Source organism: Salmo salar, chromosome 02, assembly GCF_965601325.2.
Source record: "Salmo salar chromosome 02, fSalSal1, whole genome shotgun sequence".
Taxonomy (NCBI): domain Eukaryota; kingdom Metazoa; phylum Chordata; class Actinopteri; order Salmoniformes; family Salmonidae; genus Salmo; species Salmo salar.
The window spans coordinates 63461191-63590428 of record NC_138292.1 but is presented as its reverse complement, the minus strand read 5'-3'; the positions used below and the strand labels follow the sequence as shown (position 1 = coordinate 63590428).

General features: G+C 43.5%; 4 protein-coding genes across 6 annotated transcripts; 1 reads left to right on the top strand and 3 right to left on the bottom strand.

The window, feature by feature from the left end:
- Positions 1-44087: 44087 nt before the first annotated feature.
- On the bottom strand, positions 44088-68878 carry LOC106588876 (BOS complex subunit NOMO1). Its single transcript, XM_045707313.2, has 29 exons — positions 68634-68878; positions 67844-67933; positions 66904-66949; positions 66726-66826; positions 66196-66302; positions 65879-65951; positions 65495-65647; positions 64926-65063; positions 64517-64606; positions 64254-64359; positions 63918-64068; positions 63606-63783; positions 63145-63286; positions 62647-62778; positions 62225-62361; positions 60076-60163; positions 59834-59897; positions 59647-59742; positions 58924-59225; positions 57948-58107; positions 57466-57592; positions 57054-57167; positions 56702-56829; positions 56235-56376; positions 55813-56007; positions 54918-55019; positions 46849-46968; positions 46470-46562; positions 44088-45869 (listed from the first exon to the last, which is right to left on the bottom strand). The coding sequence occupies exons 1-29, from the start codon at positions 68760-68762 to the stop codon at positions 45738-45740; spliced, it is 3636 nt and encodes a 1211-aa protein (XP_045563269.2). The 5' UTR covers positions 68763-68878; the 3' UTR covers positions 44088-45737.
- A 168-nt stretch (positions 68879-69046) lies between these two features.
- On the bottom strand, positions 69047-82258 carry LOC145862307 (transmembrane channel-like protein 7). The gene is given in 16 exon segments (XM_082965790.1): positions 69047-70556; positions 70746-70824; positions 71016-71171; positions 71467-71597; positions 72012-72195; positions 72271-72368; positions 73962-74076; positions 74332-74477; positions 76798-76974; positions 77247-77394; positions 78998-79143; positions 79276-79361; positions 80131-80286; positions 80602-80750; positions 80960-81227; positions 81743-82258. Coding segments are annotated over 15 exon segments (2010 nt in total). The 5' UTR covers positions 81759-82258; the 3' UTR covers positions 69047-70556; positions 70746-70790.
- Positions 82259-82338: 80 nt separating this feature from the next.
- Positions 82339-112444, top strand: LOC106588887 (transmembrane channel-like protein 5). Of its 3 annotated transcripts, none has more exons than XM_045707304.2 (21): positions 82339-82606; positions 83198-83376; positions 84743-84999; positions 88951-89028; positions 91295-91411; positions 91819-91921; positions 94040-94121; positions 94546-94806; positions 94997-95145; positions 101682-101826; positions 102416-102568; positions 103124-103299; positions 103744-103819; positions 104945-105042; positions 105230-105325; positions 105746-105821; positions 107500-107633; positions 108042-108215; positions 108756-108834; positions 109095-109178; positions 109585-112444. In XM_045707304.2, exons 2-21 carry the CDS (start codon positions 83300-83302, stop codon positions 110221-110223), a joined length of 3054 nt encoding a protein of 1017 aa, XP_045563260.2. In that variant the 5' UTR covers positions 82339-82606; positions 83198-83299; the 3' UTR covers positions 110224-112444. The 3 variants fall into 3 exon arrangements, with proteins under 3 accessions (XP_045563260.2, XP_045563263.2, XP_082821913.1); XM_045707307.2 differs by having other exon boundaries at positions 82362-82606; positions 83191-83376; XM_082965787.1 differs by lacking the exon at positions 82339-82606 and having other exon boundaries at positions 82638-83376.
- A 1168-nt stretch (positions 112445-113612) lies between these two features.
- LOC106588894 (germ cell-specific gene 1-like protein) lies at positions 113613-124856 on the bottom strand. Its single transcript, XM_014178421.3, has 5 exons — positions 124515-124856; positions 119175-119222; positions 115430-115588; positions 114747-114858; positions 113613-113904 (listed from the first exon to the last, which is right to left on the bottom strand). Exons 1-5 carry the CDS (start codon positions 124801-124803, stop codon positions 113613-113615), a joined length of 900 nt encoding a protein of 299 aa, XP_014033896.3. The 5' UTR covers positions 124804-124856.
- Between the last annotated feature and the right edge of the window lie 4382 nt (positions 124857-129238).

The window sequence follows — 129238 nt, the reverse complement described above, 5'->3', positions numbered from 1 at the left end:
AGGTGTTGGATTGACAGATAGTTGCACATTTGAGTCTCGCTAACCCGCCGAATTCACTGCAGTAGGCTTACACACTATAGGCTGACGAATGCAGGGTTGAAGGTTCGATTCCCAGTCACTCCACCCTCCAAATTCGCTACACTATGTCAGGTTAGGACAATGGCTTGGGCCTGAGTACAGCCACAGCTCTAAAGTCTAAGCTGTAGGATTTGTAAGGACTTGACTGGATGAAATGACTCCGCTTTCCATTAGGCATGTTGCACCAAATTGTTTATCGACTCATAACAGAGATGACACCTCCTGATTAATGACGTTATTATGCGTAAAGGAGCATGAGAGAGATGACAGCGGACTCACCGACTGACTGCACTGTAAACAGAGTCGCCAGTTTAATACTGTCATTTTGCTTTACGGCAGAGATGATGTAATATATTTTACAGTACTATTTGCCTTACAGTAAAACATATTACATCATCCCTGCTGTATATTTACCGGGATGCTGTAATGTTTTTGTAAGGCAGAATTACAGTAATAAGTGGGGAACTCTGGTGCCAGGATAATGCTGTAAATTTAAAAAGTGAAATTCTCCCTGAACTCTAAATGTAAGAAAAACAATTCATTTGTACATAAAATACATGTATTGTTATTGGTAACAACATTAACATCATAATTGACAATAGAAGTAACAACAGTTAACACATACTGCAGGTAACCAAATAAGAGCATCTTTGTTTAATTACTATATTGTGTGCCTGTGTGTGTGGGGTGTGGGGGAGAGACAGAGAGAGAGAGAGAGCGAGAGGGAGTTAAACCTGGCATTGGGTACAATCCTAGATCTATGCTCTGGGGTAGCTCTATTTGAGGTAAGGGCGTTCACAGCCTGGTGAAACACACAACAGGACAGGTTAGGCAGGAGAGTATCCAGGAGAGAGAAGTCAGCGTAGCATAAGTTGCTCCTCGTGTGGCTCCGTAACAATCCTCCTCGGTTCTGATTGAGCTCTCCTCACCCCTAGGACAATCATAGAAAAAGAAAGAATAGAAGGAGAGACAGAGAGCACCGAGGCTGTTACTCTGTGTGTGAAAAGACAGGGGACAAGAGACATATCAAGCTGGTGTATGTGTGTGTGTGTGTGTGTGTGTGTGTGTGTGTGTGTGTGTGTGTGTGTGTGTGTGTGTGTGTGTTGTAGCTGAGAACAGCTGGCTTCCTCTGGACCACCTTGTCATGCACTTTGTCCCATCTTCAGGGTTCATTGTCTTGGGTTGATTCGAACCAGGAAGATGTACAGTTATATATACAATATACAAATAAGACAGGTACAATATACAAATCAGCACCTATTTGCGTACCGCCCCAATAGGTCCACAACGATGCAATCGCCATCACACTGCCCTATCCCATCTGGACAACAGGAATACATATGTAAGAATACTGTTCATTGACTATAGCTCAGCATTCAACACCATAGTACCCTCCAAGCTCATCATCAAGCTTGAGGCCCTGGGTCTCAACCCCGCCCTGTGCAATTGGGTCCTGGACTTTCTGACGGGCTGCCCCAGGTAGTGAAGGTAGGAAACAACATCTCCACATCGCTGATCCTCAACACTGGGGCCCCACAAGGGTGCATGCTCAGCCCCATCCTGTACTCCATGTTCACCCATGACTGCGTGGCTATGCATGCCTCCAACTCAATCATCAAGTTTGCAGAAGACACAACAGTAGTAGGCTTGATTACCAACAACGACGAGACAGTCTACAGGGAGGTGAGGGCACTCGGAGTGTGGTGTCAGGAAAACAACCTCTCACTCAACGTCAACAAAACAAAGGAGATGATTGTGGACTTCAGGAAACAGCAGAGGGAGCACCCCCCTATCCACATCGACAGGACAGCAGTAGAGAAGGTGGAAAGTTCCTCGGCGTACACATCACGGACAAACTGAAATGGTCCACCCACACAGACAGTGTGGTGAAGAAGGCGTAACAGCGCCTCTTCAACCTCAGGAGGCTGAAGAAATTTGTCTTGTCACCTAAAACCCCCACAAACGTTTACAGATGCACAATTGAGAGCATCCTGTATCACCGCCTGGTACGGCAACTGCACCACCCACAACTGCAAGGCTCTCCAGAGGGTGGTGCAGTCTGCACAAAGCATCACCGGGGGCAAACTACCTGCCCTCCAGGACACCTACAGCACCCGATGTCACAGGAAAGCCAAAAAGATCATCAAGGACAACAACCACCCCGAGACACTGCCTGTTCACCCTGCTACCATCCAGAAGGCGAGGTCAGTACAGGTGAATCAAAGCTGGGACCGAGAGACTGAAAAACAGCTTCTATCTCATGGCCATCAGACTGTTAAACAGCCATCACTAACACAGAGAGGCTGCTGCCTACATACAGACTTGAAATCATTGGCTACTTTAATAAATTGATCACTAGTCACTTTAATAATGCCACTTTAATAATGTTTACATGTCTTGCATTACTCATCTCATATGTATATATTGTATTTTATACCATCTATTTAATCTTGCCTATGCCGCTCTGTCATTGCTCATCCATATATTTATATGTATATATTCTTATTCCGTTATTTTACTTTGATTTGTGTGTATTAGGTAGTTGTTGTGGAATTGTTAGATTACTTGTTAGATATTGCTGCACTGTCGGAACTAGAAGCACAATCATTTTGCTAAACTCGCAATAACATCTGCTAACCGTATGTATGTGACAAATAACATTTGATTTGATACATGTACTTCAAACCCTATGGCTAACTAATACAACATTACTATTGCCTGTATCGTGTATACACAAGCGACTATTTGACCAGACTCACAACATTTTCCTTTCTTTCTGTACCACCAATACTAATACTGTAACATTATGGAACAATGTTGTTTAAATTAAACAAATGGTTAGAGTGGAGAGGCTAAATGGACACTCCTGGGCTGCAAAACGATGACCTATGTCGCTCAGCTTAGAGAGGTCATGGCTTGAAGAGATCTAGCTTTAGCAAAATGATCGTCAAATGTAGATTGTTCTTTCATTTCAGCTAACCTTTTCCTAACCTTAACCTAATTATCCTAACCTGCTACATTAATTCTCCTGCACTACTGCGTAAATTCTCCTAACCTGCTCTGAAAAGTCAAACTTGACATTAATTTGACAAAAGCTGGATCCCTTCTAGCCATGTTTGCTGAGTGAACCAAATCGCACAGGGTTGTGACCGCTATAAGGAGGACACTGTGTCCAGGTGTTGTTGCCATTCATGCACTCCCCTTTGGGTAGACTGTATCACGGTGACCTCTAGAAGGCTACCAATATGAGTTATTTCTTGTGTAGACTGCTACCCTACGTGAAATATAAAATATGGGCAAGTTATTAGCTACTGCTGGTGAGCACCTTAGGTCGGCAGGCACCTCATACAACACTGGTGCACAGTACATTCTCATCGGCTTTAGCCCACAAAGTGGTTTATTGTGTAAAAAAGCGGCCTGTCAATCTGAAAAAACGTTGCGCCGGTAATATGGGTCATATCTTGTTGAACTGCTAGCTAGAAACAAGCCATTTTCTCTGTAGTAATGGTGAAAATATAACCGTGGTGATCATGAATTGCCTCTCAGTTTATTCTCTCTATGGCACTCAGAGGCTACGGTACAGGCAGCGAAGTCTATCATCACAACACTTATTATCAGGGTGATTTTTTTCTAGGTCGTTAAGCAAAATATTTACAAGCAAGAGCAGACCGAAATGGCTTGTGTCAACCACTGAGCTATAAAAAGAGCTAGAGGCAGCCTCCAAGATGGCCGACCGTTGTTTTCAACGGAGCTGACATCTTGCTAGGTCCGGTTTCAGAAGTCCATTAGTACATGCGCACTGGAGCCCAGCGGAGCACAGCCTGAGCCCAGCACCTGCAGGAGCAGGGACGTGCATTCCAGCATGAGCTAGAGCTGGGTTGTGGATCTTGATTAGTGGGAGATGGGAAATCTTCAGAAGAAGCACCACCACACAACCACTAGAAACATGAAGAAAATGTTGTGGATGCCAGTCACTTATTCAGGAATAAGAAGACAGTGCTGTAGATTGACAGTATGATATTTTCTGTTTAAAACAAGGCAATCACAACAGTCACGACTTGTTGCAGCCATAGCTTGGTAACATCAGGTGTACTCTGGGAACTGTAGTCCTCTTAATTCACAAATCACAAAGGTGTTTTTGATTGAAATGTTTTACTTGTTGAAGACGGATCACACCAAATCAAAAAGACAACAGCTCATCAGACTTTGTTTTAGGCTACGGTACGTTCTGACTCAGGGCTCCTTCCCTGTGGCTCAAGTTTGCTTTTTAAATCACAATATACATGGAAACCACAGCATGTAGAAAATGTATAGGACAAGCGTGTAATGTTGCTGTACCTGGTGTGTGCTCACCATCCTGACCTTTCCCCACTGAGTTGACTCGGCCTTTTAAGTGCGTTGAGTGTCAGTGCATCAGTAGATGCATGCACACGGATGAAATGTTGCTTTTCATTTGCACTCAGATGGTTTGATATGTTTACTCTACCTTCCAATAAAAGCTCTCAAAGACCAATTTGTCTTTCTGCTATTTTATATGGGGGGAAATAAGAGAAACAGACACAGTTTGGTATGGAAAGTCAATGGTGACTCAGTCTGCCTTGCAAAATGATCTGGAGAATTAATACACACATAACTGTGTTATTCAAAGGCTGTGTCACGGTTGTCGTTGGGAAAGGAGGACCAAAATGCAGCAGGATTGTGGATGCTTATCTTGACGTTTTATTTACTCCAAATATGAACACCAAAATAACAAACAACGAACTCACGATCAACACAACAGTCTTGTAAGGCTTACTCACGCTAAACAAGAAACAGGCAAAACAAGAAACAATCTCCCACAAAATACAAACCCAAACACACCCTAATATATAGGACTCTCAATCAAAGGCAAAGAGACAACACCTGCCTTCAATTGAGAGTCCCAACCCCAATTAACTAAACATAGAAACAGATACACTAGACTAAACATAGAAATACATGAATATGACACAGTGCCCAAAACCCCCGGAATACATAAATCAAATGCCCTTCTACAACAACCACCACCCCGAACCACATAAAACAAATACCCTCTGCCGCGTCCTGACCAAACTACAATAACAATTAACCCTTATACTGGTCAGGACGTGACAGGCTGTCACATTCCTAGGATGTCCGGGCAGCAAAGTTAAACAAAGAGTAGTGTTACTTGTTGAGTCAGACGAGCATAATTGTATTTATAACTTTATTCTTACAAATGCATGGATTTATCAGAGCCACAGAAAAGTAGCAATTAGTGGAATTCTCACTCGAGGATAAAGTCATTAACAGATATTAAGCATGGGATACATACAAGACATGAATTAATACATTATCTTTTCATTCACACTAATTGACATAACTGGAACTCTTGCGATTGCCATAGCAACAGAGTTGATTGAAATTAGTTTCAGTACAGCTCATGCAGACAAAAACAGTAAAAACAGTATCACAAAATAATAAACTAAACATCCATAAAAGCATTCATATTTCATCAATATTCTAGATCTCGAGGGCCACTTTACATACTAGTGTCAACTGCTAACCAGGAAAGTATTTTCTTCACTAAAGGGTTTATTAGAGGAAGCTACTAGACTATTCAAATCCAATCAAACCTGATTTGTCACATGCACCGAATACAACAGGTGTAGACCTTACAGTGAAATGCTTACTTACAAGCCCTTAACCAACAATGCAGTTTTAAGAAAATAGAGTGAAGAAAATATTTACTAAATAAAATAAAATAAAAAGTAACAATAAAATAACAATAACGAGGCTATATACAGGGGGTACCGGTACCTAGTCAATGTGCGGGGGTACGGGTAAGTCGAGGTAATTGAGGTAATATGTACATGTAGGTAGGGGTAAAGGGACTATACGTACATAGATAATAAAAAGCGAGTAGCAGAAGCGTAAAAAAAGGGGATTAATGCAAATAGTCAGGATAGCCATTTGATTAGCTGTTCAGCAGTCTTATGGCTTGGGGGTAAAGGATGTTAAGGAGCCTTTTGGACCTAGACTTGGTGCTCCAGTACCGCTTGCCGTGCGGTAGCAGAGTCTATAACTTGGGTGACTGGAGTCTTTGACATTTTTTGGGGCCTTCCTCTGACCGACGCAGCGTCTGTGTCTGTGTCTGTCCTCAAGGTGAGGAGGTGCTGAAAGTGCGGGAGGCGAAAGGAGAGGAGTTCTCGTGGAAGTACATGATGACGTCACACAGTTTTCGCAGTAACAGGAACCCCAAGAAGTCGGCCATCATGGCGTGGAGATACGAGTGCTGCCGTGACGTATGTGTGTGTGTGTGTGTGTGTGTGTGTGTGTGTGTGTGTGTGTGTGTGTGTGTGTGTGTGTGTGTGTGTGTGTGTGTGTGTGTGTGTGTGTGTGTGTGTGTGTGTGTGTGTGTGTAACACATGCTGTACACACGTCAGGTCATGTTGGAAACTTATGGGTTAGTGGTTTAAGAGTAAGGGACTAGACCAGGGTGAGAGTAGGGGGTAATGGGTAGGTAGCAGAGGTGGGACCAAGTCATTGTTTTGCAAGTCACAAGAAAGTCTCAAGTCTTAGCACTCAAGTCCCAAGTCAAGACAGGGCCGAGCAGTCCGCAGTCACAGCAGTCCAGTCAAGTCACAGTCGTCCAAGTCGCGTCAAGCCAGCCTCTTGAGTTTCGAGTCCTAAACAAGTCATAATGTGCTCTTCACCAAATGTAATACCATTTCATATTTTTAACAAGAGTAATAGTATATTACATTTACACAAATCATGAATGCTTTTAAAAAATATCTATATATTTATTACTTTCCAAATAAACGTTATATTTCCATGGAAATACATGGGTAGCCATGAGAAAGACACACCCCCCCAATAGTGATCGACTATCGAGGATCGCTATGGGGCGCAATCAGGCGATGTAGGCTTGTACACAATCTCCCAACCTTAACACACACACACACACTCTGTGTGGTTACAGTTGGCTAACGAATGTCAATTTGTTTTAGGAACAGCAGTAACATCGGGCAGGATTTAGGCTACCAACTGCTTAGCCAGTTGTAGCTCAATCTTGGGTGCAATGATCCCATTCCCACACTGACTGACTGTGTGGAGGCTCATTGATTTAACGTTACGCTAGCATACATGAGATACCAGTAAAGTAAGAAAATATATAGCTGTCAGCTATATTAGCCACGACTTACCGTTCTTTGTGCAGCTTCAAATGTCGAACAAAGTTTGAAATTGTTGCGACTCCGTCTGTAAATTTCTTCCTGCATGTTTTACAAGTTGCAATCCGCTTTTTTGTTGATACAGCGTCGTCTTTATATCCGAAAATAATAATTTGGGGTATCATCTTTCCAAGGGCTCCATCTGAATTCACCCGGCGACATTCCTCTGCACTGCCACGCACCACTTTTTCTCAACTCGCACAATTTGATTGGCTGATGTCCGATTCAAACTGTAATCCGTTAAATGAAGAGTTGATGCGCTGCACACTTTTTTAAATAGCAGCATTTTTTATATTTGGGCTTGGGGAGGGTGTCAGGTCAAGTCATAAGGCTCAAGTCCAAGTCAAGTCACGAGTCATTGGTGTTAAAGTCAAAGTCGAGTTGCAAGTCATCATATTTGTGACTCGAGTCCACACCTCTGGTAGGTAGGGTGTAGGAAAAGACTTCATATGCCACCTTCTGTCCAGGAAATTGGAGTGCATCTGCATGTCCTCCTAACAGACCAGACACCACTTCTCAAACACTGGCTAATCATCCCTCACCTCTGAGACACATACACCCAAACATGGAAATAGGGGAACACTCCTAAAAGTGTGTGTTGTGTGTGTGTGTGTGTGTGTGTGTGTGTGTGTGTGTGTGTGTGTGTGTGTGTGTGTGTGTGTGTGTGTGTGTGTGTGTGTGTGTGTGTGTGTGTGTGTGTGTGTGTGTGTGTGTGTGTGTGTGTGTGTACCTGTGTGTATTTGTGGCGGGGCCAGCAAAAGCATCATGTTGACGGAGAGCCCACCTGCATTCGGCTGGCCAGGATATGACATCACAAAGCGAGAAAGTAATGCCTGGAGGAGTGGTTCCCTGAATGTAAGTTACATTTGATTGATTGTATAAGTGATGTCTTCTTACTTGTCCTCTCCACCCCAAACCCCTCCAGTGTCTCCGGTGTCATAGACAGGCAGGCTGTTTGGAAAGAGAAACAGAAACAGTGACCACTGTAAGGCTCTGGGTGTAGTGGGTGCGAAGTCAGGCGCAGGAAGGAGAGAGTACAGGGTAGTGTTTTATTGCACAAACGAACATAAAACACGCCACTAAGATACAGGGCACACACAAAACAAAATGCCCCAAACACTGGGGACTGAAACAGTCCGGAGAAAACCCACGACCGAAACACCTGAGACACGAGCGTACACAGATGTAACACACAAACAATCCCGCACACAGAGCAGGCGGGCCTACTGGCTAAAATAAACCGACTAATCAGCCTAACACAAAACAGGTGATATCAATAAACAGAAAGGGGAAAAAAGGGAATCAGTGGCAGCTAGTAGGCCGGTGACGACGACCGCCGAGCGCCACCCGAGCAGGAAGGGGAGCCACCTTCGGTAGGAGTCGTGACAACCACAGACTTAGAAAGCGAGGACTGGCAAAATGTCCTCACATCTCTCAGACTTCCCATCTCAAACCTCTTCCTCCACCTGTGGCTCTCGCCTCCCTCCCCCTATCTCCTTCCTCCTCCCTTCTTTCTCTCCCTGCTGTCCGTTCCCCTCAGACACAGAAAGTCTTCAAACACACACCGCAGTGCTGCACCTCCGTGGTCCCTGTTCACACTCACACTCAATTCATGTAGCTATTGAGTGAGTGTGTGTGCTCCTTCATAGCATCTGTCTGTGTGCTGGGATGGATGTATCCATACACGGCTGTGAGAGAAAGTGTGACTACATTAACATTTTAGTCATTTAACAGACGGTCTTATCCAGAATGACTTACAGGAGCAATTAGCGTTAAGTACCTTGCTCAAGGGCACAACAACAGATTTTTCACCTAGTCGGCTCACGGCTCACCTAGCCAGCAACGTTTCGATACCTGGTCCAATGCTCTTAACCACTAGGCTACCTGCCACCCTATAGGTGTGTGTTTGTTATCATGGACATTTACCCATACGAACACGTCTTGCTACCACTATATCAAAGCCCTTGTTATGTATTATATAATCTCAATTAAACAATGAATGGATCTCAGACTGCTAGCCGTCTGACACCTGTCCCATTGACATCTGCTGCGGGGCCCCACAGGGCCTCCAGGGGTGCCTGGCTCAGGCTGCGTGGATGGGGCCTCACCTCACTACACCCACGACGGATGGATGGATGGAGTGGGATATGGGGAATAAAAATGTAAAAAAGAACTAATCAGCCTAAAATGAACTCATCCAGTGTGTGTGTTTGGGACGGAGGGTGTGTGTTTGGGACGGAGGGTGTGTGTTTGGGACGGAGGGTGTGTGTGCGTGTGTTGGAATATCACCCAATTTATTTCCAACCTAACAGGCCTCAGTTAATGAGCTGGAGCTAAGCATCATCTCTCTCTCGTCTCTCCACAATTTCACTGGTGACTCTGTGTGTGTGTGTGTGTGTGTGTGTGTGTGTGTGTGTGTGTGTGTGTGTGTGTGTGTGTGTGTGTGTGTGTGGTGTGTGTGTGTGTGTGTGTGTGTGTGTGTGTGTGTGTGTGTGTGTGTGTGTGTGTGTGTGTGTGTGTGTGTGTGTCTGTGTGTTTTACTATACTTGTGAGCACCAGAAGTACTCACAAGAAGAGTAAACCAATGAAAATTCAGAGAAGTGAGGACATTTTGCCAGTCCTCACTTGTAAAAAGGCTATTTTAGGCTTAAGGGTTAGAATTAGAGTTGGGGTTAGGTTTAGGAGTTAGGTTTACGTTTAGGGTTAGGGGTTAGGTTTTGGGTTAGGGTTATGAATTAGGGTTAGGTTTAGGGGTAAAGGTTAGGGTTAGGTTTAAGGTTAGGGGTTAGGGAAAATAGAATTTTGAATGGGAATCAATTGGTACACAAAAATTCCTCACAAGTATAGCAAGACATAGCTGTGTGTGTGATGACCAATTACTTTGTCGTGCTAACACACACACACATTCATACAGGGTCGATCAAACAATCACACTGAAAGAGCGAGCATGAGCGCGCACACACACACACACACACACACACACACACACACACACACACACACACACACACACACACACTCTCTCTAATTCTCCATCCCTCACACATACTGTGGATACTTGGTAGTGCTTGGTAATTACGGTAAAGTTTGTGGCAGTTTGAGAGCTTCTTGAGGCTTTGGGTAGAAAACCATTACTAAGTGTCATTGGCCCTGCAGAGTATGCCAGTCAAATAAATGGGAAATAGGATGATGTTATCCCTAGTGGCTGATCTAAGGTCAGTTTGACATTTTCATTCCTAATGATAAAGGTTAGGTTTTAGGGGATGGTGCCAATTTAGTAAGTGTGTGTGTGTGTGTGTGTGTGTGTGTGTGTGTGTGTGTGTGTGTGTGTGTGTGTGTGTGTGTGTGTGTGTGTGTGTGTGTGTGTGTGTGTGTGTGTGTGTGTGTGTGTGTGTGTGTGTGTGTGTGTGTGTGTGTGTGTGTGTGTGTGTGCTCTCTCTCACATTTCCCCTCCTAGGGTTAGCTTTTAGGGAACAGGGACAATTTCTACCTGTGGTGGTATTTTGGCTCAATACAACCAATGGCTGAGACCAAATGGCACCCTATGGATGCACTACATAGGAAATAGGGTGCCGTTTGGGATGAACCCAATGATGTCCTCAAATCAAATGTCACACTTGTAGATATCGGCTTCTACATGTGCCCCAATGATGCCTCTATCATTCTTCTCACTACTCAGGGGGCTCAGCCAGCCCACCTCAAGGGGGCCACCGCCGTCGCCCGTATAGAAAATACTGAAACCATGTGTCACATGACGGAACATTGATAAGAGCTCACTGTGACCTTTAGAGAAACGCCAGTCGAACCTCTGAGCAAAATCCGGCACACAGATGCACGCACACACGCGCGCATACACACACACACTCAAAAAAACGCACATGCACACTCACTCACACACACACACGCGTCTGGAACGTATTGGACCTGACATTATGGGAGGCTTAGCACCATGGTCTGGTTTCTAATGAGAAGTTTGACAGAAGGCAAAACTATAAGAACTAGGCCCTCAAACATCTCTCTAATTTGTTATATTGCCCCATGGACATCCAGAGGGAAGAGTGGGAGTAGACGGAGAGAGTAGACAGTGATAGAAGAACAATAAAGAATAAGGAGAAACTTTGACAGATAAGTTTCATTTCCTCACTGTCTTCTCAAGTCATTTCTCATCATTTTAATACTGGTGAAACCCACTAAGTCTGTCATCTCAACTAGTTTCTATTTAGAAATCCTCTACAGGATCGGTGGGTCCCCCTCGGGACGGTTGAGCTAATGAAGGCTAATGCGATTAGCATAAGGTTGTAAGTAACAAGAACATTTCCCAGGACATAGACATATCTGATGCTGGCAGAAAGCTTAAATTATTGTTAATCTAACTGCACTGTCCAGTTTACAGTAGCTATTACAGTGAAATAATACCATACTATTGTTGAGGAGAGTGCACAGTTATGACCTTGAAAAGTTATAAATAAACCAGTTAGGCACATTTGAGCAGTTTTGATACAAAATGTTGAACAGGAATGCAATGGTTCATTGGATCAGTATAAGACTTTGCACATACACTGCTGCCTCCTAGTGGCAAAAATCTAAATTGTGCCTGGACTGGAATAATACATTATGGCCTTTCTCTTGCATTTCAAAGACGATGGTACAAAAAAAATCTTTGTATAATCTTTTACTAGATCTAATGTGTTATATTCTCCTACATTCAGTTCACATTTCCACAAACTTCAAAGTGTTTCCTTTCAAATGGTATCAAGAATATGCATATCAAACTGTACATTTAATCAGTATTATGCCTCACATCTGTGGTACGATCAACTATAAACCAAGCTTTACACTGTACTGGGTGTCCTGACAGACAGACAGACAGGCAGGCAGGCAGGCAGGCAGGCAGGCAGACAGACAGACAGACAGACAGACAGACAGACAGACAGACAGACAGACAGACAGACAGACAGACAGACAGACAGACAGTTGTACTATTGAACAGTAATTGTAATGTTATGGTTTCAGGATAGAAGACCATAGAGGACTGAAGAACTAAGGGTGTTCCTTACTCCCCATCCCTGGTCTCATTATTCACAACTAATTACATTGAAGTGTGAGTGTAGAGTCATGCAGAGACCACTGTACTGTGGTAAGGCTGTGCTCTCTCTCCTTAAACTAATGGAGTGACTGTTCTAAACAGGGTTAACTCAATAAGTGCCTAAACACCCTGAATCTACTAAGAGACCCACTAAATGGTGTCAAGGGGAGCACGGGAGTAGGGTTTCGTTGGTAAATGCAACGAGGGGTTCATTTGCGGACACTGCATCGTGGTTCAACTAGGATCATGGTACACTTATAGAATGGGGGGTTAATGTGCAATTTCAGGTCTGGTATTCGGCTTTGTTAATAATATTGATTGATTCCTCTGCTCTCGGGAAAAATGAACCAGATTTATGTTCAGCAAAAGAGTAAACAACATTTACAGTAAGCCTGTATTTTACCCTGCACTGGAAGAGTTGAATATCTGTAATGTTAAAGCTATTTGACCCTGTACTGGAGGAGTTGAATATCTGTAATGTTAAAGCTATTTGACCCTGTACTGGAAGAGTTGAATATCTGTAATGTTAAAGCTATTTGACCCTGTACTGGAGGAGTTGAATATCTGTAATGTTAAAGCTATTTGACCCTGTACTGGAGGAGTTGAATATCTGTAATGTTAAAGCTATTTGACCCTGTACTGGAAGAGTTGAATATCTGTAACTTAATGTTAAAGCTATTTGACCCTGTACTGGAGGAGTTGAATATCTGTAATGTTAAAGCTATTTGACCCTGTACTGGAAGAGTTGAATATCTGTAACTTAATGTTAAAGCTTATACAAGGTATTAAATTTGTGCACAACCTTTCAGGTGATTGCATCATTTCAGAGACCCAATTTCTACCATTCAAACCAACTCAACAAAACAACTCACAACTCTGAAATGACCTACATTTTTTACATTCCAAAAATATTTTCTCCCTTTCTTTAAGAAGACAATTTACTCTTATGTTCTTGCTTTAACAAAGACTATTTTCAAGGGATGGAATAAAATGATTCTAGGGTTCTGCACCACAATGAAAATGACAGGAACCTGCTCTTTGTCAGCATCTTGGTCATGTGGGTAAGGCGGAGTCAGGCGCAGGACACAGAGATGAGTAATAATAGTAACTTTACTCAAAAATAATCCTCCAACAAGGAGAACGAAAATCCAGAATCACATAAACGAGACAACTGACAACAATAAACACGCACAAAACCACGATGGCTCCAGAGGGTTAAATAGGGAAATAATTAAAACGAAATGGGAACCAGGTGTGTACAATACAGACAAAACAAATGGAAAAAGAAATGTAGATCGGTGGAGGCTAGAAAGCCGGTGACGTCGACCGCCGAACGAACAAGGAGAGGGACCAACTTCGGCGGAAGTCGTGACACTCTTTGTCTAGAATTTCACTCCTCGGTCTCACTCCTCCATCTCCCTCTCTGCTCATCTGACGTGTCTGTGTGGTGAGGGAGAGTCACAGTAAAAAGGACAAGAGTTCAGGACTGGAGGAGCTGCCACCAATCACTCCCCAAAGCACCGGGCGGCTGCTGCTTGTCATGTTCCCATGGCAACCGTCTCCCTCATCACCGTAGAAACCACCAGGCCCTCTGGTGCTGCATAGAGGGGAGGATGGAGCAGAGAGGGGGGGATAGATAGATAGTGAAAGAAAGAAGAATAGAGAGAGAGAGAAGGAGGGATGTAGAGGGAGAGAGGGGTGATTAAAGAGACAGAAAGACAGAACGTGATAGAGGAAGAGCATCCACCCCAACTTAATGTAAATAGTTGAATATTCTCTCTTAGATTCATGCTAAAATCAATGCGGGCACAACAAGTTTAAGCATAATATGCTATTTGACACTGTACACATCCAGTCAATAAGGAAACACCGTTGAATATCTTTCATGTCGCAAACACTATCCAATGTGCTTAATAAGACGTCCACATCGACAAAAGACAGGGATCACATTGAGTGCCTTCATAGATCTTCAGATCATTTGTGCTAATAGGATTCATTATTTTAATCAAAAGAACGGACCTCATTGATTGCTTTTTAAAATGTATTTCTTTATCTTTCATTCTTCCTTACTTTCTATCCATCCATTGTTCTTCCTTTCTAACTCTTCCTTCTTCCTTTCCTTCAATGCAAGCACTTTTTTTCCTGGAGAGAGAGAGAGAGAGAGGGAGAGAGAGAAATAAAGCCCTTTGAATTGAATTGAGAGAGAGAGAAATGGGGAGATGTAGAGAAAGAGAAGAAATGGTTAACAATTAATAACATAATAAGAACGTGTAGCTCCGCAGTCACTCAGTTAGCCCTAGTAATTAAGTCCTTCAGCCTGTTACCGCTCGGCCATTGCAGTTCTATAGAAATCAGACCCTCGCTGATCCAAAATGGCCAACGTCTCCTCAGGCAGTCCATCCGTCTACTATGGGCTTAAATCACCTCCAATCTGTGTGAAACTGGCGTAGCAGCTCGCCAAGTCGCTGGGCAGACTTTTAAATCATTCCGGATGACCGTATTAGTACAACAGTGGTGGCATTTTACGCCCAGGGACCATTAAGATAGGATTTATCAACAGCGTTTGAAGGTTTAGGCATAATTTTAATAAACTACCCACCAGGCACACACCGGTTGAATCATTGTTGTTTCATGTAATTTCAAGGAAATTATTTACTGTAAGTAAATAACAGTAACTAACTCGGTACAATTCAACCCCCCCACACACACTGTGAAGACACAACATCAAGGCATCATTGTGATCACGTGAGTCTGCTCCCAGCTACCGGTTTGATTTCAACTCCGTGCGGCATCTTCGATTTCAGGCTTCCAAGAAATATGAGGCTGGGCGGGGGGGGGGGGGGGGGAGTAACGCAACGCTGTTTATTACTTCTGGAGGTTGTGGTGCGGGGAGAGAAATCAATAGGCAGCTTTCATGTACCTTCATCTATCATGGATGGTGTGAACTTAATACCCTGCCCTGGGGAAGGAGGGAGGGGGAGACAGAGGATAGGTGGAGGGATAGATGGAGAGAGGGAGAGAGAGAGGGTGGGTGGAGGGATGAATGGAGAGAGGGAGAGAGTGTGATGGGTGGTTTGGAACTGAAAGAAAACTGCTGGAGAAGTAGGAGCAGATGACGGGGGAAGAGAGAGGTGGGGAAGAGAGAGGTGGGAAAGAGAGAGGTGGAGAAGAGAGAGAAGGAAAGTGGGGACTAAGAAAGATAGAGAGAGAGATGGGTGGGTGGTTTGGACCTGAAGAAAAACTGCTAATGGAAGAGTAGAAGTCGCAGGAGGAGGAATGGAAGCAGAAAAATAGGGAGTAAAAGGGTAAAGGAGGGAGGGAAGAACAAACGGGAGTGAGAACCAATGAAAGAAGGGAGTTCAGGTTGGGGTTTGTGTTCTGGGCCATGTTGACACTATGAGACTCGACAGGTTAACAAAAGCAGATCCAGGATGTCCCTATTGAGCGTAGTTTAAGGGTTAAGGCCTAAATATATAAGGGAGGAATTATTTCTGTTTTGAGAGGAAACAACAAAATAATAAAAGCAAGGACAGATAGAGGAGAGTATTTATAGACTCAATGTTGGGGCTTTTTTTAAAGGTCGGGAAAGAAACACCACAGAGACGAGACAAGAATGACAGACAAGAATGAAAGACTCCTCAGATGTACGTGGGTGGGCCAGCGAGGCACCTGATCAACCCCCCCCCCACCCCCCCCACCCCCGTCAGAGCACCTCCCTCCTGTCAGGGCCATGATGGATCTGCCCACAAGCTTCCCACAATAAGTTGGGTGAATTTTGGCCCATTCCTCCTGACAGAGCTGGCGTAACTGAGTCCGGTTTGTAGGCCTCCTTGCTCGCACACACTTTTTCAGTTCTGCCCACAAATTTTCTATAGGATTGAGGTCAGGGCTTTGTGATGGCCAGTCCAATACCTTGACTTCGTTGTCCTTAAGCCTTTTGCCACAACGTTGGAAGTATGCTTTGGGTCATTGTCCATTTGGAAGACCCATTTGCGACCAAGCTTTAAAACCTGTTGAGGACAGACGTTCCGCTAGTGGAACGCCTAGCCAACATCCAATGGAACAGCATGGCGCGAAATACAAAACCTCAAAAATCTAATAATTTCAATTTCTCAAACATACGACTATTTTACACCATTTTAAAGATACACTTCTCCTTAATCCAACCACATTGTCTGATTTCAAAAAGGCTTTACAGCGAAAGCAAAACATTAGATTATGTTAGGAGAGTACATAGACAAAAATAACCACACAGCCATTTTCCAAGCAAGGATATATGTCACAAAAACCCAAAACACAGCTAAATCAAGCACTAACCTTTGACTATCTTGATCAGAAGACACTCCTAGGACATCATGTTACACAATACATGTATGTTTTGTTCGATGAAGTTCATATTTATATCCAAAAACAGCATTTTACATTGGCGCGTCATGTTCAGAAAATGTATTCCCACCAAAAACCTCCAGTGAATTTACAAAAATACTCATCATAAACGTTGACAAAATACATAACAATTATTTAAAGAATTATAGATACAGTACTCCTTTATGCAACAGCTGTGTCAGATTTTAAAATAGCTTTATGGAGAAAGCGCATTTTTCAATATTCTGAGTTCATAGCTCGCCATCACAGCAAGCTATACAGACATCCGCCAAGTTAAATAATTCATATTTACGTCCAAATACCTCCGTTTTGTTCGTGCGTTCAGGTCACTATCCAAAGGCTAACGCGCAAGCGCAATTCGAGACACAAAAAGTCAAAATGTTCCATTACCGTACTTAGAAGCATGTCAAACGCTGTTTAAAATCAATCTTTATGGTATTTTTAACATAGAATTGCGATAATATTCCAACCGGACAATAGAGTATTCATTCAAGGAGAAAAAGAAGGAACAGCGCACTCGCGGGACCGCGCATATCCAATCTCTTTGTCCCCAGGCAGTCGTGACCCCACAGACCCCACAGATACTGTAGTTTCGAAAGGGACTAGAAAGAAGAACTACAATTCTCAGATCCTCCACTTCCTGGTTGAATTTTTCTCAGGTCTTTGCCTGCCATATGAGTTCTGTTATACTGACAGACAACATTCAAACAGTTTTAGAAACTTCAGAGTGTTTTCTATCCAAATCTACTAATAATATGCATATTCTAGTTTCTGGGCAAGGGTAGTAACCAGTTTAATTTGGGTACATTTTTCATCCGGTCGTGAAAATACTGCCCCCTGTCCTTAACAGGTTTTAACTTCCTGACTGATGTCTTGAGATGTTGCTTCAATATATCCACATCATTTTCCTATTTTGTGAAATGCACCAGTCCCTCCTGCAGCAAAGCACCCCCACAACATGATGCTGCTACCCCCGTGCTTCACGGTTGGGATGGTGTTCTTTGGCTTGCAAGCCTCCCCCTTTTTCCTCCAAACATAACGATGGTCATTATGGCCAAACAGTTATATTTTTGTTTCATCAGACTTGAGGACATTTCTCCAAAAAGTACGATCTTTGTCCCCATGTGCAGTTGCAAACCGTAGTCTGGCTTTTTTATGGCAGTTTTGGAGCAGTGGCTTCTTCCTTGCTGAGCAGCCTTTCAGTTTATGTCGATATAGAACTTGTTTTACTGTGAATATAGATACTTTTGTACCTGTTTCCTCCAGCATCTTCACAAGGTCCTTTGCTCTTGTTCAGGGATTGATTTGCACTTTTCGCACCAAAGTATGTTCACCTCTAGGAGACAGAACGCCTCTCCTACCTGAGCGGTCTGACGGCTGCGTGGTCCCATGGTGTTTATACTTGCGTACTATTGTTTGTACAGATGAACGTGGTACCTTCAGGAGTTTGGAAATTGCTCCCAAGGATGAACCAGACTTGTGGAGGTCTTGGCTGATTTCTTTTGATTTTTCCATGATGTCACGCAAAGAGGCACTGAGTTTCAAGGTAGGCCTTGAAATACATCCACAGGTACACCTCCAATTGACTAAAATGATGTCAATTAGCCTATCCGAAGCTTCTAAAGCCATGACATCCTTTTCTGGAATTTTCCAAGCTGTTTAAAGGCACAGTCAACTTAGTGTATGTAAACTTCTGACCCACTGGAATTGTGATACAGTGAATTATAAGTGAATAATCTGTCTGTAAACAATTGTTGGAAAAATGACTTGTGTCATGCACAAAGTAGATGTCCTAACCCACTTGCCAAAACTATAGTTTGTTAACAAGAAATGTGTGGAGTGGTTGAAAAACAAGTTTCAATGAATCCAACCTAAGTGTATGTAAACTTCTGTCTTCAACTGTAGAAGGATAACTGCTTTCTCTATCTCTCACTGGCATGTCAAGACTGATCAATTTGACTGTAGAAATGGCAATATAGGATTTCATCTCACACATGTACACTGTATTGGTGTGTTTAGTGATTTCAAAAGGCTTTGGCATTGACCATGTAGAGAAAGCTTATAATTATAGATACATGTTGCGTGACGAATATGTAAATGTCCTTTAGGACTTTGGGCAGATATTGTAGTCCAGTTTGGTTAGTTAAACTCAGAGTGTAGTTTGTAAAGCCTGTAAAGGTTTAACAATAACACATTAAGGGAAATATAGTATTCTTTCTAACAAAGATATCTACATATATTTCAGGATGTTGTGTATCCCTGGAAATAATCAGAAGTCATGTAGTTGAGCAGCCTTGGGGTAAGTGGGTGATGGTGTCCTGTGACAGTGGGTGATGTGTCCTGTGACAGTGGGTGATGGTGTCCTGTGAAAGCGGTTGATTGTCAAAGTTGAATTCATGGAATAAGGGTGTGGTTTATTGCATATGTTAAACATCCTCAACAGGATCGGTGGGCTAACGTAGGCTAACGTGATTAGTATGAGGTTGTAAGTAACAAGAATATTTCCCAGGACATAGACATATTTGACATTGTCAGAAAGATAAAATTATTGTTAATCTAACTGCACTGTCCAATTTACAGTAGCTATTACAGTGAAAGAATACCATGCTATTGTTTGAGGAGAGTACACAGTTATGAACTTGAAAATGTATTAATAAACCAATTAGGCACATTTGGGCAGTCTTGATACAACATTTTGGACAGAAATGCAATGGTTCATTGGATCAGTCTAAAACGTTGCACATACACTGCTGCCATCTAGTGGCCAAAATCTAAATTGTGCCATGGCTGGAATAATACATTATGGCCTTTCTCTTGCATTTCAAAGATGATGGTGCAAAACAAATGCTAACAAAATCACGTTTTTTTCTTTGTATTATCTTTTACCAGATCTAATGTCTTATATTCTCCTACATTAATTTAACATTTTCACAAAAGTCTTTCATTTCAAATTGTATCAAGAAAATGAATATCATTGCTTCAGATCCTGAGCTACAGGCATGTCATTTTAGGCAAAAAAAAAGAAAAAAGTTCTCTGGGACAGGGCTGTTGTTTCGGTGTGCCAATTCGTAGGCAAGTTCTCTGCATTTCAGGCTACTAAGCCCATGAAACTGGCTTGATATGTTCATCAAGCCCAGGCTCCATGTCACCAGATAAGACATCGTGTGTCTCTGCTACTGTGTCACAGCCTTGTTTTCACACAGGTACATGTTCCTTTTCCTTTTTGTCAATGTACCTCTTCAATGACATTCAGCCCTTGCTGCTGCTCCAATGGACTTCTTCCCTTCTCTCACTTCCTTGGCTGTGCTCTTAAGAACCTCAAGGGTGGCTAGACCTCTGCTTGTTTTGCATTTGTATGCACAGGACATGATGATGTCTGCTATGTAACAATAAAAATGCACTATCTTGAGTACATATGGGATGACGCATTGAAAAAACACTATGCATATTATGCATAAAACTGTAATCATCATTTGTATGGGGTACTTACCCCAAGGCAAACATTTTGATTATATTAGCCCACAAAGCCAGAAGAAAGTACTTTCATGCTAGGTTTAGGACCTCATCTTGTAGCTTATAGCAGTAGCAGTGCGTGGGTAAAATCACTGGGGAAGCCAAGCCAGAAAAAAATGCCATATTACAACCTATGAGTTGTGATAATTGCGTAGTTTGCTCTATAACCTGTTAGTTCATATGCCTTGACACCGTGATATATAGGCCTAAAGCCGAGACAATAAGAAGAAACAGTGGCAGAATACATTCAACCACACCTTTGTTTCATCACAATACCAGAGAGCAACATCTGTCCAGTGGAGACCACAAGGCATATTGCATGTAACAAACAGTTCCATGACCTATAGCATGGTCAATCAAGTTAACGTTTCCGACATTTTATGACTACTAAACAACTATTGATTTAGAACACCGGAGAGTTACCGCAAGTCACAAAGAAAACAGGAGCTGCCTCCACTATTCCAGCATCATTTCAACTTCAACATTTGAACATGAATTAAATCACCTCTGCTTAGTCTAATAAAATGGCAACTAAAAGATCCAAAAACAATTTAGTCCAATCAACATAAGCTAAATATCATGTGGCTGTCCATGGTACTGATTTCTGTGAGTATGAGTGTGAGAGTGTGTGCGTAAGTAGAAAAACATGTTGACACACCTTGTAGAGAAACGCAGTTGTGTTGTGACAAGGTAGGGGTGGTATACAGAAGATAACCCTATTTGGTAAAATACCAAGTCCATATTATGGCAAGAATAGCTCAAATAAGCAAAGAAAAACGACAGTCCATCATTACTTTAAGACATGAAGGTCAGTCAATGCGGAAAATGTAAAGAACTTTGAAAGTTTCTTCAAGTGCAGTCGCAAAAACCATCAAGCGCTATGATGAAACTGGCTCTCATGAGGACGTCACAGGAAAAGAAGACCAAGAGTTACCTCTGCTGCAGAGGATAAGTTCATTAGTTACCAGCCTCAGAATGTAGAGCAAGTAAATGCTTCACAGAGTTCAAGTAACAGACACATCTCAACATCAACTGTTCAGAGGAGACAATGTGAATCAGGCCTTCATGGTCGAATTGCTGCAAACAAACCACTACTAAAGGACACCAATAAAAAGAAAAGACTTGCTTGGGCCAAGAAACATGAGCAATGGACATGCGGTGGAAATCTGTCCTTTGGTCTGATGATTCCAAATTTGAGATTTTTGGTTCCAACCGCCGTGTCCTTGTGAGATGCAGAGTAGGTGAATGGATGATCTCTGCATGTGTTGTTCCCACCGTGAAGCATGGAGGAGGAGGTGTGATGGTGTGGGGGTGCTTTGCTGGTGACACTGTCAGTGATTTATTGAGAATTCAAGGCACACTTAACCAGCATGGATACCACAGCATTCTGCAGCGATACGCTATCCCATCTGGTTTGCGCTTAGTGGGACTATCATTTTCAGGAGGACAATGACTCAACACATCTCCAGGCTGCATAAAGGGTATTTGACCAAGAAGGAGAGTGATGGAGTGCTGCATCAGATGACCTGGCCTCCACAATCACCCGACCTCAACCCATTTGAGATGGTTTGGGATTGTGAAGGAAAGTGAAGGAAAATCAGTCAACAAGTGCTCAGCATATGTGGGAACACCTTCAAGACTGTTGGAAAAGCATTCCAGGTGAAGCTGGTTGAGAGAATGCCAAGAATGTGCAAAGCTGTCATCAAGGCAAAGTGTGGCTTCTTTGAAGAATCTCAAATATAAAATATATTTTGATTTGTATTAACACTATTTTGGTTAGTACATGATTCCATATGTGGTATTTCATAGTTTTGATGTCTCCACTATTATTCTACAATGTAGAAAATAGTAATAATTAATAAAAACCCTTCAATGAGTAGGTGTGTCCAAACTTTTGACTGGTCCTGTACATCTAGCTACATGTTGAACTTCCATCCTCTCAGGCCAGAGGCACAATGTATGAATTAAAACCACAAGTCCAAATCCCTATCTCTGTACATGGCTAATTTAGGAAAGGGATCATTTTAGCACGCTAGCCACCCGAGGACAACTACATAACGAGATTCAACAATTCAATTTTTTTTCTATCAAATTACATTTGGCTTGATGTGATTTGATTGGTGTAAAGCCAAATCCAAACTGACTTCCCTTGACACTTTTTTTCTGTGCGCCAGGACATAGCCGCAGGAAGTGAGGGTGCTGAGGGTGCTACAGCACCCCCTGAAAAATCGGATTTAAAAAATAAAAGTAATATACGTATATGTTATTTAAAACAAAATATTTGTCACAAAAGTTGTGCACTGGGCCTTTACTAGTCCTGTATTAGTGGACCGATATAGCCTTCTGTTGATATCTATGAATTTATTTCAAAAGACTATCAGCCTAACAGATAGGAAAGTAAAGGTACATTTGGATAAAGTTGAGTAAAGTGAATGTTTTTGAGTGGACTGCAGACAGATACACACACACGCACACACATACACTACAATATGGTGGTTGTCAGTATCGACAGGCGTTGACATTGATCAATACCCAGGAGTCTTTGTGATAAGGTCTTTGAGGAGAACCAATAAGCTGTCAGCTTCTAGGAAGATCAGAACTGATTGGACAGCTGTCATGAGGCTGTCAGTGACGGGAGAGAGCTGTGTGAAGACATTTAGCTGATCTGGAGGAATCCCACAATGCTTTGTATCTACTTTTACCTCCTTTTTTAAATGAGGAAAATGGCAAGACACATTTACAACATGTCTTATTTGAGCATTTGATGACCCACTCTAAAAAACAGCATATTCAGACTACAGATTTCTGTCTTAATTTGAATTTCCTCTCAAAGTCTTCCATTGACATCAATAAATGATTTAAGCAAAAGTGTGCTTATCCCAACTCTGAATCGTCTACGTAGCTGAATAGTATCCACGATTCATTTTTTAAACTGAAAACATTTCTTGCTAATCACTTTTACAAGGATAAAATCTCAGTATATAAGCCAGTAACCGACAACAATGTTTTCAGGTTGAAAATAGTGAAAATTGCCTCAGCTGACCTCAACTCCACACTGCCAAATACTCTCTCAGCTATGATTGCATCTCTGCAGCCCGAGAGCTGCTAAAGTACAACTCAACACCATCAGTCTTGGAACTGGCTCTTTCTTCTCCATGATGACGTTCCATTTCCTCTGAGAATTATTTTAAGTTGAATTTTCATATCACGAACACTCCATACGAATTGCACACCACCATCATGTGAAACACAACAAGTCAAAAGGTCAAAGGTAATCCAGAAGAGGTGGCGAGGAGAGGAAAAGGTGGGAACAAGTGCGCTTGTATGAAATGAGACTCTCTTTTTCCACTCTCGCTTCATCAGGCAAATTACATTTACAGAGGAGGAATCCCCAAATATATGTGTAAAATGGTAAAAAGGACATTTAGATGGTTGTGCCAGACATGTTATAGATACAAAATATGTTAGACATGTGCATCATTTTCTCCTGTGAGAAAACAACAGCTGATTCAAAGGTAGTATTGCATTGTAGCATTATTTGATAAATCTATGAATTTCTTTTAAAAGCCTGTCAATCTCACAGATAGGAGAGTAAATGCCCATTTGGATAAAGTTGAGGGAAGTGAAAGTTTGTCAAGTGTGCACACACACACACACACACACACACACACACACACACACACACACACACACACACACACACACACACACACACACACACACACACACACACACACACACACACACCTACAGAACGATGGTTGTCCAGATCGACAGGCCTTGACATTGATCAATACCCAGGAGGCCTTGTGATAAATTATTTGAGGAGAACCAATAAGCTGTCAGCTTCTAGGAAGATCAGAGCTGATTGGACAGCTGTCACGAGGCTGTCAGTGACAGGGGAGAGAGCTGTGTGAAGACATTTAGCTGATCTGGAGGAATCCCACAATGCTTTGTATCTACTTTTACCTCCTTTTTTACAGAGGAAAATGGCAAGACACGTTTACAACATGTCTTATTTGAGCATTTGATGATCCACTCTAAAAAACAGCAAAAATCCTTAATGCACTTTCAAATAATAATATAAGTATGTTCTAGCTGAATAGAGATGGAAACATACCCTTGATTCATTTTTGCAACGCTATACCATCTCAATGTATGGTCCAGTACATACATTTTCAGGTTGAAAATAGTGAATATTGCTTCACCTGACCTCAACTCCACACTGCCAAATATTCAGTCAGCTATGATTGCATCTCTGCAGCCTGAGAGCTCCTAAAGCACAACACCATCAGTCTGGGAACTGGCTCTATCTTCTCCATGATGACATTCCATTTCCTCTGAGAACCATTTCAAGTTGAATCTTCATATCATAAACACTGCCTGTGAATTGCACCGCCATCATGTGAAACACAACATGTCATGGGAAGCCAATCTAACACCTCCTCAAGTGTAATAAGCTGTGAAATAAGCTATTATTTAACCAAACAAATTGGATTATGATCAGACAACACCTTTCCAATAGAAAAAACCCTAATATGGTAAAGCACAACAATACATTAGGGAATACTTTATCTTCCATCCCCTCAGAAAAAAACGAACCTAACAAAACCTCCCCAAAGGTGAATCACCTCACCACATACGATGTGTCATGTCACCTTTGTTAATAAAAATCTGAAGGAGAATCTCAATTGGTTTTGCTCGACTCCTCGCGTCCTCTCTTTCGTCCTCTCCTCTTCTTGAAAAAAGGTCAACGGTAACGGAGGAGAGGTGGTGAGGAGAAGAAAGGTGGAAACAATTGCGCTTCTATGAAAGGAGACTCTCCTTCTCCACTTGCACATCATCAGGCAAATTACATTTACAGAGGTGGAATCCCAAAATATACGTGTAAAATTCTAAATGACATTTAGCTGGCTGTGCCAGACATGTGTGCGTGCTTTTCTCCTCCAAGAAAACAACGGCTGATTCAAAAGAGGTGTGGAGGATTTCAAATCGCTACCGCGACGGGGAGTCGAGAGGATACTCTTGTCTTTCCTCGGCAGGAGGAGGCTATCGAGGAGGACACTCCTCGACCACTTATCGGTTTGTGGGTCACGGAGGAGAGGAGGATGAAGGAGTGAAGGAGAGGATGACTTTTTCCCAAATGAGAATCTCCCTGAGGCAGCATGAATCTCGACAACCCCTTCCCATGTTCTGTACTACGTAACACACACACACACAATCCACCCACCAGTTGCTGAGGGGGAATAAGAAAAAGAAGATCAATCCCCCTGTAGAGCAGTGGCTGGCTGTCGGACCAATTTAACTGCATAATGGTAGTAACGCGGGGAGGCCAGCAAGCTGGTACCAATTTAATGCTCATTGCTCTTGTATGCTAATCCCGTCGGTCAGTAGCCACAGTGACCTCTGGTGCTACTACGGCAACGGAGAGCTGACTGTCTGTCTGTCGTTAATGACCTGGTGGACACAGGCAATGAGGTTATCAATTAAAACAAGCTTGATATTAAAAAACGTTGGGAACTGCAATGAAAGAGAGGGAAGGAGGGGGAGAGAGAGCGAGAGAGAAAGAGAGAGAGAATGAGAGAGCGCAGGAGGGGAGAGAGAGCAGGGGTTGGAAAAAAAAGAAAGAGTGAAGGCGAGGGAGAGAGAAATGGGGGAGGGGTTAAAGAGAGAGAGAAAGAAGGGGATGTGAATAAAAAGGAGACTAATTTAGAAGCTGGAACCAGTGGAGGCTGCTGAGGGGAGGACGGCTCACAATAATGACTGGAAACCATGTGTTTGATGTATTTAATAACATTCCACTTATTCTGCTCCAGCCATTACCATGAGCTCGTCCTCCACAATTAGGGTGCCACCAACCTTCTGTGGCTGGAACTGATTTGGGATGTTTCTGATGAGAGCCATGGCTGGCTGTTCACTGAGCTATTGAATTGCGTTTCTGTGGCATTCTCTATCTGTTCCAGTTAAACCGTCACTAGGACTACTCTCAACTAAATATACAGACAAATATACCTCCTACCTACCTTGTGTTCCAGCTTTGAAGGGAGGCCCAAAGTCAAATGAATTATGGAACCAGCTAAAGTAATTGATTCTTGGTTCTGGGATGAAAAAAAGTAAAAATACACCCCACTCACCAACACACAACAGACACATCAACAGACACATCATTCGAGACCAAAACGGCATACTGTATTCTGTCCAGATACACATTTAGGAGAGTGTGTATGTTATGCACCTGTTTCGGTCAGTACCGTTTAAGATGAGGGAGGACCGTTTTTTTTTTTTCATGAGCATGGCCTTATTTCTATTACAGCATATTGGATGACTGTTATTCATATTCAATTCACCCTGTTCAATTTAACAGCGATAGGTTTAGGCTACTACATGATACTCAAATTTTCCCTATACCCATCATGAGGTTGCTACAACATAGCTTATGAATGACCGTTTACAACATAGGTGCACACTGGTCGAGAGACAAAATTGAGGTGACCGACAGTGACACATGGACAGACAGTGACATTCACTACCGCCTTGCCTGCATCTAGCTGATATAGGGTGTAATCATTACTCCAACAGTTGCAAACAAGAGTTTCTATTGGACAAATTCAGGTATGTTTATCCCCGTTTTGTTCCATTTGCTTCCGTTTAAGACATTTTTTTCAACAGAATTGGTGGAATGAATACACCACTTATTACACATAAACACAGTTCACTTTCATAGCAGCCACTTTGTATTCCCTGTCACACCTATGCGCTCTCCTCTCACCTATTCCCTTAACTTGTGGACTTCAATGCACAACACATCAGCTGTATGTGACTAGGCGAAAAACCTTTCCAAGCCAAACCACTACACACAGCCTGCATCGTTCTTACCTTATTAGCTAAAGGAACATCATAGTCAGCATAGCTAATAGAACTAACTCATTAGTAAATCTGATACAGTCATGTAGCAACATTACAGTGCACAGTCAGTAAGCAGTGACATCGGTGGGCCCTGGTGGCAATAAATGAGTAATACCAAAAGCTTACCTTGACTTGGAAGAGTTCCAGTGTTGTGTTGGAAAGTCATAGCCAGCTAGCTAACATAGCATCCCTTTGTTTGAGCAGGGTATTTCAGTAGTTTAAACTAGCTAGCTGCATTTGTTAGCTAAGTAAGTGAAGCTGAAAAAAAATGACAATCTCTCCCTCTGTCTATTTGTCTCTTGCTTCTCCCAAATTTTGGAAGAAATGAATTTGTTCAAAAATGTTCAACACTTGTCTCTCTCTCTTTCTTTGTGTCATCTACTCACCACATTTTAAGCACTGCAGTGCTAGCTAGCTGTAGCGTATGCTTTCAGTACTAGATCATTCTCTGATCCTTTGATTGGGTGGACAACATGTCAGTTAATGCTGAAAGAGCTCTGATAGGCTGGAGGACATCCTCCGGAAGTTGTCATAATTACTGTGTAAGTCTATGGAAGGGGGTGAGAACCATGAGCCTCATAGGTTTTGTATTGAAATCAAAACAGTGTGTTTTAATCAATTATTTGGTGACTTGATTATATTTAGTATAGTTTATCTAAAAAGAATAACTTTTTAAATGATTTAGCATTTACATTTTTATGAAATTCACTGAGTATGGTCCTCCCTTCTTCCTCTGAGGAGCCTCCACTGTTATGCACATATATGTAGTCAGTATTCCACTCAGCCCCTACCAGATGCTGCTGAGAGACCACGGGCCTGGAAGGAGAGGAGCAGGCCAGAGATCACTTCATCTCCATCTCTCTCTCTCTCTTCATCCCTCTCTCTCTCCATCTCTCCATCTCTCTCTCTCCATCCCCCCCCCTCTCTCTCTCTCCAATCTCTCTCTATCACCATATCTTTCTCCATCTCTCCATTCTCTCTGGTCTCCTGATGTATTATTCACCACCATGAGGCTGGGCCAAGTGATACACTGCTCACTGTGAGAGATGGCATGAAGAGGGTGGTAGGGAGAGAGAGGGGGGATGGGGGGATGGAGGGAGAGGGAGATTGAGAGGGAAGGATGGATGGGGAGGGAGAGAGAGAGGGACAGAGAGCCAGGTGAGAAAGCAAAGCTAGACAGAGGATGTACATTTGACTTTAATTGCTTTATAACTTTGGTAGCTATCGTATCACACACACACATAAACACCACACGCACGCACACACATGCACACAAACGAACACACACACGTACACACACACCACACACACACACACACACACACACACACACACACACACACACACACACACACACACACACACACACACACACACACACACACACACACACACACACACACACACACACACACACACACACACACACACACACACAAGCCAATTTTCAAGTCAATCCTGGCATTTCCACTCCAACTCTTTTCTACTTTCAGTCATTTGCTTTCCACTGCCCTCCAGTGCACTCACACTGGCCCAACCCATCCCCACTATGTCATCATTATCTCCCCCAGGCTATCAGACAGTGGAGGTTAGTGAGGGTCACACACGGACCAACACACACCGACACACACACACACAAATGCATGCAAAGACACAAACAGACCATATGAAACACACATCTTTCTTACCCTACCACTCGACTGAATATTCATTTCCCTTTCCTCGCTAATTAATTCAATCAATCAGAAAAGGTATACACATCTAATCATTATCACCACAATGTGTCGCTGTGTCTCACAATATCATCATTACCCATCATACACCCACGCTCACTGGGCTGTGAAGGGCGAGTCTGTGTGTGTGTGTGTGTGTGTGTGTGTGTGTGTGTGTGTGTGTGTGTGTGTGTGTGTGTGTGTGTGTGTGTGTGTGTGTGTGTGTGTGTGTGTGTGTGTGTGTGTGAGAGAGAGATAGAAGAGAGAGGAGAAAGAAAGAAAGAAAGCAAGAGAGAGAGAGAGGAGATGAGGCCTAAATGCTTGTCTTTTTTTCTGATTTGATTATCTCCAATCACAGTAACATATGACTAGTATTAGAGAATTGCATTATGAAGCATGATAGCCTGTTTTGATTATCCGGCGGTAGGCTACTGTTTGAGTGACATATGTTCAATGGAATCATGTTATTGTGTTTGACTACATTCTATTCAGTGCAAATTGAGTTCTCCTAAATGCAAAATAATGCTAATTTACCTATTCTCTTATTTGTTTAAAATGATATTTCTACTGATACAATGGTAAATATAAAAATAAAGCATATTCCAAATGAAACAAGTTCTAGCCATGCGCCTAGAGAAAGTCATTAAGAAGCTCATACATCCTGACCAAACAGTGTTTGTTAAGGGTCGTCAAGCAGCCGAGAACATGCGGCGCCTGTTTTATGCGGTTGCTGAGGCGACCAATCTGGATACCCCGTGTGCTGTGTTATCACTAGATGCAGAGAAAGCCTTTGACCGCTTAGAATGGGAATATTTACGGCTTGTTGTTGAACCTTTTGGTTTTGGGGCTAGATTCATCCATAGGATCTGTACCATGTATGTGAATCCTTCTTCTATTATATCTCCTGGAACTACCCATTCTAATCCATTTACCATACAACCAGGATTTTGAACAAGGTTGTCCCTCTTGAACCGTTGGCACAAAGCATACATCAAATTTAACAAGCAATTTGTCTGTATGCAGATCACATACTGCTCTAAGTCGCTAACGCTCAGAAATCCATGCAGCCAATAATGTCTATTTTGTCTGGTTACAAGATCAACTGGTCCAAATCCGTTCTACTACCTCTTAACTCAGCTATGTGAAGCGTGCAACTATCATGATCCCAGTGAAGAATCAAATCAGCTACTTAGGCATCACCATATCTATTTACACTACTTGCAGGAAGAACTACTTAGAAACCTTTCCAAAGATCCAAAAAGACATAAAAAGATGGTCTGCTATGGCCACTTCTTTGCATGCTAGAATCTCAATTATTAAAATGAATGTCTTCCCTCGTATCAATTTTATGAGTTCCATGTTACCACTGCCTCCTCCTGTAGACTATTGGTCTAATCTTGACTCTGTCATGAATAAGTTCATTTGGGGGAGAAAGAGACCACAGATTAAATATGCAACACTACAGAGATCAAAAGCATCAGGTGGACTTGCAGTTCCAAATCTAAAATTGTATCTCCTATCATTCCAAATTCATTTCCTGAAGACCTGGTTAAACCCAGAGGATTCTGTTTCTTCGCATGCTATAGAAGAGTCAATAGTTTCTCCAATTAGATTAAAATACAAATTATTTTCTGGATTGACTCCTAAAAAAATGTGCATTATTTTTTGGACCCCTTATAGTATACTCAGTAAATGTGTGGAAAGCTACAGAGAAGCTTATGAGATCTAATTTTAAATGGAATTCATACTCTCCAATATGGCGTAATAAAGAATTCATAGCGTGTAAGAAACCATTTATATCAGATTCTTGGTCTAAGAAGACATATACAAAGACATATACAATGTGAATGGACTCCTCTGTTTCCAGGAAATCTGCCTGTTTTTTAATGTCCCAGGTTAATCATTTTGTCTTTACCTTCAACTCCGCCCAGTGGCGGTTCTAGACCATTTCAACTGGGGGGGCCAAGCTGGGGCCAGTTGTACTGTTAGAGGGGCCAGTTACATTAGATGTTATTGTTGTCATATCATTTTCTTCACTGCATTGCAGGCATTAGCAGGCAAAAGACCATGCTCATAATCATTCAACAATTTATTTGGATTTTCTGTCAAATTTGTATTCATTTTTTGACCTTTATTTAACTAGGCAAGTCAGTTAAGAACTAATTCTTATTTTCAATGACGGCCTAGGAACAGTGCCTTGTTCAGGGGCAGAATGACAGATTTGTACCTTGTCAGCTTGGGGATTTGAACTTGCAACCTTTCGGTTATTAGTCCAACACTCTAACCACTAGGCTACGCTACCGCCCAGATGTAAAAAAAGAACGATAGCAAAAATTAGTTATGTAAAAATTATTTCATACTTCACATTTAGGGGGGCCACAAGGGGGTCCAAAATTGTTGTCACAGGGGCACTGCCCCCCCCCCCCCCCCCCCCCCCGCGAACTGCTAGTGACTCCGCCTATCCATGCGAGCCTATGGGGTTCCCTGGGGAGCAGAACTCGTAGTACACCCATTGGTCAAACTTCTAACGGACAGATTCCCCTCAAAAGGAGTTGTTTCTGATATCTATAGTCAATTAATTCTAGCAGCACAAAAACCATTAACTCTATCCACTGTATGGGAAAAATATTTTACATCTGCTGACAGACAAATAAATTGGGATACAGTATGGAAAAATGTATTTGGATCAACTAGAAACCCCAATCACCAATTAATGAATTAAAACATTTGCAATAGAATCTATCTAACATCTCAAAAAAGACATGACATGGTATTAGTCCATCACCATTATGTGAGTTCTGCACCACTGGGGACCTTGGTACTTTTCCTCATGTGCTGTGGAAATGCCCGGGGTGGTTGAATTCTGGGGGATAGTCAACGATGTCATCTCTGTACTTCTAAAATATAGGCCATTAGATCCAGTAGGGATGTTGCTTTGTGGTGACTCTGATTTGCAGTTGTCAGAATGCCAACGGAGACTATGGTTGGCAGGAACCACAGCTGCTAAGAAAATGACTGTACAAAGGTGGACTCCACCTCATCAGTTACTATTGCAACAATGGCTGCTAAAATGTAAGGAAATTGTACTTATGGAGCTCTCCAAGGCCAGGATCCACAGGGCCAAGGTGTCCACACTCCACGGCCAGGATCCACAGGGCCAAGGTGTCCACACTCCACGGCCAGGATCCACAGGGCCAAGGTGTCCACACTCCACAGCCAGGATCCACAGGGCCAAGGTGTCCACACTCCACGGCCAGGATCCACAGGTCCAAGGTGTCCACTCTCCAAGGCCAGAATCCACAGAGCCAAGGTGTCCACTCTCCAAGGCCAGGATCCACAGGGCCAAGGTGTCCACTCTCCAAGGCCAGGATCCACAGGGCCAAGGTGTCCACACTCCAAGGCCAGGATCCACAGGGCTAAGGTGTCCACTCTCCAAGGCCAGGATCCACAGGGCCAAGGTGTCCACTCTCCAAGGCCAGGATCCACAGGGCCAAGGTGTCCACTCTGGACACATGGAAAAAAGCAGCAGCGGAAGTTTCTGAATTCTTAACCAACGGGCCTTTACATCCATGAATGTGTATCAATAATTTCTCACTATTTCTGAGGCTATATCATGTATTGCTCAGTAGATTTACTATGTAATATTAATGTATTATTACCCTATATAGCCCTATATATTCTATACCATGGTGTGTCTGTGTCTGAGTTTACACAGGTATCCCAATTCTGATATTTTGTCCAATTATTGCCAAAAGAGCTGATCTGATTGGTCAAAATACTAAATTAATGGTAAAAATATCAGAATTAGGCTGCCTGTGTAAACAGCCTCTGAGTTTGGTATTCCAGGCTCATAGACACATCAAGCGCGGGGTCTTACTGTTTGAGTCCTCAGGGCTCTACCTGCAGGGCAATGTACTACTGTCCTGACTTTGCTCAAGGACTCATCCAACTTGATGATCATAGCCACACACTTCCGTCTCTCTGTCTTTCTCTCTCTGCTGTTTGTCAGGCCCCACCGACTATACAATGACAGACAGTCAGCCAGTCATTCAGCCAGCAAGCTAGCCAGGCCCTGCTGACCATACAGATTACATCCATCTAGCCAGTGTTCTGGGGAGAGAGAAGCATGAGGCTTAGGCTTAGGCAAGCACGCACGCACACACACACACACACACACACACACACGCACACACACACACACACACACACACACACACACACACACGCACACACACACACACACACACACACACACACACACACACACACACAGAAAGAGAGCGGGGACTGAAACCTTATCTGATCCGACCGGGCTGGGCCAGGGAACAGGGTTTAGTTAGCAGAGCATGATGGGCAGAATGGAGGGTTGGAGGGATGGCGAGAGTGGGATCGCTCACCTGGCTGACCCCAGGAACGGTGAGGCGAAGCTCGGATGCTGAGCCAGCGTGGCAGGGTGGTGTGGCCCCGCGGCTGGGTGTGACGGTCGGGGTCAGCAATACCGGAGGAGAGATAATTGGGGGAGAGTGGGATGAGGATGAGGAGAGTGGGGTGTGCAGATGGTTCTTTCACCTGACACAGTAGGCTAAGGAACAGCCTGACTCTCTCAAACAGAGAGGATGATGGTCCTGCATGGTTTTGTGTGGGCAGGAGGAGAAGAGTGTGGCGGCTCAAATGGAGGAGTCGACACGCGGGGAGGGTGGGGGGGACAGAGAGAGAGAGAGAGAGAGAGAAGAATCAGTATGAAATGGATGCTGTCTGGCTATATACAGTGAGGGAAAAAAGTATTTGATCCCCTGCTGATTTTGTAAGTTTGCCCACTGACAAAGAAATGATCAGTCTATCATTTTAATGGTAGGTTTTTTTGAACAGTGAGAGACAGAATAACAACAAAAAAATCCAGAAAAACGCATGTCAAAAATGTTATAAATTGATTTGCATTTTAATGAGGCAAATAAGTATTTGACCCCCTCTCAATCAGAAAGATTTCTGGCTCCCAGGTGTCTTTTATACAGGTAACGAGCTGAGATTAGGAGCACACTCTTAAAGGGAGTGCTCCTAATCTCAGTTTGTTACCTGTATAAAAGACACCTGTCCACAGAAGCAATCAATCAATCAGATTCCAAACTCTCCACCATGGCCAAGACCAAAGAGCTCTCCACGGATGTCAGGGACAAGATTGTAGACCTACACAAGGCTGGAATAGGCTACAAGACCATCGCCAAGCAGCTTGGTGAGAAGGTGAGAACAGTTGGTGCGATTATTCGCAAATGGAAGAAACACAAAAGAACCTGGGGCTCCATGCAAGATCTCACCTTGTGGAGTTGCAATGATCATGAGAACGGTGAGGAATCAGCCCAGAACTACACGGGGGGATCTTGTCAATGATCTCAAGGCAGCTGGGACCATAGTCACCAAGAAAACAATTGGTAACACACTACGCCATGAAGGACTGAAATCCTGCAGCGCCCGCAAGGTCCCCCTGCTCAAGAAAACACATATACATGCCCGCCTGAAGTTTGCCAATGAACATCTGAATGATTCAGAGGACAACTGGGTGAAAGGGTTGTGGTCAGATCAGACCAAAATGGAGCTCTTTGGCATCAACTCAACTCGCTGTGTTTGGAGGAGGAGGAATGCTGCCTATGACCCCAAGAACACCATCCCCACCGTCAAACATGGAGGTGGAAACATTATGCTTTGGGGGTGTTTTTCTGCTAAGCGGACAGGACAACTTCACCGCATCAAAGAGACGATGGACGGGGCCATGTCCGTCAAATCTTGGGTGAGAACCTCCTTCCCTCAGCCAGGGCATTGAAAATGGGTCGTGGATGGGTATTCAGCATGACAATGACCCAAAACACACGGCCAAGGCAACAAAGGAGTGGCTCAAGAAGATGCACATTAAGGTCCTGGAGTGGCCTAGCCAGTCTCCAGACCTTAATCCCATAGAAAATCTGTGGAGGGAGCTGAAGGTTCTAGTTGCCAAACGTCAGCCTCGAAACCTTAATGACTTGGAGAAGATCTGCAAAGAGGAGTGGGACAAAATCCCTCCTGAGATGTGTGCAAACCTGGTGGACAACTACAAGAAACGTCTGACCTCTGTGATTGCCAACAAGGGTTTTGCCACCAAGTACTAAGTAATGTTTTGCAGAGGGGTCAAATACTTATTTCCCTTATTAAAATGAAAATCAATTTTTGACATGCGTTTTTCTGGATTTTTATGTTGTTATTCTGTCTCTCACTGTTCAAATAAACCTACCATTAAAATGATAGACTGATCATTTCCTTGTCAGTGGGCAAACATACAAAATCAGCAGGGGATCTAATACTTTTTTCCCTCACTGTAGGCTCTAGCAGGGGGACTCTGACAGGGATAAGCTTCATTTTAATCCCAGCTAGGCCGCCCATCTGAATTTCCCCACATAAACTGTCAGAGAGCAAAGAAATGATATCCAGACATCACACTGAACAGTGTCATTTCTCCATTCATCTCCTGTCGCTTAGCTCATATGTACATGTTACATTTACATTTTTGTCATTTAGCAGACCCTCTTGTCCAATTAGTGCATTCATCTTAAGACAGCTAGATAAGACTACATTACCTTGTGAAACTGATAAAGTCAAACATTGAAAAGGAACTTGTCTTTTCTAAGGATGAGCGATGCACAACAGAAACCACACAGTGTACAGTAACACCAGGAAGCTGTCGGCCACAGCTGGCTGCATCCTAAGTGGCGCACTATTCCCTATATAGTGCACTACTTTTGACCAGAGCCCTTGTTAAAAGTAGTGCACTATATACAGGCAATGTCTGCTACAAGTAATGCCATAACCACAACAGTCATGGAAAGAAAGGCTTTGGGTTTCATCTGGGTGACAGGACACATTTCCTACTACCCTTGATCTGGACTGACACTTAGCTCTGTCTCATCTGCACAAACACATATAGACACACACATGTATATACACACACCCATATATATATACACACACACACACACATTCATACATATATAGACACACACACATATACACACACTCACACACAAACACACATGAGTGAGCGCACGCACAGACGGACGGACACAGAGGGACACACACATGCACAAAGGCACACACACACACACACACACACACACAAACACACTCTCTCTCTCTCTGCCCTCCTCTGACTCTAGCATGCCATCCAGTCAGCCTTGCGGTAGATACCAAATCAAATCAAATGTTATTTGTCACATACACATGGTTGCGAGTGTAGCAAAATGCTTGTGCTTCTAGTTCCGACAATGCAGTAATATCTAACAAGTTAATGCGAGTGTAGCGAAAAGCTTGTGCTTCTAGTTCCGACAGTGCAGTAATATCTAACAAGTACAAATATCTAACAAGAACTACATTATACACACAAATATAAAGGGATGGAATAAGAATATGTACATATAAATATATAGATGAGCGATGGCCGTGCGGCATAGGCAAGATGCAATAGATGGTATGAAATACAGTATATACATATGAGATGAGTAACGTAGGATATGTAAACATTATTGAAGTGGCTTTATTTAAAGTGACTAGTGATCAATTTATTAAAGTGTCCAGTGATTTGGGTCTGTATGCTGGCAACAGCCTCTCTATGTTAGTGATGGCTGTTTAGCTGTCTGATGGCCTTGAGAAAAAAGATAGAAGCTGTTTTTCAGTCTCTTGGTCCCCGCTTTGATGCACCTGTACTGACCTCGCCTTCTGGATGGTAGCGGGGTGAACAGGCAGTGGCTCGGGTGGTTGTTGTCCTTGATGATCTTTTTGGCCTTCCTGTGACATCGGGTGCTGTAGGTGTCCTGGAGGGCAGGTAGTTTGCCCCCGGTGATGCTTTGTGCAGACCGCACCACCCTCTGGAGAGCCTTGCAGTTGTGGGTGGTGCAGTTGCCATACCAGGCGGTGATACAGGATGCTCTCAATTGTGCATCTGTAAACGATTGTGAGTGATTTAGGTGACAAGCCAAATTTCTTCAGCCTCCTGAGGTTGAAGAGGCGCTGTTGCGCCTTCTTCACCACACTGTCTGTGTGGGTGGACCATTTCAGTTTGTCCGTGATGTGTATGCCGAGGAACTTCAAACTTTCCACTTTCTCCACTACTGTCCCGTCGATATGGATAGAGGGGTGCTCCCTCTGCTGTTTCCTGAAGTCCACAATCATCTCCTTTGTTTTGTTGATGTTGAGTGAGAGGTTGTTTTCCTGACACCACACTCCGAGTGCCCTCACCTCCTCCCTGTAGGCTGTCTCGTTGTTGTTGGTAATCAAGCCTACTACTGTTGTGTCTTCTGAAAACTTGATGATTGAGTTGGAGGCATGCATGGCCACACAGTCATGGGTGAACATGGAGTACAAGAGAGTGCTAAGCATGCACCCTTGTGGGGCCCCAGTGTTGAGGATCAGCGATGTGGAGATGATGTTTCCTACCTTCACTACCTGGGGCAGCCCGTCAGAAAGTCCCAATTGCACAGGGCGGGGTTGAGACCCAGGGCCTTAAGCTTAATGATGAGCTTGGAGGGTACTATGGTGTTGAATGCTGAGTTGTAGTCAACGAACAGCATTCTTACATAGGTATTCCTCTTGTTCAGATGGGATAGGGCAGTGTGCAATGTGATGGTGATTGCATCGTCTGTGGACCTATTGGGGCGGAATGCAAACTGAAGTGGGTCTAGGGTGGCAGGTAGGGTGGAGGTGATAGGATCCTTGACTAGCACTTCATGATGACAGAAGTGAGTGCTATGGGGTGATTGTCATTTAGTTCAGTTATCTTTGCCATCTTTGGTACAGGAACAATGGTGGCCATCTTGAAGTATGTGGGGACAGCAGACTGGGATAGGGAGTGATTGAATATGTCTGTAAACACACCAGCCAGCTTATCTGTGCATGCTCTGATGACGCGGCTAGGGATGTCATCTGGGCCAGCAGCCTTGTGAGGGTTAACACGTTTAAATGTCTGACTCACTTCGGCCATAGAGAAGGAGAGGGGGGGCCTACAGTCCTTGGTAGTGGGCCACATCGGTGGCACTGTATTATCCTCAAAGTGGGCAAAGGAGGTGTTTAGCTTTTCTGGAAGCAAGACATCGGTGTCCGTGACGTCGCTGGTTTTCTTTTTGTAGTCCGTAATTGCCTGTAGACCCTACCACATACGTCTCATGCCTGGGCCATTGAATTGCAACTCCATTTCACATTTTCCAGTCCATGTGATCAAAACAATCTTGAAGTGTGGATTCCGATTGGTCAGACCAGCGTTGAATGGTTCTAGTCACGGGTACATCCTGTTTGAGTTTCTGCCTATAGGACGGTACGAGCAAGATGGAGTCGTGGTCGGATTTGCCGAAAGGAGGGCCAGGGAGGGCCTTGTATACATCGCAGAAGTTAGAGTAGCAATGGTCCAGTGTTTTGCTCGAGCCGGTACAACAGTCAATGTGCTGGTAGAATTTAGGTAGTCTTGTTCTCAAATTAGCTTTGTTAAAATTCCCAGCTACAATAAATCCAGTGAAGTTCTTTCAGGGCCGAGGAGGTATCTGGTTGGGGGGGGGGGGGGGGGGGTTGGCATTTGATTGTAAGGAATTCTAGGACAGGTAAACAAAAGGACTTAAGTTCCCGTATGTTGTTATTGTTACACCATGAGCCGTTAATCATGAGCCATACACCCCCACCCTTCTTCTTAGCAGAGAGATGTTTGTTTCTGTCTGCAAAATGCATGAAGAAACCCGGTGGCTGTACCGACTCTGACAACATATCCTTATTGAGCCATGTTTCCGTGAAACAGAGAATGTTACAATCTCTGATGTCTCTCTGGAAGGCAACTCGTGCCCTAATTTCGTCCACCTTGTTGTCAAGAGACTGGACATTGGCAACTAACATGCTCGGAAAAGGTGGATGTGCTCATCTTCTAAGTCTAACCAGGAGGTCGCTCCTTCTGCCCATCCTGCGGCGACGACATTGTTTTGGGTCGGCCTCTGGGATTAGATCCAATATCCAGGATGGAGGTCCGAACAAAGGATCCGCTTTGGGAAAGTCGTATTCCTGGTCGTAATGCTGGTAAGTTGACGTCGCTCTTATATCCAATAGTTCTTCCCGGCTGTGTGTAATAACACTTAAGATTTTCTGGGCTAACAATGTTAGAAATAATACATAAAAAAAACGAATTACTGCATAGTTTCCTAAGGACTTGAAGCGAGGCGACCATCTCTGTCGGCGCCATCTTGATATTAGAGGCAGCTGGTGATACCATTACCCTTCCTTCCCTGATCAACCCCTCTACAAGTCATGTCTGTCTGTCTGTCTCTGTCATCATCCTTCTATGCATATTTAATATTCATTCCAAATGGCACCCTATTCCCTATATAGTCCACTACTTCTGACCAGAGCCCGTAGTGCTATTGTAGGGAACAGGGTGCCATTTGGGAGGCTACTAATGTCTCCACTTCACTCCACTCAGTTCTCCACGGCTCTCTCGTCAAGTGTCTGGTTTGGTATTAATGTGTCACTGTGTTTTGTGTCCCCCTCCCTTTCCCTGCGATGACTTGTGTCTGGGTGAACGTGTTGTGACTGACTGGGACTGAGTGAGTCAGTGAGAGAGAGAGGCAGCTGGTGACTGGGTTTTGGATGGCAGTAAGTGGTGTGTGTGTGTGCATGCGTGCGTGCGTACGTGCGTGAGGCAGAGTGTGACGGAGCACTGAATGCTGGCTGGCAGTGTGTATAGCGGTCGTCTGAGGCAAACAGGGCTGGTTTCTGTGTGTGTGCGTGCGCGTGCATGTGTGTGCGTGTGTGTGTGTAGGGGTCGTCTGAGGCATGCACGTCATGTAGCACTTTGGCAAAAACAACAACGTAATCGGAGAGACAGATGTTCAAAATTACCCAGTGCAATTTGAAAAGTGTCACCATCATGCAATTCTATATGTAAATAGATGAAGAGCAAATGGTGATAAATGCTACTCTTCTTTAATACGCCATGTCATTTTCCACCCAGACTATTTGATAGCTTAATCAGAGTAATAAAACCACACTGTGCAGAACAGAACTGGACCTACATGGCACGATGACATCATCGGATCCCACCTCTCCCAAAAACATGCTTCCTCTCAGCACTAGAAATGCATGAAAATGAAATAGGTAAACAGATACAACATGCAATTTTCCATCGAGGATATTTGATAGTTATTCAAAGTAACAAAATCCACAGCAGAATTGAAACAGTGTTTAGCTCGTGTCCTACTCTGGGCTGCTGTAGACTTACATGACACGATGACATCACCGGATCCCACCGCTCCCACCAACATGCTTCCTCTCAGCACTAACCCAGGGATGGTTTGTATCTCCTCTCCTGCTCTGACACAGACAGACGGAGTCTGCCCCAAAAGGCAGCCTATTACCTATTTAGTGCACTACTTTTGACCAGAGCCCTATGGCCCTGGGTCAAAAGTAGTGTACTATAAAGGGAATATGATGTCATTTGAGACACAGACGGACAGAGAGGGAGTGGAGTTGCCCACGGTGACTAATAGGCTGTATTTCAGAGGGGAATTACAGTAGTCCAGAGAGGAGAGGAGAGCAGTTTAGCCCACCAAACCATTACAGCCCTGCAGACTGGAGTTACATCCCAAATGGAACCCTGTTCCCTACATATTGCACTATTTTGACCAGAGCCCTATGGGCAAGCCTATGGGTTCTGATCAAAAGTAGTGTACTATATCAGGAATAGGGTGCCATTTGGAATGTAGATTGGGACGGAGGGGAGCAATGAGAGAGCTCTCAGACACCAGCCATCATTTTCACAGGCTGAGGACCATCAGGCAGACCTGGGTCCAAATAGTATTCAAAATATTTAATGTACTTTGACTTAGCATTTGCGCCAGCCTGCCTGGAATGACAGATGGGCAGGGTTTGGGTTTGCACTTCTGGGGCTATTCCATTGGTTCCATTGGCAAGCTTCAACAGCATTTAAAACATTTTGGATGCTATTTGAAGCCAGGTCTGGCAGAGGGCTATCAGCTCTAGCCTCGGTGGGAAGCTGTAAGCTTGGGGGAGAGGTCAGCAGTGCTGGGGCCAGTGATAAGGTTGGTCATGGTGGGGATGGAACGAACACATGCTGTACCTGTTCTTTTCACTCTGTCATTTAGGTTAGTATTGTAGAGTAACTTCAATGTTGTTGATCCATCCTCAGTTTTCTCCTATCACAGACATTTAACTGTAACTGGTTTAAAATCACCATTGGCCTCATGGTGAAATCCCTGAGCAGTTTCCTTCCTCTCCGTCAACTGAGTTAGGAAGGACGCCTGTATCTTTGTAGTGACTGGTTGTATTGATTAAATCAAATCAAATTTGATTTGTAACATGCTCCGAATACAGCAGGTGTAGACCTTACCGTGAAATGCTTATTTACAAGCCCTTAACGAAGAATGAAGACTAAGAAAATATTTGCAAAATAAACGAAAGTTTTAAAAAAGTAACAGAAAAAAATAATAAGGCTATATACATGGGGTATCGGCACCGAGTCAATGTGCGGTGGTACCGGTTAGTCGAGGTAATTGAGGTAATATGTACATGTAGGTAGGGGTAAAGTGACTATGCATAGATAATAAACAGTGAGTAGCAGCAGCGTACAAAAGAGGGTCAATGCAAACAGTCAGGGTAGCCATTTGATTAGCTTATGGCTTAGGGGTAAAGGATGTTAAGGAGTCTTTTGGACCTAGACTTGGCGCTCCGGTACCGCTTGCCATGCCTTAGCAGAAAGAACACTCTATGACTTGGGTGACTGGAGTCTATGACCTTCCTCTAACACCGCCTTGTATAGAGGTCCTGCATGGCAGGAAGCTTGGCCCCAATGATGTACTGACTTGTTGCGCCTTGCGGTCGGATACCGAGCAGTTGCCATACCAGGCAGTGATGCAACCAGTCAGGATGCTCTCGATGGTACAGGTGTAGAACGTTTTTAGGATCTGAGGTCCCATGCCAAATCTTTTCAGTCTCCTGTGGGAGAATAGGTATCATCGTGCCCTTTGCAAGACCGTCTTGGTGTGTTGGGACCATAAAAGTTTGTTGGTGATGATGACACTACTACAGCTCTGTCAATGTGAATGGGGGTGTGCTCGGCCCTCCTTTTCCAATGAACAGCATTCTCACGTAGGTGTTATTTTTGTCCACGTGGGAAAGGGCAGTGTGGAGTGCAAGAGAGATTATGTCATCTGTGGATCTGTTGGGGCGGTATGCGAATTGGAGTGGGTCTAGGGTTTCTTGGATGATGGTGTTGATGTGAGCCATGAACAGCCTTTCAAAGCACTTCATGGCTACAAACGTGAGTGCTACGGGTCGGTAGTCATTTAGGCAGGTTACCTTGGAGTTCTTGGGCACAGGAACTATGGTGGTCTGCTTGAAACATGTAGGTATTACAGACTCGCTTAGGGAGAGGTTGAAAATGTCAGTGAAGACACTTGCCAGTTGGTCAGCGCATGCTCCGAGTACCAGTCCGGGTAATCCATCTGACTCTGCAGCCTTGTGAATGTTGACCTGTTTAAAGGTCTTACATCGGCTACGGAAAGCGTGATCACAGAGTCGTCCAGAAGAGCTGGTGCTCTCATGCATGCTTCAGTGTTGCTTGCCTCGCAAAGTAATTTAACTTGACTGGTACGCTTGCGTCACTGGGCAGCTACACCATCCAAAGTGTAATTAATAACTTCACCATGCTCAAAGGGATATTCAAAGTCTGCTTTTTTTTTTATTTTTACCCATCTACCAATAGGTGCCCTTCTATGTGAGGCATTGGAAAACCTCACTTGTCTTCGTCGTTGAATCTGTGCTTGAAATTCACTGCTCAACTGAGGGACGTCACAGATAATTGTGTGAGGTACAGAGATGGGGTAGTCATTCAAAAATCATGTTAAACTTTAGTTATTATTGCACAGTGAGTCCATGAAACTTATGTGAGTTAAGCTCATTTTTACTACAGAAGTTATTCAGGCTTGCCTAAAAACACAATTTAACATTATGGGCTTACTGTGTAAACCAGTGATACACATGTTTTATTTAATACATTTTAAGTGCATGCTGTAACAACAAAATGTGGAAATTCAAGGGGATACATTCTTGCACTTTCTTAAGGCACTGTACATGACATAGGCTTACATACATACAACATGCATTTGACAGGAAATCGTAAGGTGTAATTACACATAACCAAAGGTTTCCTGGAACTCTTGTCCTCTATGTCTGTCCACTTGAAAACACAACTCAACAATGGACATGATTCTCGTAGTGTAGAAAAGAAGCCTTGACTGTATTGATCAATCGTTTCCTTACCCAACACTGCCCCCCAGAGACAGGATCATGACACAACACCACAACACAACATATTGTACAAAGCATTAGGAACATCTTTCCATGACAGACTGACCAGGTGAAAGCTATGATCTCTTACTGATGTCACTATTTAAATCCACTTCAATCAGTGTAGTAAAAGTGGAGGAAACAGGTTAATTAAGGATTTTTAAGCCTTGAGACAATTGAGACATGGATTGTGTATGTGTGCCATTCAGAGGGTGAATGGGTAAGACAAAAGATTTAAGTGCCTTTGAACAGGGTGTGGTAGTAGGTACCAAGCTACCAGTTTGAGTCAAGAACAGCAACGCAGCTGGGTTCACACAACAGATTCTCATGTCTATCAAGAATGGTTCCACCACCCAAAGGATAACCAGCCAACTTGACGACTGTGGGAAGCATGGGCCAGCATCCCTGTAGAACGCTTTCGGCACCTTGTAGAGTCCATGCCCCGACAAAATTGGAGCTGTTCTGAGGGAAAAAGGGGATGCAACTTAATATTAGGAAGATGTTCCTAATGTTTTGTGGACTCAGTGTATACAACAATTTGGTAGGTACAGTGAAAAGTAGAATTTTACAGGGTCAGCCATAGTAGTACAGCGCCCCTGAGGCAAATCAGGGTTAAGTACCTTGCTTAAGGGCACATCGACAGATTTTTCATCTTGTCAGCTAGGGTATTTGACCCAGCGACCTTTTGGTTACTGGCCCAAAGCTCAAACCGTTAGCAGTCGCTTCTATACAACGCTACATACATTTTTTTGCATGGCTCCAGGGGGAATCGAACCCAGGACAGTTGCACACAGCACTACCAACTGAGCCAAACAGGAGCACATTTTCCCATGTCAGATTTTATTTATCATTCATTTCACACAGATCACTCTTCAACCCGACTCCCTCCGGCAACCATAACCTAATTGGAATATGTTTCAACTCAATAAATAGCCATTGGCCTGTTCATCTTTTTCTTTAAAAGTGGCCATAACGAAGAAGAACAGGAGAATAGCATACCACGTACAAAAAGAGATTGGTTCAGGTGGTTCCATTTCACATTCAGCATTAATATTACCACCTGAGTATAAACTTGGATGAACCAATTACATTTACTTCTGTAATTATTTAAGATTATCACATCTTTTATTTTAGCTTAACGCAACGTGAGGTCAAGACAAACATTGTACTGCAAATCCTAACTTACAAGTGAATTTTCACTTAGTCATGCATTGATGTCAATGGGAAAACCTGTAAAGATTTGACCTTTAAAGTGAAAGTTAGGATTCGTCCTGGACTTTGAGAAAATATCTCCTCGTAGGTAGTAGATACTTGTCTGATACATTTACACTGGTTGCCTTTGCCTTCAGATAGCTTGCATACTTTGAAAATCTGACCGTTTATTTTCTCAAAAACACAAACACACCGTAAAATAAATTTGCTACCAAACTGCTCATCATTCACATCAGATCAGACAAATAAAATGTTAATAAATTAATAATTATCACTAACAAAAAGTTATACCCCTACAGCTCCCTACCTGGAATCTTAATTTCTTATCTTGTTACTGTAATTATTAACCCTAACCCTTTCAAACACTTAGACCCTCAACCCACCCACTCTCCCTGAGCAAACTGACAGACCAACACATAAAATCCACCATACTTCAAACTACCACAGCCTGTAGAACCCATTATAAAAACATGACATAACAATTCATGACCATTATGACAAACCATTCCATACTAGGGCCAGGAGTATTTTCAGACCATGTGATCTGACCAGGAACCATTTATAGGCCAACATCTGGTCAGGTCATGTGGTCAGGAAAAAAAACTCCTGGCCCTCCTTATGACACATGCAGCGACTTGAACAGCTGGCTGAATTGGATGTGATTAAAATGAATGCCACTGCACGCCATAGTAAATAACTTGTCATGAACAGTTTGTCACTTTTATAACGAGTTATAAAGCTTTCATGATGCATCATTACCACAAAGCGTTACCCTGAACCCCAAAATCCCCATGAAACCCACATCGACATAACCACCTCCCTTAAGACCTCCATAGTTTTTTTTATCTCAATTGACAATTCATTCATTACAAATGTTTAAAAAAAAGCAACAACGGCTCATATACATAGACAAAATGGATTCTTCTTAATATTTCTGATGAGTGAGTTCTACAAAACGAAGGAGTCCCACAGAACAGAATTACACAGCCAGTCTTCCATAGAACCTTCCATAGAACCCATGCTGGTAACATCAGTCCATAGACAGAGCCTGGTTGGCTATGGGTATAGTACGGTAAAGTATGCTATTGTACATTACGGCTGCGACTGAAATGGCCCCATCCCCTACATAGTGCAATACTCTCATTAGGGTTCTGGTCAAAAGTAGTGCACTATATATGGAACAAGGTGGCATTTCAGACACAGCAGGTCTGTGGTTCCTGTTGGGGTAGTTTACATGCTACATGTTAAGTCTGTGGATCATGTGCGTCGGGTCTTCTGTCTCTTGGCCTGGCGTTTGGCCTCGTCCAGGGCAGCATTGTCTCCACCGGCCTGACTCAGGCTACGCACCCCCTGGAGACGGCTCACCAGCTGCAGCAGTAGGGGGATCACCTGGGCAGAGACAGGGCATTTAAAAAGGGTGAGATGCCACTTTATATTGTCTTCTGTGTACTAAAATACCATGAAGATCCCAGAAACCAATAGAATGTTTTTTTTCTATCTATATATATATATACACACATATACACACACACACACAGTGAGGGAAAAAAAGGATTTGATCCCCTGCTGATGTTGTACGTTTGCCCACCGACAAAGAAATTATCAGTCTATAATTTTAATGGTTGGTTTATTTGAACAGTGAGAGACATATGTATGTATGCATGCATGCATGCATACATACATACATCTCTCACTGTGTTATGGCATAAGTGTGTGTGTGTGTGTGTATCTCACTGTTCAAATAAACCAACCATAAAAATTATAGACTGTACGTACGTACATACATACAGTCTATAATTTTAATGGTTGGTTTATTTGAACAGTGAGATACATACATACATACATACATACATACATACATACATACATACATACATACACTTATGCCATAACACAGAGGCAATAGGAGGTCTGCTTGAACATTTACCAGACCACTCAATTACAGTACATTGGATACATGGCTATGCAATAGGAGTGGAGGCAGTGTACCTTTTCATGGTTGTAGGCTGCCAGCAGGAGCAGTAGAGTGAGGGGTAGAGCTATGTAGGAGCCCTGGGCTACGTCCTGGTCAGGGACTTTACGCTGTGATGAAGAACATCACATTGGGTTCTCATTCAATATTCAGAAGACACACAATGCAGGCTTTTTTTTTAATCACTGTAATGACAATATTCTAAATGTATTACATGAATTGTTTCCGAAGTTGGATGAAGTTGCCTGTAGACGCTGATCTAAAATCTGTTTTGTGCTTTCCCACATAATGGATAAGGTTAGAATGTGGACAGGATAAGCTGATCTTAGATCTGTGGCTGCGGAGAACTTCTATTCGGAGGATTCAGCCCTGGTGGAGTAGGTACTGTGTACTTACATTGGGGTTGAAGGTCAAAGTGATGTGCTTATGGTAGCCTGTAGAGGTGAAGGAGACTTGGGGCAGAGAGAAGTCGTACTGGGAGCGAGACAGTGTGGAGTGCAGCATCAACACATAGGTCTGTATTGGGGGAGAGGACACAACAAAACTATATTTATGATGATGACAACATACTCTGCACTGTTAATTCCACTGACCCAGAACCGCTGGATGAAACCATACTACCTTCTATTATCAGGCGAATAGCAACCATTAAAGGCCCAGTGCTGTCAAAATTCTGTTTTCTATCATATTGTACAACAGCTGATGAAACTAACACTGTAGAAGTGTGACAGATGTGAGCAGTGTAATTTTCTGATAGTCGCTGGTTGAAAATACAATTTACACAAGACATTCTAAAATCAGCAGGTTTTGCATGGGTGAAGTTTAAGTTACTGGACAATAAAGAGAGTTTCAAGCCTCTGCCAATAACATCGTTTTCAGGTTACATATACATATGGCATCACATTTGATTTAAAAAAAAAATAATCAATTGTGAGCTATTTTTCATGAGTCGTAAAATGTAATTTTTTCTCCTCCAAAAACGAGAGGGAAAAAAAATACATATTGTAAGCAAAAACATGAACATTGTAAACAAAAACGAATCAAAAAGCATTGCAAGCCAAAATGAACAGATAAATGATAATTTTTTTCTTCTATTTAATATGTTTGTGTCATTTACAAGCAATCTGCTCAGCTTTGTTTTAAACTTTTCCTCACCTACGCTGGCATTTCTGAACCACTGTTCAAGTGGGGGTGGGGTTTAGAAGGGGGCGAACTAAAAATCGGTTACTGTTGGTTAATACACTTGGAGAGACGATCATTCATTTACATTTACATTTAAGTCATTTAGCAGACGCTCTTATCCAGAGCGACTTACAAAATGGTGCATTCACCTTATGATATCCAGTGGAACAACCACTTTACAATAGTGCATCTAAATCTTTTAAGGGGGGGGGGTTAGAAGGATTACTTTATCCTATCCTAGGTATTCCTTAAAGAGGTGGGGTTTCAGGTGTCTCCGGAAGGTGGTGATTGACTCCGCTGTCCTGGCGTCGTGAGGGAGCTTGTTCCACCATTGGGGTGCCAGAGCAGCGAACAGTTTTGACTGGGCTGAGCGGGAACTGTGCTTCCTCAGAGGTAGGGGGGCCAGCAGGCCAGTGGTGGATGAACGCAGTGCCCTTGTTTGGGTGTAGGGCCTGATCAGAGCCTGAAGGTATGGAGGTGCCGTTCCCTTCACAGCTCCGTAGGCAATCACCATGGTCTTGTAGCGGATGCGAGCTTCAACTGGAAGCCAGTGGAGAGAACGGAGGAGCGGGGTGACGTGAGAGAACTTGGGAAGGTTGAACACCAGACGGGCTGCGGCGTTCTGGATGAGTTGTAGGGGTTTAATGGCACAGGCAGGGAGCCCAGCCAACAGCGAGTTGCAGTAATCCAGACGGGAGATGACAAGTGCCTGGATTAGGACCTGCGCCGCTTCCTGTGTGAGGCAGGGTCGTACTCTGCGAATGTTGTAGAGCATGAACCTACAGGATCGGGTCACCGCCTTGATGTTAGTGGAGAACGACAGGGTGTTGTCCAGGATCACGCCAAGGTTCTTAGCACTCCGGGAGGAGGACACAAGGGAGTTGTCAACCGTGATGGCGAGATCATGGAACGGGCAGTCCTTCCCCGGGAGGAAGAGCAGCTCCGTCTTGCCGAGGTTCAGCTTGAGCTGGTGATCCGTCATCCACACTGATATGTCTGACAGACATGCAGAGATGCGATTCGCCGCCTGGTTATCAGAAGGGGGAAAGGAGAAGATTAATTGTGTGTCGTCTGCATAGCAATGATAGGAGAGACCATGTGAGGATATGACAGAGCCAAGTGACTTGGTGTATAGCGAGAATAGGAGAGGGCCTAGAACTGAGCCCTGGGGACACCAGTGGTGAGAGCGCATGGTGCGGAGACAGATTCTCGCCACGCCACCTGCTAGGAGCGACCTGTCAGGTAGGACGCAATCCAAGCGTGGGCCGCGCCGGAGATGCCCAACTCGGAGAGGGTGGAGAGGAGGATCTGATGGTTCACAGTATCAAAGGCAGCAGATAGGTCTAGAAGGATGAGAGCAGAGGAGAGAGAGTTAGCTTTAGCAGTGCGGAGAGCCTCCGTGACACAGAGAAGAGCAGTCTCAGTTGAATGCCCAGTCTTGAAACCTGACTGATTAGGATCAAGAAGGTCATTCTGAGAGAGATAGCAGGAGAGCTGGCCAAGGACGGCACGTTCAAGAGTTTTGGAGAGAAAAGAAAGAAGGGATACTGGTCTGTAGTTGTTGACATCGGAGGGATCGAGTGTAGGTTTTTTCAGAAGGGGTGCAACTCTCGCTCTCTTGAAGACGGAAGGGACGTAGCCAGCGGTCAAGGATGAGTTGATGAGCGAGGTGAGGAAGGGGAGAAAGTCTCCGGAAATGGTCTGGAGAAGAGAGGAGGATAAGGTCAAGTGGGCAGGTTGTTGGGCGGCCGGCCGTCACAAGACGCGAGATTTCATCTGGAGAGAGAGGGGAGAAAGAGGTCAAAGCACAGGGTAGGGCAGTGTGAGCAGGACCAGCGGTGTCGTTTGACTTAGCAAACGAGGATCGGATATCGTCAACCTTCTTTTCAAAATGGTTGATGAAGTCATCCGCAGAGAGGGAGGAGGGGGGGGGGGGGGGGGAGGAGGATTCAGGAGGGAGGAGAAGGTAGCAAAGAGCTTCCTAGGGTTAGAGGCAGATGCTTGGAATTTAGAGTGGTAGAAAGTGGCTTTAGCAGCAGAGACAGAAGAGGAGAATGTAGAGAGGAGTGAGTGAAAGGATGCCAGGTCCGCAGGGAGACGAGTTTTCCTCCATTTCCGCTCGGCTGCCCGGAGCCTTGTTCTGTGAGCTCGTAGTGAGTCGTCGAGCCACGGAGCAGGAGGGGAGGACCGAGCCGGCCTGGAGGATAGGGGACAGAGAAAATCAAAGGATGCAGAAAGGGAGGAGAGGAGGGTTGAGGAGGCAGAATCAGGAGATAGGTTGGAGAAGGTTTGAGCAGAGAGATGATAGGATGGAAGAGGAGAGAGTAGCGGGAGAGAGAGAGCGAAGGTTGGGACGGCGCAATACCATCCGAGTAGGGGCAGAGTGAGAAGTGTTGGATGAGAGCAAGAGGGAAAAAGATACAAGGTAGTGGTCGGAGATTTGGAGGGGAGTTGCAATGAGATTAGTGGAAGAACAGCATCTAGTAAAGATGAGGTCAAGCGTATTGCCTGCCTTGTGAGTAGGGGGGGAAGGTGAGAGGGTGAGGTCAAAAGAGGAGAGGAGTGGAAAGAAGGAGGCAGAGAGGAATGAGTCAAAGGTAGACGTGGGGAGGTTAAAGTCACCCAGAACTGTGAGAGGTGAGCCATCCTCAGGAAAGGAACTTATCAAGGCGTCAAGCTCATTGATGAACTCTCCAAGGGAACCTGGAGGGCGATAAATGATAAGGATGTTAAGCTTGAAAGGGCTGGTAACTGTGACAGCATGGAATTCAAATGAGGAGATAGACAGATGGGTCAGGGGAGAAAGAGAGAATGTCCACTTGGGAGAGATGAGGATTCCAGTGCCACCACCCCGCTGGCTCGATGCTCTAGGGGTATGCGAGAACACGTGGGCAGACGAAGAGAGAGCAGTAGGAGTAGCAGTGTTATCTGTGGTAATCCATGTTTCCGTCAGCGCCAGGAAGTCTAGGGACTGGAGGGTAGCATAGGCTGAGATGAACTCAGCCTTGTTGGCTGCAGACCGGCAGTTCCAGAGGCTGCCGGAGACCTGGAACTCCACGTGGGTCGTGCGCGCTGGGACCACCAGGTTAGAGTGGCAGCGGCCACGCGGTGTGAAGCGTTTGTATGGCCTGTGCAGAGAGGAGAGAACAGGGATAGACAGACACATAGTTGACAAGCTACAGAAGTGTTGTTTCTTGTATTATTGTCTCCTGTGTCTTTAGAGAACTGTTTCACTTTGATATCCTTTTTCTTCTGTCCTGATTTTCTCTTTCTTTTCTTCTGTTAACTAGATATTCTTTGTTGTTCTTCGTTAGCTAGCTAGCTTCATTCTATCACTATTTTGCATTGCTTTTGTATGACCCGTTAGGTTTCATTTCTATGGGGGAGCGGCTGCACCATGACGGTTTGTAAGTCTGGAAAAACATTATTTGAAAAACATTTATTTTATCATTTTTTTTTTAACTTCTCGGCCAATCAGGTTCATTAAGAGAGTAAGAGAGCCACAACCGTTCCTCATACACACTGGTCAAACGTACCCAACCAGTAGTCTGTAGTGTAAAATCAATGTTATGAATATGATAATGACCCGTTTGTAGCCCTGGACCTCCTGAACATGTTGATGTACACTATATAAAAAACAAAAAGTTTGTGGACACCCCTTAAAAATTTGTGGATTCGGCTATTTCAGCCAAACCCGTTGCTGACAGGTGTATAAAATAGAGCACACAGCCATGCAATCTCCATAGACAAACATAGGCCGTAGAATAGCCTTACCGAAGAGCTCAGTGACTTTCAACGTGGCACCATCACAGAATGCCACCTTTCCAACAAGTCAGTTCGTCAAATTTCTGCCCTGCTAGAGCTGCCCTGGACAACCGTACGTGCTGTTATTGTGAAGTGGAAACGTCTAGGAGCAACAACGGCTCAGCCTCGAAGTGGCAGGCTACACAAGCTTACAGAACAGGACCGCCAAGAGCTGAAGCGCATATCGCGCAAAAATTGTCTGTCCTCCGCAACACTCACTACTGAGTTCTAAACTGCCTCTGGAAGCAACGTCAGCACAATAACTGTTAGTCGGGAGCTTCATGAAATGGGTTTCCATGGACGAGCAGCCGCACACAATCCTAAGATCTCCATGTGCAATGACGAGCGTCGGCTGGAGTGGTGTAAAGCTCGCCACAATTGGCCTTTGGAGCAGTGGAAACGTGTTCTCTGGAGTGATAAATCACGCTTCACCATCTGGCAGTCAGACGGATGAATCTGGGTTTGGCAGATGCCAGGAGAACGCTACCTGCTCCAATGCATACTACCAACTGCAAAGTTTGTTGAAGGATGAATAATAGTCTGGGGGTGTTTTTCATGGTTTGGGCTAGGCCCCTTAATTCCAGTGAAGGGAAATCTTAACGCTACAGCATACAATGACATTCTAGACTATTCTGTGCTTTCAAATTTGTGGCAGCAGTTTGGGGAAGGTCCTTTCCTGTTTCAGCATGACAATGCCCCCGTGCACAAAGCGAGGTCCATACAGAAATCGTTTGTCGAGATCGGTGTGGAAGAACTTGACTGGCCTGCACAGAGCCCTGACCTCAATTTTTGGGATAAATTGGAACGCCGACTTCGAGCCAGGCCTAATCACCCAACCTCACTAATGCTTGTGGCTGAATGGAAGCAAGTCCCTGCAGCAATGTGCCAACATCTAGTGGAAAGCCTTCCCAGAAGAGTGGATGCTGTTGTAGCAGCAAAGGGAGGACCAACTCCATATTAATGATTTTGGAATGAGATATTTGACACCTTTGGTGATGTAGTGTATATTTGGGAGTAAACAGAGGGTACACATCTGCAGAAAGGTGAAAAGGAAACTCGCTGAATATGCTTAGGGCTGACACGTGATATTTAAATGATGTTACAGCTAGCCTTTGTTTTCCATTTTCCCTCCATATACACCTTCCTGGTATGTCAGTTCCATGTCCATGGTCACAAATAGCAAGCCCCAGACTGGACTCACTCGACAGCTCGCATACAGAGACAGCGGTAGACCATGGAGATGTCCCGGGCCACTTTTACCAATGAAGATAACGGGGCCGACATCTATGACGATGTCTACAAACAGCCCTACTATGAAACTCCAGACATGCCTCCGAACTTGAGAAACGAGACTGAGGATGCAGTGACCCAATGGAACACACCACAGCCTGAACACTCAGAGGACCTGTTTGGTAATGGAGCCGACACCTATGAAGAGGTCTATAAACAGCGCAATTATGAAACTCCAGACACGTGTCTTGACTTGAGAACAGAGACTGAGGATGCTACCCCAGGGAGCACACCACAACCTGAACTCTCAGGTTCTGAGAGTTCATGGAGGAGACCCTTTGTTGTTGCTACAGCGTGTCTGGGGCTGCTGTGTCTACTCGTACTGGCTGGGATCGTCTATCTATCACATTTATACAGCCAGCCTACAGAGGGAGAGAGACATTTATACATTTATAAAAGCCTGTCCCGAAGGATGGCTGAAGTTTTACTGCAGCTGTTACTACATCACTACCGAACAGAAATCCTGGAATGAGGGCAGACATGACTGTCTGGCGAGAAAAGCAGACCTGGTGATCATAAACAGCCAAAAGGAACAGGTATTTCTCACTACATTTGACCAATGCATCTGGATTGGTCTGACTGACGGAGAGACGGAAGGGGCCTGGAAATGGGTTGACGGCACAGCGCTGACAACAGCCTACTGGTGGTGGTCGGAACCTGATTCAGAAGTTGGAGAGGGGACTGTGCTATGATGTATGGAGGTGTACAACATATTCCTCTAAATGCATGGAATGACTGGGTGTGACGTGAAATATCTAGGGATTTGTGAGAAACTGGTTTATTAATACCGTAACACCATTGTCTACTGTAACATGTAAAGTGCACACAACTTCTTCCTTCCTTCTTTTTCTCTCAAACACATGTGCTGCGCGCACGCGCACACGCACACGCACACACACACACACCCCCCTGTCTAATGATCATGCTGTTTAATCAGCTTCTTGATATGCCACACCTGTTAAAGGAGAAATGTTCACCAACAGGGATATAAATACATTTGTGCAAAAAAATTGAACTAAATAAGCTATTTGTGCGTATGGGAACATTTTGGGGTCTCTTTATTTCAGGTCATGAAACACGGGACCAACACTTTACATGTTGCGTTTATATTTTGTTCAGTATAGTTAAGCCATAATATGCTTGTGATGGGTTTGTAAAGACACAGTAGTTAAGTTTGCCATCTGTAGTATAGAATGTGAGTAATTAACAGGGTTTTTTTCTGGATCAAAATGGGGCTTAGGTGGTGGGTTCAGTGGGGGGCGTGACCAATGGTGCGGTCACCAACCAACATTTTAGAGGCCCTCGTGTTGTTGGCAGTGAAAAATGTAGCCGTTTTAAAACGGAGTGAATCAAACATCATAACAAACTCAATGGGGGCCCCATGCGTCGACAAAAATACTCTTCAATGCATCACGTTTTACATTTTAGATTCTCCCCAACTGTCTAGCTTTTATTTTGGTGATTGTTAGGTCTCAAAGATTATGTTATGAAAATATATAGGTCCATTATCTTTTCTACATACTTAATATCTGGTTTAAGTTTACACCAAAAACGCTTTTCCATCCTGACATAGGCTGCCCGAAAACACACTTAGGCGGCCACCCAAGTCTTTTCTATACAATTATTATTATTTTTTTCTTCTCTATAGATACATTCATCTACGCTGTAGATAAATGTATCACTTGATGAAATCTGAGCTGGTATTACTCTAAGAAAAAATATATATACTGTGAATTTTCATAGAGTGAAGACCTTTAATATTGACTGTTATATCTTGAAAAAATGACAACTTAATTAAGAAAATGTATTTCTATATGTTTTACATTGTTAAACTGACAATCCCAAAATAAACAGATTCATTTTGTTCTTCATTTCTCTGTTGTCTCCTGCTTTAATTTATAAAATATTGTTATTATTTAGATTTTTTTTCCTTTCTGGGAAGTTCATTACGACTTTGTTAAATACAATTTAAATAAGTTGTGATTTGATTTAAGTAATACCACTGACCCAGAAGAGCCCTTTCTGGGTTGGGTACAGCAGTGCTTCAGGAAGGCAGTAGTGATGCTTCCTTGGCTATCAGCTACATACATTTCCAGCCCGCCTTATACCACCTTACATACTGAATGATAGCACATTTCTATACCACCTTACATACTGAATGATAGCACATTTCTGTAGCAGGTCCATACCTCTCCATCCCTGTCCAGAGGTGGGAAGTGGAAAAAGAGGGACTGTCCCAAAGACACACTGTTGATGGGGTTGTCAAGGTTGTCACTCTTATACAGCTTCACCTGCATGGGACAGGAGGAGAAATACAATTATATGGAGCCATAGAATTAAATAGAGGACTATAGATGGATATAACCCGTTTTAGCGTTAGTCCTCTATGTATGGAGCACATAAAGGTGTTGCTCAAAGTGTCATCACACCATCACAACATTACATCAAACAGCTATATTTTGTCTATGAATTAGTTCCTTATGACACATTGAAAAAAGGTAGTTATGAGGTGATTTTATGGGTATTGTAGTGAAGGGATCTTACAGAGAGGGTGGGCAGGTGTTCTGGTGAGGTTTTATGGGTATTGTAGTGAGGGGATCTTACAGAGAGGGTAGGCCGGTGTTCTGGTGAGGTTTTATGGGTATTGTAGTGAGGGGATCTTACAGAGAGGGTGGGCAGGTGTTCTGGTGAGGTTTTATGGGTATTGTAGTGAGGGGATCTTACAGAGAGGGTGGGCAGGTGTTCTGGTGAGGTTTTATGGGTATTGTAGTGAGGGGATCTTACAGAGAGGGTGGGCAGGTGTTCTGGTGAGGTTTTATGGGTATTGTAGTGAGGGGATCTTACAGAGAGGGTGGGCAGGTGTTCTGGTGAGGTTTTATGGGTATTTTAGTGAGGGGATCTTACAGAGAGGGTGGGCAGGTGTTCTGGTGAGGTTTTATGGGTATTGTAGTGAGGGGATCTTACAGAGAGGGTGGGCAGGTGTTCTGGTGAGGTTTTATGGGTATTGTAGTGAGGGGATCTTACAGAGAGGGTGGGCCGGTGTTCTGGTGAGGTTTTATGGGTATTGTAGTGAGGGGATCTTACAGAGAGGGTGGGCAGGTGTTCTGATGAGGTGATGATGTTCCCACTCAGGTCAAACTGGTTGATCTGCCTGAAGGCGATGATGTTGACTCCCACGATGTCGGTGCTCCCAACCTCTATGGAGCGGTGCTGAGGCAGGGCTCTCTCGATGTGGTCGTTGCCCTGTGCTCGCAGCTGGATCAGGTATCTACAGCCAGGCTGTGAGAGAAGCTCAAAGTTAGCAACACAAAAATAATAGCAGAGCTATTAGCAATTGCAACAGCAGTGTTTGGGGGTATCAAGCGCAATGACCCATTCTGCACAAAGTAACTCTTACAAATGTGTTGTATCGTTATGTCAGCTTCATAACTACTTTATGTGCTTGTATACAGGCTTTATAACTGCTTTATGGAGCCCTTATGAAGCCTCAAAAAGGCCCGACTCACCAGCAGGCCCCTGAGCCTGAAGCGTCCCTCCTCGTCTGTGACTGTGTCCTCGCTGTAGATACTACAGTCTGCCTGTCCCACTGCCTCCACTGACACGTCCCTCTCAGCATCTCCACTCAGGGACTGAACTGCCCCGTAGCAACTAGATAGGACGCAGTAAATCAGGAAACTGGTCAGACAGGCAGCCATGTTGGGGATCGATAGGACAGACAAATAATTACACACACCGCCATTTTGGGGATGAGACTGTTAAGCTCCTTGTCAAGTAAGTCAGCAAGAACATGCCTGAATAAGATTTGTTACAATAAAAATAAATGGCTAATAATGGCTGGGGGGGGGGAATTGAACATCATTCTGCCTTGTTTAGTACATTTTTGCAGTTAGTTTAAAGCTCATTGGGTTTCACTCACGTTTTATGAAATGTGCTACATAGATAAAGATTGATTTGATTGGCCCGTTTCTAGTACCTGTATGCGGTTTTGAATCCGGTGATGTCGATGCTGAGGTTCTGTCCCTCCTCAACGGTGATCATCTGAGAAGCAGGCTCAAACCTGAACTCCTTCATCATGGGCTTGAAGTAGTACTGACCTGGGCTCTGAGGGGAGGGATGGAGGGATAGAAAGGAAGAACAGAAGACATGCAATCAATAAGTGCCACCTGCAGTGTTGCTGCACCAATCCAATCAGCACCAGTTCACATCACACAGAATATAGACTTCCACCTAGTAGCCCAGTGTGTTTAATAGTAAATCATTCAGGAGGAGGATAACACAGGTATGAAGTAGGTGTTGAGTTCAGTAAGGAACGTCGAGGTCCTTACCAAGTTGTTGAAGGTGAGGACGCCAGTGTCCTGGGTGAGCAGGTTGGATCTGAACGATCCTCCACTGAGAGACAGCAGGACTCCAGACAGAGCGTGACCATCCTCTGACTTGATCTACGACACACAGAGAAAGATATGAGAATGAACACACTGTATAAGACTATACAAACCCTGTCGCAGCCAAAACTATATTTAAGTTGCATTTTGACACCAAGGCAAAATTCCAAAAGAACACTGTTGAATGGCAATACATTCGCAGAACAGACTCATCAAATATTTATTAAACAACCCACACCCTACCGAAGGAGGGATAATGTTACTAATTAAACAAAAAACAATGTTTGCCAACAAGACAAAGGCTAATAAATGGCCTGTTCTTTCCACTGAGCAAGCTAGTATGTGTGTTCCGTACCTTGAAGGTGACTCCAGCCAGGGCGAAGGCCTTGAAGTCTCCCTGGGTTCCCTCTACAGTGCTGAGGATGAAGCCCTCCTTACTGGCACTGACGTCATAGTGACGGTCACTGTGCAGGGGACCAACACTGGGGAGGGAGAAACAACATAATAGAAAGTCATTTAGATTGACTTGTATTACTCCACGTTTCCTACAAATGTCACAATCAAGGAGCATTTACCAAACACCATGAGAAAACCTGCCTGAAGCTAATCTAAAGCAACAAATATGTAACATGGTGGACATTTCAAGTGGCTAGATTAAAACGCAATGTGGTCAAATGTATTGTTAAAAAACAAAACAACAAGAGCATAATTTAAACAAGCAACCCCAGCTTGCAAGATGTTTTGCCTGATGCCTAGGGCAAGGATGAGTAGGCCATGCTAGCCTTACGACTAACACAGCAGTGACTGAGGTTATGGTTAGGGGATAGTCATGTATACCTGTAAGCCCCGTTCTCGTTGGTGGCGACAGTGATGAGGGGGGCCTTGACTCCTCTCTCGGTGATGGAGATCTCTACCCCCTGCAGCTCTGGAGTCACTTGGCCCTCCAGGAACAGACCAGCGCGCCCCGCGATGTCCACCACACGCCCTGGACAAGACTCTGTGAGAAGGGGACAGAATAAGAGAAGGTATATAGATTACCGCTGCACACAGACAGAGCTTCATGGTCGGTGATGTCCACCACACGCCCTGGACAGATCTCTGTGGATGGGTGCTGGTTGGGGCAGAGAATAGGGAGTTACCATATATCAATATAGAGACAGACAAACATACAAAAACAGGTTATACACCTGCGGTGGAAAATTACTAAATGAGTTATGCTATCCCGTGTGATACTACTGAAGAGAATTGTCTCTTGTTATATGTGGTGGGGTTTTTTCTAACCTGATACAAATTTGTCTTCGTGTGACTTAGTCACAAGACTGAGCGTATAGCTAAGATCCGTTTGGGTGCGACCCCAGCATGTGATACATCCCGTGTTTTTACTATCTGTGAGCTGTGATAAATGCAGTTAGACGGTTGAGCCCTAGAGCTATCAACCTCGAGCCATCTTAAAATCTGCATAGACAAACCAATCGCCTTGTACACACTATGTTCCGCCCCTGTTTACACACATCTGCTAAACTGCCATGTAGACAAGAGGTTGTACTTTCTATAAAAGCGGAGAGCCAACTCTGTTCCGTTGGGCTTTTAACTCGGCACTGTTGTGCGGATTGTTGACTGATCCATTTTTTGCAAATCTTATTAAATATAATTGTTGTTTGAAGAATCTACAGTCCCTCTTCCCTTTTGGTTAGAATTCCCACTACACACCACACAGAGAGACATGCAGACAAACACCATAGACCAAACACACACACACACAAGACAATAACATAACACAAAAGAAGAGGATAACAAGGAAGTGAACTCTGACCTCCAGTGATAGTAGCCTCAATCTCCGGCGGATAGAAGAGAAGCTCCTTGGAGGAGGGAGTCACAGTGATCCTCTCCCCAGCCCTGGCCCAGTAAGAAAATTCATAGTGAAAGGGGCTGGTGAGCTCATCAGCTCTCTCTTGGATGGGGGGCTGGCTGTCACCGCCATCCTCAGCCTCTTGGGCACGTCTCTCCCTCTCCTGGCGCCGCAGCTCGATCTCCTGCAGCTGCTGCTCCTGCCTCTGCTCCTCCAGGCTTCTCAGAGGGCCTAGGACCAGAGCTGGCTCAGACTCTATGGAGGATCTGATGGAGGACGCAAACAGTTTTTAGGTTTATACAGCAGGACCAGACTATGGACGACCTACAAGAGGAACACAGTGATAATCTTTTTTTTTTTTCTGTCATATTTACAAAAACAATCAAGTAATTCATGTTTAAACCCTAATTCTGGAAATGCATGTAAATCTCCAACCTTTTTATGAATGATGTACACTGTACTGTTCTATGTAAATAGGTGGTTGAATCAAATTATACACACAGATTCACACCTTTGAGTTCAACGTATATTCTGTATAGAGTACTGCTCTGCAAATCTTACACACAATTTCAGATATTCATCTTGCAAACAACGGCAATGGCATCAGTCCACATTTTGCCAGGTTGTTTGGACATGGTAGAGTGAAGGTAGAGTGATAGCAGGCCTATAGAGGTGACGGGGACTAACTTGATGGTGACCGTGACATCCAGGATCTTATCAGTGGTGATTAGGCCAGTCATGTGATGTCTCACTGCAGTCAGGGTCAGGATAGTGGGGGCTGACCTGAAGGAGACATTTAGATGAGTAGAGTCATTCACTTTGGTGGGGCATATAAAAGGAAAACATAGAAATGGATCCAATAGAACACCCTTACGTGTCGTAGGTATAATAGTCCTGTTCGAATTGGTGGCAAGATCGAGGAGTCACTTTGTACACACCTGGCAAAGGCAAGATTAGATGATTAATAAGCATATATATTTTACTCATGTATCTACCGGTAACCTATATTAACCTAGGTTATTCTCAAAGACGCATTTTATTTTTCAAAGAGAGATCTTTCAGTAAGGATATTGAAGAGAATCGAAGACAAGTAAAAATAAGAGGAGCTTCTCCCACCAGGCTTGGAGAGACAGAAGCGGTTGACCCCCTTGGAGAGGTTATAGACGCCAACGTTCTCAGGCTTGCTGCCATCCTGGAAGAACTCCTGCCAAGATACATACACACTCATTTAGACTTTCACACCAGCCACCACGATTATGTAAAATAAATTATGAGCTATTTACGAACCATTATCCTCAAACTATTCACTCATGCTCTTCTTATCAGAGCAGCTGTCCAACAGTACGTGGACAGCTGCTCGTCGAACATCTCATTCCAAAATCATGGGCATTAATATGTTGGTCCCCCCATTGCTGCTACAAATGCCTTCCACTCTTCAGGGCAAGCTTTCCACTAGATGTTGGAACATTGCTGCTGCACTTGCTTCCATTCAGCCACAAGAGCATTAGTGTGGTCGGGCACTGATGTTGGGCGATTAGGCCTGGCTGCCAGTTAACGTTCCAATTCATCCCAAAGGTGTTCGATGGGATTGAGGTCAGGGCCCTGTGCAGGCTGTCAAGTTCTTCCACACCGATCTCACCAAATCATTTCTGTACGGACCTCGCTTTGTGCACGGGGGCATTGTCATGCTGAAACAGGAAAGGACCTTCCCCAAACTGTTGCCACGAAGTTGGAAGCACAGAATGGTCTAGAATGTCTTTGTATGCTGAAGCGTTAACATTTCCCTTCACTGGAATTAAACCAAACCATGAAAAACAGCCCCAGACCATTATTCCTCCTCCACCAAACTTTACAGTTGGCACTATGCATTGGGGCAGGTAGCGTTCTCCTGGCACCCGCCAAACCCAGATACATCCATCGGACTGTCAGATGGTGAAGCGTGATTTATCACTCCAGAGAACACGTTTCCACTGCTCCAAAGGCCAATTGTGGCGAGCTTTACACCACTCCAGCCGACGCTCGTCATTGCAGATGGAGATCTTAGGATTGTGTGCGGCTGCTCGTCCATGGAAACCCATTTCATGAAGCTCCCGACGAACAGTTATTGTGCTGACGTTGCTTCCAGAGGCAGTTTGGAACTCGGTAGTGAGTGCTTAAACCGAGGACAGATTTAAAAGGGCTACGCGCATCAAGACTCTGCGGTCTCGTTCTGTGAGCTTGTGTGGCCTACCACTTTGTGTCTGAGCCGTTGTTGCTCCTAGACGTTTCCATTTCACAATAACAGGACTTACATGCGGACTAGACGGCGCGCACGCATGTTGATGTTGTCCATCCACACCAGACATGATAAGGATATGCAGGTTGAAATATCAAAAGAAACTCTGAACCAACTATATTAATTTGGGGACAGGTCGAAAGACATGAAACATTCATGGCAATTTAGCTAGCTAGCTTGCTGTTGCTAGCTCATTTCTCCTGGGATATAAACATTGGGTTGTAATTTTACTTGAAACGCACAAGGTCATCTACTCCGACAATTAATCCACAGATAAAAGGGTAAACCGATCTCCTCAGGCTTCTTCTTCTTCGGACTATATATGGCGGTTGGCAACCAACTTTAAGGTGCATTACCACCACCAACTGGACTGGAGTGTAGACCTCAGTTCATCTTTCAATCACCCACGTGGGTATATGCTCCTAAAAACCAATGAGGAGATGGGAGAGGCGGGACTTGCAGCACATAAAGCATCACAAAAAGAACCAAGTTCTATTTTAGCGCCTGGCTACTCAGACGCTCGTTGACGAGCACAAGCAGCGTGGGTGCAATGATTGGATAACGTGTACATTTATTTTGCAACGCACACAACGTGGGCGGTGTGGTCAGCATGTTACAGTTGACCGGGGCAGCTCTATCAGGACAGATTTGGACAAACTGACTTGTTGGAAAGGTGGCATCGCATGATGGTGCCACGTTGAAAGTCACTGAGCTCTTCAGTAAGGCCAATGTTTGTCTATGGAGATTGCATGGCGGTGTGCTCGATTTTACACACCGGTCAGCAACGGGTGTGGCTGAAATAGCCAAATCCACTGATTTATAGGGTTGTCCACATATACATACTTTCGGCCATGTAGTGTAACAAGCACAATCAGAAATACACACACACACACACACACACACACACACACACAACTACACATATGAACAAACCTAAAGACACACACTCTCTGTCCCCTACACACAGCCCTTCCCTGTGTTACTACTGACCAGGGTGATGGCGTGGGACAGGGAGCAGCGGAGGATGTAGCCTATCTGTCTGAGCTCTACTCCCAGCACGTCAGAGTCCAGCACCTCCACCTCCACTGACTTGAGCTTCCAGCACCACTCCTCATGGGAGATACTCACTGGGAGGGAGGAGAGCAGAGAGTCAGAAAGTCAGACATTGCTACAATATTGACATAAGGACAATACATAAATAACCAAGCCTGAGAAACTGGAGTACTTTAGTGTATGGATTTCTTCTCTTACAACATTGACCATCCTATAACATACTTGTTCAGTAGACACATAACGGAAGAAAACTGAACGAAACGAGGAGCTACTAAAAAGATCTTGTCCAAAAATACATTTGTATTTTTTTTTTTTTTAATACCTTTTGCCCCAATGAACACGACCCAGGAGGTCCGTACCTTTGTATTTGCCAGGCAGGACGTTGTCGAAGGAGATTTCCAAGGTGTCACCGCTCCCTGAGAGGAGCACGCTCCTCCTCTCCCCCTGACGACTCACCGGCTGCAGCGTCACCGACAGGTCATCACAGTTTGCTGGGGGTCAAGAGGTCAAAGGTTATTCAAAGTGGTAAAGCCGTGAAAATGAGACCGTCGCTGATTGGCTGTCTAACGAGGATGCTAGGACTAATAGAGTATTCAGGTTGACTGTGTTTTCAGTGTTTGTCCTGACAATGACCCAGTTAGGCATCAAGACACACTCAGTCTGTCTAATAAAAAAGCACTTTTACCCATGAATGTTTTCAGTCAACAGAAAATGTGCCCTACTGGTCCCTGTTGAATAAGAGTTATTTCTCCCTAAGGGGTTATTGTTAACCTTGAATTATTCCTACTTGAAATCTAAACGGGAAATGTTCAGAGTGAGTCATAGACTAATGGGAGACAGCTCCAGGGCAGGCTTACCCAGACAGTAGACCCTGCCCGAGACGGAGGCCATGAACTGGGTGAAGAGGAGGTCGGAGAGGGGCCTGTCCACCAGGGAGACCTCCAGAGCAGCAGGCTGCAGGGCCAGGCCAGCCTTCACCTCCACCTCAGGAAGAGACACCTGCAGGGAAGGATGGAAGACAAAGTGAAACGTTAGCCTAAGTACAGCCAAGGTAAATGGAAAAATTCTGTTTGGTTGTATTTTGAGGGTAACATCCCTAAGAGCTGATCTCACGTAAATAGGACTGGAAGTAGGATGAAGTTGCCCATAGACACTGATCATAGATCACTTTATTATGCTTTCGTCACCCTTATAGGGATATGATTCAGAGCAGGTAAGCTGATCCTAGATAAGGGCAACTTCGCTCAATACAACCAAAGCCACCAAAACACAGACAATTCATTTCATAGTCAGAACAAGCTGTATTTCTGTAACGTACGGTAACACTGTAGTCTCCAGGTTTGGCATAGAAGCAGAAGGCCCCCTGCTGGTCTGAGTTAGCGGTGCGGGTGGCGGTGTTGTCCTGTCCCAGGGGAGTGAGGTTCACCTTGTAACGCCCCTGCTGCTTCAGGCCCTCTGGCAGACGGGTGATAGCGATCTGACCACACACGCTGAACCTGGAGAGGGGGGATGAGCATGCCATTTATCATGTATAATGCTTCAACAGAACAACTACGTAGCTGTTACGTCAGATGTATGTTATGATTATAGATGGAGGCATCAATAGGACACATTGAAAGTCGAAACTCACCCAGCAGTGATGATGTCAGGGAGTTGAGGCGTGTTGGGCGCTATCTTCACCGTGATTGGCTCAAAAAACATGAGGTCCTTGTGCGTGCGGAGGGTGTAGGTACCGGTGGTCATATTCTCCAGGCGGTAGGAGCCGTCCTCTTTGGTCAGAACTGGGGGGAAGAAGGAGAGAGGAAAAGGAGAGAGAAAGAATGGGTTCGGCAGAAGGACAATCCCAACACAAATGGACATAGCATGTCTCCACGTTAATCAAACAACGCTATCTCTGATATTTCTCCTCCGAATTTGAACACAGATAACAGAAGAGAAATGGGGTGGTGGATGTCACCATGGTTACCTTTGATCTGGTTGTTGAGGGTTACCGTGGCGTCAGGTACCCCGTCCCCCTCCAGGCTGTTGAGAACCCTGCCGGTCACAGAGAAACCCATGACACGGAAGATGGGCTACAGCGAGAGAGAGAGAGAAACACAAAACATAACACCTCCAGGGTCATGTACAGTACCATAACCACTGTTTATCACATGACACAAAGGCAATGCTGTATGATTTTTTAACCCATAAGTAACAGCCAAGCAGGAAGCTGGAGCACTGTAAACTTACCTCCAGCTTCAAGCTGTTGTGCTCCACCCTGAAGTCCATTCTGGAAGGCGCCACGTCAAATGTGATCCTCTCTCCCCTGTAGAAGGGAATCTGAAACACAGACAAATTAGTCCAACATAGTCAAACAAAGCGAAGGACAAGAAACCAGACAAAGTACATAATACATTATTTTTGTATAGAGCCCTCCAGATTTTTGGCCAGAGCCTTCCAGATGCCAAGGCTATTTTACACATTAAAGACAACATAAGAACACCAACTGTGCTATATCCGCAACACACATTAACTGGGAGTGATATGTGCTGAATACGTCTTCAAAAGGCCTTTTCAGAGCATTTTCTTAACCCAGGGCTAATTTGCCATGGGATAAGTGCAGTGTGAACAACACGGTGTGTTGTGGCGGCCATCTTACCACAGTGTAATCTCCGCTGGCCAGTGAGGGGAAGGAGAAGATGCCGTCCTCTCGGGACAGGGCGCTACACAGGTAGACCAGGGAGTCATCTCCAGACTCTGCTCCATCCACTGGGGCTGTGTTACAGCCACTGATGTCCTGGGAAACACAACAAATACACATATTACAGGGAATTTGATTTATTTTTATTTAACTAGGCAAGTCAGTTAAGAACAAATTCTTGTTTACAATGAAGGCCTACACCGGCCAAAACCGGACGACGCTGGGCCAATTGTGCGCCGCCCTATGGGACTCCCAATCACGGCCGGTTGTGATACAGCCTGGATGTAAGATAATTATTACATGTATTTGAAACTTGAAATTGCCGTTTTGGGTAAAAACTGTATGTATCCGTCTGGGTTACTATATCATAATTGAACCACTCATGAGGTAAAATGCCCAACTTCTTAGACAGCCAACATTAAGGATAAAATATCACTGTAGTGTATCACAATGTGTATAGAAAAACAGCGGACTGGACACCACCGCTCTTTCAATTTGCCATTCAATCCAATACAAATATATTTTACCTCCTTCTTCACTGTGGCAGAGTAGAGGAGGAAGGTGACTTTTTTCATGGGCTCCCCATCACTCCGGACCTCCCCAGAGACATCGTACCCTCCCACCACCAGATGTTCTGCAGCCACTGCATTGGCACTGGACACACGCACTGACGTAGCGCTCTGTGGAAAGACAACGCAAAATGACTGTGAATCATTTGGATGTTTTTGCTCTAATTCTTTTGCACAGTTTACACTACCTGTAATCACTTATGCTCTTACTCTGCTTGCTTATATTACTTGTGCAATATGATTGTTGAGTTCCAATTGCATCCGACTAAAATTGTGCCAATAACACCTACAGCTGCACTTTGAGATGGCTTGAGATCATGAGCCATACAGAAAGAAACTCACCTGCTCCAAGGTCCAGGATGGATGAGAAGCAATGATGTCATAATTTCCAGGAAGTACTTTGGTGAAGGTGTACCTGTGAAATGACCCAAAACATTCTGTGTTAGAAGCCTAGTGCGTGTACCACCCCCACGTATATTGTCCTGATACAAAACAACAGCGGATGTGTACAAAAGCATTAGCATTGATATGAATGGATTGAGTTGCCACTACTGAAAGAAAAGCCAGTGTGTGGGGGGTTTGTTTGTGTTGTAAGGGGTAGTTATATTGCCTTGTAGTTTAAAGTAATGCTGTTAAGAGTTTGAGGAGCGGTCCCTTACTTTCCTCCAGGCTGAGTGAACACAGTCTGCAGCTTTTCTCCTGTTCCCTCCCTGGTCAGGCTGATCTCCACCCCAGCTGGGCCTAGGAGTTGGCCTTTACTTAGCACCTGGGACATACACAACACATTAACGCCACAACAAAGTAAACAATTATTTCAGAAATGCACATACTGTAGATCCGATAAGTACTAACACTAAACAACCATTTTAAAAAGTGGCAGATCTCTGTGCCATTCTGTTTAGTCAGTAAATAGTGATGTATTGAGGCTTTGGGGGTGGGGGGGTGGCAGGTAGTCTAGCGGTTAAGCGCGTTGGGCCAGTAACAGAAAGGTTGCTGGTTCGAATCCCCGGGCCGATTAGATAAAAAAAATATGTTGATGTGCCCTTGAGCAAGACACTTAACCCTAATTGCTCCAGTAAGTCGCTCTGGATAAGAGCATCTGCTAAATGCCAAAAAATTACATGTATTTTAGCCAGCACCATCCCCATAAGGGTTAGGCCAAGGCTTATTGAAGAAGAGTTCCTCTCACCGTTCCAGAGACAGAGAAGCCAGTGAAGACAAAGTTGATGTCCTGCTCCTTGGTGCAGATATCATTGACCCCGTCCACATAGAGGTCCACACTGGTGGGCTCTGCAAAAACACAGTGTTATGTTACAGCACTGCTGGCAATACACAAGAGGTACAAATACACATGAAACTCTCCTTACCAAAGCTCCACCCAAGAGGAGGCTCAATCTTCAACACAAAGTCTCCCTGTAAATAAGAGAGAGTCAAATATTAGCAGAACTGCCTCTATGAATCAGAGCGTGGAAGACTCCTCTCTCGTCTCTAAAATGTAGGCTGTTTTTTACTGTTGAATAAACTTCATTTGAACGTACTTTGCCTGTTGTCCACTGATTTTGTCCCTATAAAAGGAGGTAATCTGAGACAAAATATCCAGAGTGGTGTTATTAACCCGCCTTTCAGTACGCTGGTCGGTATGTCAGTTTGTATTTTCAATGCTGACTCAATTCACATGCGACGCTGCACAATATGTCAACAATGGCCGAGTTTAACCGAAGCACAGACTGAACTGTGTCCCACACAATCAGCTGCCAAATTTCACAAGCACTTTCAGCTGATTGCGAGGTAACTGTGCTTTGGTCAACAACATTTAGCTACATTCGGCTATTGGTTGCATATTGTGCATCACGTGAAATTCAGCAGGAGGTGGGAAATATAAGCAACAGAACCGCTGCCGCAAAAAGTCGGGTAAACAGGGACTTTCCTGTGGCTACCCTATCTCCACCTGATACCGCCAAAAGGACCAATAGCATGGATAACTGGTAAAGTACGATTAAATCTAATTGTATTCAACATTCTGTCTTGTAGACTACTGCGTCTTATTTACAGCGACTTCTTTCAGACTGATATCCATATGTAGTAACCAGGAAAACAGTCTGATGTTTAGACAAACCAATGCCACACTACTACTATTGCATTTTCATATGTATCAATACCACAGGAGGCTGGTGGGAGAAGCTATAGGACGGGCTCATTGTAATGTCTGGAATGGAATAAATGAAACGGTATCAAACACACGTTTGTTCCATTTATTATTACATCACAATGAGCCCGCCTGCCTACTCTAATCAATACATTCATTACCTTGTCATAGAGGGGAATCATAAAGTATCCATTGATGGGAGCACAGTCGGTCTGATATTTCAAAGACCCTTGTTTGGTGTACACTTTAATCTGTGAGAGACAAGAAAGACGATATGCATTTAGCAATGCACAAACAGAACCAAAAGGCAAAAGCATGATTTCATGCAATGCATGCTGGACAGTACTATAGGCTTTTGCAGTCAAGTAGCTAGTTAGCTAGCGTGAATGACTTGCACCGGCAGTCATTAGGGTGAGGGTGGTCCAGTCAGATGATTTGACTAAATAGTAATCCTATTATTAGAAATGGTGTGTGTATGGTGCAATATCTCGTCAGTACAGTGGGGTTTAAGTGGACTGGCAACTAGCAAGGATAACTTTAGCATGCTAGCTAACGTTAGCTAGCTAGTGCGTAAAATGCCATTCGCTCAGAGTTTTAAATGTAGAAAGGGATTAAAATCAGTGAAACACATTTAGATACTTTTAAATAGCTGCAAGTTATTGCGTGTCTGATGTGTTTTGTAAGGATAACTAGTTAGTACAATGCTATGTTAACTAGTTAGCTAACAAGTTCTGAATTTCGACATGGTTGTGCACGAGAAACCAGCAACATAGATCAGAGATGGCTCGTGAGATTAGTGTGGCTAGTCATACTGAGAGTTAGCTAGACCATCTTACTAGCCACCTTGGGGATAATGTTATTTCATTCAAACTCAACTGTCATTTCACCACTCAAGACCCCAGCAATATTATGTCTCCGCCTACTAAGGTAGTAGGCCGTCTCTGCACTCACCTCGATCAGCGAGTAGTTGATTTCAACGTCGGATTTCACGAACCCTCCGCAGGCCACCACAATGTCATCAGCTGACACTGTAATGAACTGGCAGCAGATGATTCCAAATAATATCCACAACACTGCCATGTCTGCCGGTTCCGTTATCCCAAGCTTTCGCCAGAAGATTTTTCTGGACAACAGAATTGACAGTGCACGCTGCCTCCGGTTCCGTTACGCTGCGCTGTTGAAGGAGGAGTAGCTAGCTATTCTGGAGGTGTCGACACCTGCTGGTGCGGAGGTGACATAGATTAAGTATGTACTTTGATAATGTTGGGTGCCTATTCAAATATGAACAGAATCTTGTATTTTGGGTTTCCCTACTGAACAAATTAAACAAGTTAAATTCACACAAAGTATGACAAGAAATAACATACGTTTTAAATCCTTGCATTATTTATTGTCCTTTTCCAGCCACAATTCAATAAGTAATAAGGCCCGAGGGGGTGGGGTATATGGCCAATATACCACGGCTAAGGGCTGTTCTTAAGCACGACGCAAAGCGGAGTTGGCTATATACTACAAACCCGAGGTGCCTTATTGCTATTATAAACTGTTTACCAAAGTAATTAGAGCAGTAAAAATACATGGTTTGTCAAACCCATGGTATACGGTCTGCTATACCACGGCTGTCAGCCAATCAGCATTCAGGGCTTGAACCACCCAGTTTATAACAATGAATAACACACAGATTTTGGAATTATACAACTTTTGCCAAAATGACATTATACTAGTAGATTCAAATGTAACAGTTCACTCATAAACAAAGGTTTGCAATGGACAAAACAACACCTCCCCTTTATGGAACACAGGCAGTGGAGACAGAGTACAGTAAAAAAGTATTAGTTCAGTTTGGTATGTAGCGGAAGTTGGGACAGTAGATCACAAATAGATTTTGAAATGTTAAATCCCATGTAGCTTGTCATGGTCATTAAAAGTTTCTACTTAGAGGGAGTTAATGGAAATAGTAAACAAGAGATTAAAGAATATAAGTTTACACAAATCAATACAGTATAACTTTAAAAGATAAACAAGAAAGGTTACATTTAAACTGCAAGAAGAATGTTTAGTGTTTATAGGCGTTCAAGTGGAACAACATGGGATCAGCTTTGAATTTTTTTAATTACTTTACCCAGAAGGGCAATTCAAAGCTTTATAGTGGTTGTCGTCATAAGAGTCCTTCTTGGAAGGAAAAAGGTAATAGTCAGTAGAATTATCATCATGATATCACATATAGTAATGTTTATGGTAGGCTACATATAGTAAACAACAAACAGGACAAGATATTCTCCACAAAAGGCAGTAAATAGCTATTTTGCCAGCTTTGAGTTCAAACTATTGGTCCAATATTGTAAAACAGTGCTTGTTAAACGTTTGAACATTCACAGATCTCAACATGCGTTGGATCAAAACCAAAGAGCCTTGATAGGCAAAGTTAATCCCCCAGTTGCATAATGTTCCTCAAATCTAGTGTCTGCCAGTGGTAGGGCTGGTTTCCTGGACACAGATCGAGCCTGGTCCTGGACTAAAAAGCTATTTTAAGCATGAGCATGCATTTTAGTCCAGGTCTAGACTTAATATATGTCTGGGAAACCAGCCCCTATAGTGTCTGCAAGTAATAGTGTTTAGACAGCCAGTTACAAGTAATATCAAGAGCCCTGAGTTTTTTGGTCAGTTAAAACTAAAGGGCCTAATCCTAGCAATTCAGACATGAGTAGCAGAGTCCGGGGGTGGCTGGACCAGGAAGACCCCAGAGTTGGAGTGTTAGCTGGGGCTGACTCTGTCTGAGGAGTGGGACTGGCATCCCGAACCTGTGGATGTAATAGCACAGGTCCTCTGGGCCTGACACAGCTTCTTGATCAGGAAACGCTTGTCTCGCCCATCCTGGCCGAACAGGGACGAAGAGGAGGGTTAGTGCCTAAATTAACCCTATAACAATGTTATGCCAGATAACTAGGACCTAGATTTTTTTCTGGTCAGGAAAATAATCCTGTCCCTACAGCTAAGTCCTATGAAGCTACTGTACAGTATAGAGTTGTGCAGCCATGTAGACCGGTTACTGTAGCTACTCACCATGACTAGTTGTTCCCTCAGTTGGTTGATCACTTGCTTGTGCGCTCAAGCTAGAGCAATGACATAAAACATGGCCAGGCTGAGGGAGGAAAGAGACACAACAGTTAACAAAGCAGAATTTTGATAGCACTTTGTGACAACGTGTTGATGAAAAGAGGGTTTTATAAATACATTTTATTGATTGATTGGCTGAAACCACAATCTATCGGCCTGGATATCAAATGACAATGAACCGTAGACAGGAGTGATATCATTGGCCAGAACCCGTACCATGTGATGACAAAGAGGGAGACGGCGAAGGCCTCAGAGGAGATGGCCAGGAGGAATGTGCGTGCTCCTGTAGGCAGCTGGGACACCGTCCGGGGGAGCACCTCCCAGGATGTAGTGTAGTTAACGAATGGACCACAGGCCTGGGAACAGCTGATCCTGATAAGGGAGAAACGGGAGGGTTAGTTTATGTCCCAAACAACTGATCTAGGAGCAGATTGATACTATTTTCACACTATGGTGCCAAGCCAAACTGTACTGTGCTGACTCAAATATTTTCCTTTCCAGCCCAGTTTCAGCAACAGTACAGCTAAGCTAGGCTCAGTTAGGCTCAGCAGTGTGAAACGGGTATGAGATTGGTGCATGGTGAGTTTCAATGCAATTACCCATATTGATGGTTATCTATGGAAATAAAGATGCATGCATGCTAGGCTAACTGCAGCCATGTACTCACTGTGCGATGCCAATGGTGACAGGTACACAGGCCAATGCCAGGCCAATCAGCAGCACAGCCAGGAAGAAGAAGTTGGAGCTGGAGGCTCGGAACGGACGGGTGGCCGGGCGGCAGTTATTCACCAGGGTCACCTGCAGGGTAGACAATACATACATTAATCAACGTATCTGTGGGTGAGAATTCCCTTTCAGTCGTTTCAGTCAACATAATACACACAGGTATGGGATATTCCTTTTCTCTATCAATTGGCTGAAGGAATTAGGATAAGGAAATATCCTGACCTATACTATTACCTATGTGGTACAGTATGTCTAATGTATGTCTTAACTCAATCAGGGAACCACGGTTACCTACAGTATTTAACCAGATGTTTAGACCCAGCTTAAACCATACGCTACAACCAAAAATACCAACAGTCATTCATATAAAGTACCTTCCTGATGCTTTTACTGTACTGTATTACATAGAACTACAATTATGGCCTCCGGCCCACCTATCACAGTACATTGATACAGTCTAGTATTTATATTTCTATGGTATGCTACCTTTTTGATGTAGAAGATGATGAAGTACTTGATGGTGCAGATGGCGGGCAGCAGGGGGCAGTAGAATGTCCCGATCCAGCAGATGGTCTGGCCGTACACAATCTGCAGGACGTTCTGGGGGATGGCAAACTCCTGCTGGCCCCACCACTTGGCCAGGCCACAGTCACAGTAGTACACTATGAGTCTAGGGGGGAGGGAGAGAGAGAGAGAGAACTGTCAGAAGAGGAGAGGAGAGAAGAAGAGAGAAAAGATGACTTACTTCCTAGGGAACTCCACAAAGACAGTGACGGCACCGATGATGACGAAATCGAAGATCATGAGTTTGTACATCTCCTGGCCCACGCGAGACTCCCAACACTATAGGCAGAGGCAGAATCATATGAGATCACAGTAACGTCCAATATCAATATGTACAGTACCAGTCAAAAGTTTGGACACACCTACCTTTTCTTTATTTTTACATTGTAGAATAATAGTGAGGACATCAAAACTATGAAATAACACATATGGAATCATGTAGTAACCAAAAAAGTGTTAAACAAATCAAAATATATTTTATATTTCAGTTTCTTCAAAGTAGCCACCCTTTGCCTTGATGACAGCTTTGCACATTCTTGGCATTCTCTCAACCAGCTCATGAGGTAGTCACCTGGAATGCATTTCAATTAATAGGTGTGCCTTGTTAAAAGTGAATTTGTGGAATTTCTTTCCTTCTTAATGCATTTGAGACCATCAAGGTAGGGCTGACAAGGTAGGGCTGGTATACAGAAGATAGCCCTATTTGGTAAAAGACCAAGTCCATATTATGGCAAGAACAGCTCAAATAAGCAAAGAGAAACGACAGTCCATCAAGGTCATTCAATACGGAACATTTCAAGATCTTTGAACGTTTCTTCAAGTGCAGTCGCAAAAACCATCAAGCGCTATGATGAAACTTACTCGCATGAGGACTGCCACAGGAAAATAAAACCTATAGTTACCTCTGCTGCAGAGGACAAGATCATTAGAGTTAACAGCATCAGAAATTGCAGGCCAAATAAATGTTTCACAGAGTTCAAGTAACAGACACATCTCAACATCAACTGTTCAGAGGAGACTGTGTGAATCAGGCCTTCATGGTTGAATTGCTGCAAAGAAACCACTACTAAAGGACACCAATAAGAAGAAGAGACTTGCTTGGACCAAGAAACACAAGCAATGGACATTAGACCGGTGGAAATCTGTCCTTTGGTCTGATGAGTCCAAATTTGAGATCTTTGGTTCCAACTGCTGTGTTTTTGTGAGACGCAGAATAGGTGGACGGATGATCTCCACATGTGTGGTTCTCACCATGAAGCTACCATGGTGCTTTTCTGGTGACACTGTTGGTGATTTATTTAGAATTCAAGGCACACTTAACCAGCATGGATACCACAGCATTCTGCAGCAATACGCCATCCCATCTGGTTTGCGCTTAGTGGTATTATCATTTGTTTTTCAACAGGACAATGATCTAACACACCTCCAGGCTGTGTAAGGGCTATTTGACCAAGAAGGAGAGTGATGGAGTGCTGCATCAGATGACCTGGCCTCCACAATCACCCGACCTCAATCCAATTGAGATGGTTTGGGATGAGTTGGACCGCAGAGTGAAGGAAAAGCAGCCAACAAGTGCTCAGCATATGTGGGAATGTCTTCAAGACTGTTGGAAAAGCATTCCAGGTGAAGCTGATTGAGATAATGCCAAGAAAGTGCAAAGCTGTCATCAAGGCAAAGGGTGGCTACTTTGAATAATCTAAAATCTAAAATATATTTTGATTTGTTTAACACTTTTTTGGTTACTACATGATTCCATATGTGTTATTTCATAGTTTTGATGTCTTCACTATTATTCTACAATGTAGAAAATAGTAAAAATAAAGAAACTTGACTGGTATTGTATATCTACAGTGACCTTTGACCTCCACTCACCGGTTAGAGGATGTGGTTGTACCCGCAGACACAGTTGCCTTCCTGGCAAGAGGTGATCTGACCCCAGAGGGAGACGAGAAGCACACAGATACTGGTCAGGCGCATGAACACACACCTGTGGAAAGATTAAGACATTTACAAAGAAATTGCGTTGGTGTTAAAATGCTCAAATCTATTCATCCATACCAGGGTGCTACATCAGTATGCAAACTGGAATCAGTGTGAAACATCAACAGCATCATTCATTGATTTTCACAGAAGAAAGTGCTTGGTTGCCAGGGTTAGGATAAATGTCATATCAATTCAGGAAGTAAACTGAAAAATGTATTGACTGAATAGAAATAAAAACAACCCCAGCCCTGTTGTTTACCTCATGAGAGTGAAGCGGATCTCGAAGGCAGGGCAGTAGTCTTCAAACTGGATGATGAGGGAGAAGATGAGGGGTGTGATGAAGTTGGCCAGGGTGATGACGATGGAAGGCAGATACTCATAGATCAGGTCCAGGATGAAGTTCACCTGTTATGACAACGCGTGTTTGAGGTAAAACAGAAAAGGATGCTGGAAAGAGTTGTCATGACGTGGCCCTCTTTGGGTATAGCGAGTGGCTTCCCCCTCCAACACCCAGGTTCTGTTATCTCAGGTCGTAAATTCCTGGAGGAGACTCTCTCCTCCTGGCCATGCAGAAAGAGACACATAGAGAGAACAAAGGAACTTCTTCTACATCACAGAACTTGAGAACTGAACAATATCCATGTTTTGGAGAATGTGTAAATGGTCGGTGGAGAAGCCAGCTACGACCCGGTCTGTTTTGTTTCATGTTTGTGACCTCATGAAAGACAATACGGCCACATTACCAAAAGTCTGTTTATACAGGTGCCTCCGTTATGAGGTTTGAGTCTAATTATTGTATAAAATGAATGAGTAAAGATTAGACTATTTGTGAAATTATGTAATGTGATTTTAAACTGTTAAGGTGAGAGAATTGTATTCCCTTTAAAGTTTAACTAAGTCATTGGCCCGCCCCCATGAACACAGACATGATCTGGCTCATGGGACAGCCCTTTTCTACTGTTCCGAATAAAACCCCCACCTGAAGAAATCCTCTCCAGACCACGCGTACCTCGATCACCGTGGGGGCGAAGGTTTGAGTAGAGACCACAAAAACCTCAGTATAAGCTAAAGTTGTAATGCTTGTTGAATTCCTAACCAAACCACGTGGAGCATTGGCTACACAGGTGGAAATGGTTCAACTCTGAGACTATCGATCCTGACAGAATAAGAGCACATCTTAGATACTAATTACTAGTCTGCAGCTAGAAATGATGTACCATTGGATGCGAAGACCGACAACTGCCGAAACATCTATTCTATAAGAACATTTCTGAATGGTACTCTGAAGTACCCATTCTAACCACGAAAGACTCCAGGGAAGCAGAGAGACGCTTGGATGAACTTTCCAACAGAAAGACGGACGATTCCAACAGAGATCACGACGACACACTGAGCGTAAATATATATTGATTGCAATTATTCCTCAATGAGTGAGCGTTCATGTGCAAAAGATTAGCATTTCAATTAATATAATTATCAACTGTGTAGTGACTCTTTTGTCTTTCGCGCCCTTCTCAGACCACACCCACTTCCCTTTGTCCACCAAGCCGTCATATCGGCTTAGCCCACTAGGGAACCTCCCCTATCATTTCCTTGTAACCATATCTACTGTTTGTTTGTTTATGCATTTCTGTGATTATTTAGTTAGTTAGTAAATAAATGATTAAGACAATTGGTGTATGGATGATTCATAGTAAAGGCTGGGTTCGTGCAGATAACCAACAATTTACGACGTTTGAATGAGACTAACGTGAGGTAAAGAATAATTCATTAATTAGAAGACTAATTGATCAGATATTAAAATATCTGAAGAGTTACATTAGGAAAATGATAACTTTGTAATCTGAAGATTTAACTTGGTGCCCCAACTTCCTAGTTAATTACATTTACATGATTAGTTTAATCACGTAATAATAATTACAGAGAATTGATTTGACAAAATATGTCTTCAATTTTAATGATGCCAAAGACACAACAGAGTGACGACACTATAAATGTAGGTCCATTATCAATTCTACCGTTTAGATTTGGTTTTAGTCATTTCAATGGAGATTAAGATCATTTATTTCCCCGGGGAAAACTATTATAATAAAAGTATATATTTCAGTTTTTACTCAGAGCACCCGTGTGCCGTATGTTTGACTGTGCTAAACTTAGACATATGTATCAGATCTGAAATAAGCATATGTCTATTGACCAGCTACCTACAGAGTCCATAAGGAGAGGCTGAGGACATCAGGGACAGCAAGGTGTGCTGAGGAGACTGCAGACCTGTCTCTGACCGACTCTCTGACCAACTATCCTTCCTGGCTGTGACCAAGATGCTCCTCCTCCATTCACGCTTCAACTCCCTTTATGTTGAGCATTGATTTACATTTGTTTTCTTGTATGTGCTACTGCAATTCAGCTTTAAGCTCCCATAGTACACATGAAATTAAACTAAACTGAACTAAACTAGCGTTGCTGTTTAAAGGTTTATCACAATGTGATTTAAAAAGAATCCTCCACTACATGGGGTTCCCGAGTGGTATAGCGGTCTAAGGCACTGCATCTCAGTGCTAGAGGTGTCACTACAGACCCTGGTTCGCATCCAGGCTGTATCACATCCGGCCGTGATTGGGAGTCCCATAGGGCTGCGCACAATTGGCCCAGCGTCGTCCAGGTTTGGCTGGGGTAGGCCGTCATTGTAAATAAGAATATGTTCTTAACTGACTTGCCTAGTTACCTTAGTCATCTGTGCTTTCTGGGAGAAGTTGGTGGCTATATAGATGGAGTAGAAGCACGCCGCCAGTACAGCGATCACAAACAGATTCAGGATCAGTTGGATCACGTAGATCCGACACTTCTCCTTCCGTGTCCTGTCTGCTATCTTCTGCTTGATGCGCTCCTCTTCCAGATCAGTCTGTTGACATAGAAAGGACAGAGGAATTAATATAGTTATAAGCACTTATACTGTATATATTAATAAACAAATAAACACAGCTCCTTCTGAAAGGAGTCAGTGAAAAGCGAGTGGTAAACAGAAGTGAACCAATACAGTTCTGTTACATTATATGGCTGTAACTGGAATGGGTGAACTGAGGACTTCAATTCACTTTGTCAATAGTGTTGAATCACATTTCTCCCTGTCGTTTTGAGTCAACCTATACTATCGACTGACTATTGCCATCTCACCTTCAGTTCATAAAGAAGACTGCTCCTCTTGAGCCTGGCTGCGCTGTCGTTGACGATACAGAAGTCCCAGCCGGCAAAGATCTTGCTGCAGAAGCTCTGGAAGTGATCCTCGTCCTGCACCAGTTTACGCTTAAAGCCAGTCGCAGACCTTTGGGGAACGACGAGAAATGCAGATTTGGAAATTGCTAAAAAACGTAAGTATTTCTATAACAGTGACCCAAAGGTCATGCAAGGATCCTGGGACTAAACACCTCCCTCTGCAACTGGATCCTGGACTTCCTGACTGGCCGCCCCGAGGTGGTGAGGGTAGGTAGCAACACATCTGCCACGCTGATCCTCAACACTGGAGCTCCACAGGGGTGCGTGCTCAGTCCCCTCCTCTACTCCCTGTTCACCCACGACTGCATTGCCAGGCACGACTCCAACACCATCATTAAGTTGCAGACGACACAACAGTGGTAGGCCTGATCACAGACAACGACGAGACAGCCTATAGGGAGAAGGTCAGAGACCTGGCCGTGTGGTGCCAGAATAACAACCTATCCCTCAATGTAGCCAAGACTAAGGAGATGATTGTGGACTACAGGAAAAGGAGGACCGAGCACACCCCCATTCTTATCAACAGGGCTGTAGTGGAGCAGGTTGAGAGCTTCAAGTTCCTCGGTGTCCACATCAACAAAAAACTAGAATGGTCCAAACACACCAAGACAGTCGTGAAGAGGGCAGGACAAAGCCTATTCCCCCTCAGGAAACTAAAAAGATTTGGCATGGGTCCTGAGATCCTCAAAAGGTCCTACAGCTGCAACATCGAGAGCATCCTGACTGGTTGCATCACTGCCTCGTACGGCAATTGCTCGGCCTCTGACTGCAAGGCACTACAGAGGGTAGTGCGTACGGCCCAGTACATCACTGAGGCTAAGCTGCCTGCCATCCAGGACCTCTATACCAGGCGGTGTCAGAGGAAGGCCCTAAAAATTGTTAAAGACCCCAGCCACCCCAGCCATAGACTGCTCTGTCTACTACCGCATGCAAGGGTACCGGAGTGCCAAGTCTAGGACAAAAAGGCTTCTCAACAGTTTTTACCCCCAAGCCATATAAGACTCCTGAACAGGTAATCAAATGGCTACCCGGACTATTTGCATTGTGTGCCCCACCCCCAAACCCTCATTTTACGCTGCTGCTACTCTCTGTTTATCATATATGCATAGTCACTTTAACTATACATTCATGTACATACTACCTCAATTGGGCCGACCAACCAGTGCTCCCGCACATTGGCTAACCGGGCTATCTGCATTGTGTCCTGCCACCCACCACCCGCCAACCCCTCTTTTACGCTACTGCTACTCTCTGTTCATCATATATGCATAGTCACTTTAACCATATCTACATGTATATACTACCTCAACAAGCCTGACTAATCGGTGTCTGTATGTAGCCTCGCTACTTTTATAGCCTCGCTACTGTATATAGCCTGTTTTTTACTGTTGTTTTATTTCTTTACTTACACATTGTTCACCTAACAACTTTTTTGCACTATTGGTTAGAGCCTGTAAGTAAGCATTTAACTGTAAGGTTTACACCTGTTGTATTCAGCGCACGTGACAAATAAACTTTGATTTGATTTGATCATGAAAAACAATTGGACAGCATGTGCATGTTTGAGAAGATATGCCTTTTGAGGACCGGTTTATCCAAAAGACTAGTATAATTGACTGGTCTGAATACAGTAAGATAGGGCACTTTTTTACCTTTTGACTATCCATATGAGACTGAGGAAGAGGTAGGCTATGGTGACCAGCAGGTAGGCCAGAGGCAGGTTGTAGGTGAACTTAGGGAAGTGAATGGTCTCTACCTTGTAGTAACCATAGAAGAGGTAGGTCTGCTCCAGAAAGCCCTTTAAGATGTGAAACAAACAAGGGAGTCATTCTCAGTCCCAGAACAGCATCTACAGTGCTATGCAGGCGTACAATGAGTGACTGAATTAAATGAATAAGAGGGCGTGGTATATGAGGAGGGTAGTCCGTACCGCCCCTGAGAGGAGGTCTGTGATGTGCTGGTGGAAAATCACCAGGCCACGGCGAGAGGTGCTAGGGTAGTTACTGCACTCAAAGCCTGTGGTTCACAACAGAAGCAACAATATAATACTGGTAAGACATCTTTCTAGAAGTCCATTAACAATGAATAAAAAAAAAATATATATATAGATATATATATATATATACTAGATGAGATTAACAATAAAACATTCCTATTCTAATGTAAAGATGACTGATGCTCTTGATGTCGCAGAACAGTTACTGACTACATGCACCATATCTCTCCTCTCTAACATGGTTGAATGTGGTGTAATCTCTTACAGACCTACAGTTTACATAAATACTATATAATTGATGTACAGCAGTGGAGGCTGCTGAGGGGAGGAAGGCTCATAATAATAGCTGGAACTGAGCGAATGGAATGGCACCAAACACATGGAAACCATGTGTTTGATGTATTTGATACCATTACACACATTCTGCTCAAGCCATTGCCACGAGCCGTCCTCCCCAATTAAAAGTACCACCAACCTCCTGTGATGTACAGGTAACTGCCAAAATAAAGGAAACACTTCAGCAAATGAGGGATGCAAAGTCTATTGAAAGCAGGTGCTTCCACACGGGTGTGGTTCCTGAGTTAATTCAGTAATTAACATCCCATCATGCTTAGAGTCATGTATAAAAATGCTTATTATTTTCGCTACCAAGGCTAGAAGAAGTGACTTTGAAAGACGGGTCTCAAAGGAGCATAGGCGGTTTAAAGGGTCTGTGTGTTTCCTTTATCTTGACAGTTACATGTATAATATGGTCCACTTTACTCTATAACACGTAAAGGCCTGTGTTACCATCTACGTGGTTGAATGTGGTGTTCCCAGAGGCATGGGGGGCGGTGATGATGGGCAGCATGACGAAGCCGAACATGAGCAGGACCATGATGAAGTTCAGCAGCACCAGGAAACGCAGGAAGGAGAAGTAGGACAGGATCCCCGTGCCAAACATCCCTGTGATAGGACACAGAGAAGGGAAAGGATGAGTGATTAAGATACCATCCTGGATTTTAAAGAGATCAACATCAATGCACTCATATATTTCAATGCTTCCAACAGAAGACACACAAGTGATCAAGAAAACTTTTAATTGCCCAATTTTCATCAGCGATATTACATCATCTCTGTGGACACTCTGCCGTTGTCCCTCACAAATCCAATTTTGAACTTTGTTTGTGTAACTAAGCCTTTGACATAAATCATGTATCGATGTCAATAGAAGTCAATTGGAGTAACAGGTTGTTTTGTCACTGGCATCCATTCTCTTACCCTCAATGACATGGATGTCTCCCCTCCAGAGCTCCAGGTTGCTGAGCATCTCAAACCCATCCTCCTTCAGCCTCCTCAGGGTCCGTCTGGTGCTCTGTCTGCACTGACTCCAACTGCTCAGATCCTTGGCCTGCTCCAAACGCTGGTCCCTACAGTGAGTGAAGGCAATGAAGGCAGATAACCAATTACTTCCAGCACAGTAAGACTCAGTTAAAAACAAAAATCTCTGATGTGCTGTAACTTAAACAGTTACATAGTATAGAAATGTTATTACACAGTGCAACCCTTTTCATTTATCATTACAATACAACATTTTACACCAGTATAACACTGCATGAAGACATATTAGAGATCTGACTTGTCTCTGCGTTTCTCCGCCATAGGTTTGGGCAGTTCCCTGACTGGTCTCTGTAGGGTCTGAGTCCTGTGTTTCTCCTCATGCTGTCTGGCCACTGTGGTCTGTCCCCATTTCCCACTGCTGGAGGAGCCCAGCCTGGTCCGTGAGCTGCCACGGCGCTTGGTACTGCCCGAGGCTGAGGGCTTTCTGTGGTACAGCAGAGACTGGTAGCTGGGGAGCTGGTCCAGTAGTGGGTTACGTGGTGCTCCCAGACGGTCAGTGTGGAACACTGTCAGAGAGAAATACAGTAAAAAAAAGTGTTATGGGGAAGAGGCTGGGGGTTAAAGTTCATAAAGTGAGAGTAAAATGTGGGGTTTAAAGAGCAGTACTTGAATGCAATACACTGTATTGATATCATACTGTTGAACTCACTAAACTATCTGGCTGTGAATGCACAGGAAGTGGTGTAGCCATACAGTCATTGCAACAGACATGTAACTTACACTTGAAAAACTACAACAACCACACCTCAACAATTACAACTATCAAAACATATCTTCAGCAACCAAGTTACTGTTGTTATTTAATGTCATAAACTCAAAGAGTAAGGGAAGTTTTCTTTCAATAACAACAATTGGCTCAGTTTCAGCTAAAAGTTAGATAGCTACCGTTAGCTTGCTAACGTTGGCTGGATAGCTTTTTAGCATTAGGAAAGTTTACCTGCCTTGTCTAGCTAGATAACTGGCTACATTTACTAACTTACTTGCTGAGAAGGTCCATATGAAATTGAATTTGCTTAGTTACCTGAGTCTCTCTCCATGTTCAGTTGTCCTCGTGCACTTTTAATATCAAAGAAAGTTTAATGAACAACTTCGTTGGCTAACTAGCGTAGCTAGCTGACGTTGGCTGTCAGTCAGCAGAATGAAAACAAAGCCGCATTCCCTTTCCTGAATCCCAAAGCGACGCAACTCTGGAGGCTAGATGTATAAATACTAGATCGGGATAGCATTCTTTCCCACAATTATACACAACAATCGTGCTTATTTAATTTTGGATATGGCTGGTGTTTAATCACATTTCAATACTGACAAACGACCCGACCAACAATTTGACGTGTATTTGTTATAGCTAGTTAGCTATAACAAATATAACAAATTATATATATTTAATTGGTTATTATGCTGTTATTCACAGAATTCAACATTTTGTTTGACATTGTGTTTTAAATAGAGAGTCGAAGACAAAAGTTAATCATTATGGCTCTTCATCGCAATTCCCTATCCTATTGCACACTGCACATGCAGTCATTCGTAATAACACAGTTGAGCCCTTGGCCGTCCCATATCTTATTATGCCAATTAATTTTTACGTCCTATCGGAATCATTTGGAAATACTTGTCATTATGCCAACCATAGCAGCCTATTCGATTTGCATATGGCATTCAGAACCCCGGGACTTTTACCTTTATTTCAAGTGCACAGTTCCGGGTAGTCTGACGGACACACAGTGATAAAATTCAACAAAGGTAGATATCTCAGAGCTGCGCTCTAGCTACCACAGTTGATACTTTAAACCTGGATTATAAGGAAAAGGAGACAGCCTCGGACTGCAACATCTGTTCAAGCAGACAGCAGATTTCCCTGAATAAGCAGCACATTATTAACCAGGTAATTACACTCTGTGGATTTATTCTTTTAAACAATTGTTTGATACAATAGGTTTAAATTGTTACTTTATCCAACAGCAGTGTATACTATTATTATTTGAAACATGGTTATATTTCTCTTAATTTGACAACACAAAGATTCACTGTCACATATGACTTCTATGTGTTTTCCCACAATAAACTACCATGTCAACATATTTGTTAGTCAGATTTCTTTCCAGACTTTGTTGCTCTGGAATTTGTTACTTCTACGTTGCCTACTTTACTGCCATTGGGCAGCACTGAGGCACAGACCATGGCAAGACAGAAACCATATCCCTGTGTTAATAAGTAATGATATACACAGGGATAGGACAGGGGAGTTAAATAACTGACTGAAGACAGCCATTCAATCCAAAACATGTGATGTGTATTAGATAGCACAGCTTTATTTGTGAAAGGAAGATAGGAATAGCATCGAGGAATGATCTCAGAAGTCTTGTATTTTCCCCTTCTTTATACCCAAGCTAGTGGCACGTTTATGTCTCGTTTCCAGTTCTCATTTTATGTAATGGCAAGCTGATTCTCACTAATTGTTTTACTGAGAATACAGTAGGAGGACCTTTCAGACCTCCAGGGGACTAAAGACGAGAGGGACAGACAGAAACCACCGCCGGGTTAACCACTATAGAAGAAGATCAAGCCAAGGATCCCTATGTCACACTACAACAACACTGGAGAATATAACAACCCTGCCTATCATGACAGTGACACCCTGGAGATAGATAGGAGGTATGTGTGTCAACTTGTACGATTGTGTTGTTTGGATGTTTATAATTCTGCTTTAACTGGGTACAGTTAATCAAACCTATGGGTAATGGGTAGAGGGCCTGAATGAAATGTTGAATGACAGCTCTTAAACATTTTTTGGGGGAGAGGGCACAAATAACACAAATATGAGAAGTGAAGTAAAACATAATTGTCCAGTATTAGAAGATAATTCTGAGAGGATCTTTTGTTCTGTATTTTTAAATGTAAACCATCATTGTGCTTGGTCACATCTCTAATCTCTCAATTGGTGTCAGATTTTTTAGAATGCCTGTGCCATCACATATTGTAGCAGGAAACTATCCCTAAAATGAATACTGTCAAAGTGGTCCAATTCTCCTCCTTTGTGTGTTGAAGGTTGTGTTACAGTAAGGAGTTTGTTGTCATTTTAAGTGAATGTTGTGCTAAGTACTAGAGACGGTCATGAACCTTCAGGGGTGTGACCAAAGTAATGGTATGTCTTATAAGAGACTCACTTTATAGCGCCTCAGAAAAAAAACATTATTGTCTCACGAGTGTGTGAATGAACGGACCAAGGCGCAGCATGAATATCATTCCACATATTTTATTATAATGTGAAACTATGCAAGACATGCAATAAACCAAACAACAAACCGTGACAAAGAGGTGCTACATGCACTAACTCAAAATAATCTCACACAAACACTAGTGGGAAAAACAACAACTTAAATATGATCCCCAATTAGAGACAACGATGACCAGCTGCCTCTAATTGGGAATCATACGAAAACCCCAACCTAGAAAAAAGAACCTAGAACACAACATAGAAAATGTAAACTAGACAAAAAACCCAACATAGAAAAAATAACCTAGAACACAACATAGAAAATTTAAACTAGACAAAAACCCAACCTAGAAAAAAGAACCTAGAACACAACATAGAAAATGTAAACTAGACAAAAACCCCAACACAGAAAAAAGAACCTAGAACATAACATAGAAAATGTAAACTAGACAAAAACCCCAACACAGAAAAAAGAACCTAGAACACAACATAGAAAATTTAAACTAGACAAAAAACCCAACATAGAAAAAAGAAACTAGAACCAAACACAGAAATAAATAAACTAGACAAAACCCCCCAGTCACGCCCTGACCTACTCTACCATAGAAAAATACGAGCTCTCTATGGTCAGGACGTGATATATTGTCTATGACAGATGTCATATGTCTATAATAATATTGTAGCATGATCTTTAGAACACCATCAACAACCTTATGAGTATAATGGTTAAGGCGTTGGACTGACCGATGCAGGGTTTAAACAACAACCCACCAGTAATGTTATCTCCTCCGTCCTTCTCTCCAGTCCTTCCAGGAAATCCCAATCCCATCACAGTAACCCCCATGGTAACCCCTACCCCAGGGATGATGGAGCCGGGGGGGAGAGGGGTAGGTCCGACCTTCAGCAGCTCCCAGGAGGGGTCCAGTACAGCTACGACGATGCCCAGGAGAGAGTGCCCTGGGGCGGGTGGCAGGAGGGGAGCTGGAGGGGCAGAGACAGCATTCCCATGGGTCTCCTTCCTCCCCGGTCGGAGAGCCCACGATGGCAGCAGCATGACCTCAGTAAGTCGATGTTTGATTGAATTGATTAATTAGACAATAGAAAAAAGTAATGTTACACACCGATGTAATGGCAGTACACACGTTTTCTGATGGGAGATTGTATTGTAAACAGATCAGTGAAATATGATCCCTTGTGCTGTAAGGGTAGTCTCTCCTCCCAAGATTTGGTTCCGGGTTCTGAGAGGATAGTGTGGCCATGATTTTGTTAGAATGGCAGCCTGGTTGCATAGACTAGACGTAACATAGTAAATATATATCCGTGACACTCAAATTAGTATGATATGTTACGTTTAGTATGTTTACATAAGTCCAGTATGAAGGAAGTTTGAGGTAGTTTCGCGAGCCAATGCTTAGTAGCAATAGTGCTTACGCTAGTTAGCAATTGTGCTAGTGCTAGATAGCAACTTCCTTCAAACTGCACGTAGAGACATAAAAATGGTATCTATGAGTTCATCCTACTCTGGGGACGTAGATGAAGGGCCTCATTGCCAAACCCTTTAACCTAACTCGAACCTTAACCCTGACCTTAACCCTAACCTTAACCCCTAACCCCTAGCCTAGCTAACATTAGCCACCTAGCTAATGTTAGCATTAGCCACTTAGCTACGTAGCTAACGTTAGCCACAACAAATTGGAATTCGTAACATATATTGTAATGAAACAGCAGGGAGCAGGTCTCAAACGCTCGACCTTCTAGCCCGAAGTCCAGCGCGCTATCGACTGTGCCGCAAAAGCATGCCCAAGCGGCAGAGTCGATATCTGCGCTTATAAACCCAGGGTCGTTACACTACTCCCTCCTTTCAAAGAGCGCATCCTCGCACTAGCTTGAGACTCTGCGTCTTACAGGAACGCGCTCACCGGCCAAGCACAAGCATATCCGCGCTTAGAAACCCAGGGTCGTTACAATATGCTTTGCCAATTCGTAACATATTGTACGAATTGCAATTCGTAACATATTGTTTGAATTGCAATTTGTAACATATCATATGAATTGTCATTCGTAATATATAATATGAAATGGATGGACATCCACAAATGAATACATACAGTACCATATGAAACGTAACATATCGTACTAATAGGAGTGTCTGGATTTACTTTACTATGTTAAGTCTACCCCTGAGTCCAGGTTGGGAATGGAGTAGTATTTCAGTGTGGCTGGTCTTCAGGTTCTGTGTTGCTAAGTGACTTTGAATTTCTTCTATTACTTCCTGCCGTCTGTTTGGTTATGTCTGTTTGTGTTTTCATTGTTGTTATAGGTACCATATCCACCTACTTTTCGAACGCTTTTAAAACACGGAAGCCAAATGCTCAAACTATTGATACAACATCAATGGAGGCTGCTGAGGGGAGGATGGCTCATGATAATGGCTGGAATGGAGCGATTGGAATTACATTTACATTTACGTCATTTAGCAGACGCTCTTATCCAGAGCGACTTACAAATTGGTACATTCACCTTATGATATCCAGTGGAACAACCACTTTACAATAGTACATCTATATATATATTTTTTTATTTTTATTTTTATTTTTTTTTGGGGGGGGGGGGGGGGGGGTAGAGGTATTCCTTAAAGGTGGGGTTTCAGGTGTCTCCAGAAGGTGGTGATTGACTCCCCTGTCCTGACGTCGTGAGGGAGCTTGTTCCACCATTGGGAATGGCATTAAACCATATGTTGATGCATTTGATACCATTCCACTAATTCCTCTCCAGCCAGTACCATGAGCCTGTCCTCCCCAATTAAGGTACCACCAACCTCCTGTGATACAACTTCCTCCGCGCTCATGCTTTATCATAATTCATATGTGCTCCACTAAAAATCCTTGCAATTGGCATGTTTCTGATAGCGAAACATCCTGACAAAATACAACATATTACTTGCCTTATGTGCCTGGACCATGTAGACTAAACTGCAGAGAGAAAAAAACATAGCTGATTCAAATGATTGCCCAATCAGGCAGGCTACCGGGATGTATTCAAAACGCCAGGCTTTTGAGCGGTTTTTCAAATGGCATAGGCTATTCACTGCAGTTTACAGGCTAGACTACAGTTTTGTACTCACTTGAAAACAATAAATAACATTCTTCATTACATTGTGTTGTGGTAGCCTAGGTAGGATACATTTATTATCCCTAAAAAACGTTAACATATGGTAGCTTTTCCAGCTGCAAACCCGGGGTCTGGGAGCGAGCGCACTCAGCGCAGCTCGGGAGCCCACATAGTGTAGAGCCACCTATGATTTCGTTATCTGATGAACTTTTTTTTTATTTTGCTGTGTAAATTGACTTAATATATTCACTACAGTATTAAGCCTAACATTGAGCTTATAAATAATTGCCTAATATGCATACACTTCTACTTTAGGCTACATCTCGAGCCTGTCCGTCTTTGTTCTGTTGTGCAATTACGCACCTGGCCTCTCTACTGACAGCTATTCCTCTTAAATCTTGAGGAGTCTCAGGAAAAGACAGAGTACAAAAGCTTTTTGGACCCTTATTTCGACCTTTCTTCTTTAGCCTACTTATTCAAATCACATCACTGCATTTTACAGCCTATGGACAATACTTGTGTGCTCACTTCATAACAATAATACATTCCTCGTTGCACTGTGTTGTTGTAGCCCAGGTACAATAATGTATTGTCTAAAAACGTAGTCCTATGCCTAATCAATAATGGAACTTTGCGTGCCGGTGAACCACAGAGCGCAGCCTGGAGGACCATTTCATAATCTTTGACAGGTAAATATTTAGACTATAGCTCTAATATTTAGCTAATGCATGGCCTAATAACTAGCTAATATTTAGCTTCTTACTTCAGCTACACATCACTAGCCTCTCGTTTCCAGCTGTTCCCGTGCGCAACAGGCTATAACAAGCCTCTCAGCCTCTCTGCAATAGGCGATTCCTCTTCTGGTGAAATCCCAGGAAAGCTATAGGCTACAAAAGCGATAGGACATTTCTTTTTATACTTTTTTTTATTTTACAAAGCCTAATAGCCTATTCAGGAAAGAAGCAGGCTTGCATTTACTAATTGCTGAATGTAAAACAGGCCTACAGCATAGACAATCCATTTTGTGGAGAGTTGAGGAGAGAAAGTGTGTTGGTGTGATTGATCACGTTTGGCCTGTTATGATTATAACATTGTTGCACTGATGCATTGCAAATAGTTGTACAGGACATAGCCTAGATGAGCACAGTGAAAAATAAGACACAAAGGAATTGACAACCATTAGAAAAATGGAAATCACTTGCAAACCACTTGAGCGACGAGGCAATGAGATGCTGTAAAATATATGCAGGCTCGGCGTTTGTTGTTCAACCGCTACATTTAAATACGAGTTACTATATTATTTTTCATTTGGCCTAGATGTACATTGAAGTATTATTTGCAGTTGTCACTATGACAATGGAGACACCCTGAAAGCACTGGTCTGAACCAGTAGTGTGTGTTAGAGACCTCATGAATGGTCTTGTGTTACCACCTTCTTAATAGGCAGTGTGCAGTAGAATTCGTTGATCAGTTGATTGACAGGTGCAGGACTGCAGAACAATAAACGATAGACTTTCCTCTAGTGTGGATGCTCACCAACGTTTTATAGTTATGTAGTCTATAGTTTATCGTTATAGTTATAGGCTTTGTGGAGGCCTTTATCTCACACACAACACAATTCACGTAATTATCACAACTTAACTACTAGTAGGTCTAGCTAACGTTTGAGAACTTGAATGAAATACATATACAATTACACTTGTTTACTTGACTTTTATACTGGACAAATTGACTCCTTCAAACAATTTACTTTAGCAAAATTGCCACATGCACGCTGCACTAGGTAAGTAAAACAGAAATCGAATCCATCACTTCCATTGTTTGGCTGCGCCCATAGCAACGTTCGAAAATTAGGTGGATGCAATTAATGAGCCTAGTGTTCTGTTCTCCATGATGTTCAGATCACAGCGGGTACCAGATCGACCAGGCAACGCATTATGACACAACGCCTCCTGTACGACTTCCATCTGCGACTGCAGGTACTGTTCAAACCACTTTAAAAAGCACATACAGTAGATTACTCTCTATTTACTTCCTTACTTTACTTCTTTAGCTTTCAGTTGGTCCCTTTGATCATAAGAACCTTTGAGGTTAGTTGTTGCACTATCCTTGCTACAGGCAGGTCGATTTGGGTATGTCATTTTAGGCAAACATTGAAAAAAAGGGTCAGAGCCTTAAGAGGTTTTAAGATGATTTATGACGATCCAATGTCTAATAAAACATTACCCAAAGGTAGACGACAGGCAGCACAAGGAAGTTGGCAGAAAAATACCATCCCGGGAAACTATGGTGCTAACAATTTACAGGGCTGTATTGATTAAGGCAAAACGTAGCAAAACGTTTTACAACGAAACGTTACAATGAGCGTTTCTTTTTGGACAAGTCCAGGTAGTCCCTCCCCGTTTCAGTCTGTTTTCTTCCATTTGTTGCCTAATGAACACAATCCAGGTAATATGGTCTCATCATGAGGACTGATGATTAGGTGTTTGCTATGGACATCCCCATAGCCAACTCCTCGTTTGGCCGCCTTTCATTCCAGTTCTCTGCTGCCGGTGACTGGAACGAATTGCAAAAATCACTGAAGCTGGAGTCTTATATCTCCCTCACTAACTTTAAGCATCAGCTGTCAGAGCAGCTTACCGATCCTTGCACCCGTACATAGCTCATCTGTAAATAGCCCACCCAACTACCTCATCCCCATATTGTTATATATTTTTTCTCCTTTGCACCCCAGTACCTCTACTTGCACATTCATCTTCTGCACATCTATCATTCCAGTGTTTAATTGCTAAATTGTAATTATTTTGCCACTTTGGCCTATTTATTGCCTTACCTCCTTAATCTTACTACATTTGCACACACTGTATATAGACTTTTCTATTGTGTTATTGACTGTACGTTTGTTTATCCCATGTGTAACTCTATGTTGTTGTTTGTGTCGCACTACTTTGCTTTATCTTGGCCAGGTTTCAGTTGTAAATGAGAACTTGTTTTCAACTGGCCTACCTGGTTAAATAAAGGTGGGGAAAAAAAGAAAAAAAAACTAACCAAGAAATGTACAGATGTAGTATCTTAATTTGAACCAGTTTGCTATAGCAGGAAAATGATCTTGCAGCAGTAGGAAATGTGAATTATGATGTGGATTATAATTAATGGACATTTTCTTAGGGTTTGATACATTTGTCTGAAATTTCAAAGCGGAAATTAGTCTTTTTAAAACCTCAAATGCACTACAGGTTTTACAGGAAAGTTCTCCTGAAACAGGGTGATCAAATTAAGATCCGACATCTGTAGAGTGGTTGCCTCTTTAGCCTTTTATACTTTCTCAATGATTTAGCCTTAACAAAGACACACAATATGTCACAGGTGTAGCAGCGTTACTCGGTTAGCATGGTTATAATGGCTAACTCTAATGGGACAGATAAGGCTTGGGGAAACAATTTCACAATCTAAAGAGGTTAGTTTGTATTAGAGTGTGTAATCTACAGTGTTTTTTCATTGTCAGCTAGTCATGCTACTGCGTTTGTCAAAAGGATGTGAAATATAGTACACTCTTAGAAAAAAAATATGCTATCTAGAACCTAAAAGGATTATTTGGCGGTCCCCACAGGAGAACCCTTTGAAGAACCCTTATTGGTTCCACGAAGAACCCTTTTGGTTCCAGGTTCTACGTGGAACCAAATGGGTTCTACCTGCAACCAAAATGGTTCTACCTGGAACCAAAAATGGTTCTGCTATGGGGACAACCTATTGGAAACCTTTTTTTAACAACCTCGATTTGGTTTAATCAAAGTTGATCATCAGCAGCTAACACTTATTTGCACAGTGTAAATATTGACTCACGATACACCCATGCAATGTGATTGTGAGTCTCCCCTTTCAAGCCACCTAAAACTACTTCCTTGTGCAATCAAGGACCATGTCAGTGAGTGAACCAATAAACCATGATATATTGTAAGTTGTATGTGCATGCCGTTCTTTGTATGTTCACTTGTCTGCACTGTAATTATGGGAATGAATTGTGTTTGCCAAGTGAATGGGTGGACATGATCTGAAATGAATAAATAGAATGTGTAGTACTTTCTATTAGCTTAACATATTATATATCCTCTGTATTGTTAGTGCTGATAGTAAGCCTATGATGGATGACTTTCTATTTGTTCAACACACATTATTAAGCTCATAATTCCTCAGTAATAGCTAGGCTGTCAGCTGTGTTTAATTAGATGTCCTCATGTCTCCCAGGTCATGTTTCGATGAGGTTCAGGGGGTCGAGGAAGATGAGTCTATTCCCTGTAGGAGAGGCTGCTCTGGGCAATCTGGGCCTTTCTGAGGACGACATCAGGAATGAGATGGAAAATGGTGAGGGATGAAGAATGGAGAGCCTAGGGAACAGTCATAGAAGTTAAATTACTATAATTGTATTCCTATGGGCACAACAACTGTTGAGAATGCCTGTCCATTCTCCTTGTAGAAATATGATGTTTCTCTTTTCAATCAGTTCAGGACAATGTTATCCAAGTCATATTCTGGATACACTCACTGATTGAAGTATAAGACGTTTCCTACTATGTAATGACTTTATTACTCAATCCTAACCCTACATCACTTCTTATCCTTAAATCACAATGACAAACTCATATATTATACGTTATATTATGTATTAATATATTATTATAATTTTTTATATTATATTACAACTCTGATTTTAAAGGCATACTATGATTAATAACCTCACAGATCTGTCTTATCATGTCTTTGTCCAACAGAGGAACAGATCTTGGTCAAAGAGCTGGTTGCTATGTCAACGAGGGACAGAATCAAGGCCATCCGAGACCTCCCTATGAGCTTTGATGACAAGAAACACATCAGGTACAGTTGAAGTCGGACGTTTACATACACTTAGGTTGGACTCATTAAAACTCGTTTTTCAACCACTCCACAAATTTCTTGTTAGCAAACTATAGTTTTAGCAAGTCGGACATCTACTGTGCATGACACAAGTAATTTTTCCAACAATTGTTTACAGACAGATTATTTCACTTATAATTCACTGTATCGCAATTCTAGTGGGTCAGAAGTTTACATACACTAAGTTGACTATGCCTTTAAACAGCTTGGAAAATTCCAGAAAAGGATGTCATGGCTTTAGAAGCTTCTGATAGGCTAATTGACATCATTTGAGTCAATTGGAGGTGTACCTATGGATGTATTTCAAGGCCTACCTTGAAACTCAATGCCTCTTTACTTGACATCATGGAAAAATCAAAAGAAATCAGCCAAGACCTCAGAAAAACAATTGTAGGCCTCTACGAGTCTGGTTCATCCTTGGGAGCAATTTCCAAACTCCTGAAGGTACCACGTTCATCTGTACAAACAATAGTACGCAAGTATATACACCATGGGACCACGCAGCTGTCATACCGCTGTCTCCTAGAGATGAACGTACTTTGGTGCGAAAAATGCAAATCAATCCCAGAACAACAGCAAAGGACCTTGTGAAGATGCTGGAGGAAACGGGTACAAAAGTATCTATATCCACAGTAAAACGAGTCCTATATCGACATAACCTGAAAGGCCGCTCAGCAAGGAAGAAGACACTGCTCCAAACCCGCCATAGAAAAGCAAGACAACGGTTTGCAACTGCACATGGGGACAAAGATCTTACTTTTTGGAGGAATGTCCTCTGGTCTGATGAAACAAAAATTGAACTGTTTGGTCATAATGACCATTGTTATGTTTGGAGTTAAAAGGGGGGGGGTTTGCAAGCCGAAGAACACCATCCCAACCGTGAAGCATGGGGGTGGCAGCATCATGTTGTGGGGGTGCTTTGCTGCAGGAGGAACTGGTGCACTTCACAAAATAGATGGCATCATGAGGATGGAAATTTATGTGGATATATTGAAGCAACATCTCAAGACATCAGTCAGGAAGTTAAAGCTTGGTCACAAATGGGTCTTCCAAATGGACAATGACCCCAAGCATACTTCCAAAGTTGTGGCAAAATGGCTTAAGGACAACAAAGTCAAGGTATTGGAGCGGCCATCTCAAAGACCTGACCTCAATCCTATAGAAAATGTGTGGGCAGAACTGAAAAGCGTGTGTGAGCAAGGAGGCCTACAAACCTGACTCCGTTACACCAGCTCTGTCAGGAGGAATGGGCCAAAATTTACCCAACTTATTGTGGGAAGGTTGTGGAAGGCTACCCAAAATGTTTGACCCAAGTTAAACAATTTAAAGGCAATGCTACCAAATACTAATTGAGTGGATGTAAACTTCTGACCCACTGGGAATGTGATGAAACAAATCAAATCTGAAATGAATCATTCTCTCTCCAATTATTCTGACATTTCACATTCTTAAAATAAAGTGGTGATCTTAACTGACATAAAACAGGGAATTTTTACTAGGATTAAATGCCAGGAATTGTGAAAAACTGAGTTTAAATGTATTTGGCTAAGGTGTATGTAAACTTCCGACTTCAACTGTATAGTTGTCATGTCACCGTCATAGGTCAAAAGCTGCCTGTTTTCTTTCAGTTTTACTATGGAAAGATGAACTTATTACCAGGGGTAGTAAAATAAATACTATGTACAAGGGTAGGTAGGGCATTGAGTGTGCAGTTATGTAGGCTTGCAATGCTTGCAAGATCATTGGGGAGAATAGTCACACACACAGACACACACACACACACACACACACACACACACACACACACACACACACACACACACACACACACACACACACACACACACACACACACCTTCTTGCAGTATGCGGGTAAGGAAGAAGTGTTTACCATAAGCGCATCGCATCGGCCAAGTCCAAAGTTTACAGCAACACAGCCAGCCAAGAGCACTGTGCAACTTTTGACAGGTCATATATTTTATGAAGAGATAACGCTGTGATGTGCGTATGTTTTTATCATACGCTACATAACTGTATCAGACTGTAATCTTTATATTTGTTTGATCTCATATCTCCTAGGGGCCAAGTATTGGCGTTGAAATCATTCAAAAAGTCCCGGCAACTGAACTGCTTTTCAGACTGCTCGACGTCTTTCTCACTGGTGAGCAGTTTGACTCTCTGACATCTTTGTGTGTGTTCCTGTCCTGATGCCCAACTTTACTTCCTGTGTGTCCTTGTACTGCACAAGCAGTGCCCTATTAGACTATGGCAAAGTGCAACACTTCCTGTGGTTGGCTATCACTAAATCATTATGCCTTTTATGAGTAATACAATTTGCCAGGGTGACATTCTGTCTCTGCATTCAGCGACACTTGAACATTGGCAAAAGCAGAAACTGACTGCCACCATGCCGGCTACAATACAATAACTTTCTACTTACATTGAACATTATTACTGTTCCATCATCCACATCCTCTATTGACAATTATACCTATTCTATGACAACTGTGCTATGAAATCTATGACGGTGCATTTGTGACATACAAGACCCCCACCACTGTTCTCAGACCAGTCTTCCCTCGCAGGCTTTCCGCAGGTGCGGTGCTAACATGACTTCAGCCAGGCAGACCCTGGAACTGTGGCGGGGTACCATGAAGGAGGTCGGTGGTAAATTTGGCACGGGGGTCCTCTCCTACTTCAAGTTCCTAAAATGGCTGCTGATGTTCAACATCTTCTCCTTCCTGGTCAACTTTGGTTTCATCACCATCCCGCAGCTCATCTATCACCCCACGCCAGACATCCCCACTGGGGTCAGCTTCAAAGGCCTAGAGATACTTACCGGAGCGGTTTGTTGTTGTTTACTATTCCCGCTACTTCTAGTAGAGGCTTTTGAATGAATCATTCCATAGCAGCATACACTACTAACTTGATCAACATATTTGTTATACTACACCCCGTACTGTAAAGTCAGCATACAGTGAACAGTTACTGTGTGATAAAAAATGTTTTATTTTGATGTATCTATTTTCCCCACAGGGTTATTTCAGCCACACGGTGATGTATTATGGCGGCTACAGTAATAAAACACAAGGAACAGGGGGCTGGCCTGAGTACAACATGCGGCTGGCCTACTTCCTCACCATAGCAGCCTACATGGTGTTGTGTGGAGCCGCCCTCATCTACAGGTCAGTATGGGATGGGACTGCACAGCATAGTCCACAGTGATCATGTAACAGTAACATTGTATTGACCACTATTAACTCTGCTTTGGACTGTCATTTATGTCGTGCATGGTTTGGTTTCCATGTGCTTCTTCATTGGTTTCAAGTGCCAGTAAATCATTTATCAAAGACAGTTGATCTCACATTTATGATGTCAATCAAATCACCAATGCCATGACATTCACATCATACCTTTATGATATTTATTTAACCTTTCCTTCATGTTGTAATAGTGCAGTAAAGTGACCCCTGTTCTCTCTCTTAGATAATATACAAAAGTGAAATAAACAATAAAAATGAACAGTAAACATTACACTCACAGAAGTTCCAAAAGAATAAAGACATCACAAATATTATATATATATATACAGTGTTGTAACGATGTGCAAATGGTTAAAAATGATTAAACACTTCTGCGAGCAGGCCTTTCTAATCGACCTGGCCGGGGTATCCTGGAATGACATTGACCTCATCCCGTCAGTAGATGATGCCTGGCTATTATTTAAAAGGGCCTTCCTCACAATCTTAAATAAGCATGCCCCACTCAAGAAATGTAGAACTAGGAATAGATATAGTCCTTGGTTCACTCCAGACCTGTCTGCCCTTGACCAGCACAAAAACATCCTGTGGCGTTCTGCATTAGCATCGAATAGCCCCCGTGATATGCAACTTTTCAGGGAAGTTAGAAACCAATATACACAGGCAGTTAGAAAAGCTAAGGCTAGCTTTTTCAAATAGAAATTTGCATCCTGTAGTACTGACTCAAAAAGTTCTGGGACACTGTAAAGTCCATGGAGAATAAGAGCACCTCCTTCAGCTGCCCACTGCTCTGAGGCTAGGAAACACTGTAACCACTGATAAATCCACTATAATTGAGAATTTCAGTAAGCATTTCTCTACGGCTGGCCATGCTTTCCACCTGGCTACCCCTACCCCGGTCAACTGCCCGGCACCCTCCACAGCAACCCGCCAAAGCCCCCACCATTTCTCCTTCAACCAAATCCAGATAGCTGATGTTCTGAAAGAGCTGCAAACTCTGGACCCATACAAATCAGCCGGGCTAGACAATCTGGACCCTCTCTTTCTAAAAGTATCTGCCGAAATTGTTGCAACCCCTATTACTAGCCTGTTCAACCTCTTTTTCGTATCGTCTGAGATTCCCAAAGATTGGGCGCCGCGGTCTCCCCTCCAAAGGGGGTGACACTCTAGACCCAAACTGCTACAGACCTATATCTATCCTACCCTGTCTTTGAAAGCCAAGTTAACAAACAGATTACCGACCATTTCGAATCCCACCGTACCTTCTCCGCTATGCAATCTGGTTTCAGAGCTGGTCATGGGTGCACCTCAGCCACGCTCAAGGTCCTAAACGACATCATAACCGCCATCGATAAGAGACATTACTGTGCAGCCGTATTCATCGACCTGGCCAAGGCTTTCGACTCTGTCAATCACCACATTCTTATTGGCAGACTCGACAGCCTTGGTTTCTCAAATGATTGCCTCGCCTGGTTTACCAACTACTTCTCTGATAGAGTTCAGTGTGTCAAATCGGAGGGCCTGTTGTCCGGACCTCTGGCAGTCTCTACGGGTGTGCCACAGGGTTCAATTCTCGGGCCAACTCTCTTCTCTGTATACATCAATGATGTTGCTCTTGCTGCTGGTGATTATCTGATCCACCTCGACGCAGATGACACCATTCTGTATACTTCTGGCCCCTCTTTGGACACTGTGTTAACTAACCTCCAGACGAGCTTCAATGCCATACAACTCTCCTTCCGTGGCCTCCAACTGTTCTTAAACGCAAGTAAAACTAAATGCATGCTATTCAATCGATCACTGCCCGCACCTGCTCGCCCGTCCAGCATCACTACTCTGGACGGCTCTGACTTAAAATACGTGGACAACTACAAATACCTGGGTGTCTGGTTAGACTGTAAACTCTCCTTCCAGACTCACATTAAGCATCTCAATCCAAAATTAAATCTAGAATCGGCTTCCTATATCGCAACAAAGCATCCTTCACTCATGCTGCCAAACACACCCTCGTAAAACTGACCATCCTACCGATCCTCGACTTCGGTGATGTCATCTATAAAATAGCCTCCAACACTCTACTCAACAAACTGGATGCAGTCTATCACAGTGCCATTCGTTTTGTCACCAAAGCCCCATACACTACCCACCATTGCGACCTGTACGCTCTCGTTGGTTGGCCCTCGCTTCATACTCGTCGCCAAACCCACTGGCTACAGGTTATCTACAAGTCTCTGCTAGGTAAAGCCCCGCCTTATCTCAGCTCACTGGTCACCATAGCAGCACCCACTCGTAGCACGCTCTCCAGCAGGTATATCTCACTGGTCACCCCCAAAGCCAATTCCTCCTTTGGCCGCCTTTCCTTCCAGTTTTCTGCTGCCAATGACTGGAACGAACTGCAAAAATCTCTGAAGCTGGAGACTCATATCTCCCTCACTAGCTTTAAGCACCAGCTGTCAGAGCAGCTCACAGATCACTGCACCTGTACATAGCCCATCTGTAAACAGCCCATCTATCTACCTATCTCATCCTCATACTGTATTTATTTATTTATCTTGCTCCTTTGCACCCCAGTATCTCTACTTGCACATTCATCTTCTGCACATCTACCATTCCAGTGTTTAATTGCTATATTGTAATTACTTCGCCACCATGGCCTATTTATTGCCTTAACTTACCTCATTTGCACTCACTGTATATAGACTTTTTGTTTTCTTTTGTTCTACTGTATTATTGACTGTATGTTTTGTTTATTCCATGTGTAACTCTGTGTTGTTGTATGTGTCGAATTGCTACGCTTTATCTTGGCCAGGTCGCAGTTGCAAATGAGAACTTGTTCTCAACTAGCCTACCTGGTTAAATAAAGGTGAAATAAAAAAAGTACAAAAGGGAAATAAATAAACATAATAATAAATAAAATCTGGGTTGTATTTACAAGTGTACGAGTCTGCCGTTAATGATACTGCGGAGGATTTTCCCAAGGTTGCTGTTGACACATATCCCACGGTAGTTATTGGGGTCAAATTTGTCACCACTTTTGTGGATTGGGGTGATCAGTCTCTCTCTCGGTCTGTCTGTCTGTCTGTCTGTCTGTCTGTCTGTCTGTCTGTCTGTCTGTCTGTCTGTCTGTCTGTCTGTCTGTCTGTCTGTCTGTCTGTCTCGCTCTCGTCTGTCTGTCTGTCTGTCTGTCTGTCTGTCTGTCTGTCTGTCTGTCTGTCTGTCTCGCTCTGTCTGTCTGTCTGTCTGTCTGTCTGTCTGTCTGTCTGTCTGTCTGTCTGTCTGTCTGTCTGTCTGTCTCGCTCTCTCTGTCTGTCTGTCTGTCTGTCTGTCTGTCTGTCTGTCTCGCTCTCTCTGTCTGTCTGTCTGTCTGTCTCGTCTCTCTCTGTCTGTCTGTCTGTCTGTCTGTCTGTCTGGCTCTCTCTGTCTGTCTGTCTCGCTCTCTCTGTCTGTCTGTCTCGCTCTCTCTGTATCTGTCTGTCTGTCTCGCTCTCTCTGTCTGTCTGTCTGTCTGTCTGTCTGTCTCGCTCTCTCTGTCTGTCTGTCTGTCTCGCTCTCTCTGTCTCTGTCTGTCTGTCTCGCTCTCTCTGTCTCTGTCTGTCTGTCTCGCTCTCTCTGTCTGTCTGTCTGTCTGTCTGTCTGTCTGTCTGTCTGTCTGTCTGTCTGTCTGTCTCGCTCTCTCTGTCTGTCTCGCTCTCTCTCAATTCAAATTCATGGCTTTATTGGCATGGGAAACACATGTTAACATTGCCAAAGCAAGTGAAATAGATGATAAACAAAAGGGAAATAAACAAAAGGGAAATAAACAATACAAAGTAACAGTAAATATTAGTCACATAAGACATTTCAAATGTCATATTATGCCTATATACAGTGTTGTAGCGATGTTAAAGTACAAAAGGGAAAATAAATAAACATAAATATGGGTTGTATTTAGAATGGTGTTTGTTCTTCACTGGTTGCCCTTTTCTTGTGGCAACAGGTCACAAACCTTGCTGCTGTGATGGCACACTGTGGTATTTCACCCAGTAGATATGGGAGTTTAATAAAATTGGGTTTGTTTTCGAATTCTTTGTGGATCTGTGTAATCTGAGGGAAATATGCGTCTCTAGTATGGTCATACATTTGGTAGGAGGATGGAAGTGCAGCTCAATTTCCACCTCATTTTTTGAGCAGTGTACTGTCTTCCCTTGAGAACCAGGTCTGCCTATGGAGGCCTTTCTCAATAACAAGGCCATGTTCACTGAGTCTGTACATAGTCAAAGCTTTCCTTAAGTTTGGGTCAGTCACAGTGGTCAGGTATTCTGCCAGTGTGTACTCTCGTTTAGGGCCACATAGCATTCTAGTTTGCTCTGTTGTTTTGTTAATTTTTTCCAATATGTCAAGTAATTCTCTTTTTGTTTTCTCATGATTTGGTTGGGTCTAATTGTGTTGCTGTCCTGGGGCTCTGTGGGGTCTGTTTGTGTTTGTGAATACAGCCCCAGGACCAGCTTGAATAGGGGACTCTTCTCCAGTTTCATCTCTCAGTAGGTGATGGCTTTGTTATGGAAGGTATGGGAATTGCTTCCTTTTAGGTGGTTGTAGAATTCTTCATGCATTATTGTGTGCTCAAGGGCAACGGTGTCTAGATGGAATTTGTATTTGTGGTCCTGGCGACTGGACCTTTTTTGGAACACCATTATTTTGGTCTTATTGAGATTTACAGTCAGGGCCAAGGTCTAGCTGAATCTGTGCAGAAGATCTATGTGCTGCTGAAGGCCCTCTTTGGTTGGTGACAGAAGCACCAGATCATCAGCAAACAGTAGACATTTTACTTCAGATTCTAGTAGGGTGAGGCCGGGTGCTGCGGACTGTTCTAGTGCCCTCGCCAATTCGTTGATATATACACTGCTCAAAAAAAGAAAGGGAACACTTAAACAACACAATGTAACTCCAAGTCAATCAGACTTCTGTGAAATCAAACTGTCCACTTAGGAAGCAACACTGAATGACAATAAATTTCACATGCTGTAGTGCAAATGGAATAGACAACAGGTGGAAATTATAGGCAATTAGCAAGACACCCCCAATAAAGGAGTGGTTCTGCAGGTGGGGACCACAGACCACTTCTCAGTTCCTATGCTTCCTGGCTGATGTTTTGGTCACTTTTGAATGCTGGCGGTGCTTTCACTCTAGTGGTAGCATGAGACGGAGTCTACAACCCACACAAGTGGCTCAGGTAGTGCAGCTCATCCAGGATGGCACATCAATGCGAGCTGTGGCAAGAAGGTTTGCTGTGTCTGTCAGCGTAGTGTCCAGAGCATGGAGGCGCTACCAGGAGACAGGCCAGTATATCAGGAGACGTGGAGGAGGCCGTAGGAGGGCAACAACCCAGCAGCAGGACCGCTACCTCCGCCTTTGTGCAAGGAGGAACAGGAGAAGCACTGCCAGAGCCCTGCAAAAGGACCTCCAGCAGGCCACAAATGTGCATGTGTCTGCTCAAACGGTCAGAAACAGACTCCATGAGGGTGGTATGAGGGCAAGACGTCCACAGGTGGGGGTTGTGCTTACAGCCCAACACCGTGCAGGACGTTTGGCATTTGCCAGAGAACACCAAGATTGGCAAATTTGCCACTGGCGCCCTGTGCTCTTCACAGATGAAAGCAGGTTCACACTGAGCACGTGACAGACGTGACAGAGTCTGGAGACGCCGTGGAGAACGTTCTGCTGCCTGCAACATCCTCCAGCATGACCGGTTTGGCGGTGGGTCAGTCATGGTGTGGGGTGGCATTTCTTTGGGGGGCCGCACAGCCCTCCATGTGCTCGCCAGAGGTAGCCTGACTGCCATTAGGTACCGAGATGAGATCCTCAGACCCCTTGTGAGACCATATGCTGGTGCGGTTGGCCCTGGGTTCCTCCTAATGCAAGACAATGCTAGACCTCATGTGGCTGGAGTGTGTCAGCAGTTCCTGCAAGAGGAAGGCATTGATGCTATGGACTTGTTGAAGAGGGAGGGGCTTAATAAGCTGCATTCCTCTCTCACCCCACGGCCCTGTAGAAAGAAATGTGTGTGTTTCTTTGCCAATTTCACCGCACGCACTGTTTGTGTACATGGATTTTATAATGTCGTATGTTTTTCCCCCAACACCACTTTCCATCAATTTGTGTAGCAGACCCTCATGCCACAATGAGTCAAAGGCTTTTTTTCAATCAACAAAGCATGAGAAGACTTTTCCTTTGTTTTGGTTTGTTTGTTTGTCAATTAGGGTGTGCAGGGTGAATACGTGGTCTGTCGTATGATAATTTGGTAAAAAGCCAATTTGACATTTGCTCAGTACATTGTTTTCACTGAGGAAATGTACGAGTCTGCTGTTAATCATAAGGATTTTCCCAAGGTTGCTGTTGACTCATATCCCACGGTAGTTATTGGGGTCAAATTTGTCTCCACCTTTGTGGATTGTTGACCTCCTCCCTCTCTCTCTCTGCAGCATGGCCAGCTCGTTCAGGAAGAAGTATGTCCTTGCAGACTCAGGCTTGGGTGGAGCCTGGCAGCTTCTGTGTAGCTGGGACTTCAGTGTGACTAACGAGAGAGCTGTACGACAGCGCAAGAACAATCTGCGCATTCAACTCAAGGTCACTTTCACTGTAATCTCGGAAACCAGAACCAAGTCTTGTGTGAGCTGGCCAGTTATCAGGCTTTTACAAGCGACTAATGTCACTGTTTTGATAAACTATTACTTTAGCTTTGTTGACTTCATTGCCATCTCATTACTGTAGCTTTGTTGACCTCATGGCCATCTCATTACTGTAGCTTTGCTGACCTCATGGCCATATCATTACTGTAGCTTTGCTGACCTCATGGCCATATCATTACTGTAGCTTTGCTGACCTCATGGCCATATCATTACTGTAGCTTTGTTGACCTCATGGCCATATCATTACTGAAGCTTTGTTGACCTCATGGCCATATCATTACTGTAGCTTTGTTGACCTCATGGCCATATCATTACTGTAGCTTTGTTACAAGAAAGAATGTAATATCGCTGAACAAATCCCACATTTGCGAGACTAGATAAATGTCCAGTACTTGTGACTCAGTACTTATCTGCTCTTCCATACATAGAATACTCTGCACTCTGACTTGTTAGGGGGCCCAAATAGGATCTCTCTCAGATAACCAACTGTGAAATAACTTTGAAATAATGTTTCCATTCCCCTCCAGGAGTCCTTATCAGAAAAGGTCCAGGTGGCCCTGCTACCTCTGACAGAGAGGCTGAAGCACTACGGGGTCTTCCTGGGTACCTGGCTCCTCTCCACGGGCATGGCCTTGGGCTGTGGCGCCAGTGTCTACTTCCTGTGTCAATATGACAAATCGGTATGGTACATTTTATTAACTTTTATATAACCAAGAAGTCCCATTGAGGAAGTCCCAAGGGAGACCTTACATAAACGTTGTGGCACGATGGCACTTTGCTACCTTATAAAGCTTGTGTTGTTAATGTATGATCCCGGGATCAGCTGACCCTGATCCATCTAAGTATGATGAAGACCAGGTGGTGATTAGTTGAATCAGGTGTGTTAGTGCTGGGCTAAAACAAATGCCTGCACACTGTGTAGCTCCAGGACCAGTGTCGATGACCATGGTATAAGACATACCCTTGTGTACAGTAATTCAAAGTGTGTCATAGCGTCTGTGTGTACCTGAGCATATCTGAATCATATAAAATCAATACAATACTACTTTCCTGGCAGTACAGGGTGTGGTCTTTATAATGGTGTTAGTGGGACATCATTGCTACACTTCCACCAATTATTATTATTATATCTTTTTTTCAATTTAACCTTCATTTAACTAGGCAAGTCAGTTAAAAACAGGGGAAACACCTGTCCTTAGATCAGAACAAACTGACCTACTATGGTATCTTTCCAGCGGACGAGGCAGTCAGCGGACAAAGCTTCCGGCTCTCTCCTGGAGGAGGCCGCTACTCTCCTCCTCCCCTTTGTGGTGTCCCTGATCAATCTGGTCGTCCCTCTCTTCTACTCTCTGTTCAAAAAGATAGAACACTACTCCAACCCTCGCATGCAGGTCTATGCCATCATAGTCAGGTTAGAGATGGATACAAAACACATTCAAAAATAGAAAAAAGTTTAGATACACCTACTCATTCAAGGGTTTTTCTTTATTATATATTTTATATATTTTGATTTGTTTAACACTTTCTTTGGTTACCACATGATTCCATATGTGTTATTTCATAGTTTTGATGTCTTCACTGTTATTGTACAATGTAGAAAATAGTAAAAAATAAAGAAAAACCCTGGAATGAGTATGTGTGTCCAAACTTTTGACTGGTACTGTATATTGAAATCGATTGATCAAAACTATTTGCTCAGTGATCAATTTAAAGCAATGGATGAATGAAATATTACAGTAATGCGTAAATTCTAAATATGCTTAAAATATCAGGAAAAAACAAAGGTCATATACTGTACAATGTTTTAGAACACTGATGTTTTGAATGCTGTTTTGAATGCCTTTTTCCTTTTTAGAAATGTCATTCTCAAGATGTCCATTCTGGGTATTCTCTGCTACTACTGGATGAAGGATGTGGCCAATACATTTTCAGTAAGTTCTTTTAAAACTTCCGGTGAAATTGCAGAGCGCCAAATTCAAATTAAATTACTATAAATATTTAACTTTCATGAAATCACAAGTGCAATACATCAAAATAAAGCTGAACTTGTTGTTAATCCAGCCACCGTGTCAGATTTAAAAAAGGCTTTACGGCGAAAGCAAACCATGGGATTATCTGAGGACAGCGCTCAGCGGACAAAACATTACATACAGTTACCAGCCAAGTAGACTAGTCACGAAAGTCAGAAATAGCAATAAAATGAATCACTTACCTTTGATGATCTTCATATGGTTGCACTCAGAAGACTCCCAGTTACACAATAAATGTTCATTTTGTTCGATAAAGTTCCTCTTTATATCCAAAAACCTCAATTTTGTTGGCGCGTTTTGTTCAGTAATCCAATGGCTCAAATGCGGTCACAAGATGCAGACAAAAATTCAAAATAGTATCCGTAAAGTTCGTAGAAACATGTCAAACGATGTTTATAATCAATCCTCAGGTTGTTTTTAGCCTAAATATTTGATCATATTTCAACCGGACAATAGCGTCGTCAATATAAAAGATAAACCACGAAAGTCGCGCTCTTGGGATTGCGCACCAATCAGGTTGGGGAATTTCCACTGGCCTCTCATTGAAACTGCTCATTCTCCCTAATTTTTCAGAATAAAGGCCTGAAACAATGTCTAAAGACATTGTTCACAGCTAGTGGAAGCCACAGGGAACGGAATCTGGGTCTTATCCCTTTAAATGGTGGATAGGCTTTCAATGGAAAAACACAAATTTCAAAATAATAGCACTTCCTGGATGGAGTTTCCTCAGGTTTTCGCCTGCCATTTCAGGTCTGTTATACTCACAGACATTATTTTAAGTTTTTAAGTTTTGGAAACGTTAGAGTGTTTTCTATCCAAATCTACCAATTATATGCATATCTTAGCTTCTGGGCCTGAGTAGCAGGCAGTTTACTTTGGGCACACTTTTCATCCAAAATTCCGAATGCTGCCCCCATCCCAAAAATGTTAAACCAAATCACATGCATGCTTTCAAAAATGTTTTTGATTGTCACTAATATCTACTATATGTTCATTCACCACTTTGATTACAATCGTTTGTCTTAGTGCTGGGAGTCCATCGTAGGACAAGCCTTGTACAGACTGGTTATTGTGGACTTCCTCTTCATAATGTTAGGATCCTTCTTTGGAGAGTTCTTGAGCAAGTGAGTGGCATTTTCAAAACACATTTTCCCATAACGTGTTCACGTAAAGCTAAAAATGCTACAGTATGCAGTAGAATTCTATATTGTAACTCATCTTTCTGTTTTGAGGGAAAGTTTCAATGAGGCATCACATAAGGGTTCATTAAAAAATGCTCTTCTGTAACTCCTTTCTTCTTTTCTCCACCAGTGTCATTGGGACTAAATGCATACAGAGCCTGGGAGTTCCAGAGTTTGACGTTGCCAGGAATGTCCTTGACCTGATCTATGCACAGACCCTGGCATGGTACTGACGTTATTTCATTACACTGTACTCTACTGTACTGTACTGTACTGTGCTCTACTGTACTCTACTATACTTTGCTCTAATGTATTCTACTCTACTGTACTCTACTGTACTGTACTGTGCTCTACTGTACTCTAATATACTTTGCTCTAATGTATTCTACTGTACTGTACTGTGCTCTACTGTACTCTACTATACTTTGCTCTAATGTATTCTACTCTACTGTACTCTACTCTACTGTACTGTGCTCTAATGTACTCTAATGTTCTGTGCTCTAATGTACTCTACTGTACTGAACTGTGCTGTCCTCGACTCTAATCTCTGTTCATCTATAGCTCCATCTACTTTCATAGTAAAACATAACACAGTACTGTGGATGAGACATGGTCAATTCTTACAAGCATGTTTTTCTGTCTGCAGGATCGGAATCTACTTCTCTCCCCTCCTCCCAGTGATACAGATAATCAAGTTCTTCATCCTCTTCTACCTAAAGAAGGTAACCTGTTCAGTATGGTTCTTCTACCTAAAGAAGGTAACCTGTTAAGTATGGTTCTTCTACCTAAAGAAGGTAACCTGTTCAGTATGGTTCTTCTACCTAAAGAAGGTAACCTGTTCAGTATGGTTCTTCATCTAACTAAATAAGGTAACCTGTTCAGTATGGTTCTTCTACCTAAAGAAGGTAACCTGTTAAGTATGGTTCTTCTACCTAAAGAAGGTAACCTGTTAAGTATGGTTCTTCTACCTAAAGAAGGTAACCTGTTCAGTATGGTTCTTCTACCTAAAGAAGGTAACCTGTTCAGTATGGTTCTTCATCTAACTAAAGAAGGTAACCTGTTCAGTATGGTTCTTCTACCTAAATAAGGTAACCTGTTCAGTATGGTTCTTCTACCTAAATAAGGTAACCTGTTCAGTATGGTAGATAATATAGGCCCCTTAGCAGACCCTTCTTATCCAAAGCAGTGAGTACATATTCAGTACGGTGAAAAAAGTATTTTATAGTACAGAGAGTGAGTACATGTTTAGTATGGCAATGTGACCCCTGCAGGAATTGTTATTACTAGCGCAGCACTCCAACCAACTGAGCCACACAGGACCATGGCTGACTCAGGTGACAGTAAGCTGAACCTTGGTGTTGATTCACTGCCCTAGATACCATGCCATAGCAGAATGGGCCAGGCTCGTGTTACTCTCTTCTGAAGAGGGTGCTGAATGTTTCATGACACGGTTGAATGGCATAGAATTCGCTCTATTTATAGATGGTAGCGATGGTCACTAGGATTTTACAATACAATGATGAAACATATATGAGTGTCCTGGAAATTAAAATAGATGTTTTCCCTGTGGTATATACAGGGAAATCATTACATGTTCATCAATTCATTTGAAAAAAAACCTACAAGTGGAAAGTGTCTGCAATAGAGGATTTAGTTGATCAAATACAATAACATGATACCTGTTAAAGGTCCCCAAAGCACACACATCCCTGGGTCGCTCCTCTTTTCAGTTCGCTGCAGCCAGCGACTGGAAAAAGCTGCAACAAACACTCAAACTGGACAGTTTTATCTCAATCTCTTCATTCAAAGACTCGATCATGGACACTCTTACTGACAGTTGTGGCTGCTTTGCGTGATGTATTGTTGTCTCAACCGTCTTGCCCTTTGTGCTGTTCTGTGCCCAATAATGTTTGTGCCATGTTGTGTTGCTACCATGTTGTGTTTCTACCATGTTTTGTTGTCATGTGTTGCTGCCTTGCTCTGTTGTTGTCTTAGGTCTCACTTTATGTAGTGTTGTGTTGTCTCTCTTGTTGTGATGTGTGTTTTGACCTATATTTACATATATTTTTTATTTTTAATCCCAGGCCCCCGTCCCCGCAGGAGGCCTTTTGCCTTTTGGTAGGCCGTCATTGTAAATAAGAATTTGTTCTTAACTGACTTGCCTAGTTAAATAAAGGTGAAATAAAATACAAATAATTACCTCCCTGACAAATCAATAATTACTTTATTCTTGGTTAAGGTGCAGGTTAATCGTTACTCTCTGTTCTCCCTTATTGTCAAAGGTCATTGTTTACCTGTTCATCAAATCGTGCCGTTGCCAAGACATCGTCAACAGGCTCCTCCTCTCTCTATCTCCCTCTCCAGCTCTGTAATGCCCGGTCTATACTTTGTGTCCTCCAGGTGAGCCTGACCCAGAACTGCCAGCCCCCCAGGCGAGCCGGCAGGGCGGCTCAGATGCAAACCATCTTCATCGCTATCCTCTTCTTCCCTTCCTTCGTGGGGGCTCTGTCCATGGTGGCCTACACCGTGTGGACGTAGGTTTATAAGCAGTCAGGGCAAGGCTAATCTAGGGATTTATGTTATGTTAAGGCTGTCATAGATTAAGGCAAGGCCAAACAAACACCTGTAGATATATGGAGTGGTTCAGATTCCATCTAGTTCTGGATAAATATGGCTTGTTCAGAAGAACTGGAGTCTGTCATTAATTGATAACCAAGAGCTAAACTTGATTCAGTTTGGTTTAATTTTAGGGGCTGAGATAGTCCGTGGAATCAGGCTGTTTGATTAGCAGCTATTCAAAAGCATGACGCTATACTTAAACCTTCTAGTAAGAAAGTTGAAAATGTGCTGAAAGTTGGATGATTGAAAGTTAGTTGACTTTGGCTCCTTTTCTCTGACCTAAGCATTTCAAACTGCCATGTCTCCCCTGATCCCTCCCCCAGTCTGCCCCCCTCAGACAAGTGTGGGCCCTTCAGGGGCCTCAACACCACCTTCAGTGCAATACAGATCTGGATGGACGATTTGAACAGGGTGGATGCGTTTCAGTGGACTGTCTGGATCTACCAGCACGTCATCAGGAGTGAGATATTCTACTTCCTGGTCTCTCTCATCATCCTGTGAGTTCATCTTTGTTCATGTTGAGGTGGTTATGTTGGGTTAAAGTTGTGTTTATGAAGGTAACAAGTAGTTTTAAAGCACAGTCTTACGGTAAAGTGACAGTTGTCTTGAAAACGTGACATAAGGCATATAAGTCATAAACTTAACTTGATCATGATTCCTAGAAATTATTGATCGTTTGAGCTGTTTGTCAAAGATTGACTTGTACATTTTGCTAGTCACTCTTATCCAGAGCGACTTACATGAGCACTTAGGGTGAAGTGCCTTGCTCAAGGGCACATCGACAGATCTTTCACCTAGTCAGCTTAGTGATTCTAACCAGCGACCTTTCGGTTACTGGCCCAACACTCTTAACCGCTAGGCTACCTTCCTTGAAGCAGTATACTGAAGTCCTATCAAGCAATACATTCAGCTTTTATAACGCTGTCTACCGGATCAAGCCTTCAAATACAATCTAGTGGCACTTTATGACATTAAGTGGCAACTTTGCCCTTTCACATACTGTAATATAAACTCACTGACTGACCTCCTTTCCACAGTGTCTTCATTTACATCTTCAGGCAGATCACTCAGGGACGCAAGCTGCTTATCATTCTACTGAGACAGCAGATTGTTAATGTGAGTTCTAGTGAGCTGTCTGGTCCGAAGTGTCTCGTCCATCAGAGCTGTTGTGTCTGAAGTGGTTGTGTCTACGTTATGATGATGTTGGAGTAATATATTTAGCTGATTTCATTTCAATGTGCAGTGTTGATGTTGTTCATTTGTTGTTTTTATGAATTGATTTGACTGTCTAGAACGTTCTTTCTCTCTCTTTCTCTCTCTCTCTGGTTGTCTCTCTCGCTCTCGCTCTCACTCTCGATCGCTCTCTCTCTTATTAGGAAGGGAAGGACAAGGCATTCTTGTTGGAGAAGCTACAGACCCTTCAGAAATCCAAGCAGAACAAACAGAAAAATAAAAAACAGGTGAGAGGATCAAAGAGAAAGGACCTTGAGACTATGTAACTTAACCTTGAGACTATCTAACTTAACCTTGAGACTATGTAACTTAACCTTGAGACTATCTAACTTAACCTTGAGACTATCTAACTTAACCTTGAGACTATCTAACTTAACCTTGAGACTATCTAACTTAACCTTGAGACTATCTAACTTAACCTTGAGACTATCTAACTTAACCTTGAGACTATCTAACTTAACCTTGAGACTATGTAACTTAACCTTGAGACTATCTAACTTAACCTTGAGACTATCTAACTTAACCTTGAGACTATCTAACTTAACCTTGAGACTATCTAACTTACAATAAATACCTAAACTCCTACGTTATTTCAAATGTCATACTTGAACTATGACCCTTTCTCTCTATCAGGTCAGGAAAAGACAGGAAAAGGAATCCACTGGCATGCTCCAGGCTCTGCTTGCCCGACAGCGGTTGGAGCAAGAGCATGGCGACAGCAGCAGCTCTTTCGGTGTGCCCATGCCTTCCGGCCACTCAGTCTCCACGACATCCAGTGCTATGATGCAGGCCATGCTAGCCAAACAATACGCAGAGGACCAGGATGTAGCCAGTTATCGCGGTGTGCCATTTCCTGCAGACCCCGCACCTGCGTCCTCCAGTGCACTGATACAGGCCATGCAAGCCAGGCAAAGGGCGGAGTCACAGAATGAGGACGAGTTTTACCGGGCGCCAGTTCAGTCACAGAACCCAGTAAACGCATTACCCAGTGCGATGATACAGGTGATGCAAGCCAGGCAGAGGGCGGAGTCAGAGCAGGAAGAGGACGAGTTTTACCGAGAGCCAGTTCATTCAGAACACCCAGTGTCATCAATGTCCAGTGCGATGATGCAGGTCATGCAGGCCAGGCAGAGAGCAGAGGAGGAGGAGAGCGAGTTTTACCGGGCGCCTGCTTCTTCACAGCACCCAGATGCGTCAGGCACCGGTAGTGCTCTGATACAGGCCATGCTAGCCCGGCAACAGGTAGAGGAGGAGTACGGTGACAGATACTGAGCATGACCGAGAACTGAACCACTTGGGGGAAAAAAGATGGCGGACACAATTGAAATGTGACCAGCTGTAGAAAGCAGAGAAATATAAGAGGAAATGCAATAAGATTCTGACTGGCATCAAGAGAGGGAAGGACCACCTCTATGTAAACTGTTTCTATTGGACCATAAAAGAGTGTAGCCAATGGGGTGTGAAAAGATACATCTGATATATGTATTCCCTTTTGATAAAAGAACACATTGTTTTTGTACAAAGAAATCTTTTAATATTAATAATATTTCATATTTAATATATTTGTGTACTGTATGTATACATGATATGTGCTTAGCCTGTAAAATACTGTCAATGAATGTTGTATAAATGTAGGAATATTCTGATCCGTACTAAATTGTAAATACTATAAAATTGTATGGTACTGTATGTTGTTTTTTTCCATGAACAGCACTGTCCTCTAGTGGTAGGGATTGAACCTGGTCTGGATGTTCATCAATGAATAGGTACTTGAGTAGATATCAAATATACTGCTCAAAAAAATAAAGGGAACACTTAAACAACACATCCTAGATCTGAATGAAATAAATAATCTTATTAAATACTTTTTTCTTTACATAGTTGAATGTGCTGACAACAAAATCACACAAAAATAATCAATGGAAATCCACTGTATCAACCCATGGAGGTCTGGATTTGGAGTCACACTCAAAATTAAAGTGGAAAACCACACTACAGGCTGATCCAACTTTGATGTAATGTCCTTAAAACAAGTCAAAATTAGGCTCAGTAGTGTGTGTGGCCTCCACGTGCCTGTATGACCTCCCTACAATGCCTGGGCATGCTCCTGATGAGGTGGCGGATGGTCTCCTGAGGGATCTCCTCCCAGACCTGGACTAAAGCATCCGCCAACTCCTGGACAGTCTGTGGTGCAACGTGGCATTGGTGGATGGAGCGAGACAAGATGTCCCAGATGTGCTCAATTGGATTCAGGTCTGGGGAACGGGCGGGCCAGTCCATAGCATCAATGCCTTCCTCTTGCAGGAACTGCTGACACACTCCAGCCACATGAGGTCTAGCATTGTCTTGCATTAGGAGGAACCCAGGGCCAACCGCACCAGCATATGGTCTCACAAGGGGTCTGAGGATCTCATCTCGGTACCTAATGGCAGTCAGGCTACCTCTGGCGAGCACATGGAGGGCTGTGCGGCCCCCCAAAGAAATGCCACCCCACACCATGACTGACCCACCGCCAAACCGGTCATGCTGGAGGATGTTGCAGGCAGCAGAATGTTCTCCACGGCGTCTCCAGACTCTGTCACGTCTGTCACATGTGCTCAGTGTGAACCTGCTTTCATCTGTGAAGAGCACAGGGCGCCAGTGGCAAATTTGCCAATCTTGGTGTTCTCTGGCAAATGCCAAACGTCCTGCACGGTGTTGGGCTGTAAGCACAACCCCCACCTGTGGACATCGGGCCCTCATACCACCCTCATGGAGTCTGTTTCTGACCGTTTGAGCAGACACATGCACATTTGTGGCCTGCTGGAGGTCATTTTGCAGGGCTCTGGCAGTGCTCCTCCTTGCACAAAGGCGGAGGTAGCGGTCCTGCTGCTGGGTTGTTGCCCTCCTACGGCCTCCTCCACGTCTCCTGATGTACTGGCCTGTCTCCTGGTAGCGCCTCCATGCTCTGGACACTACGCTGACAGACACAGCAAACCTTCTTGCCACAGCTCGCATTGATGTGCCATCCTGGATGAGCTGCACTACCTGAGCCACTTGTGTGGGTTGTAGACTCCATCTCATGCTACCACTAGAGTGAAAGCACCGCCAGCATTCAAAAGTGACCAAAACATCAGCCAGGAAGCATAGGTACTGAGAAGTGGTCTGTGGTCCCCACCTGCAGAACCACTCCTTTATTGGGGGTGTCTTGCTAATTGCCTATAATTTCCACCTGTTGTCTATTCCATTTGCACAACAGCATGTGAAATATATTGTCAATCAGTGTTGCTTCCTAAGTGGACAGTTTGATTTCACAGAAGTGTGATTGACTTGGAGTTACATTGTGTTGTTTAAGTGTTCCCTTTATTTTTTTGAGCAGTGTATATACTTTGAGAATACATCCAAGTCATTGTTCTCAGAGCAAAGCAAAAACGGATATAGAACATAATGAAAGAAACTACAGCAAATATTTTCTGTACAAAATTAAACATTCTGAGTTTGCTATGGAAGACAACATTTGTTTATTGAATAATTCATTGCAGAATCCTTAATCCCGATGCGCATAAAGTACTTTAAATAGAATATATAGTCATTGGTCATAATGATACTCAAGCAACATTGGTGTCCAGTGGTCAGTTTTTGTTTTATCCGATACTGAGTAATGTGCAGTAAACATACCACTGAGACAACAAACAATATGTAACTTCAAAAGGAAAATAATACACATCTTACAGCGATTCCACAGATCCAAACCATTATACTTTATGACATTTATATAGTTATGCGTTATAGGCACTGTATACACTGCAAACACTTATAGCTATATTTTGCAGTCCACATTCTTAAACTACGAGTTAAATGCAGTTTGTCACCCCTTCCTAATTCCAAATTTAGTAAGGCTAATAGCATGCAAAAACATCACATAAACAGTCCTATGGTGTTCCAGGTAAATCAGAGGGCATTCTAATACAAATCTTGTTTAAAGGGGCATCCATTTTTGAACATACAAATGAATGATATGTAGCCATTAATTCTTGAAGAATATAACATTAATGCCTCCTCAGCTTAGTTCAACTGTCTGACCCCATTAGAAGACAAAATAGAAGATTGTTTTACTCCAATGTTTGTAAACAAAGTAAATGTAAACAAACACTATATAGCCTCAAAACATGGTTAAAACTATGTTGATATCATGGAGGGCCAGTCCTTGCATCCATAGTTCTGTCTCTGAATTTGAGAGGGGTCACATTTCTCCAGCTCCATTCCTCAGTTTTTTACTGAAACCGGGACGGGGAAAACGCTATTGTTATTGATTGCTGCTTTCCCTGTGTGTCAGATCATCTAGAGGTATGATCAGTGTGTACAAGGCTGTCTTTCCATGACTATCAATGTCCAAACTGGGAACGAGGGAGAGAATATCCTGGCTCAATTAAGGCAGTGATGAATTCAATCATAGAACTGATTCAGTTGCTACAGAATCCCCAAAAGATCCAACACAGATGACGGACCACAATTGGATAGCGCTGACTTCATACAGTTACTTTTGACACATCCCAGCGGGCAAAACAAGTTGAAATGACATTGAAATAACACCAGCAACCCCAGAAACTGGTTAAAAATGACATAATTGCGACATATTGTGAACCAGTTGTAACCAGTTTTGCTCGCTGGGATCCCTGCCTTCAGCACTGGTCTTCCCCCAGAGTCTCTGATACCTCACTCAGGTCTAACGATGTGGCCGGTACATGCGTCCTAATACCACTGCTGTACGGCGTCTGGGTGTACACCACAGTTTGGGATATGGAGTGTAGGGAGTGATCGCGGTAGTACCCCAGCGCCTCCCGCGCCTGCTCCTTGCGGATGCTCTGCACGAAGGTCTCGCGTTTGTGTCGGAACTCGATGACAGTCTTGGTGTAGGAGTTGAGGGTGGTGACTGATGCACCCATGCAGCAGGTGAAGGATGCCCAGGCCATGCTGGAAAACAGGAAATGGAAAAGATGGAAGAGATAGAGGAGAGGAAATAGGCACAACAGATAGAGGAGAGGAAAATGATGGGGACAGAGAGGAAAAGGCAAGGAGGAGTCAATTAAAGGTGCAATCTGCGTATTTAGGCCTGTCGCTGTTCATGGTCAGTTTATAGGGCTGCTCTTTGAATGAAAAACAAATGACAAATGGTTTAAAACAAACAAATGGCTTGAAAGAAATGGCTTTAAAAGCTAAGAAACGTTAAATACCGAAGTTATCAATCACTTGACAACAGCTCAAGTAATTCAGACAAATACTACACTAAGAAATAGGATGTTTTTATGAAACACTGCAAAATACTGCAAAAAAACATATAATCACTTTGAGTTTGGGGATTTCTGGCATACTTTTTGTAAATATTATTATTCCCATGTAAAAATGGAAGGGTCGTAGCTTTGCAGGATTATTGTCAATCCGTCAATCCCAACAGGGTAGAATGTCAATCTGGATAGATCCCAGTGTAATAGGCCACTACTGTACATTAGTCTATACACTGTAGCTCCCATATTCACTCACTGCACATGTTATAATCCAGAGCTATGTCACAAGGGTCAAGATGTTCAGCTTGGGAGATTAAAATTCTGAACATACAGTGTACATATGTCTATGTGGGCTACACTTCACCCTTGATCCCCTTATGCAATTTTCCAATCGCATCGACCACATATATATATTGGGGCTTTGGGACACCAAAGCCTAATCCGCCCGGTAACATGAGAGCTTTGGGGTTTTCATTAGAGAAATGTGACGCTACATAGGGAGACGTAGAATTGTGTGTGTGTGTTCCCTACCAGAAGGACCATCCGTAGTCCCAGTTATAGGGCCTCCAGTCTGCGGGGCCCAGGGTGACTGTCACCTGGAACACCTGAGTGTACATCATGTGGGCCACCATACCCAGGAGCCCTGGAAATACATAGATACCGGTATACATTTAGATGTTTAGTGTACATGTAGCCACACACACACACACACCAGGACCTTGTGACCGCTAGGATGACTTTTCAAAATCCCTCTCTGATAGCTGATGCTCCTACATTGGGAGAGGTTGCAGGTTATTTCCTAGTCAAGACCTACAAAACCAGCTTCTCTCCTTGCTAGCTTCGCTTTTCATCATGTTCACCACCGTGTTAGACTTGTTCAATGTCTGCTAGTGGCAACAGTTGCATAGTACTGTATACAAGTATTTCTTTACTTTGCTCCACCAATTAGGCATAAAAAGGGACAGGAGTTTCCCCCAGACCAGACTCAACAGCAGACAGCGTTTTTTCCTGGCCATATGGCCTTTGTAAATCAACAAAAATCGAAATGTGTCATGAACAGAAAGAAATCTGGGCTCTATGGTCGCCATGGAGTTTTTCCTGGTCAGGTCATGAGGTCTGGGAGAACTCCCGGCCTTTACACATGAAACAATAGCCTGGATCCCAGATCTGTTTGTGCCGTCTTGCAGAGGTGGTTTTAAAGAGTCCCTCTGTACCTGAGAGCACGGTGAAGATTGCAGCGAAGGCGTTCAGTTTCAGTCCATCTATCATGTTGCTGGTGCTGGAGTGGACCAGTTCTAGACACATCAGACTGAAACCCACTATCAACAGGACTATGTACAGCATCTCAGAGACCACCGACAGCCACAGGACACCTGCAACAGACAAAGCAAAAGCATTAACAGTTGTTAGGGTATTGGAAATCAGTGAGAGATTTTTCTATAACCGTGATAATGATGTGGAATTTGAATCACTGATCATATTTTCATAATGATATGTGATGGTTGTGGAGAAAAGGGTTGATTTCTTTGATCGTGTATGCTTCACCCATCTGTTCGTTCATAAATCATAGGACTGTATTTGGCAGGTGCCTATTTGAAGTCCTGTCATGGACACTTAAACGTTTTATTCCCTAAAAAGTCATTCCTGATGTCTGATGATTGTGTCCTAACTTAACCTAAACTCAGGTACACATTTGTATTTTTTGGTCTCTGCCTGTCTTACATCTCTTACGTCATTTCTGACATCCATAGCAACAACAGACCTGTTGATAACATATCTCAGGACCGACAGGCCATTCAAAACCAATTCATGTCATTTGTCTCTGAGGCAAAAAGTATCGGGAATCTTCTCAGACCTTCCGGAGCGTCAAACCCTCACACTGTCTCGTTACAAGAGGTTGGAGTCAGACATCTCTTCCTACCTCACCAGTCTGCTATTAATCCTTCTTGACACTTCATTGCAGGAAGTGAACATTGGCTGGTGCCAGTATTTCCCCCGAGATGCTGTCAACGGGACGGGACGGAGGGTCAGGGGTGGTGGCGGGGAAGGGGGTGGGGAAGGAATGTCCCAAGACTGAGACAGTGTCTTGTTTTGTAATGGAATTTTGGAATAAGGTTTGGTGGTACTTAACTTTGGAGACAGTATTAACCCCGTACAGCGTTCTTATTACTGTGGAAGTATTCTTGTGAGTAGAGTGTAGTAAGTGTTGTACTTATTGCTACAGTAGTAAATAAAGTAGGCTATATGAACTGCAGTACAATCCATGTTGTTTTTCGGTTTTGTTTCAATTGAGTTGTTTAGCAGACACTTTCTAGGGGAGACACATTATGACTCGAGGAAGTATGAGAGCTTCTATCTTGTTTTGATTGGTTGTCATTCTGCATTATTTGCACATGGATCATTTCACAGCTGTTATCATAACCTTCTCCTTTGACAGAGTGGGTGTGACCATAGCAACCCTACATCCTGTGTCCCTGACAACACAGGGGATGATGCCAAGGTTGTTTGAGAACATAAGCCACAGTACGTCTGGAATAGGGAGTTTATATTACCTCCAGTACATCAAGGATGATATAGTCAACAAATCAATCAACTATTGTGATGTCAAAGTTCAGGTTTAATGAATATGTAAAAGGTATACCAGAGATACAGAACAAGTTGTAATAACTAGACCAAAGCCTATAGAGAGACGATCTGATATAGAAACATTTACTGTAGTTATAAGTCTCACAGGAGAACTTTCTCAAGAATTTTCCTTAACAACAATCAGTAGAAGTATGTGGGTGGATTTTTCATTTCGAAGCTCAATTAAACCTATTCTGCCTTCATCCTTTATAATATATTAACAAAGAAAGTTATACCAATCCTATTGCTCTATGCATTACTTTAATCTGAAACATTGGTAACAGCTAAATACTTCATATTGTTTTTTTTATCTGCACTGTATCATATCCAAATTCAGACATAATTAAAGTTCATCAAATTTAACTTTGATGATGTGGTGTGTTCATATTTAATTTACATGAGGGAAAAAAAATATTGAGTCATAATGTAATTTTCTCAATTGGAACAACAAAGGCAAACAAAGTAACTAAATATCAGAAGGCAGTTCAAACTTGATGCAGACACTACACCCTGCAAACATCTCCTCTATGGTGGTGTCATGACAGACACTGCACCCTGCAAACATCTCCTCTATGGTGGTGTCATGACAGCCACTGCACCCTGCAAACATCTCCTCTATGGTGGTGTCATGACAGACACTGCACCCTGCAAACATCTCCTCTATGGTGGTGTCATGACAGCCACTGCACCCTGCAAACATCTCCTCTATGGTGGTGTCATGACAGCCACTGCACCCTGCAAACATCTCCTCTATGGTGGTGTCATGACAGCCACTGCACCCTGCAAACATCTCCTCTATGGTGGTGTCATGACAGCCACTGCACCCTGCAAACATCTCCTCTATGGTGGTGTCATGACAGCCACTGCACCCTGCAAACATCTCCTCTATGATGGTGTCATGACAGACACTGCACCCTGCAAACATCTCCTCTATGGTGGTGTCATGACAGCCACTGCACCCTGCAAACATCTCCTCTATGGTGGTGTCATGACAGCCACTGCACCCTGCAAACATCTCCTGTATGGTGCTGTCATGACAGCCACTGCACCCTGCAAACATCTCCTCTATGGTGCTGTCATGACAGCCACTGCACCCTGCAAACATCTCCTCTATGGTGATGTCATGACAGCCACTGCACCCTGCAAACATCTCCTGTATGGTGATGTCATGACAGTCACTGCACCCTGCAAACATCTCCTCTATGGTGATGTCATGACAGCCACTGCACCCTGCAAACATCTCCTCTATGGTGATGTCATAACAGCCACTGCACCCTGCAAACATCTCCTGTATGGTGATGTCATGACAGTCACTGCACCCTGCAAACATCTCCTCTATGGTGGTGTCATGACAGCCACTGCACCCTGCAAACATCTCCTCTATGGTGGTGTCATGACAGACACTGCACCCTGCAAACATCTCCTCTATGGTGGTGTCATGACAGTTATAACATTTGAACAGCTAAAGACGCCATTTGAGTGCAAGATGGCAGTTGAGACAGGATGCCGACCCCTTCATACTGCAAGAGTATAGCTCAACATCCTTTTATACTTTATGCAACCCTGTAGACCAGGGGTCTTCAATCTTTTTTTTTGTCCAGGGACCCCCTCCCAGGCAAACCGGCAACACAGGGATCCCCATCATACGTTAGCAAAAATGTGCTGTCTTGTCTTATCATTAGGGGAATGATAATGGCAAGGAGAAATACAAAAAAAAAAGATGAATAAATTTGGTAGGTAGTTTTTCATTATTTTGACTAAGAGCTGTTTAGCTGGTTAAACAAAGGTTAGCCATGTGTTGGCAAAAGTGAATGTCCAAGTCAAGAAAACTTACCAGCAACCAGCGGCACTTGCTGCACTGGTAGCCTTTTCAAAAGCCTAAGTCAGATACTCCAGTGACTGTAATTAGCTCTAAGGAGTGTAATTTGCTCAATATTAGGAGTTGACAAATAAAGTAGATATTCTCTTCTTTTTTAGTGTAGACATGTAATTGAAAATGTGTTTATTATATTGTTGCTAGCTATAGTCATAAAAATATCCTCGTCCCCAGGGGTGGATTGGCCATCTGGCATTTTTGCCAAATGCCAGATGGGCTGGTCCATTTTTTACCTAGTGGGTCAAGTGGGTCTATCTAACTTTTTTTTCTCCACAAAATGATCAGAATCTGGCTAATAATGGTGGCCTGAAAATGGGCCGGTGTGTTAGAAATGCCAGGGCCAATTTCTGGTCCCAGTCTGCCCCTGCTCTCCCTCTACAAGTAATCTTCCTGGTACGGGTGATGTACAGCTCTATAGCAGATGTGTTGACCTCCTGATGTATGCAGTGATCACTCACCTCTCTCTGAAGCCGGAGCCAGATCGATAAAGCTCCTGCATTTCTCACCTGGAACGAATGGAGAAAACTGAGTTTCATATCAAGCTGTAATACCTTGCATGGGTTCTTCAGGGCCACAATTCACTCAAGAGTATCCTGTCTGGACGACTTGATTTTCGTAATTTGGGGAAGTTCAAAAGTTCAAGAAGAGAAACATTGTGTGCATGGCATAGAGAAAGGGAAAATCCCAAAAGTCAAATAGAAGTAAAGTTCACTGGATTCTAGCCACAAGTCATTCAGAGTTTCTATTAGCATACTTGATAGTAACGTATAATCTATTTTAGGTGAGGTTCAACAGTTCAAGAAGAGACACTGTGATCTTGGCATACAATAGAGATTAAATAGCAGCTTCAAGGCACACACAAGTCATTCAGATTATTTAGTCTACTTGATTGTACCCACTGGACAAAAACTAGCCGAATCAACGTTGTTCCCACATAATTTCAACAACAAAAAATCTATGTGGAAAACTGATTGGATTTGCAGAAAGTCATCAATGTAAGGGAATTTTATAAAAAAAATGTCACCCAACTTTTAACCTAAATCCAATGTCATGGTGAAATGTTTTGTTAATTTCACGGTGAATTCACAATAGTTGACAACTCAACCAAATGTCAATCAAAACTAGACTTTGAAATTACATCAGTGCCCAGTGGGCTGTTCAAAAGAAGAAATACCATTGTGTGCTTGGCATGAGCAAAGCCAAAAGCCAAAACTGCAAATCAAGAGGTCAGAAACAAGCAAAAGAAAAAATTTACTCCTGAGGTGCTGACCTGTTGCACCCTCTACAACCACTGTGATTATTATTATTTGACCCTGCTGGTCATCTATGAACGTTTGAACATCTTGGCCATGTACTGTTATAATCTCCACCCGGCACACCTCAGAGCCTGGTTCCTCTCTAGGTTTCTTCGTAGGTTCCTGCCTTTCTACAGAATTTTTCCTAGCCACCATGCTTCTACACCTGCATTGCTTGCTGTTTGAGGTTTTAGGCTGGGTTTCTGTATAGCACTTTGTGACATCAGCTGATGTAAAAAGGGCTTTATAAATACATTTGAGTGATTGCCTATCTAGTCTAATGCATCGGTAGAAGCTATTTTAGAGGACATGTGGGTGGTTAAAAGTTCAACCGTTGCATGAGAAAAGGCACAGCGTGGTCAAGTACAAGCAGCCAGAGTTCACAGAGGTCAATTGACTTTACTATCCCCACAGAGCTTCAAGTTCCATCCTTCCCAAATCACAACCTTCTGGTACTTATTCTTCCTGGACATTACCGGGAGATCCCATAAGACCTTATGTCACTTGATCAAGACTTGATAACATGATACACTTTTTCATCCCCCCTTTCCTCCCTCCTTTCCTCCCCTCTTCCAGGCGTGATTTATTCTTTCCGCCCGCTGTCGCTTGTAGCCGCCCACTGCGGCTGCTGGATTTGTCGTAAATCTAACGCTTAATCAGGTATCAGGAAGATGGTGACAGCTGTTTAGAGGAAAAACTCATCAAGGGCCGTTATGTAATCCTTATTAGTCAACTCAACTGTGTGTGTGTGTGTGTGTGTGTGTGTGTGTGTGTGTGTGTGTGTGTGTGTGTGTGTGTGTGTGTGTGTGTGTGTGTGTGTGTGTGTGTGTGTGTGTGTGTGTGTGTGTGTGAGTGTGTGTGTGCGCACGCCTGTGTGTTTGTACAGTCCCAGACCCAGGCCTGATGAGACAACATGCTCCCAGTATTTATTCTCGTATAAACTGTGACGCTTTATTTCTGTTCTTAATGTCTCTTTAACATGCCATCACCAGACCAGGCCTACTGTCTCCAACCAGAGGCTCTGATCCTGATGTCATTACTGATAGAGTACCTGGAAGTCAAGACCGATGTTTGGAGATGGGAGAGCTGCCATTTCCCCTCTTTTATAGGTGGGAATGTTGCAAAAATGTTCTTGATTGAGTCAGACTCAGTGTAACTAATCTAGCTATATAATCTCCAGAGACACCTATGACTTAATGGTGTTGTCAATAATATGGTAACCACGCTTACGCGGGCACGTCATCGGATCCAGCTGTTGCACTTCCACCTTGTGCCAAATGCACAAGGTGGAAGTGCAAGAGTAAAGCTGTGTGATGATTCTACTTCTTGTTACAGAAATTCACAGTACCCTATAGACCTGTAGAGAGAGAGACTGCTCGGGTAGATTACTAGTACCCTATAGACCTGTAGGGAGAGAGACTGCTAGGGTAGACTATTAGTACCCTATAGACCTGTAGGGAGAGAGACTGCTAGGGTAGACTATTAGTACCCTATAGACCTGTAGAGAGACTGCTAGGGTAGATTACTAATACCCTATAGACCTGTAGGGAGAGAGACTGCTAGGGTAGACTATTAGTACCCTATAGACCTGTAGGGAGAGAGACTGCTAGGGTAGATTACTAGTACCCTATAGACCTGTACAAGATTCATTATAATAAACTAACTTGTGAAACCTTTTTTTTTTCAACCTGAGCTTTTGCTATCTCGGCGGAGCGAAGTTATGATGTGGGGGACTGGGAGCTGTTGGCTGTCGTCAAGGCTTTGAAGGTGTGGAGACATTGGCTTGAGGGGGCTAAACACCCTTTTCTCATCTGGACTGACCACCACATTCTGGAGTACATCTGGGAAGCGAGGAGACTAAATCCTCGCCAGGCAAGGTGGGCCATGTTTTTCACCTGTTTTGTGTTTACCCTCTCTTACAGACCAGGTTCCCAGAACGTTAAGGCAGATGCATTATCTCGGCTGTATGACACAGAGGAGCGATCCATGGATCCCACTCCCATAATTCCAGCTTCTTGCTTGGTGGCGCCGGTAGTGTGGGAGCTGGACGCAAACATTGAGCGGGCGTCACGTGCAGAGCCCGTTCCCCTGAGTGTCCAGCTGGGCGTCAGTACGTTCCGTCTGCTGTCCGCGATCGATTGATCTACTGGCTCACACGTCACCCTCCTCTGGTCATCCTGGGATTGGTCGGACGATGCGCTGTCTTAGTGGGTGGTACTGGTGGCCCACTTTAGCTAAAGACGTGAGGGTTTATGTTTCCTCCTGCTCAGTGTGCGCTCAGTGCAAGGCTCCTAGACACCTACCCAGGGGTAAGTTACAACCCTTACCCGTTCCACAACGGCCGTGGTCGCACTTGTCGGTGGATTTTATAACCGATCTTCCACCTTCACAAGGTAACACCACGATCCTGGTCATTGTGGATCGTTTTTCTAAGTTCTGTCGTCTCCTCCCTTTGCCCGGTCTCCCTACGGCCCTACAAACAGCGGAGGCTCTGTTTACACACGTCTATCGGCACTACGGGGTGCCTGAGGATATAGTGTCTGATCGGGGTCTGGAGGGCGTTCATGGAACGTCTGGGGGTCTCCGTCAGCCTTACCTCGGGTTTTCACCCTGAGAGTAACGGGCAGGTGGAGAGTTAACCAGGATGTGGGTAGGTTTCTGAGGTCTTAATGCCAGGACCGGCCGGGAAGTGGGCGGAGTTTGTGCCCTGGGCAGAGATGGCTCAGAACTCGCTCCGCCACTCCTCCACTCCTCCACTAACCTCTCTCCCTTTCAGTGTGTGTTGGGGTATCAGCCGGTTCTGGCCCCTTGGCATCAGAGTCAGACCGAGGCTCCTGCGGTGGACGACTGGTTCCGGCACGCGGAGGACACCTGGGACGCTGCTCATGTCCGCCTTCAGCGTGCCGTGCGGCGCCAGAAAGTAGGCGCAGACCGTCGCCGCATTGAGGCCCCGGTGTTCGCACCGGGGGACAGGGTCTGGCTCTCGACCAGAAACCTGCCCCTCCGCCTGCCCTGCCGGAAGCTGGGTCCGCGGTTTGTGGGGCCGTTTAAAGTCCTGAGGAGAGTGAACGAGGTATGTTATAGATTAAAGCTCCCTTCCTATTACCGCATTAACCCCTCGTTCCATGTGTCTCTCCTCAGGCCGGTGGTGGCTGGCCAGCTCCAAGAGGCTGAGGTGCGGGAGGTTCCTCCGCCCCCTCTGGACATTGAGGGGGCCCCGGCGTACTCCGTTCGATCCATCCTGGATTCGAGACGTCGGGCGAGGGATCTTCAGTACCTCGTGGACTGGGAGGGGTACGGTCCGGAGGAGAGATGCTGGGTTCCGGTGGAGGATGTGTTAGATCCTTCGTCTCCATCCGGATCACCCTGAACCTCGTCCTCCTCGTCCCCGAGGCCGGTGTCAACGCGCGGCTGGAGCCGCGCGTCGGGGGGGGTACTGTCACGACTTCTGCCGAAGTCGATGCCCCTCCTTGCTCGGGTGGTGCTCGGCGGTCGACGTCACCGGTCTTCTAGCCATCATTGATCAGTTTTTCATTTTCCATTGGTTTTGTCTTGTCTTCCTACACACCTGTTTCCAATCCCATTAATCATGTTGTGTATTTAACCCTCTGTTTCCCTTCATGTCCTTGTCAGTGATTGTTTGTGATGTTATGTTACGTTACGTGGGTTTGTGTATCGGTGTGCGACGGGTATATTTTACCCATGTTATTTTGTACTTTGGTTTTGGAGTTTGTTTTTTCATTAAATACTCCAGATTAACCAATTTAGTTTCTCCTGCGCCTGACTTCCCTGCCACCTACATACACGAATATGACAAGTACACTATAGACCTGTAAGAAGAGAGACGCTAGGGTAAAGTACTAGCAGAGCCAGTAGGGACCCTTACTAAAGGACCTAGCTCATGTCCCCTAAACTTCTTACCGAAACTCCCATCCCATGTTCCAATGATTCTTATGCCGGGATAAACTGCTCTTTGGGCTATCCAATACTTCATGCCAGAGAGGACAACTTGTTTTTCAAGATGCCATTTTTGACTAGTGGCGTCTGCCTACATAAACTGGGGGTGATTACCCTAAAAAACTCATAACTTTTTAAATATCCTTAGCTTGCAGTTTTAGATAATATGTATGTATGCGTCCCATCAAGAGACTGATGCTTAGTTACTATGGCGACACAAGATGATGACACATGAGAATGGCTCTCATAATGACACAACCAAGGAATTATAGCAAGGACTGCAGAGTTTAATAGCTGAAATTATACATAACTGTGAGTGCAACAATCTAATCAAGCCTTTATAGACCCTTGTCTATTTCTGAATGTATAGGGTGTTCTTTTTGAATGGCAAGAATGCCTGCTTAGAAACCGGTATTGATTGAATAGTTTGAACACACACACACCTGCAAACCTCCTTCCTATAAATATCCATATAATTTTTGCCTTTACACTCCAGAGACTCCAAGACGGGACAACGTCATTAACAACAACACCTCATCACCTCACCTTCATCATGGATATTCTCCGCACAGGAGAACCAGATCCCGGTGTGGAACTGTCTGAAAAGGAACCGGTCGTCCCCCGTTTCCCAACTGTACACCACTACTTTGGGGTCCGTCTCGTTCGCTCCATAATCGATGCAGTTGTGCGTGCGAAGTTTGGTGCACTTCGGCTTGGGGACGCGCTGTGTGCCGACGCACCAGTATGTTGTGATGAAAGCAGTTATTGAGAAAAATAGTGCTAAAAGATTCATACTAACGGACAGCAGTGCCCTGCACTTGCGAGTGGTCTTCATTGTCCATAGATATCTGCACTTATTAGATAACTCACTCACTCACCATCCATCCAATATGAATCAAAACAGGGAATGAAAAACTGGTCAAACTCCACCGAAAATAAGTTTCAACTGATATGCAACATGTCGGCAAAAATGTTTTTAAAATGTGGCACTCCAACCCGTTGAATTGAAATTACTCTCCCTACCCGATTTGAGGGACGGCAAAATCTGAGTTTGAATTCAGCTTCAATCCACCATTATCATCTGTTCGAGTCGTTAGCCATTAGATCATTTTCACACGAAGTGCCCTGAAATGACCCTCATCCATTAGCTGAAGGATTGTCACGTTGTCAAAAGATTTGAAGAGCTTGTTCGCACAAAATCGGTGGGATTTGTATCGGTGATGCTCGCCTTCAATCTGTGATGAGCCTCTCTCTCTCTCTCTCTCTCCCCCTCTCTCTATTTTTTCCCTCTCAGAGATGATGAGATTACAGTTTATTGATAGCATATTTAATTTTGTGTTAACAATAATCAAACCATAGCATCAGACTGGGAATAGGATCAATATTATTTCTTATATTTCAGAACAGTACTTGGACTGAGCCTGTCTGGGGTGGAGTGCCAGATGGGCAGGATTTGCACTTTTGGGACTATTCCATTGGCAATTACAAAATTATAAAGTCTAAACAACATACAAGACAAGCCTACCATAAAGACTATCTAGATAGCCATTGTTCAGTGTTACCATTAAGACTTCAACTAGTTAAGTGTTGCCATAAAGTCCATCCATAATGTTCTGCAAAGAGGGCCCTGTTCTAATTGAAGGGCCACGTCGACAGCAATTGGGTAATCACTCACTTCTCACTCGATCTCCCTCTCCCCTCTGACAGTGTAAAAGCCAACACACTATCACAGTTTATTGTGAAATAGACACAAATTGCTTATTGGACATTTGTGACAGGCACACGAAAAAGTCCACTGTGTGTATTACATGATTTTCTTTCGTCATAAGGCTTCCTCCTTCCTTCCTTCCTTCCTTCCTTCCTTCCTTCCTTCCTTCCTTCCTTCCTTCCTTCCTTCCTTCCTTCCTTCCTTCCTTCCTTCCTTCCTTCCTTCCTTCCTTCCTTCCTTCCTTCCTTCCTTCCTTCCTTCCTTCCTTCCTTTTTTCGTGTGCCTGTCACAAATGTCCAATAAGCAATTTGTTTTCCCAATAATCTGGGATACTGGGTTTGGTAGAAGCAGTGGCACAGCAGCTCTTCTCATTATTACTCTTGTGAGACAGCACGCTCAGATGAGACTGATTGGATAAGCTACAACAGAAAGCCAGGATACTTCACCCAAAATGTGTGTGTGTATGACGTTGGTGGTACACAACAGTTCTTCTGATACATTTGTGATCATGAAGCATCACCACTGATGACAGAGGACGATATCTTGATTGCCGTAATTATGGGGCATTATTTCAACATTTCAAAGGGCTGAGCTTGGTATTACAGACTATTTTCAGTAGTTGTAACAGACAGAGAAATAGAAGGAAACATGGATTGGGGTTAGGGTGGAGTACACAGGAGGCTGCTGAGGGGAGGACAGCTCATAGTGGCTGAAAGAGCAAATGGAATGGCATCAAACACCTGGAAACCATGTGTTTAATATATCTGATATTATTTCACCTATTCCACTCCGGCTATTACCATAAGCCCGTCCTCCCCAATTAAGGTGCCACCAACCTCCTGTGGTGGAGTAAATGTTTAGACAGTCAGTGACAGGTTTGTACATAGCCTATATTTAGTAGGTACTGTAGGTCCAAGCTACGCCCACTGGTTCAAAGCAGTCGTCATTCTATCCATACAGAACTGATTTGTTCAGTATTCCATCCCATCAGTGACCCAACTCCCCTTGTATAGGAGGCAGCTGGACTCAACTAGGCCATTGTTGTACAACCCATATTCCATACATTATGCTTACATAACATGTCTAGGACATATGTTGAAATGGAACACGTATGGTCAATTGTATGTGTCAGATAGGACGGATTCATATTTTGATTGCGCTCACATGTACTGCACATATAGTAAGACAAAAATGCTTTCTTACAGGTTTGGCTCTAAGCTTTGATACACATTTTCAAGAAAGATAGAAATGGTCCACACACACACACACACACACACACACACACACACACACACACACACACACACACACACACACACACACACACACACACACACACACACACACACACACACACACTTGACTGATAAAACAGGAAATCAAAATGTCCTAGACACGCAAATATCAATTATCAACACACGCAAAGCTTAAATATACTGGAAAATGGATACATTGATGCAGGGGAGATCAGGCAATGAAATATGATGATTCCGTTGAATGATGCTCAATCCATGTCAAAAGCTGTCAACCCTGAGACCTCACGTTAAATACCCATGCAATTTACAGCCCAACAAATGGACACACACACACACATATAAAAGAGCTTAAACGGTTGCCGTTATGTTATGCAGGAGTGTCTATGACAAGCGTATTACTGCATAAAAATCATGACATTGCATGACATTTTTTTGATCCACCAACCCTGCCTTTTTTTTTTAAAGCACATGCACTTCCAAAGAAGTAAGAGCAGCAACATAGTAAGCACGGATATGAGATGTATCCCAAATGGCACCCTATTCCCTACATAGCCCTATGGGCCCTGGTCAAAAGCAGTGCACGATATAGGGAAGAGATTGCCCTTTGGTTCACAGCCATAGACATGGGGCTTCAATTTGTGTTTGGATGCTGGTGACTTCTGTTTGAAGCTGATAGATGGAGGGGAATTAGTCTCTCGACAGATAGAGACTAAGGATTAGTATAATCTGCACTTTACAGACCCTCAAAATCAAACTGACTGATTGGGTGTGCAGGGCGCTTTAGAATCAGCTTCTAGAACAGTGTTTGTTTGTCACAGGCTGATTGTTGAGTTCAAATGAAATTGTATTTGTCACATGCGCCGAATACAACAGGTGTAGACCTTACAGTGAAATGCTTAGTTACAAGCCCCTAACCAACAATGCTTTAAGATGTTAATAAAAAAATTGAAAATAAAAATAACAAATAATTAAACAGCAGCAGTAAAATAACAAGCAAGGCTATATACAAAGGGTACCGGTACAGAGTCAATGTGCGGAGGCACCGGTTAGTTGAGGTAATATGTACATGTAGGTAGAGTTAACTATGGATAGATTATAAACAGAGTAGCAGCAGCGTAAAAGAGGGGTCTGGGTAGCCCTTCAGGAGTCTTATGGCTTGGGAGAAGAAGTTGTTTAAGAAGTCTCTTGGACCTCGACTTGGCGCTCCAGTACCGCTTGCTGTGTGGTAGCAGAGAGAACAGTCTATGACTACGGTGGCTGAAGTCTTTGACCATTTTTAGGGCCTTCCTCTGACACTGCCTGATACAGAGGTCCTGGATGTCAGGAAGCTTGGCCCCAATGATGTGCTGTAGTGTCTTGCGGTCGGAGGCCGAGCAGTTGCCATACGAGGCACTGATGCAACCAGTCAGGATGCTCTCGATGGTGCAGCTGTAGAACCTTCTGAGGATCCATACCAAATCTTTGTCGTGCCCTCTTCACGACTGTCTTAGTGTGTTTGGACCATGTTAGTTTGTTGGTGATGTGGACACCAAGGAACTTGAAGCTCTCAACCTGTTCCACTACAGCCCTGTCGATGAGAATGGGGCTTGCTCAGTCCTCCTTTTCCTGTAGTCCACAATCATCTCCTTTGTCTTGATCACGTTGAGGGAGAGGTTGTTGTCCTGGCACCACACGACCAGGTCTCTGACCTCCTCCCTATAGGCTCTCATCGTTGTCGGTGATCAGTTGTGTTTTGATGTGATTGTATATGGGGTTTTAATGTGCTGTGGGACATTGGGTGTGAGAGTGGAAATTGCAATTGTTTTTGTTGGATGTTTTTGTGCTAGTTATTTTTCCAATCTTGAATGCGGATCCATATTGCTCACTGCCCAGTGAAGCGACTGATTTGATCAAGTCCCTTTGAAGTAAATTACCAGGCTCCCGAGTGACGCAGCGATCTAAGGCACTGCATCTTAGTGCAAAAGGCATCACTACAGTCCCTGGTCCGAATCCAGGCTGTATCACATCTGGCCGTGATTGGGATTCCCATAGGGTGGCGCACAATTGGCCCAGCGTCGTCCGGGTTTGGCAGGGGTAGGCTATCATTGTAAATAAGAATTTGTTCTTAACTTGCCTAGTTAAATAAAAGGATAAAAATAAATAAATAAAAAATGAGGATGAGATGAACTAGCCAGACCATTAAGACCGGATACCAGGAAACACAGTCGATACAGAAATCAGGGGTCAGCTACACTATGAACCAGACAGCTGCCCTTTAACCCCTAACTTATCTGTGTGAATGAGGATGTTCTCACCATAGAGATCCT

Coding starts and splice junctions, on each gene's coding strand:
- LOC106588876 (XM_045707313.2), bottom strand. CDS start 68,762: ATGGCAGTGTTGTGGATATTATTTGGAATCATCTGCTGCCAGTTCATT. Junction 62,362..62,646: donor CCTGCCTGGCAAATACAAAG/GTACGGACCTCC, acceptor CCTCCCTCCCAG/TGAGTATCTCCCATGAGGAG. Junction 46,969..54,917: donor CTCTGGACAGGGATGGAGAG/GTATGGACCTGC, acceptor CCCCCAATACAG/ACCTATGTGTTGATGCTGCA.
- LOC106588887 (XM_045707304.2), top strand. CDS start 83,300: ATGTCACACTACAACAACACTGGAGAATATAACAACCCTGCCTATCAT. Junction 83,377..84,742: donor ACCCTGGAGATAGATAGGAG/GTATGTGTGTCA, acceptor CCTTCTCTCCAG/TCCTTCCAGGAAATCCCAAT. Junction 108,835..109,094: donor TGAGACAGCAGATTGTTAAT/GTGAGTTCTAGT, acceptor CTCTCTTATTAG/GAAGGGAAGGACAAGGCATT.
- LOC106588894 (XM_014178421.3), bottom strand. CDS start 124,803: ATGAAGACCACTCGCAAGTGCAGGGCACTGCTGTCCGTTAGTATGAAT. Junction 119,223..124,514: donor GGAGAATATCCATGATGAAG/GTGAGGTGATGA, acceptor CATTCGTTCCAG/GTGAGAAATGCAGGAGCTTT. Junction 113,905..114,746: donor GACTACGGATGGTCCTTCTG/GTAGGGAACACA, acceptor CCTGTTTTCCAG/CATGGCCTGGGCATCCTTCA.